General features: G+C 41.4%; 3 protein-coding genes across 5 annotated transcripts; 1 reads left to right on the top strand and 2 right to left on the bottom strand.

Annotated features, from left to right (window-relative positions):
* Positions 1-1,422: 1,422 nt before the first annotated feature.
* On the bottom strand, positions 1,423-13,612 carry STOML3 (stomatin like 3). Its single transcript, XM_074901341.1, has 7 exons — positions 13,561-13,612; positions 6,880-6,983; positions 5,990-6,062; positions 4,662-4,744; positions 2,933-3,136; positions 1,789-1,923; positions 1,423-1,641 (listed from the first exon to the last, which is right to left on the bottom strand). Exons 1-7 carry the CDS (start codon positions 13,610-13,612, stop codon positions 1,423-1,425), a joined length of 870 nt encoding a protein of 289 aa, XP_074757442.1.
* Positions 13,613-16,435: 2,823 nt separating this feature from the next.
* PROSER1 (proline and serine rich 1) lies at positions 16,436-37,923 on the bottom strand. 3 transcript variants are annotated; one of them, XM_074913791.1, is made up of 13 exons: positions 37,280-37,923; positions 34,137-34,202; positions 33,335-33,403; positions 32,782-32,876; positions 30,844-30,937; positions 30,228-30,338; positions 29,442-29,525; positions 28,506-28,584; positions 25,437-25,532; positions 25,271-25,315; positions 21,268-23,029; positions 20,467-20,614; positions 16,436-19,145 (listed from the first exon to the last, which is right to left on the bottom strand). In XM_074913791.1, exons 1-13 carry the CDS (start codon positions 37,322-37,324, stop codon positions 19,023-19,025), a joined length of 2,817 nt encoding a protein of 938 aa, XP_074769892.1. In that variant the 5' UTR covers positions 37,325-37,923; the 3' UTR covers positions 16,436-19,022. The 3 variants fall into 3 exon arrangements, with proteins under 3 accessions (XP_074769892.1, XP_074769912.1, XP_074769902.1); XM_074913811.1 differs by having other exon boundaries at positions 16,436-16,754; XM_074913801.1 differs by lacking the exon at positions 34,137-34,202.
* Positions 37,924-38,242: 319 nt separating this feature from the next.
* Positions 38,243-47,483, top strand: NHLRC3 (NHL repeat containing 3). Its single transcript, XM_074913761.1, has 7 exons — positions 38,243-38,383; positions 39,582-39,734; positions 40,571-40,718; positions 41,214-41,414; positions 42,564-42,655; positions 44,209-44,321; positions 44,825-47,483. The coding sequence occupies exons 1-7, from the start codon at positions 38,336-38,338 to the stop codon at positions 45,051-45,053; spliced, it is 984 nt and encodes a 327-aa protein (XP_074769862.1). The 5' UTR covers positions 38,243-38,335; the 3' UTR covers positions 45,054-47,483.
* Positions 47,484-102,409: the final 54,926 nt, after the last annotated feature.

The raw sequence follows: 102,409 nt of genomic DNA, 5'->3' as shown, positions 1-102,409 counted from the left end.
AGTTATAAAGGCTTCCACAAATGGAAAACTAAACTGACAATAAAAAATAACCCCAAACTCAAAACCTCTCTTTTCTTAGGACAAGAAAAAGTCTGGAGAAAATGTTTTGATAACACTGATAAGTAGGTGACTTGCAAATAAAGGTTTTACTTCTTTAGTTTGCCAGAGAATGACATTTGGCAGTTTGTCTGAAGCAGAAAAAAGGTGCATTAAAAAGCTGTGTTTGCTGAACAGGTCACCATCCTCAGATGCTCACACCACTGTCTTTGTGCCAGCAGCTACTGAGTGCAAAAATTTGCCACCTGGACTGCTTGTGTTACATTGCACTAAAAGCAACAATATGATAATTAGTAGGTGAATGTTGATCTGGTTAATCTGGAGCCAAATAACCCTACTGGATAAGAGGGGCAGCAATGAGCCTTGTGTGGAGAAGGCCCTACACAGCAGCAGCACCTACCAGAACACTTACTCCACAAGAGCCTTCAGAGTCATAGCAGACAGCCCATCACTGTGTGCCAGCAATGTGAACTGCCCAGCTCTATTTGAAGGCTGTAAACTCGAGTATAATGGCAGCTGAACTCAGGTATCAGCCATGCCCCCCACTCAGCTGCCAGGCATTGCATGGGTGGAGGGTGGGGAAGGCTATTTTATAAAAACCTGCACTACTGCTTCATGCCTCTGCATGGGAAGATAAGAAAACTCCTGAAAGTCTGAGAAAGAGAGACGCTTAAATTAACCAGGACAATTTCTTTTCCTTAAGGTTTGCCCCAGCTTTCAGATTTAAGAAATGAGACTGTAATGCATGGGCATATATTCTCTTCCTTTTATTACTGAGTTTATAGGAATGTCAGTGCTATGGCAAAATCCAGCTGAGGTCAGTAAAGCAAGTACTAATTTTTACTCATATAAGATAGAGAATAGGCTGTTCCACTGACATACCAATTATCCACTAATTCTGCTAATAGTTATGAAAGAATACCTCTAAGGTTAGAGGCCAAATCCTTCTTTCCACTCCACAGGACTTGAGTTAAATACCAGCATCTGACCCTTTTGCTGTGTGGAGTACATCAAGAGCTCAAAGGTTCTTGCTTAGCAGACAGTTCACCAAATAATTGCTACGCTCAAGACTCTGTAAAATGTGGTGAAAGCACCATTAAAATTTCATATTAGGTCTAACATGCATTTTACATATTTTATTGCATTTTACATATTTTCTTCCATTTCAATTGAAGATGAGTCTAAGCTGAAATTGCTTAGTGCCTGAACTCTGCAAATGCAGCCTTCTAATGTGGGAGCTGTGTGGTCCTTAAACTGTTTTTACTCTTATTCTTGGTACAGAAGACACAAGTATGCTTCTACTTTAATTCTGGTAACCTGGAACCCTTGCTTCCTGGGAAACCCTTTAAACCTCTGCCCAAGGAGCTAGTGTAGAACAGTCTCTATTCCCCCTCTCTTTTTCTGCCCCAAACTTACAAGTATATTTATAGGGAGAGGGAAGACAATGGTGGAATTATTCTCTGCTGCCAAAGTCGTTAACGTTTGAAGGTAGCGCAGCTGAAGACCTGCTGGAGACTCAGCCAGCACCACGGAGGCCCGCTTGAGGGCTTTAGAAGCATTCATTTCTCCATCTGCTGCCACAACCTGCAAAGTAAGATAAAAGGAAATGGCATGTGATGCTGCTCATAGTGGGGAAAATCCACCTTTTCAATTAGGAAGAAACAAACAGGCACTTGGATTCCTGGGACAAGGATATGGGAGCTTAGGGGTAGACATTGCTGCGGATCTCACCTTAGCTTTTGCCTCTCGAGCAGCCTCTGCTTCAGCTGCCATTGCCCTCTGCATGGCCACTGGAATCCTGACGTCTTTGATCTCCACTTGCACCACTTTGATTCCCCACTGTTCTGTGGCACTGTCAAGGACAGCCTTAGGGACAAACACACAACACACCACGAAGAGCACAGTGATCGCAAAGAGAAAACCACACAATGTAATCTGCCACTTGGACAGAAGGAAAGGCAGCGTGCAAACCTGCCTGACAGAAAGATGGAGCCCTCCAGGGGCACTAACATTCAACGCAGTGTGTGTACGGTGGGTACTGCAACCTTATGAAATTTGCTGATCAACACCAGTGTTTCCTGTGTGGTTTCTTTATGACCATCTAAATTACGATCCCCATCCTTTCTCTAGGTGGGTACTTACCAAACTTCTCCCTCTTACAAAGTAATACTACAGCAACTTCCTAAAACACCACAATGCTGTAAAAGGACCCTGTGGGTGAAACGGACAGCACAGCCCTGCAGCACTGGCACGCTCTTCTGTGTTCAGGCTCCTGGGCGCTGCTGCAATCCACGTCACCATTGTGACCCTGGCTCTGCCCTTGGCCACTCTCCTAGCTGGAGAGGGGCTCAGTCTCTCTTTGATTTGACTATGCCTCATTTCTGACTGAAAAGTGTAAATCAGGTGTTGGATTTCTTCTCCTTGGCTGCCAAAACAAAAAAACAAAACAGAGGGCATTTTAAAGCATAAAACAATTTGGTTCCGTACTCTTAGTTGTTATGACAGGAGATACAAGCCTTGCCTTGATTAAACCTCAATCAAGGGTCTGCTCAAGATAGAGCTTCCCACAAGCGCAGACTTCTTTCTCACCGCTTGCAGCAGTCTCTGTGCAAAGACTAAACTGATTTATTCAAGTCACTGGGTAATTTTGAACCTTCATTGGTTTTTGACAGGAAATAACTCTTCTAAAAGAACCTGGGGAAGTACCTTTGGAATAACTCTTTCTAACTCTTAAGCAATGAGATGTATAATTAAAGAAAACATAAAGGAAAATTTTGTTATCATTGTTGAAGAAAGAGAGAGAGATTATTGCTGATTTTCTACTCCCCAGAACACATCTCCATGCTTGTCAGTGAATTTTGAGAGCCAGATTTACCTGGATACTGCGTACAATGTCCTCACGACCTGCCAGGAGCTGAGCCAACGTCTGTGTACCCAGAATGTTTCTCAGGGTTGTCTGTGCCAAGAGGAAGGTAGCTGAGTGGACATCAGTGATGTTAGCAACGGCACTGACAGCACTGTGGATCCTGTAGTACACCAACCCGTCGACTTGGGTAGTAATGGCATCTTTCATGAGAATCTGTGTTTGAGAAATATACAGAATTAGAGAAGGATCCAATAACACATCATTTGTCAAGAAAAGGGAATAATTTTTTATCCCCTTAGTGAGGAAAAGGCCCTGATAATTCAAGGAAACTAAGAATTTATTTGGGGTTCTTTGTCATTCCCCTGAGAATTCAAGGAAGCTATCCAGCATGACCAAAGTTTTAAGTGGGTCAAAATGTTGTACTTACAGCCTTTAAACAACAGTTTCTATAATAAGTGAATCTCATAATTTGAATTAATTTCTTCTGCAATAATAAATGATGGTTATCCTCTTCCTTTCTTGTAGAAAGGGCCATTAATGATTTTATACATAGCATGTAGTTTGGAAGAACTGTGCTACTTCCCCTAAACAATGTATTTGTAAGAAACACCAGAAAATTAAAACAAAAATGCAAAGCAAAGTGCAAGACATTGGGAGAAGAACCCCTGAAAAATATTCAAGTATTCATAGAGGAGTTGTGTCATCCTTTGCCAGATAAGTCCCCTGTGCCTCAGCAGGTAGCTGGCCTCAGTGGAGCACTGATGATGCTCCACTACCTCTTCCCTCCTCAGCATATTTTGCCTGCAAGTAAATTCTAAGCCTTGTACAGCACAAGTACTGCAACCATCTTCCTTCTAGCCTCCCATTTCAGGGGAGACATTTTTCATTCCACCACATGCATCCATTCCTGCAACCTGTGCTCTGAGAAAAGGCTCTTTGTGATTACAGAAAGATAATGGTCCAAGAAACAACTCCTGGGGAAGATAATGGGCAATCCTGGGGCCAAAGGGGTCCTGGGCCCATCTCTTTCCCCTCTGCCCTTTGTGTAAGGAAGGAGACAGCAGTGCCAACCCCATGAGCAGAAGCATTATACTGCAGTGGGGCTGGGGCCACATGGAGCAAAAACTTTATCGGGATGACAGGAATTGCTCAGCAACTGATTCTTCAGATTAAATTATTCAATCAATGTTTGTCAGCAGAATGCCTAAAGATATGCCACTACATTTCTGCTTGAATGGGAGTTTTGTGGATGTCTGCTAATTCCTGTTAATTTAAGGAGATTTGTTACCCATACATAATTTGCCTTTTCAGAAAGAGTGTGCATAACTTCAAGCAGCAACTACATCAGTGAAAGCTTTTTTGAATGGCAAGCTGTAAGTCAGATCACTAGTCTATGGATTCATTTCCATGTGTATATACCATTGGGAATTTTTTAGCCTCTTCTATCTTTACCTCTCTGTCTTCCATTTGGAGTTTTACCCCCCTGTCCCTTATCATTTATCTCACAGTTCTGAACATCAGCGAGAGGAGTTTGTTTGGCCTGCAACAATGCATGTGAAGGTTTTCCTAAGTAAAAATTGCTTTGTAAGCAGTTTGAAAGTCAGAATAGACTGCAAATAAGCTAAATTTTATATGGTAGTTCACAGCTGCAAGATTATAAAACACCTGCATTATTTTTGATTGTGAATCAACTCTTATCTCTTATTTCTATCTTAGATGGCTGCTAGAGAATAGTTACCTCTTGTGGAGGAATGGTACAGGTAACTGTTCGAAGATCAACCTTGACAAACGTATCTGTACATGGAAGTATGAAGATCAAACCTAAAAAATAAAAATAATTAGATTAAATGCTTCTGAAAGCTAAGTCTAGAACCAGGTAACCTGTACAGAGCAAACAGATGGAAATATCCTCAGGGCAGGGAATGAGCCCACCTTATTACTATAACTGTCCTTTCTGGTACAGGAGGTGATGACAGTGATATTTTGCACTTTCAAATAAGAGAGAGAAATCCAGATATAGGAAAATAATGTGAATTTATTAGAGCTTAATGACCTAGAGCTCTGGACTAGGAATGAGCAGACTGCAGTTCTGGTCTCAAATCTGTCATGAGACTTGGCAAAAATTCCTTCCATGGCTTTGTTTAATTTCTCCTCCTTGGATCATAAGCCATTTATGGTACAGTATGTGTGTCCCCAGGAAAGACATCTCCCAGGTCGCAATTCCTGCACCACCTCTAGGTTCCCAAATGAGGAATGTGGTCCCAAGATCTGACCTGCCCTGTGAAGGAGTCCCCACTCTCCCTTCACTGGAGAGGGAGACTTGACATAACTATTCTTCTAATCTCAACACCTTGCTTAGGCGCCCATAGCCAAGCAAGAGAGGTCTGAACTTGCTTTAGCCACTCTTTGGACCACTATTCAAAAGGAAGGACAGAACATGAAAAGGATTTGTTTCCTCTTATTTTAACTTCCAGTTTACCCAGTTCCATTGCACAGAGGTGATAACTGCACCAATGTAAATACCTCATGTTGTTGGGTTTGGTTTGTATTTGTGATTTGTAACCTGATCCTAGGTGACTGTAACAAACTCTGTATAGCTGCACAGTGTCCCTGCCCTGTCCCATTTACCATTTTCAGAGCAGAATACAGCTAAAGAGCTGGCAGCAACAAGCAGTGTTGGAAGTGAGGTACAGGGAGGGTGGTCACAGTCACTCAAAACAGCCTGGCAGACCTGAAGGCTGCATTTAAACCTCTCTGGTCCTCTCCATCAGTGTCTAACGGCATGAGCTCAACCTTCTGTTGTCCAACCTACTCAAGAGCAAAGCCGTACCTGGTATCATGGTCATCAACCTTCTATGTCGTGCTGTGACAGGGGAGTGGCTTTTTCTTCTCTTCAGAAAAACAAACAGCCTGCAGGTAAAGGAACTGCAGCAGAAAGGACCTTCTCATACCCCCTATGCCAGGAAGAAGGATTTCATGGATCTCTGCAATTCTCTGTGTGGTTAGAGTGCATCGTATTAAAATAAAAACAGTGCATCTTAATGGAATAAAACTTCATGCACTCACCTGGTCCCCTTGCTTTCTTAGACAATATACGTCCCAGCCGAAATACAACAGCACGTTCATATTCTCTGATAACCTAGGAAAATATTTTAAATTTAGAATTTTACAACTAACTCTATTCCCATATTCTGGTCTGAATTTTAATCTTTGGCATCCATATTAAATGTGAAAAACAGTACAAATAATATAGGAACCACAAAAGCTGCAAATCACCAGGCATCTTATGCTTTCTCCTCACCTCATCCTTTGCTGGAAAAATTTTGCTGTCTCTGCAAACAGGTTACAAACCAGATCAAATATGAAAGAAGTGCCACTGATCTAATGAGGCTACCCATAACTCCCTCAAAATCAGTGCTAACTCAGAGCTGTGGCAAAGTATATCTCACCTCAGATGACCTAGCTAACTACTTTGGTTAGTCTATCATCAGAGTAACTCAAGGCCTGGTATCCAGGGCAATCACCCTGGTAACTCACCCCTAAAAATTGCTTTAATCACGTTATGCTCATGTATTGAAAGGGCATTTTGTGAGTTTGGGTTATATAGTCACTCAATGCAGGGATCCATGTTCCTATGTACTTATGTTAATCACTATTGCTGGCAGTATGAAATATGAGTTCTTCAGAAAAGTTTGTAGATTTATTCTCCCAGTGTTGTAATGCAGGGAAGTTTAACTGGTGATGGAAGTTGAGAATGGAAGAAACTAAATGAGTAAGTTGCGGAGATATAGAAAGTCAGTGAAGGAACATGGATCTTGGTCCCAGACCACATCTTCACCACAAGCCCTTATGACTTCCTAAAAGTGAATGTGAAGTGTCATAACAAAATCAATAAACATAAGTAACAGCAATGATAACAGAGTGTTCTTTATGAGCCTCATATCCCACTAGCTTACCTTGATACATGTCCAGATAGAAATAGGAAAGGTCATAAGCACCAGGAGGAATGAAAAGGAAACCAGGATCCAGCCACAGACACCAATTCCTTTCTGCCTGTCAGCTATTTAAAAAAAAAAAAAAAAAAAAAAAAAAAAAAAAAAAAAGATCAATGAATGCAAATTTTGAAAAGAGATATCCAAGGGATTTAGATCTAGCCCAGAGCAATCATGATGGACTGCAAAGTCCACAGAGACTCACTCTCTCTTCCTCACTCTCATCGCTCACTGAAAGCTGTAAAACACCCAGTCAAACATCCAACCTTATGACCCCTCTGCTCAAAAGGTTAAAAGGTTCAGAAAGTACATTTTGCAACAGGAAAGGAAGTGGAAAGATAAAAGGCATTGACAAAGGTGGAGGCTGTGAGTGAGAAATAAAACACTGGGTGGAGTACCAGTGGATATGAATCTCTGTTAGTGCGTCATGGATGGGGCAAAAAGATTTAGTTTGTATGAAACAGGTAATAAGGAAAATGATGGGAACTGCTGTCATTAGATAAGTGTTTTAAGGCATATTGATGGACCAGTTCATCCACTGGACCAGAAGTTTCAAAATCAGTGCCTGTCAAAATGCACACCCATGCATTTTGAGCAGTTCTCACTGTGTTCACCTCATCTCATCACAAAATTTCATTATAATGAAATCAAAATACATCAAAATAATTTAATTATTTTAGTGCCTGAAGGGAAGGCAGTGGTGAGTTGTTCAAGTACTAAAAGTTTGGGAGTCTCTTTGTAAGGTAAATGTGATCAAGGAGCTGTTGCTCTTTGAAGAGCAGTTGGAGCTGCTGAGATCCTCACAGAAGCAACTCGAAAGAGGGCAAGGAGTGAAACAGGCCAGTCCTGCCACCAGGACAGAGTGCTGCAAGGTGAGGTGATTCTGCTAAATACAGAAACGCCTTGGATCAGGAGAGTCACGAGAAAAGCAAGAGCATCAGGGATGCAGGCTGGGCTAGCCCCAGGGGCTGCCCGGCTGCCAGGTTTGGGGCAGAAGAGGGTTTTTGCAAGCATGAGTATTAGCAGATGGGAAGCTGAACACCACAGCCAGTTTCCCAGCACAAGGGTAAGAGGCAGGAAAGAGAGACACAGGCTCAGAGGTCTCCTCAGAGAACCTCCCCCATGCTGATGGAAAGATGCAGCATGTTTTGGATATGATACTTCAAAGGTATAGGGTAGTGCTGGGAATTTCTGACATCAAATAAAATTAATGTGCAGCTAGAAACTGATAAATAGAAAACAATTTATTTTATACTTCGTGAGAAAAAACTTGTCACCACAATGAAACAGCGTGAGGCTACCTGATCTGTAAGGCACAAGCTAACAGACCAGCAGAGCAGGACTGACAGGTTTGTCAGAAAAACCCCATCAACTCCGCAGGAAAAGACACAACACAGTCCTCCTGCAGCTCCTTCCTACCTCTTGGGTACCATAGCTGGACTGCACTTGCAAGCAATGTTAACTGCAAACCTGGGGGTTTCAGCCAAGCCCCTTACTGCTTGCAGTTTTGCCCATTCTACTTCTGAGGTCCCTGCTGCAGATTTAATCACTCACACATAAATACATTTGCGTCTAAAAGGGCCAAGTTTCAGGCTTCCCCGAGAGCTGGGCACAGAATTGCTGCACCAGGAGTCCACCTTTTCTCCTGATCCTTTCCAACAAACAGTAATTTGAAATCGCTGTTTCATGCGGTATATCAGTCATTCTGCAGTCAGTGGTAGGAATGATTCGAGGAGCTCCCCTGAGTAAATTACCATGCAAACATTTAGGGTATGTGTATGAAGGCAGGACTTTCAAGATTTAATGTGAAAATCTTTAATGCTTTCACTGCTGCTTGTTTGCCACACAGTGTACTTCATGTTAAACAAGTGGTGTGTCAGGCTACAACAGGTATGTCAAGTACCAGCAATCAAACATATTTAATCAGTAGAAAGGAATCAAGGAAACTCATGGAATAGGCATCATTCACAATTCTTAATTCTGAAACTAGGGGAAATTGATAATGAAAGGCTGTTTTGTTCATCAGAGTTCAACATTTTGCATGCTCTTTATTTCATCTAAATGATTAGCTTGCAGAAAAATGTCTGAAACCTGGCTATGCCAAACCTGGCTATGAAGAACCTCCTCAAAAGCAATTGTGGATTGTAATGTCATCTGCCATCATCCACCTGAGACCACTATGAAGATGGCTGGTAGGAATGACACAATTCACAGATGGGGGGAATGGCTGGGAACAAATGGCCACACTCTGAAGATTGATATTTGAGCAGTTGAGAGGAGGTAAGGGGTCAAGATATCACTTATCACCACTATGGTCAAAAAGCACACATCCCAACCTTGACAAAGTACAACTGAATTCTTCTGCATGAGAATTGTCCTAGAGATTCTGATGCCAGCTAAGAACATAGATTCCAATGAGAAAAGCAGGATATGAAAGTATGCCTTCTTAATAGTGAATCACAGCATTGTCTAGGTTGGAAAAGACCTTGAAGATCCAGTCCAACCATTAACCTATCACTGACTGTTCCCAACTACACCATATCCCTCAGCGCTATGTCGTCCTGACTCTTAAACACCTCCAGGGATGGGGACTCCACCACCTCCCTGGGCAACACATTCCAACGCCCAGCAACCCCTTCTGGAAAGAAATAGTTCCTAATATCCAGTCTAAACCTTCCCTGGTGCAACTTGAGGACATTCCCTCTTGTCCTATCACTTATTACTTGTTTAAAGAGACTCATCCCCAGCTCTCTGCAACCTCCTTTCAGGGAGCTGTAGAGGGCCATGAGGTCTCCCCTCAGCCTCCTCTTCTCCAGACTAAACACTCCCAGTTCCCTCAGCCGCTCCTCATACGACCTGTGCTCCAGACCCTGCACCAGCTCCGTTGCCCTTCTCTGGACACGCTCGAGTCATTCAATGTCCTTTTTGTAGTGAGGGGCCCAAAACTGAACACAGGAATCGAGGTGCGGCCTCACCGGTGCCAAGTACAGGGGTAAGATCCCTTCCCTGTCCCTGCTGGCCACGCTAGTGCTGACACAAGCCAGGATGCCTTTGGCCTTCTTGGCCCCCTGGGCACACTGCTGGCTCCTGTTCAGCCGGCTGTCAATCAACCCCCCCAGGTCCCTCTCTGACTGGCAGCTCTCCAGCCACTCCTCCCCAAGCCTGTAGCGCTGCTGGGGGTTGTTGTGGCCCAAGGGCAGCCCCCGGCATTTGGCCTTATTGAAACTCCTCCAGTTGGCCTCAGCCCATGGCTCCAGCCTGTCCAGGTCTCTCTGCAGAGCCTCCCTACCCTCGAGCAGATCAACACTCCCACCCAGCTTGGTGTCATCTGCAAACTGACTGAGGGTGCACTCAATTCCCTCGTCTAGATCATCAATAAAGATGTTAAACAGGAGTGGTCCAAAAAAACAAAGCCCAGGGGACACCACTCGTGACCGGCCGCCAACTGGATTTAACTCCGTTCACCACAACTCTTTGGGCCCGGCCATCCAGACAGTTTTTTACCCATCAAAGCGTGTGCCCATCCAAGCCATGAGCAGTCAGTTTTTCCAGGAGAATGCTGTGGGAAACGGTGTCAAAGGCCTTGCTAAAGTCAAGGTAAACAACATCCACAGCCTTTCCCTCATCCAATAAGCAGGTCGTCCTATTCGTAGAAGGAGATCAGGTTTGTCAGGCAGGACCTGCCTTTCATCAACCCATGCTGACTAGACCTGATCCCTTGGTTGTCCATTATATGACTTTTAATGGCACCCGAGATGACCTGCTCCATGACCTTCCCTGGCACTGAGGTCAAACTGACAGGTCTATAGTTTCCTGGATCCTCCTTTCTGCCTTTCTTGTAGATGGGTGTCACATTTGCCACCCTCCAGTCCAATGGCACCTCCCCAGTTAGCCATGATTTCAGGTAAATCATGGACAGCGACTTGGCGAGCACATCTGCCAACTCCCTCAGCACCCTTGGGTGTAACCCATCCGGTCCCACAGACTTGTGTGCATCCAAGTGGTGCAGCAGGTCTCTGACCACCTCCTCTTCAACTGTGCTGACCTCAATCTGCTTCCCCTCCCCATCTCCCAGCTCATGAGGCTGGGTGTCCAGGGAACAGCCAGTTCCACTGCTAAAGACTGAGGCAAAGTAGGTGTTGAGCACCTCAGCCTTTTCCTCATCCTTAGTTACCATGTTTCCCTCTGCATCCAGTAAAGGAGGGAGATTTTCCCTAATCCTCCTTTTGCTGTTAACGAATTTATAGAAACATTTTTTATTATCCTTAACAGCTGTAGCCAAGTTGAGCTCTAGCTGTGCCTTGGCTCTCCTAATGTTCTCCCTGCATAACTTCACTGCATCTTTATAGTCTTCATGAGAGACCTGGCCCCTCTTCCAAAGGCAACAGATTCCCCTTTTGTTCTTGAGATCCAGCCAAAGGTCCCTGTTTAGCCAGGCCGGTCTCCTTCCTTGCCTGCTTGTTTTTCAGCACACGGGCACAGCCTGCTCCTGTGCCTTTAGGACTTCTCTCTTGAAGTATGTCCAGCCTTCCTGGACTCCCATTTCCTTCAAGGCAGCCTCTCAAGGGATTTTGTTAATCAGTCTTTTGAATGGGTCAAAGTTAGCCCTGTGGAAGTCTAAGGTGGCAGTTTCACTAACCCCTCTCTTTGTTTCTCCAAGGATCGAAAACTCAACCATCTCATGGTCACTGCACCCTAGACGGCCTCCAGCCTTTACCTCCCCCACAAGCTCTTCCCTGTTCACAAGCAGCAGGTCCAGGAGGCACCTTCCCTGGTCGGCTCACTCACCAGCTGTGTGAGGAAGTTACCCTCCACACATTCCAGGAACCTCCTCGATTGTTCCCTCTCTGCTGTGTTGTGTTCCCAGCAGATACCCGGGAGGTTAAAGTCCCCCACAAGAACAATGGCACGTGACTGTGAGATTTCTCCCAGCTGTTTGTAGAAAGCTTCATCCACCTCACCGCTTTGATTGGGGGGTCTATAGCAGACTCCCACAGCAAGATCTGCTTTATTGGCCCTTAACCTAATCCACACACTCTCAACCCCGTTATCACTATACTTGATTTCTGAGCTGTCATAGCATTCTCTTACATACAGGGCCACTCCACCACCTCTCCTTCCCTGTCCATCCCTCCTGAAGAGCTTGTAGCCATCAACTGCAGCACTCCAGTCGTGTGAGGCATCCCACCACGTTTCTGTTATAGCTACTATGTCATAGTTCTTGTGCTGCATCATGGCCTTGAGCTCCCCCTGTTTGTTGCTCATACTGCCTGCATTGATATAGATGCGCTTGAGTGTGCCAGTAAATCCAACACCTTTTTGTGAGCGTGGGCCCCATTCCCTACCAGACCCTTCTCAGGTGCTTCCATGGTTCCTAAACATCTTTCCCTTCTCTCAAATGAAGTGGCAGAGGGAGAGCCCTCACCAGTCCACCATCCTTCAAGCTTTGGCACGCTTTTCTTGAGCTTGTTCCTAACATGCCCAGTTATGTCCCCGTCCCCCCTCATATCTAGTTTAAAGCCCTGTCAATAAGCCCTGCTAACTCCTGCCCCACAATCCTTTTCCCCCTCTGGGACAGCTGCATCCCACTTGTCTCACTTGTTGCCACAGATCAGGTGCCAGAATCCAGACCTATCTCCCCCAAAACCACCACAAATATTCTCTGATCACCCTAAAGTTTCAAACCATTTAACCACAAGACAAATGGAAGATTCTAGAAAAATGCAATAGTGAAGAATAAGGATCAGTCACAACACAGCATACCACTGACCTGGGTTTGCCATACCTGTACATGGATTACAATCATCATAATTACCAAAAAACCTCAATTGGGTCTACAGCCCAGAGCAAACCAAGAGTGGCAATGAACTGCAAAATGTGAGAGCTCACAAATCAGCAGTTGTGAAAAAAGCTCTAGGACACTCATAAGATTCATGGTACATCATGAACACACTTGATACAGAAAATCATGATGTAAGTGTCAAACTTGAAAAGTAAATTAAAAGCTCATGTCCAAGTTGTCTTGTGAAGAATATAAACAACTGCAGGCAAAAATCACCCATCTCCTACAGCAATAAAGAGGTGGAGTAGACTTAGTCTCTTATAACCACTAGGTACCCTCCTGCTTTCTACAAACACCCAAATCAATCTTGTCAAGATTCTTCCTTGTCCCACCGCACTATTCAGACACTCTGGCACTCATGGCCAGACACAACAGTGGAAACAGCACACATTGACAGTAACAACTTGATTTGGCATCAGCCCCCTTGCTTGAAGAGAGAACCAGGTGTCCATCACAAAAGTCCAAACAGATCAGCGTCTTTTTGGGGCTGAAGAATTCTTCTACCTTCCCTAACTCATACTTTTCCCTTTCCACCCCATCCCTACATAGAGAAGTGTATCAATAGCTGTATCAGTCATTTTAGTCCCTGGGGTCATTTTGCCAGAAGGTAGATACTGACATAGTGGCAGGACAGTATGAGGTGATTTGTTCTGTCACTCACAGTGGCAGATTCTGAATTTTCATCTCCAGCCTATGTGGGAGACGTGATGAATGCCTGGGATGAAACGTACTTGTTTGGTTAGTTTTGCTCCTTTTTATTGTTATTGAGAAAAAAACACACACACACACAAAACAAGGCTTACCGATTAGATGTTCTGTGTTGTTTTTCCTGGGTGACTCTCTCTGGGGATCCATCCCATTTGAGGGAAGCTCTGATCCCCTTACAGATGAGACAGCAGCATACCTTGAAACTGCACAGTTCTCATGCAAAGCACTGAAGAGAGGCAGGGTGAGAGAAGAAATCCCCACTTGTATGAGAGCCCTCTGGGAGTCAGTTACCCTGGTAAGGAGTGTATGATTACAAAAACAAAGTCTTGTGGATCACGGTTGTCTCTGATGCAACTCTGTGGTCTTCTGTGGCTGTCTTCTGTCTGGGAAGGCACTTGGCCCAGGTGGTTTTACACCCCACAAAATCCACACTAGAAATTATTTCTATGAATCAGTATTATCTGTCATCAGAGAGAAAACAAGAACAAGACAGAAAGAGAAGATAAAGAGAAAACAAGTCCTGTGAGAAGCAGCTGACAGAACTTGGGTTGTTTAGCCTGGAGAAAAAGCAGCTCCAGGGAGACCTTATCACTCTCTTACAACTACCTGAAAGGAGGTTGTAGTGAGGCGGGGGGTTGGTCTCTTCTCCCAGTTAATAAGCGTTAGGATGAGAGGATCTAAACCTCAGCCAGAAGAGGTTTAGATTGGGTGTCATGAAAAGTTTCTTCACCAAAATTATTATCAAGCACTGGAACAGGCTGCCAAGGCAGATAATTTAGTCACCATCCCTGGAAAGTACTTAAAAGATGTGTAGATGTGGCACTTAGGAACATGGTTTAGTGGTGGACTTGGCTGTGCTAGGTTAATGGTTGGACTCAATGATCTTAAGGTCTTTTCCAGCCTAAATGATTTTATGATTCTACAAAGCCAGAGGGTACAGACTGAGTACTGCTCCTCCGCTGTACACCTCTTAGTATTACGGGGGCCAGCCACTGTCCAGATCTCAAACACTGGCAACATAAATAATCCTCCAGGTGAGGTCCTTGTAATAGCTCATCACATGCTTCTTGATACTGTCCATCACTATAGGTAGAACTCTGTTGTGCTGACAACCAAAAAAACATTGTAGAAGCATTTCAGCTCCAAAGACTTAAAAATTTTCCCGAAATAAGCATATTTTTCACAAAATACTTTTTGACAGTCAAACCAAGGATAGCATTTCAGACTAAGCCATTTCTGAAGGCTGCAGCAGCAGAGAGCAGCCTTCTCAAACGACACAAATCTCTTGCTCGTTATTTGAGAAAAAATGAGGTGGCTTTTCATATGTAATTTATTATTTTGACATATAGCTGCATTGATTATATGGCTGTTTTCTGTGGGCAGCCATCAAGAGTATCTTTGAAGATCCGACTCCAGCTTCATTTCACTTGTCTTCATCCCTGCCAGCAACTGTATTGGCCCCAGATGGGTCATTCAAAGCTGACTGCTCTCCAGAGAATCCTTTTTCAGCTTCACAGAGAGGAAACTACACCATTGAAAGGGTGTTTTAAATCACAGTGAAAACCATAAGCACAAACAGCTTGTAACACTAGGATTGACATGCTTATTGCAAAACCCTCCCAAATATGTGACAATACCCATTTGAAGTAATTTGTAGCATTTTCCTCTGCTGAGCTGTAAGATCAAACCTGTTCAAGACAGATGCCTACTAGAAGGGCAGCAAAGGTGAGCAGTCAGAAGAAAAATGTGCCTAAATTATTTCAGAAGCAAAAGCATAATATGCAAAACTACTCCAACATATTTTTTTTTAATTTTAGATCAACTCAATTTTACTGAAAATAACTTCATTCCAAACCATCTGAATGCCACAATCTACACAGCTGCTTATACCATCACACAGATGAGCAAAACACATTAAAATCTAACAGAAATAACTGCTCCCCGCTGTTTATTGTTAATTCCCCGAGGAGCCTGTAAATATATCCCTGGAAAGGTGACTAAAGCAGATGGTGTTTTTCTTTTATGTTCAGGAACATCACTGTATTAGTTTCTCTGTGTTAACTTCAGCTGCACTTTTATTCCCCACATCAAATATGTGAAAGGCAGGGCAATCTTAATCCTTTCTCCCCGGGGCTATAGCAGTGCATGTGGATAACTCATGTCCCAGTGTGCTATAAAACACTCAGAGAAGAAGATACATGAGCACTCTAGGGCTAAACAGAGACTTAATCCTACAGACCAAGCACCCACTTCAAAGTCTGTTAAAACCAGAACCGGAGTTCTTACACACAGCCATTTCTAAACAGTGCCAATCCCAAAGGTATCAAAAAAAGCCATCAGGCAGTCTTCACATGACATTTTTACATAACAAAGATGTAGGTTTCAGGTTTTTTCTGACCTGTAATACTTTCCTTCCCATGCACTGGGCTTTGGCCACTCCTTAAAGTGGAGTCTAGTCCTTTCCTGAATCTGAATTCTGCCTAGACACTAGCCTATTTGCTTCAGGCTTGTCATTCCTTTCCCCCAGATTAAAATTTATAAGGGACAGGACACAGAGAAGATTAACAGTACCATCCTGCTGCTTGTAGGTACATCCCCATATTGCTCCTTCTCCTTGTGAAATTGTCATCAGCTTCCAATAGCTGAAGATGGGGAGATGACAGGAGGCACCCCTTCGGCTACACTTTGCTAGAGCATGAGTAAATATGACAGATGGTCAATCAAAAGGATTGCTCCCATCTCAATCCAAAAAGGAAGGCAATATGCAAGAAAGAACATTCACACTATGGCAAGTTTCCTTCCAGGCTCAGCCAAACTCAAAATATTCACTTGCAAATGAGAGGAAGAGTAGGACAGAAAATTGCTCTGTTTCTCTCATATTAACTACAGCGACAATCAAAGCACTTGAAAGAAATATTGAAACTTGTATCTGCAAACACAATCCCAATACATTCTTTGTTGTTCCAAATAAAGACTTTATTTCAAAGAACATTTCACTACACCTTATCTCCGCAGTCTGTCAATGCAGCAGAAGTATAGCAGTTAATAGGCAATTTGAAAAATGAAAAAAATCAGTTAGTCCAGAATTAAAGTCATACAGCAACAGCCCTTTCCCAGCCCAGGCTCAGTGTAAGATCCGGCATGGTTTGTCTCAGGAGCAGAATTTTCTTTGGCTTTTCAAAAATGGTGCTCAAGTAAGCATGAAAGAGCTCAGAACAAATCAGCCCCCTCAGAAATTCCAAGGCTGGGTCACAGGAGTTTGCTGCAATGCAGAACACAGACTTTATTCCTGAAGAGAAAAAAATTAATAAAAAAATATTTTACATCAGGAGAAATATTTAAGAAATTGAAACTTACCTTAATCCTAACTACTAGAAAGTTCAATTTACAAAATCCTGCTCAATATGATTCCGTAAAAACCAGAAAGCCCATTCTAGACAAAAAAACTTGACAGTTTAATGCTTCTTAGCCTACTTGTTCACTTGTCTAACACTGATTATGAGCTTCTGTCTAACACTACACCAGCTGCGCGTGAAATACTCTTCTGCATAAAGTGGCTAGACACCACTTAGCAAGTACACTGTTTCTCCTTCTCCAACTGATCTACAAATCTACAAAGAACAAGTCATGAAAAGAATGAGAAGGAAAGTATAATGGAAGATGGTAGAGTTTTCTTCCACAGATTTCTTAAGTCAAGATACAAGGCACTGATTTTAAAAGCAGTTCAGAGTGGAGAATCACTGGAATTCAACGCATTTCAAAAAATAAAAAAATGTGAAAGTGCAATATGTTTTTATCTTTAAAGTAATATGTAAATTTGGTTATTAAAATGCAAGACTACCTAATTGCTGACAAAGTATCAAGGACACTATTTAAATTATTTATCTAAACACTTCATAGAATATTTCTATTGTGACTCTTTAGGAAACCAATTTTATAATTCAGTATATGATTCTGCATCATAAAGAGACAGCATAAGCAAGATCAAACATTAGGAAGTGTCTTAGTAAAATCAGGTTTATTCATCTCTATTTTAGACAAATATGTAAATAGTCAGGAAAGACTTTCTGCTATGACTGTAAACTTTTTATTTAAAAAAATTGTGTTAAAAAGCAATACAGGAATTTCCATTAATGTTCTAAAAAAGTTTGTTCACATCTTGAAAGAAAATACATTAGCAACATCTCCCAGCAGAATTAATCTTTAAAAAAGTAAAACTCTAGCTGCAGAGCTTTTCTACAGTATAGTATTCTCTACGTTTTAATTTAATCACAGGATTGAATATCATTTATCTCTATTGTTTCTAGATCACGATCAAGAGTTTATCTTAAATAGATGATATTCAATGATGTGTTACACATTGCCACAGGTACTAACATTATTAGAAGAGTGCACAACTGAATTTCACTAACAAAGCAAGACCTTTTCATATGCTGCGTCATAACCCTTCCTAACCACTACAGTTAATTTAGCTATATGCCTTTAAAATCATGTACGTTTTCCAAGGAAAAATACTAAAAATTCCATGGTCCAAATTCTGCTCCCACTTATATTCACAGGATAACATAAGCACCATCAAGTTGTGGTTTACAGCTGAAAAGCACATAGAGAACCAGTGAATTTATGAGTATAAGGGAGAGAAGAACTTGACCCATGTCTGTAAACATTCACAAAAGTCTGCAGTTGAAAGTGCCGGATAGGCAGCCTATCCGCAGTACAATTATTTCATTCACAGAGAGGTGTGGGGGCAGGGAGAACGTTATGGAACATTATTTTAGAGGCAAATTAAAATGCTTTTATGTACTTTGGAAAGACATACCCTCAGCTAGCTAAACCATACTCCGATAAAACATAATTCACTTCTACTCAAATACAGTACAGCATCATTTCCTAGCTCTCCTGTTCAGATTCAGACAAAGGAGTACTCAATTCAGCAGCAAGCCCATGACAATATTTCAAAACATAAGAAACCCCCCACACCCCTCTGATCTAGCCTCCCCTTAACATACTGCTGATGCTAACAGGAGATCCTCACACATAGGAAGAAAAGATCCAAAGAACCATAAACTGACCTTTATCCATGCACACACAAGAAGTGTGCATCTAGACAAAAGATCGTCTACAGCTTTAAGTATCATTTCAGTCTAGATCTCATTCTATATTAACCACATATACCATACAAAACATAACAGGATAGGTGCTTATACACACTATTAAGTATACTTGTTCTCCCCATTCAGTTTGACAGCCAATTGCTCTATTTACATAAACGTCTGTTTGAATATTCCTGATCCTGTAAGACACTAAACATTCAACTCATTAGCTAAAAGCAGAGTCAAGGATGCTCAGCAATTCACAGGATCAGACCCTGAATCAATTGAATGCCATCACAGACTAGGTTTGACATCTGACACAGCCTCCTGAAATCATTTACCCTCATGTTTTCCCCCGCTTTCCCCAATTCAGACCATGCTCCCACTAACGCAGGGACAGCCTTCAAAGTGAATAGGATCAGGCTCTGTCAAGCAACCACTGCAGTCTTTAAAATGTCTGGTATTTATTGCCATCCACTCTGGGGCAGACTTGTCTGCAATGAAAATGGTGTTCCTGGTGTTGACGGATAGTTAGCAAAACCTTCAGGCTGAGCTGTATAGTTCTCCAGAGCAGAAGCAGAATGTGCCTTCAAGGAAGAGAAGAAGTTAGGAAACAGCACTTGATAAAAACCAAGAAACAAACAAAAAAATCTAAATCAAGCAAAATTTCAGGCACAATACCAGTCCTACTCAAGCCAAACCAAACAAAGTATAATGTAAAGTACACAGAGAGATGAGCAAGGCACATATATGCAGATGTTAAACCACAGTGCAACTATTGCTCTGAAATACCAGAGAATGAGGAAAGCAGTTGGATTAAGAGGAAAAATGAAGAAGTGTTAACGGTATTTATTTTCCAGTAGAGTAAGCACCATCTGATTTGAAGGCACAGCTTAATCATGAGCTGTAGTATTTCACTGACTTTCAACTTCATCTTCACTGCTTGAGTAGCTAAGTGTTAACTGTAGTGATTGGAACTTGTAAACAAGAAAACTGTCATTTCCCCAATGCAATCTGTGTACATTTCTACAGAATAAATTCCTGAACTGTAAAAGCAGCATGGCCTAGACTAAATAATTTGCTGCTTCTGATCTACTTCTCCTCATATTCAAAAGATATCTGACAATATTCTGCATATTGAACAGTACTTAGACACATGCTTCATTTCAAAAACCAATGTGTCACAGAAGAGAGAAAACATTAATTCAAGACACTCAACTGCCTCTCCTTTTTTTGTAAAGAAGGACAAATTTCCTACCAGAATCCTTGATCTGTACAGAGGTTTATTTTAATAAAAGGCAAACTAAACATCTAAAACCAAACTCTGATGATAGTTTCACTTAAGTAGGTTGATGACTGAAACAAGTTGTTTCATGGACAAGAGAGATGATGAAACTACAGTTTACCTAAAGCCACCTCAAGCTTATATTACAACAATTGCATTTGTGGGAACCATCAAGAGAAAGGCACAACTACAGCAGACACAAATTCAAAATAAGCTGATTGCATGTGTAGAGAGGCCTTCATAACAAAGCAGTTTTCCACAGAAAAGTTTAAGGATTAAAATGTCAGACTGGAACTGAGCACAAATTTTGCAACTACATGGTCAGCTCGTTAGATTTAACACAAACCGAGCCAAAATTTCACTTGCATGTCTTTTTTCTTTCACACCTCCTCATTTTACAAAGTGTTTTCAGAAAGGGATTGATCACATTCATAATGTCCAGAAGCACTGTACACTGGCCTTAAGTAAGAAGTTTTCTTTATCATCATCCTTGTAATCAGTTCTCAAACAGGTTAGCGATTTTAATCATTTACTGACTTAAACTAATACCAAGAAGTTAACATGCAAGTACATGCTCAGACAATTACTGGAAGCAAAACAGTATTAACAAATAGGCATGTTACCTGTAGTAGTGCTGACTGTGCAGCCGCACTATGCTGCAATTCCTGTAAGGAAGACTGTGCGGCACCTTGAGGAAAGCCAGGGATACCAGGGAGAGATAAAAGACCAGGAAAAACTGCATTTCCCGGTGTCTGTAGTCCAGAAGTCAAGCTGAAAGAATGTCAAGATGTGGCTATTATTAGGGAACATCTGCATCATATTTATCCTGTTTCTCTCTCGCTAAGCTTATGTCTATATAAATTATAAAAGCACCTCTTCTTTTAAACCTCATAAAGGCCAGTTTCCAAACAGAAGCCCAGTCTCTGCCCACTTATAAATTATTCATGCACAGACAAACCAACACTGTCCGGAGAACACCTAAGAAGGGAACTCAAATTTTTGTGGTCTGTCTGTGTGTACAATTTGCACACAAAAAAGCTTTACAGACAAAAGTTAATGCCAAGTACTTCCTTAAAACATAGGAACATCTAAGATACTGTCTGCTATTACCTGGATGTGTCAATGGATGCCCACGTGGAATCCATTCTTGTAAAAGCCTAGAATAGTAGGTGCCTAGTATCCTCATTTGGGAAATAAGATCACTCAGCACCTCACTGGATTAGACTGTCATAACAGGGACTACTGAGGACAACCTATTTAGTAACTATGCTATCAGTTTCTAACAACAGGTGGAAATCTACTGGTGAGCTAACTTTAAAAATTAACTATAATTACTGTGAGTGAAAATAACGTCTATGCCTAAGGTAAAATCAGCTCAAGATAAAAAGAAATGGTTCTGACCTCCTTCAGAAACAGAAACATACCCAGCCTGTGCAACAAGTGCAGAGTTGAAGTTTGAGCTAAAGGCCGAGGCAAACCCTGGCAGGACCGGAGCCGGAGATGGGGCTGTGGCAGCTGCCGGCAATGGTGCAACTGCTGCTACTGCAGAAGATGCCTGGAGGCCAGGGAAAGAAGGGAGAGCAGGAGTGACAGAGGGTGTGTTAGAGACAGGAAAACCAGGGAAGGATGGGTTTGATGATCCCAGAGGTCCCTGGGCAACAGAAAAAAGGGAAGGGACGGCACTGGACAAGTTAAGCGAGAAGGGTGGAGCAGAGACTGTTGCTGAGGCGGCGAGTCCTGAGAGTACGGCGGCAGTGGAACTCACATGAGGGGCAGACACGGCTGAAGCGGTTGTAGACGGAGTAGCTAACAAAGACCCTGGGAGAGTGACGGGTGGTGTAAGTGCTGGATTACCAGTAAAAGCAAAGTTACTGGTTAGAGACGTAAAAGGAGGAAGTCCATTGAACACAGGGGCAATGGGAGCAGAGGAGCCATGTGGGGCAAGGGAAATGGAAGCCAGAGAACTGGAATTATTTAGAGGAGCACTCAAAGAGGAGAGACCTGATAGTGCTGGATTCAGGGAACTGGGTAAACTGACTGGCACTGAAGCTGCTGAGGTGTATGCACGCCCAAGCGCTGACAGTCCTATAGTGCCATGAGAAGGGCCGGCCGAATGAGAAGGACCTTTGAAGGCTGAAAGTGTAGGACTCATGGGTTCTGTTTTGACCAGAACTGGGATACTTGTGGCAGCTGGGGCTGATGAGAGCTGCTGATCAGGATTAGTAGGGCTTGTGCCATGCAAGAGGGAGGCTGATGAGCCACAGTTGATGGGCATAATCGATGGCGAAGTGGTTAATGGTGACTGTGCAGGCAATGTTGGAGGAGTGGAACTAGAATTGGCTATGGATGGGGATGGAAGACCTGGAAAAATGGCCAGCCCAGGTGTGGAGGAACGCTGTGGGGTGGGGGTGGCTGATGGAGTGTAACATTTGTTGACAGAGGAAGTTGGAGGGTCAGAGCTTTGATTAGCAAGAGCAGATAAAGAAGCAAGCTCACTTGTCATAGCAGAAGGTAAAGCAGATGAATTGATTAATGAAGTGTCATTTGATGTCAGAAATCCCTTTAAGACAGACAAAATTGGGTTAGGCAAGCTAAGTGAACCAGGAATGGTAGTGGCAGGAGAATTAGCAATTGTAGATGGAACAGGACTAGAAATCCCTTGGGCGTTGGGTGGCAAGGACAAAGGGAGGCCAGCAAAAACTGATGACAATGGAGTGGGATTATTAGCAGAAGCAATTGAAGAGGTTGCAGAAAACGGGAGGCCAGCAAATGGTGCAGTAGCAGATGCGAAAGCTTCACTAGGCACAGGTGTGGCACATGGTGTGCAAGAACCCTGTGGAGCTGGCGCAGCAGTGGGTATAGAAGCCAGTCCAGAAAAAACTGCAGGGACAGGGGTAGAGGTTGCACTGTGAACAGATGTGACAGGAACACCAGGCAGTGAAAGGGATTTGATGACAGTAGGGGTTGGGGTGGATGGCTGAGATGTATGGATGGAAGAGGAGACCTGTCCTGGGAAAACAGGAAGGACAGGGGTAGACATGTTCATCCCAGAGATGAGTGGAGTTGCAGGTGCTAATGGATGGCTTATTGCCTTGACAGGTGATGGGGTAGGGACTGGAGTAGCAGCAGGTGTTGAAGGATTAGAACCATGAGGAGTAAAGAGCTGATTCGCTTGTGCAGAAAAAGCTGCAAAGAAACAAAACTGGTAAGAATACTTGAAACCGTCAGAAATGTTTGAAATCAACACACATTTTATACAGCATTTCAAAATACGATACACAGGCAACAGCTAACATACAATGTCTGTATATAAACAACGAACACTGGAGCCTACAAAAACAAAATGGAAAGGTACGTACAAACACATCACACAAGTTGTACATCATGTAGGTTACCACTCCTCTTTAAAACACTTTGTGGCATCTGCTACCTCTTCATGATCTCATGCAAGACAGTCAAATATATGCCGTAAGAATATCTAAGTGATACAGGCAAACACCCTCCCTCTGGTCCCTAACATCTGACAGTACCCAAATCAGCATCAGATCACCTGGGCTCCTCTGCATCCACTCTCACTGAAGGTCAGAATTTCCTTCAGAACCAGTTAATTCAATGTATCATGATTTCAGAGAAGTTTAGTCAACAACTGAAGAAAGCTGATTTCAGGTGCTGGTATTTTTCTTTCCTTCAAAATCAGGTCATTTTCTTCACTGTATTTCCTTCAGATTTTGATTCTAAGAAGGTACACTTTTAAATTCATGTATCACACTACAGTATTAAACTAACATTGGCACTTGAATTTATCAACAAATATTTCTGTAAGTCTTTAGTCAGGTGTCTATAATTGAGGCAAGCACCTGGCACTAGGAATATCAGCTTATATCAACCCTACAAAGTCAAAGAGACATCAGTCAAGCTGGAGGAAAACAGGCAGGCAAACTGCAAATGGGGATGTGGAGGTTAATGGAAAGAAGCTGCGTTTATGAACACTGGCATATCAAGAGCTTCGATATACCCCTATATAGTTTCCTGCAGAATATGAATGTGTTAATCATTCCTCTCAAACAACCCTCATGCTTTATTTTACTTTTAAAATATCTGTTCAACTGTAAGCAAATCACTGATCCAACCAGTCAAACTCATCAGCTTAGATTTCTCTCTTGCCCTAATTCTACATATCCACACATAAACCCAAGAACAGAACCTTTAAAATCTTCAACCTAAATTCATATGGCCAACTCCTGGATTATGTATCTTGAAACTCTGAAACTCCCAAGTTTGCACACAAACGATTTCTTTCTGCATATTCTTTTCCAAAAACCTAGACCCAGATTGCTTGGCTCTGGATTCTGCTCTTTCCTCATCCTGTTTCCAAGCTGAAGACTGTCCTAAGAATCACAGTTGTTAATCCTGACAGCCAAGATAATCACCAGAGAAATACCGCTGCAATAGAACCCAGAGCTGTTAATGAATTTCTCCTCCTAAGAGAAGATTTTATTCCTTACACTGTATTCATTTAGCTGTATAAACTATCTTTTAAATGCATACACACTTAAAGGGGTATATCTGAATAAAGTGATTCTTTGAAACAGCAACATTTCTATAGAATCATGGCCATAGAGGAGAAAAGACAATACATGACCTTCCCCCCCCCCCCAAGCATTTACAGGAGCTAAACTTCTGGTCCTTTTATCTATTTTGGGTAGCTGTTAATATGCCTAACTCAACCATCACTAGATTCTCCATTTCTGTTTGTCAAACCTAACAAAGTATTATCAAAGGGTTTGTGTAAGTAGTTCATAACAGGATTTATTATGATGATTTTTCTAAGTCTACAAAGCGTATGAAGTACCACACAGAGACAAAAATAATATGCACAACTCTCTCCTGCAAAAAGAATTGGATTTCAAAGGGTAAGACAAAAGTGCAGGTAGACATAGTTGGATGTAACAGTCTGGGATAAGACATTCTACACACAGATTTCAACGAACTATAAATAAAGAATCTGCCTTTCTTGTATCCCTAGCTTCCCATTGCAACTAATGTATGAAATTAAAATGTGAATGAGTTTTCAAATAAATGTCCAGAGTTTTAACAGGGGCAAAGTTATTATTGAAGTGTTTCAGTGCACTACATTGCAAAGCATATTTTTAGTAAAAAACATGATTTCTCACATACTTATATGCTGAACAATATAAAAATTTAATGAATTAACGTAAAAGGCTGAATTGTAATGTTTCAATGCTTCTAAGTGACAAATGCTTGAGATTATTTTTTTCTCAACTCTCAAAGGATTCTATTCCAACAGTAGTTAAATACTTAAGAGGCTTATGCAAACCCCACTAAAAAAATATGTTGTTTACATTTTCTGAACAAATAACAAAGATGCAATCAACACAAAAATCCCCCTGTGAATTTGCAATTTACCTTGATTTTGGGGAGGTTTTGCCTGGCTGGAAAGGTCCTCATTTTCTAAATGAAGAACAACAACTTGTTATTTAAAAGCAAATGAAACTCCAGCAGTGAATGATGCATTCACAACAATGAATCAGAAAAAATGCCATCAACATTTTTAAAGGTATGCATGCTTTACCTGATACCACTTGATTAGCAGTGTATGTCGGAGGAGCTGGTAAGCCTGGAGCTATGACATTAGCCATTGGAACTAAGCCAGCATTGTTGTAAGCACCTAAAATAACAAATGCAATACACATCTCAGTTGTCAGAAGAACCCATATCTCAATGAACCCATGTCTTTTCCTTTACAACCACCTTTTTGAAGACTGTAAGATATTCCTTAACCAAAAAGCCAGAACAGTTAATCATCCAGGCTGGATACTGACTTTTGCCAATGTCTGCCTGAATGACATAGATTGTGATCCCAATTTTAGTAAGGGCTGTTCTCTTGAAAGAGTCTGAAAAAGTCAGGTTTCAATTGCTTTCAATTCCATTTTGCCTGAAAAACTCAAAGGGGAGGAGTAATTCAGAGTATCTACATCATCATTTGTTCTTTTTCTATTCCTAACTTAAAGGCTGTTACAAGTCTTCCTTTAACATTAAAGCCTTGACAAACAGAAGAGCCAAGCATACATCAGCAACCATGACCAGCCATCTAACACTAGTCAGAAAATTCAGAGAAAAATGTCCCATCTCAAAGACTTAGTCTATCATTCGTCAGTATGTCTTTAAATGTTAAGAAATTCAAGTGGGTTAGCAAATTATTTTTATATAAATACTTATTGAACTTGACATTGAAAATATCTTTTTCCTTCCTTATTCTTTGGAGCAACTCAAACTGCTGCATTGCCGTGATATATAGTTCTGATGAAGAACATCAGAATTTAAATCACAGGAACATAAATACACTTCACAGTGGTCCTGATGGAATATTTTAAGAGTGTAAGAACGTACTCTTCATGGGAAAAGGTAGCACTTGAACAATGCTCAAAATACAGTAATTTTTCATACACAAATTCTCTCTGATTTCACACTTTCATAATAGTTCTACATAATGTTAAGATTTCTTGCATGACAATTAGCTAAAAACAGAAAAGTCACAATCTTTGGGTCACCCAGGAAGGAAATGCTAAATCAATACATATAAAAGGCAGAAAACAAAATATTCTGACCATTGCTTGAAAACAATCAAATTCAATAGTTTCACATTAGCATCTGCAATCTCATTAAAAACATTTTTTATATGTATAAATCTACCATCAGCTATGAGTTCTGTTGTCACAAGTGTTTTTTTTAAAAACCATGTTGCGGCCTAATAAGGCCCTGGAAACCTCAAAAGCTATTTCATATCCTAGAATGTACTAATACTTACATCCAGCCACAGGCCAAATTTTGTGCCCTAACTTACTTTGGGTAGCATTTATTTAATATAAATCTAAGCTAGTCTGAAAGTTTCCTATATAGCATTTATTTAATATAAATCTAAGCTACCCTGCAAGTTCTGGGGAGCAAGTAATTTCTAGGGCACAAATCATCAGACTTACTTTAGCCACTAGTAGTGCATATTTTTCCGAACAGACTATAGAGAGACTTGCAAACATCAAGTCAGTTAGATGACTTAACCTTCAACACGTATGCTAAGAGCTCTACCACACTTTCTCATCAGATACCTTAAAAACTCCCCAAAATCCTTAACATCATTGAAAAACAAGCTTCCTAACCAGAACACTCCTTGTTTTGCAGTACGGAATTGCAAGATTAGAAAAAGTGTTCAACTGCTGCTCAAAAAGACCAGTCTGACTACACAGGTACTCCAACCTCTTCTTCCAAAGAAACACAAATTGCCATGCTCCTTTCCAAAAATGTCTGGAATCAAACAACTGATGCAGTGGAGAAAAGAGAATCACAGAATCATCTAGGTGGGAAAAGACCTTGAAGATCATCCAGTCCAACCATTTACCTATCACTGACAGTTCCCCACTACACCATATCCCTCAGCGCTATGTCAACCCAACTCTTAAACACCTTCAGGGATAGGAACTCCACCACTGCCCTGGGCAGCACATTCCAACGCCCAACAACCCGTTCTGGAAAGAAATGCTTCCTAATATCCAGTCTAAACCTGCCCTGGTGCAACTTGAGGCCATTCCCTCCTGTCCTGTCGCTTATTACTTGGTTAAAGAGACTCATCCCCAGCTCTCTGCACCCTCCTTTCAGGGAGCTGTAGAGGGCGATGAGGTCTCCCCTCAGCCTCCTCTTCTCCAGACTAAACACCCCCAGTTCCCTCAGCCGCTCCTCCTACGACCTGTGCTCCAGACCCTGCACCAGCTCCGTTGCCCTTCTCTGGACACGCTCGAGTCATTCAATGTCCTTTTTGTAGTGAGGGGCCCAAAACTGAACACAGGAATCGAGGGGCGGCCTCACCAGTGCCGAGTACAGGGGTCAGATCCCTTCCCTGTCCCTGCTGGCCACGCTATTGCTGACACAAGCCAGGATGCCATTGGCCTTCTTGGCCACCTGGGCACACTGCTGGCTCCTGTTCAGCCAGCTGTCAATCAACATCCCCAGGTCCCTCTCTGACTGGCAGCTCTCCTTCTCATGAAGGAAGACTCAATCTTACCTAAGGCACAAGGTTAGGAATAGTCAAACAAAACAGAGGAAAAGGCAATCACTATGTCCCTTCTGAGGCTGAAATCTACATACCTGAACTTTTCTTTTAAGAAACTGTTTTCTCTCCACTGTGATGTAGAGAAAGTAAAGCTGAAGGCAGCTAAGAAACAGATTGCCATCCTTTAGCAAGTTCTTACATATTTCTACCCAATTCAGGGCTGTGCCTGACCATATCCTATGTTTGGTACAACATACTTGTCAAGCCAAAGCCTGAGTGTTGTTCAAATATTACGACACAGCTCTAGTCTTGTCTAACACACAATGCCTCCCATAAACGAAACATTCTGTCATCACAACAGGCTTGTGTATTTTTCTTATGATGTGGATGTTGGAAACAGAAGGCAATATACTCCTCTTTTTATCAATTTTGCAGTCACGACAGGAAGAGATAGAAACCAGTACCCAGAGCATGCTTAGGAAGCACAAACCAATTTCAGATATGATCATGGTCAGAGATACTGACACTTGACACTTATTATTTAAAAGGCAAATGGATGAAACAATAGCATCAAGCTAAAACACAGAGAAGCCTTACTTGGTGCAATAGTTGCATGTGGCCGACATGGTGGGATGGGGTATGGAACTGGTTTGTGTGGATTGTAGGTTGATGGAGCCTACATAAACAAAAAACAAACGGAAGAAGCAATAGTGAAAGCATTACCTAATGTTTCTCAGACAAAAAGCTAACATTCAGATACTACTACAGACAGCTGTTCTTCACTGGAAAAATATTTGATATCAAATTTCTTCATAATATCCATAGTGACTGCAAATATTTCACTTTCTGAAAAAATGAAACAAACATCACTAGTATACATTTAGATTTTAACACAGTCCTGAGCACAGGTGGGAAAGGGAACTCCTTCCTGCCTTGTAGTCTCCACAATCTGCAGTCTTGGACTGACTTCTCATTTTAAAAATTTAGCACATTTAAAACTAACAAATACTTATGCAGTTATCTGTCCCTTTAAAATAGTATTTAGTGGGAAAAATTTCATAATAGAAGTGAAAATAAAACATTTGGACAATAAAGTAGTATCAGGTTCATTGAAAGTTTGTCCCATGTGCTTAAAAATTTTGAAACACTGATCAGCTGTGTTGTTAAGAAACAAGAACCTCCTTATAAGGCACTGCTGTAATTCAATTTTCCAAGATGCAGGCTTTTTTTATGTTCATGTGGGAAACCCTCAGAGACTGTAATAAAAAACTGCACATATTTCTATCTAAAACTTACACTACTAAATGACTACCAAAAATGTTTTCTATTCTGCTACTGTAATTTAAATTCTGCCTTTAAATGCACACACATCGTATGCACTAGAGCATCCTATCCCCCACAGATATAAACTAGAGCTTCTTTTCAAGTTAAATGCAACATAACAGCATTTTATATCAAAGCCTCATTGGATTGGCTGGTGGTTGGATTTTTTTTCTTAAAAGTTTCACTTATTTATTCATTTATTAGACATACTGGTTTGGATGGTCCGAGTATACGGGCTGCTATTCCCTTTCCTTCATTAGTACATTCTTCTGTGTCTTTTTTGATAGGGGTTCCCTGAAACAAAAGAAAATTAAACTATTAAGTATTAATTTAGAAGTAAATTTTGCTACAGAATTTCTGCCATTTTTTTTTTCAAACTACATTCAAGTTTTTGAATAATCTGAAAGTGATACTTAACTATGTTAGGAAAAATAAACTGTGTTCTAGGTTTACAAAATGGTAAGAGCCTTCCAATAGCTTGGTTCATAACACTGAACTTTTGTGAAGAGACACATATTAAACACACCATGTTTCTGACACAATTAGAATTCTACATTTTGACTTGTGGACATGGTAACTTACATTTTGCAGTCCCTTAAGTGTTCACAGGAAATACTTAACATGGTTGCTCATGAACTACACTAAGATCAGCAGTAGCACTGTACTAACCATATTAGGTCATCTTCTCAAACTACCAATAAGGCTCTTTACACCTCTCCTGATTCTGCCAAATATTGCTAGAGATTACAATGCCTTCCTTAGATGAACAACGTCTTATTTACGCAGTAATCTTTACTTGAAGCAGCATAGAAAGGATGGGCAAATAAAAATAATCCAAGTTCCCTATAAATGTGGAATGGGGTAATGAAAAAAACCCAAATCATTGCTTTTGATTCCACTCCTCCTTGCACATATATGAATCCTGGTTTTGGTTATACTATAATGAACCCTAAATCAAGGATGCTATGAAAATCAAAAGCACAGTATCATGCTTACGGGGAAAATTCCATTTATGCGGCTTGGTTTGCCTTTGGGATAAGGGTTGCCAGGAATCATGCCACAGGATGATATCATAGCATGAGGAGCCTTACAACCCGTTTTTGAAGCCTGCAAAATAATCAAGAAAGGACATTATTTGCAATCAAATTCAATGCTTTAAAGAAATTAATTACTATTTCATGACATTTAGACTGAGTGAATCAACCTCCATGGAATAACTCAAAGCTTGGTCTCAAATCTTCTTCACAAATAGTCCACATAGTGTGAGCTTCTGCCAAACACCCCTTTGTTTTGAGTAACTCTACTCGGACCACCTGTACTTCTGCTGAAAACTTGGGGTTAAGCACTTGGTGTGCTCTAAGACAAATGCAGACTGTTTCCTTCAGCATTACTTGCAATTCTGTGCCCCTTTTTCCACAGGACCCTAATGCCTGAGAGAAACTTCCCTTTTTTTTTGCACCTGTATTACATGGCTCTTAATCTTTTTGCAGCTGCTTCTTTCAGCTTGTCTTTCACCAGTAATTCCCAGAAGTCCTCATAGTAAGTCCTGACCCCAAGTAACCATAAGGATGGAAACAATACAGAATCAAAGATACTAGAGTATCTTGGCTACCTGTTCAAGAATTCTTCTGCATCTTTTCTTCTCTGACATATTAATTCTGAACAGATCTTCAATAAGGCGATAGTTCTGAGCATCAACGATGTTGCTATAAATAAAGACATTGACAGACAATTACTGTCACTCCATATGATGATCAGAAATGATGCACTACTGAAAAGTGATCAACACTTATTCAGCCAGTACCCAACAGCACATTAAAAAACCATAATTATTTCTAATCATTTTACTGTTGTTATTATTAAAGTAAAAACCCCAGGCTTAAATATGGACTTCATACCTCTGAGAAAAACATGGTATTAGAATTAAGTATCAATATAGAACAATGAATGACAGTGGCTAAGCTTTATGGCAAAAATAACTAGGCTGACAAAATGAACAGTTCGTCAGAAAGCTTTAATTGCTACTAGCACACAAATCCCAGCACAGCAGAAAACGAGCAGCTACTCAGTTCACCACTGTTTCTTGCTAGACTAGTAGAGAAACAAATTTTCATCTTATTTACTCTAGAATGAAAAAGATTAAACTCCTAGCAATACTCACATGTTCTGCAGAGCTAGTGAAACCACTTGCATAGATTAAAAAAGTAACCTTCCTTTCTCCTTCCTCCTTTCCCCAAATAGCAGACACACCAAAGAGAACAACAAAATGTGCAAGTACAAGGAGAGTAATGCCTGATTCTGTCTTTTTCAAAAACCCTAATCAGAGCACCTTTACTGCTGTCAAACATTACCTGCTTCTTTCAAACTATTGAAAATATAATACAGCCCCAAAAAGGAGGACTTCTCAAAGCAGGATATAAGAAATGGAATAAGCAGAATGTTGAACAAAGATGTGAAAAACACCTCAAAGAATGGTATTAAAATGTCAGTGATCTTTCAGCTTTGTTCTCTAGTTCTGATTAGCAAGGTAAGTAACACACAGATTTGGGGTAGGATTTCTATAACATGAGTCCCTTATTATGATCTTGCACTGTAGAAATTCAACAGCTAAAGAAGCTACCATGCCTTCCTCCCACACCAGATGAAGTGCAACAACTAAAGAGTCTCTGAGCTCCAATCTCATTTCAAGAAGCCAAACAGGTTAGTTTAATGCACCACTGAATTTCCTTCAGGCTATCCTGTTTTGTTTCACTCTGAAAAGAGACTAGGAGCATTCACACAGCTTAAAGCTCAACTCTGAAAGCAAGATCATGTCTATATCCTCAGTCTTATTTGCTTTATGGATATTTATATAATGAATTTATGTACTTCAAAATGTTCAAGCTGGCTGTAATATATAGCACTCATATGCAAGGCAAACATAATGAAAAAACAACATCAACCCAAAACAGAACACTTCATATGATAGATCCCCTAAACCAGGCAGAAGAGTTCCAATATAAATGTATGGAAAATGTAGGTCCTTTGAAGAAGCTGTGTTATAAAAACCCCAAACTTTCTGTGCAAACATACATTTATCATATCTACACATCTTTTACAGACACTAGATCTGTAAATGAAATATGTCAATTTAAGAGATGTATCTATTTAAGTAATTTTTACATATGTAATGCTTAGAGAGCTTTTCAAATGCAAAAGGATCAATTCCCAAAATACCCTGGACTCAGGCCTTTTACATTTCAGTGAGCAGAAATAAGCTTAAGGCCATCTTCATTCTCTACAACATTTGAAGGCCACTGTAAAAAACACTGGCAGTGGCAGTTTTCCAGCAGGCAGAAGCCCACGTAGCAGCATGCTCAAGACTCAGATGAACTACAGAATTCTGCGCAATGTCTACTTCTAATTCTTCTTTTTACAGTCCTATCAATAATGGATTCGTGCTTTACCCTAACTGGCCACAGTGTTTCCTTCTGAAAGTATCTTATGTTTTATACATTGAAACATTAGTAAAAACAATACAACTTACAGAAATGCAATGAGAGATACTTACGAAGCTAAGATTTCAAGGGCAATAAGTTTATCTTTACTGAAGGTGAAGCAGTTGAGAATATTAACCATTTTTGATGCTGGAACTGCCACTATTTTCTGACAAGTAAGCAAGAAAGAGAAAAGTGTATATAAAATAAGACACTACAATTATTTTAAACCAGGAATGCTACTCAGTAACAGCTTCATATCATGTATTTAATATTTTCTCCCTCCCCCTGGGAAGACTATGCCTTAAATGCTGAACAAAAAAAAACGCAAAAAACATGTGCTAAAAGCAGAGAAATTAGGAGAGTTAACAACAGTTGAAAAGGGCTACATCAATTCTTGTGATACACAGGAAAGTAAAATGTCTTTTTTTGAAGACTTTAGTCAGAAAAGATACCATGGTTAAATGTATGACATTTCATATTTTGATACCACTGAAAGAGATGAAGAGGAAAAGTTTGAAAATTAAAGAATAGACCAACCCAACAGTCGCAAAAGTAGACATCATAAAACTAAAACAAGATTCAGAGGGTAAACTTACTCTAGAAGATTATGCCACAAGAACTTACATGTTGTAAAGCCTTTATTGCCTTGAGCTGTGGTTCAGCCCAGGAAAAGTATCTCAGTAACTCAACAACCTGCAACAGAAAGGCCTTCGAATTAATCTTTTATATATATTTTTAAATTACGCTAACAGTATCAATATCATCTTTCCATTTCTGGAGTATAGTGGTATACTGCTAAAAAACATGTGTCTCTGACGTTTGATTACATCAGTGCCTACCAGTATCTAATGTTCTTTTTATTTCTAATTAGGCATCTAAAAACTCTATGTTATGAGATGAAGTTCTTCTGTGAAAATATTTAAAATAGATGCTTGCTCCTCTCTATATATTTGCATATATGCACAATTGTCACAGCATTAGCATAAAAAATATTAAGTCTTTCTGAAAAAGCTTATAAACATACAGTATCTCATATTCACCAGACATACACCAAAAAAAAAGAAAAAAAAAGAAAAAAAAAGAAAATAAACAGGAAAAAACTCTACATAGTATCAGAATAAACTGGGATACTTAATACTATATGCCAGTTTAGAAAATACATGCAAACTAAGTCTAAATTCCATGACAATAAATTTCTCCAATTTTCCCCACATAAGAATGAAAACGTAATTATTTTGATAACAACTTGGAACTATTTTTAGCAGTTTAATGCTGATATAATAATGAGAAATTAAATCTCCTCAGTTAATAAATAAAAAAAGCTAATATGATCAGCCTCGGTATGACTGGAGACCCTGTCTTTCTGTATTACTGCATACACAGAAACAATAGGTCCCATTGAACCCATTACAATGTTGGCTTTTACCTGTTCACTAGAAAAGTATCCATGAACATACTCAATAGCTTTTAATTTGTATTCAGTCAATACAGCCTAGAAGATATAGGAAAAAGACACGCAGTTAGTCCCTCAAAAATTATAATTATAGCACAACCACCTGCTAGACTAATCTATTAATCTAAAGAAATCTGACCTTACAAAGTGACATTTGCATCAATTACACAGCAGTATTTCTAAGTATCCTTAGATAACTGAGAGAACAATGAAAAGCAGAGATGTAATTTAACTCTTGTATTAAAAAAATTATTAATTTTTTTATTTAATTTTGCTTTTTTGTTTAAAACTCTGAGAGAACATCATCACTCTTCTTTTGTCTCAAAGATTTAGATCAACTTTACATGAAATAACGCAATACAGTTGATTATTTATACAATCTCTTTGTATGTTTCCTGTAAAATAATTAGCAAAGCATCTTATTTCAGTGAATTTATGAAGAGACTGGATAACAAGTCTGTGCAGACAGAATTAAGTATACAATAAAGCTTGCTCCAGAGCCTGATGTTCTCTTATCATTACCTTCCTGTAGTTCAAACTTTAATACAGTCATACAAAACAAAGGAAGCAGAGTAGTTTAACGCAGTACTGGCCACCACTTTTGACTTAGTGGCAAGGCAGTTTTGTTGATAACCACATGGGCTACCTAACAGCCAGGGCTTCCTCACTCTCCTCATACCCGGCTCACTCATACAAGATGTAAGGAAGACAGGCAACCACTGAATTCCTGCCCCAAACTGGTGCAAACACCTTCCTTCCCCAGTTTCCAAGGCCTCCGCCTACTGCTAGCTTTCACGCTTATTCACAAATCACCTCCAGCTTCACCCACACACCCATTTCTATCTGCTTCCCAACACCTCTAAAACCTACCCCTACTCCTTTTTCTGTGCTTGGTCCTCCACACGCACAGACAGACATGAAATTCTCCATGACTGCAACCTGACTGTGAGGAGCACAGGGGCACAGAAACCTACCCGCGTATGTTGAGGCAACCGCCTTCCTTTCTGTACCTTACTAAGAGACCAACACTACCAGACATGTTGAAAATAACTTCTCTGTCCAGGCTCATTTTTCCTTCTCTCCCTTCCTTCTCTTCATGTATTCTGGAAAAAAGCCTGGTATGTCATATAGCAACCTCTTTACCAAAACGGCACTCTTCCTCCTTAAATCAACAACTGAATGATTTTATAGTAAAGAATACAAACAGAAAGCACTGCTATGTTTACTTATGAAAAAATGAAACAAAACAAACGAACTTTATTTTGTTAATAATCATAAGTATGTACAGGGAAAGATAGAACTAAGCTACACATTAGGACATTTAAATAACTGTTCCTGATAATTGTAGGACTGCAAATGGAACACACCAACACTTGTGAATCATGTAACAAAGAAGGTTCTACCACAGAGCTAGAAATTAAGATTAAACAAAGATCTAGCAACATGTTAAGACACAAAATAAGCATTTGGAACATGAACATTACACTGCAACAGCACAGCTATTATTAACACAGCACAGCAATGATCCTTAGATCAACAGTAAGTTAGGTTTACAGGAATACAGGCAGATAGCATACAGAAAACATAATTGACTAAAATCACATGTCAAAACCCTTTTGTTTGAAGTCTTTAGTAATCACGGAGCGTATTCTGAAGGACTGCACTGCAGTAGTAATATTTGAAACATTACTCCCTCCAACCATTAAATCTCAGAGAAAGTATTCGTGTGCAAGTTGTTCCTTGATCTCCTTCCATAAGAATTCTTAGGTTGAGGGAAATCCACACCCTGAAATATCTTAGGCTGTCACGTTTTCAGCTGGTTATGCAGCATGGAACCTACCTGTTTTATAAAAAATCTATGACCATGACCTTATGCAAAAACACTAGTAAGTGCAGTTGCAATAACAAAGATTCATCCCTGGGGCTTTTGTGCACAGTGGTTTATATCTCAGTATGTTCCATAATAATAATAATAGAACTGCAGCCATCATGCTGAAGAGAAGCTGAACTGAAACAGAACTCTGCAGCACCCAAGTCCAAATAAAGGAAATGACCTCTTCTAGACAACCCATCATAAGAAAATACATTTATTACAAAAATGTTACGGATTTCTTTTCTGCCATAAGGCAAATCTTACCCAAAACACACCCTTCATTTTCACAGTGACAGCTTTACTAGGATACTTACCTGTTCTACTGTGACATTTAAATCACCTCTGCATAACTACAGCAAAATACAATACATCATCCCAGGCTTGTAATTCCCACACAAGACAGGAACCATTAATCTCAGTAGTTCTGATTTTTTCTATCCTTTTCCACTTCCGGCATTTGAGAAGCCATCTGAACCACTAACCTCAAGCTTTCCTGTTAAAAGCAGGCCTCTGTGCAGAAAGAAACAAGACCTGTCAGACACCAGGAAGCCTAGATTTCTATCTTTGCTTCCCACAACTAGCAGGTATTTTCCTCCGTGAGTTAACATGAGATGCACACAGTTCACAACACACATCAAAACCCAGGTTTTCACAACCTAGAAGAAGGTGTGCACACGCTCATGAGCTGTGGGAGACGCGGCTTGGAACAAGGCATGCAGAGTGCAGCTTTGAAAACAGCCCTCTCATGTCATATTTGTGTAGTGGATCTCCTAAACCATTCCATAAAAGGTGGATGTCTCACACTGCAAGTCCCTGTCTCTGGTCAGGCCAAGCAAACATGGCCTCTACCACCAAATAAGAGATACTTGGCCATTTTGGATTTTCTTCCTCACCTTCTCTGACATTGAAAAAACCGTGATAAACTTGTTCAAGCACTTATTTCAAATGAGCACTCTTCAAGCACATGTTGCTAGCTCACTGGTAGCAGTCTGGGCATTCAATCTGACTTTTCTGAGAAAATAAAAACATCTCAGAGAAACCATGTCACAGCAGATTTACACTGTTATATTCGACACATAAAACCTAGAATACACCAGCAACACAGGATTACAGTACTTCACATTGAGGTAAAATTTACTCTTTATTGAACCCTGAAATGATTATTAAAGGCAAACGCATAACCTGGTGTGGAGGAATATTCTACCATCAAATGGTTAAACTAACATGCAAAATGAAAAGTTACCTTTCTAATTTCATCCAGCACGGTTTCAAATGATTTCTTATCCATCTTTATTAGTGCATTCAATGCAGACACTTAAACATGGAGAGGAAAAAAAATATCCAGGCCAAAGACTTAATAGTCTTTAAGCACACAGAAAAAAGAAAAAAAAATTTTTTTTGATAAAAAAGAGAAGCAAGGCAAGGAAGGCAGCATAGGATCTTCTCAGCCCCTGGGCATTTAGCGCCGACGCCTTCGCAATGCTGGACGCAATGCAAGAGACAAAGGCGAACCGCCGGCTGCTGCTCGCCGCCTCGGAGGGGACGCGCACACACTCCCTGCCCGTTCCGAGGCTGTCCTCGCCGGCGAAGGGAGAAGGAGAGCTCGAGGCTGGAAGGCGGCGGCAGCCCCGGCCCCTCGGAGCGGCCGCACAGCAACCCCGCAGCGCCGCTCCCTCAGCACGCGGCACAGAGGCCCGGCCGGCCCGCGCCCGCCTGCGGGGCGCCCCCACACCCCATGGCTCGCTGCGCCGCCACCCCTTGATCCCGGCGGTCAGAGCCCGAGGCGCATCGGAGCAGCCACGCGGGGAGCGGGCCGAGACGCCCCGGTAAGCAAAGGTGCAGCGCGATCCCCAGCCACCAACAGAGAACCCCGCTCCGCCGGCCCTGCCTCGCCGCCGACGCTCTCCTATGACATCAAGCGCGGAGGCGAAGCCCCCTTTCCGTGCTGGTCGACAACAATGCTGCCTGAGTAGAAGTGGCGGAAACTCGAGCTGCACTCGCGCCTCTTCCAGCACCCGGGCGTCTCGACGAAACGTGGAGCGCTGCCGCAGGGCGCTGCCGCCCTCCTTCTGGCCTACCGCTGCGCTGCCGTCGCGCGGCTCGGGGCCGGCACGATGACGGGCAGCCCGACGCTGGGCGAAGCAGCGAAGGGGACGAGGGAGCATGGCAACGCGGCCCGCCCCCGGGGCGGGCCCTCCCTTCCCTGTCCCTTCCCTGTCCCTTCCCTGTCCCGTCCCGTCCCGTCCGGTCCGGGCCCAGCCTCCGTGAGGCAGCGGCGCCGCCGGGGCCGTGGCTGGTGATGGCCGGCGCTCTGCTGGCCCTGCTGGCCCTGCTCTGGGGCTCCCAGGTGGGCGGCAGCCGGGGCGCGCGTGTCCTTCGCGGCTTGAGGGAGGGGGCGAAGCGCCGGAGCTTTGCACACCCCGCCCCGGTTACGGTTTCTCGCCCAAGGGCAGATGGGGGTGAGGGGGCCGGCGGGCTGCCGGGAGGAACGCGCTCGGGGGCGGCGGGGACGGGGCCGTGGTGCGCCGGTCTGCGGGGGGACCCCGGGGCGTGGGGGTGCGGGCAGGGCCCCGGGACCCGTTTCTTCGTGAGGCCTTCCCGCGCCCCTTCTGGCTTACGCCGGTCGAGGCGGGGGCTCGATTAGGGCGGTTTTACAGCCCCTCTGAGATAAACGCGTACGCTGCGTGATTCTTCTTCAGCGATTTCCAAGCGATATGCTCTGCTTAAATTAAGAAAAAATTAATAATCTCTGGGTGAATAACCAATTCTTACTGTCGGATTTTCTTCCTACTTAATTGCTCTGGGTTTTCCTTCATGCCGGTATAGTCTTTTTTAAGCTGTTTGTAGTTCTGTGTCGTCAATTTACTCCTACTTCTGGCAAGGCACTTAACAGAAATGTTAAATGGCCTTGGTCCTTCAGGGTCACCACTTGTTACTTCTCAGTTGTAGCATGATCTTTCTGTTCCAGTGCGTAGCTTGCAGCAGCACAGCTGTGCTTGACTTCCATTCCTCTGCTGGAAACAGAACAAAAAGGTGGAAGATTATTTTTTTCCATTATCCTTTACAATGCATACACTGACCTGAATTTTCCAGTTCCTGGTATCTTACACTTTCCTATTTCCAAGAGGTAATTTTCTTTCTCGACCTGTATTTTCCCTTTATTCTGATTTATCTTTTTTTTAATTTTCATATCTTCTTGAAGTGGTTACAGATTCTGTTGCGTTTGGAACCTTCTCTACTATTTTTGTCATTTCGACTGTGATTGACAGATAACAACTTCAATGTAAAAAAAATCAGGATGTGGTTTTTGCCTTCTAATTCCAGAGCTCCCCAATCTAAAAGACTTCATTAGCTAATTTCCAATTTATCAAAATTTATCCATTTGCATCTAGAACCCTAGCTACAAGCCTATTTATCTGTCTGCTTAGTTAATTCAATATATCAATTTATGATGCTTCAGTACACATTTACTTTTTATTACAGGTTCTTCTGATCCCACCATCATAGAATTTAACTAATAATGGATATTTATTTTGTATTTTCAGGATTTAAAAGCATTGGGTTATTTTTCTCCTTGGAAGGGAGAGCAACAGATGTACAAGCTGGACATAGGCTGGCCTAAAATTCCAGAATACTTCACTGGTCAAACATTTTGTGTTGCTGTTGACTCTCTTCATGGTTTGGTCTATGTGGGACAAGTGAGTGGGAATACTGTATTTCTCTCCTTGTTCTAGCATATTTTTGCCTTTAAAGTGTCTGGTTTAGATTGAGATTATATATGTTGTGTCTGTGTACACATGACTAATTATTATATCAAAATTAGTGAAAATATAAGTATAGATGTCTCTGCTATATCCTTTTTTTAAAGCAATTCTGACACCACACTTTGTGCTTTTAGAAGCGTTAGATTTCTGTGGTATGAATTCATGATGCAACTTAACTGGGTTACAGTGGCTTCTTAACTGTAAGGTAAAATGTGATTCTGGGGCAATCTTCCACTCTTTCAGCCTTTGTCCCATGAAATCAAAACCATGCAGCTTCTTCAGCCAGTTACAGTAACTGGAGTTCAATTATTTACTTTACCCAGTGCTGTGCATTGTTATCTCTAGGTCACGGGTAAGACATTCTCTCCGTGGAAAGTGGTGGGGTTTAATTGTCAAGCACAGTGTGAATACTTGAGTGCCATGCAGCTAATAACTACAGGTGCAGTTTTTCATGCCTGTGTTACACGTGGCATACTTTTCAGCACAAACATGAAAACACAATTTAAAGTAAAGACCAAGATAGCTGCAGGAGCTTGGCTGCTCTGAAAATTGGATTCTGTATGGTTTAAGTTGAAACTCTAAAGTGGAAAGCTTTATATGCTAAATTTAGACCCTTCTCTCTCTTTCTATCTGGAGAAAATGAAATCTAGCAGACAGTCTCAGGAGATTCTTATCATTCATGAAATGTTTCAAAAACCTTACAAAGAGGAATTTTCAAAACTGTGATTACTTAATGTGTTTTCTTAATAGACCTTTTTTTGCCTTTTCAGAGGGGAGACAATGTGCCAAAGGTACTTGTATTCTCAGAGGAAGGCTATTTTCTTTACTCCTGGAATAATACAGTTGAAATGCCTCATGGTATTTTTGTATTGAACACTGCAACAGATAGTTCAGTATGGATCACAGATGTTGGAACAGGTATGCATGGTGCCAGTACGAGAAGTATCAGGTGGGGAAGAAGATGCTAATATTGCAGATACTACTTCAAACAACTAATTTATTTCTCTCAAACAATTCTGAGACAGATTTGTGCTTTTCTTGCCATGAACAGACTTCTCAGGTGCTGCACAAAATACTCTTGACAGTTCATGACTTGTGCTGTGTGTCTGCTTATAGCTTCTGAACTTAATAAGCACTCTACACCCCATTCCTCCCTCAAGGAGAAGTACCAGGAAAAAAAATAATCTTCTGGCTAGACTTATTTTCTGTCCTAGGTTTGGTGACCCTAATACGATGGATAAATATTGTTGTAGCCTAGGGATTTACTAACCCGCAGTCATATTCTCTATAGAATTTTGTCTGTTCAATTTATTAATATTACTTGTGAGCATCAGGAGATTTTTAATCTTTGTAATCAGTTGTAATACTTACATTTTGTTTTAAGATTTTTTTTCTCTTTTTTTCTCAATGCAGGGAAATACGGGCACACAGTGAAACAGTATAGCCCTTCAGGTAAACTTATGCAGATCTTGGGCACGCCAGGTAATGCTGGTTCAAGTTTGATTCCTCTACAGTTTGATCAACCAGCAGAGATCTTTGTGGAGGAAAGTGGAGATATCTATGTTGTGGATGGAGACGGAGGAATGAATAACAGATTGCTCAAACTATCCAACGGTATGGAAAAGTGAACTTCTGCAGTAGCTGACCCTTGAAAATTGAATTATAAGTAACGCAACTTGAGAATACTTTTAAGTGAGGACTAGGTAGAGCTGTCATTTAACTTTCATTTGAAGACTTTGTTGAATCAGATCCTGATTTATTACTTGTCGCTTCAGGAGAATTTTCTTAATCTTTTATGATGCGGCTGAGAGAATGAGTTTATTCAGTCTTCAAGAGAGAGGTCTAGCGGGGAGTCTTATTGCTGTCTTCAAGTTAGTAATGGTACAGTATAGAAAAGACAGAGCTATGTATTTCTTGGAGATGCACAGTGTAGAATGAGGAACACCGAGCAAAAAATGCAAGAGGGGCAAATTCCAGTTCGATTTTTGGAAGGAAAGATTCGCATTGATCAGACAGTGAATAGTTTGACCAGAGGTGGTGTGCAGTCTCCACTCCTGGAGATGGTCAGAACCTTATGAGTTATGAGCAGCCTGATATAACTTCAGAGTTAGATTTGTTATCAAGGCTAGTCCTGCTTTGAGAAGCAGGTTGGACCAGATGGTGTCTGGAGATCTTTTATACTTAAATTATACCATGATTCTAATTAGCTGGCTCCTATTCCCCAGTTAGATGATCAGTGTTGGTTAGGGCAATGAGTGATGAGTCTGCACATGCCCACAGTTGGGGAAAAAGTGGAGCAGCTACCATTTCTCCTTTGTAGTATCATAAAACAGTCAATTTCCTAATACCTAGTTAGCAAAATGGTAAATTGTTAAGACTCAAAGCTGCCAGGTAACAAATGGAAAAAAATCAATTTAGTAAGCAAATGAATATCATAATCAATGAACTTTTTTTTTTTTTTTTAAATATAGTGCTTAACAGAGCCTTAGACTATGGCTCTCGTGTAGCAGTGTAGTACATTTCTGTAACCATAATCCTGAAACCACTAATAACGATCCAGTAGTCACTGTAGTAGTTCCAGCATTTCTTAGGTTTATGTATTGGGAATACTGTGTTTAAAAAGTCTGACTTTAGAAATTTCACCTTTTAAAAATTAGTCAAAGTAACTTTGCAAAGGAATGTCTTAAAGCTGTTTTATTTGTTGTTTTCTTACTGTGTTGGGGTTTTTTTCTAATTTTATTTTTCATGGTGCTCACTGTCTAGATTACAAAGAGATATGGCTGACTGGAACAAATGGGACCGGCATTGGTCAGTTCAAGATTCCTCACAGTGTAACAGTGGATCCTTTTGGACGGGTAAAGAATAAAGGGATTTTTTTTTTTCATCTTCCAACAGACTTGTTTACATGTATTTGAACAAAACAAATTGTATTTCTTTTTTAATTGAACTGTTGTGATCTGGGTCATTTTATGGGGGTTACAGTTTTCAGTCTGATAGTGCTCATGAGCTGAAGTTTCATACTGCAGATTCTACTTAAGTAACTGGCTCCAAGGTTAACACAGGGATTCTGACCGGTTACATTGTCAGTGTCCATGCAACAGCAGACTGTTCCTCCTGCAGTTTCTAACAGGTTGCCATTGTAAGAGTACAGGAGAATTATGTTCTGTAATAAATATCTACCCAAGCACTTACATTTCTTCAGGGGATTTGAATTTCATGTTTGTAAATTCCAAATAAGCTTAAGAAGATAGTAGGGCTCTAGGTGGATGTCACTCCCTTTCTACATGCAGCTCATGGCTTTCAGTAGTCTTACTTCTTCTGCCAGGTGGTAATCGTAGTCTGGCTTTTGCTGTGCTGCTCATGTAGAGGAATTATGCAGTCACTCCTTAATCTGCCTCAGGGAAAATAAGACTGCTTGAGTAAAACATCCTAAATCATTGGTTTGAGCTAATTCTGAACCAGAATAAGAAGTGTATATAAAAATCACTTCTCTGCCAAAACTGGCAGGGTGGGAGGGAGAAGGGGAGGGACATGGTTACTTTACGTTGAAGGGTCATTCACTCTGACTATATACATTCAAAGACACCAGCTCTGGTGGGTTACAATTCAATTGCCAATGTAGTGTTGATTATCAGCCTAGGTTAAAAATAACTGTTAATTCCTAAGAAAGCTAAGAGAATGCTATAGTAGTGTTTAATTTTAAAATAGTGATGGAAGATCTCAGGTCAGCTTTTTTATTGCTTTTGGGTGATATGCGAGAAAAGTCATGAAATTTACTTATCAGACTGACGGGTTGTCAACAGCTAAAACTTCAGTGATTGTAGTAGAAGAGATGCCTTCACTGGAACTGTCTAGTGGTATTGCTCACCTGCATTGTTTGTGAACCCAGTTAGCACAGGGTGGGACAGAGACAAGCTCCACAGTACTGCTTAGACAAAACATGCTGAAAATGCTCTCAGTGTTTAAGTTGTTCAATATTTGTAGTAGTATTAGGCATATCAAGAGTGTTTGCAGATGCAGTCATCATAGGCCCGGATCGTGAAATGAGACCGCTGTTGAAAAAGAAATTGTTAACGGGTGACAGACCGGTATCTTTAGAATTAAATAGGTGGGAATATGTCCTCACTGGGGGAGGAAAAATCCTACTAAATACGTCCATATCATAGCCACAGAAATGAAGAGAAGGCACTGATTTCTGTTAAAGTAGTATAAAATAGTTTATGTTTATTAACTATGTGGCAGATTTGGTTTATATCTGGAAGTCCTATCTACTTATGTAGTTGTGAATGGGGAAGTACATTCTTCCAAGGTGTACTTCTTTTTTGCTACAGGATACTTCGTTTGTGTAAGGAGCTAATGCATTTGATTTGTTCTATTTCTGAACAGCCATGATTTTTGTTCTTAACAGGTATGGGTTGCAGACAGAGACAACAAAAGAATCCAAGTTTTTGATAAAATCACAGGGGAATGGCTTGGGTCTTGGAGCAGCTGTTTTTCAGAAGATGGACCCTATTCTGTCAGGTATTGTTGAATAGTTGTAGAAGCATGCAATTACATGAATAAGGTGTACTCTTACTAGTGAATTAAAATGTTGATATTTAATGCCTGATGACAAGGACTTAACCAGTTAAACTCATAGGGTGCTGGACCCTAATCATATGCAAAGATCTGCAGAGCTGTATCTTGACAGGGAAATCCTGGCTTTATAACAAGCCCCATGGATTTGACTGCAGGACTAGGAACTTCATTTTAAAGTTGTTGTATGTTGATGACTTTACTGTTGCAGCTTTTACAGGAAGAGACATTGTCTTGAATGACTTTTCTGTAGCATACTCTGTCTCAAGAAAGAGCAACATGTAGAGAAGGCTTAAAAGTTAATTCTCAATGTTTCACTGCATTTAGTCCATCACAGCCTTCAAAAACGACCATGAAGGAGGTTTAGTTTGTTTAAAAGTGCATGGTTGTGTTAAAGTGAGATGTCATATGGAGTTCATAATTCAAAAATGTATTTCTGTCTTTCACAGATTTACTGCCAACTACAAATACCTGATTGTAGCTCAGCTGAATATCAACCGGTTAGCCATCTTGGCAGCACCACCGGTTGGCTCTATTGGGGACTGTTTTATGGTCAGCACAGTCCAGCTGGCAGATGAAACCAAGCCGCACCTTGTGGATGTAGACAAGAAGAGTGGAGCAGTCTATGTCGCAGAGATTGGAGCCCAGCAAGTACAAAAATACATACCCTTAAGCTGATGGATTCCCACAACTGCTGTGGCCCAAGCAGTGTGACGCGTAAGACCTGTGACCACATTTCCTTGAATTCTCTGTAGCTTGTGTTTCCTTAGACAAGCACAGAACATTGTGCTCCCAGAACCCTAGAGCTAAGAATCTATTCTAGCTATTCTGCAGTCCTGGAGAAGTACTTGAACTTGAGCTGTTACTCATTTTAGTAATGCTGTGGTGGCTTTTGCTTTTGTTGCTGGCAATTGTAAAATGACTTTGATAAGCATCTTGATTTTATTATATAAAACGTTACAGTCACAGCTGCTGTTCTTAAATCAATAGGGTCATCTTGGGGCTTGTCTGTTTAGCCTCTGTGTGTGGTGTTAAATAAAGGTGAACACTCTCTGAAAGAAGTGTATAAATGGTTTCCTAGGAGGCAAGCACCTCTTTTTAATGTTTCTTCACTTGGTTTTTTGATCATCATGCTGATACTGCCCAACACTAAATATAGGGATGCATTATGATGTTGAATAAGATGCTGCTGGATACTGGTGTCAGTGCTGATACTGGCATCTGCTTTAAGTAATTAATGACATAAGCATTGAAATCTAAGTTTTCAGCTCTAGCTAAAGTGGTAAAGTCTGTAATAAGCTTAAGTTAAATTGATATCAGGCACTTCAAACTAAATTAAAAGTATGTGCACAGCAGCCAAGTACTGATTCTTAACTAAATCAGTTCTTAACCTGATTTGATTTATATCGGCATGAGTTTTCTGTTCCGTAAGATTTCATAGTGGAACATATTGAAGTTCAACTCATTTAAGGTCCTCAAGATAAACAAATTGCAATTTACTAGGAAAGTCTTAATCAGCATTAAGGGCTGGGCGAAAAATGATTTTCTCCCAATTTCATTGAAGCTCTGTCAGTTAACAGCAGCGCATCTGATTTGGAGATTTTTAACTGTTTTATATCCAGAACTTAAACTTCAATTCTATTACTGTCTAGAGTTAAGTTTCTTATGCTGTATCTTAGCAGATGTCTCCAAGCTCGATCCTAAAAAATGCAGTCTCTTTCCATTCCCAGTGGTTCTGTTTTCTTTGCATGTTGCTACAGGATTTTAAGTTAGTTCACTTTATAGCATAGAGGGAACTGGGTAAAGGAAAATTGGATAGGGAAAATAGCATGGTAGAAATGAGACAGTGACTGATTACCTCTGTAAAGCTGTGAACCCACATTCCATATTTATCTACTGGTTCTTGAAAACGTTTGGGACCATCTTTACTGTTTCCACACACTGATTTTACTGTGTGGACTGTTTTAATGCTAATTACGAGCCAAGAGAGGCGGGTTTTTTACATATTTCCTTAGAAAGGGAATATGGGAAATAGAATTATTCTAATGGGAAATACCCACTTCAGTGAATATTGTCAAAAGCAAATGCTTCTTAATTTAACAAGTTTCAACCTCTGATCACAAATTTGTGGGTCAGTAGATGGAAAATCTGTTCAGAAAAGTCAGACTCATCTTTTCTGTGGAAAGTAACTCAGCTGTGGAGCCTGATGGCCTGATTTCAGTACTATTTAAGATTAATGCACTAAATGTGAATGCTTTGTTGTAGGCTACATCCACAGTAACAAAAGCAGCTCTTACTTGGCTGCCCTCATACAAGCCTTAGAACCAAAACTTCAGGGTTATACACTAATACAGTCCATCATTCACATAGCCTTGAAGGGGAGCTAGTAAGCAATATTTATTAGCTGAAAAAGCAGCAGCACTTCCTCTATGCCTGGATGGATATGTCCACATTGCTTTGCAGTGTGTGGATTTTTTAACTAGGTCTCCACAAGCTCAGGGATCTCTGCTCTGTGTACAGTTTAGCTATTTCTCACCTACACAAGGTGGATTTGTTTGTAAAAATATTACTGTAATACCAGTTACTATATTTGAGCATATCTTGGTGGTGTAAGGGGCCCAGGCACTCCATCCTTACTCACCATGTCCTCTCCTTATTTATTTTTCCTTCATCACATCCATTTGAAAGAGAACTTGAAGTTCTCTGGGAATGTGCTTCTGTGTTTAGTAAAGGAGTAGTGCACTTTTTTATGTTGACGAATAAAGTTATTTTTGCACATTTCTGTTTGCTGCATGGATCTGCTCTCAACTCTCCTTTTACGTGGGCTTTTGTAACCCCTAGAAGTGGGGAGCATTCATCCAGTTTTATCTGGCTTTATTGCAATAGGCCACGGTGCCAAAATGTGCCTTGCCTCTAGGCATTTGGGCATCTGTGATAAAAAGGGATGCTGATTATTAACTATTATGAGATGCTTAGCCTCCTTTTTACCTCTGCATCTGTGCCGACTGCGGAAATAATTGATTTGTGCGCTAACTTGCTAATTCTCTGAAGATTTTCTTATGCATCATGTTGAAATGGAATTCTGAAAAATTGCAAATAAATTGAGAATTTTCCATTATGAAAGGCTTGGGCGCTTTATTTCTGTACTAATATCAGTACATTCTGTTGCAATGGATTACTTTTCCAAATATGGGGTCCTCAGCACTTTAATAAAGTATTTATTAATTTCTGATACCAACGTTCAAATGTAATCTAAAATTCCATGTTATCTTTATACATTACTATTTTTGTGGCCCATCTCTTTTTGCATTCTAATTTATGTATCAAGAAAGGCACATAAATATCTCCCAGATGTTTTCCTCCAAGTAATTAGTAAAATGCAATGATGAGTTACATAAGTGCCAAGTATTAAAAAAATTTAAAAATTTAAAATTTAAACTGTATATCCTTTTGATGCTAATGGGGAAATTAAAAAGAAACTAACAAAACACTTCTTAATATATAATCAGGTTATTTTCGGGAAAGATTTGTCAAGGAATCTGTTTACGTTTTAGAAGACCAAGAAGGGACTTCTCTGTGGGTTAGAAATACTTGCACAAGAAGAAAAATAACATACTACAGTGTTAACTAGACAAGAAAGAAAACCTAAGACCATTGCTAGAACCCAAATAAATCTATTTTTAGTTAATAAGTGACACCTTTTAAATGTGAGAAATAATCACTGGAGTATCCAAGTCAAGGAAATAGGAGTATCCAAGTCAAGGAAATAGGAGTATTCCATGTTTTGGTATCTCTAACTTTGCAGACTTTTTGGGGGTTTTTTATTTGATCTTTGGGTAAGTACCTAGATCATTAACTGGGTGACATTCCCAGGAGGTAAAACCAGGTCTTGTAGTCCTCTCTCTTCTAAGATCTCTAATGCAGTTCATCTTGATTTTTATAACTAGCCTTTTGGGTGGGGGTGTGTGTTATCGTAGTCAGCAATTTATTAACAATATCTATCTGGCCAGAACAAAAGAAGCCTGAATCAAGTTTGTGCCATGCAAGATCGGTTTAATGAGGCTGAACTGTCTCAATAAAAGATGAAGGGGAAGGTCCACAGGTATGTCTGTGGGTCTGGACGTTGCTGTAAGTTTACTGCCTTGAAGTGGTCCATTAACCTTTTTGAAGCATTAAGTAGTTATCTTAGTTGACACTTTTTTAGCAATTTGTAACCTGAGAAGCCTTCACTAATGATCTGTCACCAAGAAGTGTTTGCACTCACTGAAGTTGCTTGTGTAAAACAAAAGAGGGCACCAAACCCTTGCTGATGCTTGGCATACTCAGTGTAACTGTATCCTACCAAATGTAAACAGCTGGTAATTTCCGAACGGTGGAGTAAGTGAACAAAGATAATGACTTGTTCCAGACTTTCTTTCTCTTTTCAGAATAGATGGCTTTAAACACAAGCTGATAATTGTATTATAGTAATTTGGGCTATGACTACTGGATTTATATCTGTCTTTTATTTATTTCCATTGTTTTTCTTAGGGAAAAAAATCAGTAATTCAATGTTCAGAGACAACTGAGTATGGTGAATTGATTCTTCTAGTCCTTCTATAATAGACCCTATGTCATTAATTTACTTCTGATTTGTTGCATTGGAAACATAATTTATAGTAGTATAACTGTAGCAGCATAATTACACCAAGAGAGGAATGCCAGTATTATTTCTCCACAGAGGTGACCCTGACTGAGATTAGAGCTATGCTTACTGGATCTCATTCCCAAATTTTATTCTACCCCTCCTTTCTCAGCCTTTGTCTAAAAACCTTGCTCCAATTTTGTATTTTTATTTTATTTTACTTGGGGGGGGGGGGAATAGCATCTTCAAAATTGTATTTAACAACAATTGCCATAAAAAAAATACGAACATGGACTTTTCTTCATGTAAGCGATTAAAAATATTTGAGTCAGTGTTCATAAAGCATCAAAGTCACATTGCTTGTATGAAATTTTAACGTAGGAGCATATTAATATATACACACAGAATGATTTGTTACTACATTAAAGCCAGAGTAACACTGATAGAAATGACATATTGAATAGACATACTTTATCATAAGATCACTTTTTGAGGCTGAGGAGACCAAATATAATTTTGTAACTGGATCTGCAAAACAGGTTAAAAACTTTGCCAGTTACATCAGGAATAAGCCTGTTCTGTCTGGGCTATGATGGGATCTCTTACAAGCAACTTAAGACTTAAGAAATTTCTTGAATAATTAAGTCTATATATTTTAATCCTTCCTAGGAGTCAGTAAACATCATTATAAAGGGAAGGCTTTGTGCTTAGTCTGGATTTCTTTGTCTTCAACTTCATGTTTTCTGTTTTCAGCTAGCTCAGAGACCTAATACGGAATTTTTTTTTATCCCCCATGGAGTCATTTACAGATGATGACTGAGTCATCTCTTGCTCCACTCCTTGTCTAAACTGTATAGACCGGAAAACTTGCCTTGCAGTGGAAAACTGGTAAGGCTTTAATTGCAAAATATTTTCATAGCACTTTTTAATAAAAACAAACAATCCAAAAGAATGTTTACCATGTGACAGGAAGTCTGGATGCTAGAACTTCCAGCACTAAACCTATCTGTATGCTGTATGGGAGTAATACTATCTCCTCATGACTTGATGTGGCTGGATTTGTTTCTGCTACTGGTTTTCTGCACAGTACTGTCTCTGACTGTTATAAAGGATTTGGATGACTATGTGGTCAAGGTGTAAAGGAACTCTTCTGCAAGAATAAACCAGAATAGATACTGAGGGGGTTTTATCTGTGCTTGCTGTTGAAGTCCTTAGCAAACTTTCCATGCTGTTAATGCTTTTTGACAGTTTCTTAATCAGAAGATCTGGCTGAAATTGAAGTGTCAGTAAATGGCTTATTAAAACAAACTGGTAAGTTGCTATCAGGTGTTCATTTCATTAAGGTCATTCAGTATTTTCAGAAGATTTCTGAAATATTAACTTCTGCTTAGAACTGCTTTAGTACCAGAGGAAAGAAGAAATGGCAAATAAAATTTAAAGAAAGAAAGGAAAAAAACCCAAAACACAGAAAACCTCACACCTGTGTGTGAAGATTCTGTAGAGATCCAACAGAATTGATGGCTGTACCTCGCCAGTTGACATAAACCATAATGAAGGAGTAGATGTATTAGATACACAACCATGAGATCTGTTACAGGTCTTTGGAAGAATCTCTGAGCATGTATGTCAGCATGTTCGGGCTAATAAAATTTGCTTAAATTTTCAAAAGGCTTTCAGTAGCATCTCTTGCCAAGTGTCCACAAAGAAATTGTGTGGAATAAAAAAGAAAGGATAATTATGGAAGACTAATTAAAGATTGTAAATTAAATATATTAAAAACTAGTTCTGTGCTGCTCATATAGGGATAAATGATCTGGAAATGGACTTGAGAAGCCAGGGACAGAATTTACTGACAATCCTAAACTACTCAGGCTTGAGAGTAAAGAAAAAAGCTGCAAAGAGTTTCAGAAGGATATCATGAGATTGACTAAGGAGATGAGATGAGGATGTCATGAGATGACATTATTGGGCAATAAAATGGCAAAAAGAGTATAACATGGATAAATATAAAATCAGGTACAATTAGTAAAAAGCAGTCTAATTTTATATATACACTATGATAGCTTTATAGGCTCATAAAAGATGGTTGTATGAAAACACCAGCTTCCAAACTCAGCAGCAGTCAGAAAACAAAGAGAGTAATGGGCCCTACTAGGAAAGTACCAGATAATCAAACAGAAAGCATTGCAATGTAATTATGTGAATTCCTGGTGCATGCTCATTTTGAATACTGCAGGCAATTCTGGCTCTTCTTCTCCTTCTTTCTACCATTTCCAGTTCCACTGTAGTCTTCCTGAGATTACAAGGGGGGGAAGAAGAGTCTGTTAAAAATCCTCTACTGTATCTAGCTACTATGTTCAGTGTCATCAGCATTTCATCATTTCAGGCATCTGCATGAACATGCCTTTTCTGTATGGCTGCTGCTCTGAACTAGTTTGGCTTCAGAACTCGGTGAGGACGTGCAGTCTGTTGGCATGCAAAGGTGGGGTGGAGAATAAAGATGGGCAGAGACATGTGGTGTCTATTATGCAGGAGAAGCTAGCTTGAAAGGAAGACAAAAGTTTGAAAATATCCTAAGGTTTTAGTGTTGAAGGTACTTTTTTTTGAATAGAACATACTGTGAAAAAGTCAGTTCATTGGTCTTAGTGATATTCAAAAGTTTCAACAAAGGAGGCTGGAGTTGCCCTTACTTTAGTCTGGTCAGCTTTGATGTTCTCCCCAGGGGCTATGCCCTGGCTGCCTGTGGCATCTGTCCACTGTCCCAAAGATGAAAAGCACTATGCTTGCTGCATCAGGTAACAAAATTGCAAAAAATAATAAATTTTTCTGTAACACCACATCACCCGTGGTCTGACACAAATGTGTGGTAGCATGAGCGTAGCTTAATTGTTGTTCAGAGACTGGAGAACTTTAAAAATCTTGGAATTAAAATGAAGGTGCTCATTCAAACGTTTTAATAATTTCCAACCAAGACACAACGCTGATGGTAGTGCTGGTCCATTCTCATGTGCATGGGTGTAGCTGGAGCCAGCAGGCAGGAGATGACTGTTATCTCCCAAATGGGGCCTCCTTATACGTCCCAGCTACAATGTTCATAGCAGTGGAGGACTGGTCTGCAAGCAAATACCCATATTTTTCTCTGCAGAGATGCCGTAAAAGAGAAGGGAAGGAAGGTATCATACTGGGACATGTGTTTTAACATATGTATAAATCTTACAGTAATGTATCTTCAATCAATTAAGGAGACCTAGAGATCAGAGGGAGGAGAGGAGAGTGATTCTACCTAGTATATTCCACACTAGCTCTCTAATAAGGCTTGCAGCATCTTACTTCATGCCCAGTCTAATTTCAGAGATTTTAGGAATGAAGACTCTAGAAAATTGTTATAGGAGTGGGAGATTAACTAAGGGTTGCCATGATGTGTCTCCAGGGTGTTGCCCTGACAGGGCTTTGTGATGGGTGATACTACCAGACAAAAACAGGAGGATGAAAGTTTGAATCATCTGTAAGATAGATAACAAGCTGGAGGAATTAAAAATATTTGGGCACATTTCAATTAATTTGAAAATGCTGGTCTGTATTCTTATGGGAAGCCATGGTGCAGCAGAGAGCTGATTTTCATTTTGCCCAGTCTCCTTGTTTTAGACTTCCTTCTTTCTCATAGACAACTGAGTCAGGAGGAAACAGGTCACAGCCAATATTTATCAAACACTTTTACTAATTAAGCTGTTGCTATTAATAGAGTCAAGCTGTTGTTATTAATAGCAGATAACTGTTTCATAGCACCTCCACCTCCACGCTCCAAGCACTTGGGCATGCAGCTGCCCCACCAGAGCGCAGTTTGGGAGGCCCACCCCAGCTCTCACAGGAATGGAGGGTCACAGAATCACAGAATCATCTTGGTTGGAAAAGACCTTGAAGATCATCCAGTCCAACCATTAACCTAACACTGACAGTTCCCAACTACACCATATCCCTCAGCGCTATGTCGACCCAACTCTTAAACACCTCCAGGGATGGGGACTCCACCACCTCCCTGGGCAGCCCATTCCAACGCCCAACAACCCCTTCTGGAAAGAAATGCTTCCTAATGTCTGAACCTTCCCTGGCACAATATGAGTCTTTTCCCTCTTGTCCTATCAGTTACTACTTGGTTAAAGAGACTCATCCCCAGTTCTCTGCAACCTACTTTCAACTGCGTCACCCCAGTGCACTGGTGATGGGGAAGCCCCTCGGGGGTCCACCACTTCGTGCCGTGTCCGCATAGCCTGCGATCTCTGCACACGCGGCAGCCACCACCTCCCTGGATGTGGCCAAGTGGTACAGCCGCTGCTCACAACAGGCATGGCTGGCCGGCCCTGTCCCCAGCCCACCCGTCTGCATCTAGCTCCAGAGCTCACCCAGCTGCAGAGGGCTGCCACACACTGCCCCCAGCATGTACGTGTCTTCTCTCTGGCTGGCTGCTTTCAGGTCACTGGTTCTCCATCCTCACATAGTTTTTAGCAATGCACAAGTCTTCATCCCTGCCCACAGGTCCCTGGCAGTGCACAGGAGAGGAAAATGGATTGCAAGTCAGGAAACTGACAGCACTGGTGTGGCTTATGGAAAAAAATGTCTCTTTTCTTAGCCAAGCATTGCAAAGAAAGACACAGCTTATCTGAAAAGGCAGACTCGCTGGCAGTCTTGGAGAGGCCGCCTCTAAAGTGGATCTGACCATCAGGCTGTTCTCCGAAGGCTGCCAGGTGCTTTGAAACTTGTGCAGCTCTGCAGAGCAGTCATGTAAGGTCTGGTGCATCATGTCTGCTTCTCCCTGTGCCCTTTCTGTTCTGCACTGAACCTCGGGGCCCTTCAGTCATGACAGTGGCTCTCTGAGCACCACCTTCCTTCTCCAACAGAGAAAGCAATCACACTGCTGTTGTAAAACCCATAATGATCTGCAGACACAAACACGGCAACGTTTGCAGGGAAAAAAATAGTATCTCTCGTTAGCGCAATTGTGGCAGTTTAAAATGGGAGACAAGCTTTTGGATATGCAAGGTCTTGTGTAATTTTTTTTTGAAATGACTATATCACTAGGTATAATAGAGTATATCACCTCCCCCAGGAAATCTTGACTTGCTCAAGAAACAGAAGTCATGGAACAAATTTCAGATTGTATGTATTGTATCTCCTAAACAGGAACACACACACACATGTATATAGATAAATATATGAGGAGAGGTGGCTGTAGCAGATGCAGTATATATAATCTAACATTCATATGTATGTATGTTATTTTAATTTAATTTTTATTGATATAGTCCAGGTCACAGGCATGCTGGGAGAGAGGAATGGTAACAAATGTTTCTATAATGAAACTGCCTAAGCAACCCAGTATCAGTGGTAGTCCTCTGGAGTGTTTGTACTGTACATACATGCAACAAAGACAGCCCTTGCCCTGGAGGCCATTGCCAAGGAAATGGGCTGGTGTAAAAGAAAAGCAATGTATAATTCAGTAAATGAGACAACCTGAAACCTCTGTGCTTTCGTAAGGAGGTTCACTTTGGTGTGAGGGATCCATGAGTTCATCTCAGATGTCCCAAGAAATGCTCCTGCACCCATCTAACATGCTGCGTTAGTTCCACTGTATGAGTTTTAATGGATTTTACATCTTCAGTTCTCACTGTTCTTCTTGGGAAAATTTCATCTGAGATAAGAAAGGAATAATAGCTGCTTGACCCAAAATCTTTTATCAGAAAATAAATATTTGCAGCTTGATCTGAAAATCTCAAACCTCAAATCTAATTATTTCAAAAGAAAAAAAGAAGTGTTTGGCACTATACAATATACTAGATGAAAGCCTGTGCCTTGCCAAGAGAGCTTGACATAAGCACATCACAGATAATGGAAACAGTGGAAAAATTAAGAGATCAGAAATTCTGAGCACCTTCTAAAAAGTTTTGAAATAAACATACCTGTTAGCCTGTGGAAGGATTTATTTTTCACTGTAATGTTATTAGAGGTGAATCCAAGTAAATAAAGCATTCAAAATTCAAGTAGACCACGGTGGCATTTAATGAAAGTATGAGTCCATAAGACAGGCTGGAAATGTGTCCTTTTTCTTAGACAAAGCTTTATGCAGGCCTAGTCAAATTAAATGTGATTACCAGTGCATACATTTAAAGAACTAGCACCAGGATAGAGCTATCCTTGGGATAGCCATTTCAAATTTGAAGTGTAGATTAGGCTCCAAATCAGGAATGGAAACTGATGATATATAAATAAATGCCAGCAGGCCAAATGGCCAGTAATCCCACTGTTCATCCCTCTCTAGCCTGTGCCTTCTCAGTGAGAGTAAGTAGCAAAACTGGGTACATCCTCTGAAGCGTAATAATTAAATGGGCTAAATCCTGAACTGCCGGGTGTTCAAAATGCAAATGCTGCTGCTTTTAGAAATTCAACAGAGAATTTATTAGCATTTTATATAGATAATCAGACACAGTGGGGAGGGATGAAGGGTAAAATTGAAGCAACACTGGCAAACCAGAAACTGTGGGACAAATGGGATTGGGTTGCTTCGTTCTTGTTATGGGATAAGACTATATTAACTAGTGCAGTTGTTTTAATTGCCTGGCCTTAGCTTAAGTGGATGAAAGCAAATCTGGAGCCTTGAGTTGGTGCCTTACTTTTTGTTTTCCCACTCACTCCACAAAGGAAATGAATGAAACAAAAAGGGAAGCTGGCCACAACTCCTGCACCCACCAGGAGCACGGGTGCCTCTCCATAGCCTGGAGAGGCCTCCAAGTGCCCAGCATGGGTGACTTCTGCTTTGCAGCAGCCCCACTCACCCATGGACCACCTCGAGGGCACAGATGAGGAGAAAGAACAACACCAGCCGTGGACAACTCTCCTCCCAGTTTTATGCAAGTGTCTTACTTGGGGACCAGTGTTAGACCCTAGCCTCTGCTGTCCTGTTCCTCTTCTTTAACAATGCTGCTGAAGGAACTCCCAGGGGCTACAATGGATTTATCAAAATACGAGATATGTGATAGGTAAAGCCAATTGTGTCACCAAGCTGAAACTTTCCAACACTTGCCTTTATTAGACTCTGGTTTTGTTTGCTTTTGACCTCTGAAGTTGAACTATCCAGGCTGAAATCATCCACACAATGAATTTAATGTCTGCTGTAATAAGTGACTTCTACGAAAGTATATTGTTTCCCACTTATTTAGAAGAATTATAAAACATGGAGAAGCTCTAATGCCTTCCTACTAAATATGGCTTTAAATTCAGCAGAAGGCATGTCCTCTGCATGAGACAATTTCCACTTGCTATTCCTGTGGAAAATATATGGATGTTTGGCTGTGCAGTGAGCCTGGAGATGTCTGAGGAATGGGGAGCTGGAGGAGGAGCGTTCAGCAGAGGACACTGAATAAGACAGGAGCCCCTGGGGAGAAAATAAATTGGCGATCATGTTATTAAAGATTGTAGCCATGATGCATGTGGGGAAACGACAGATTTAGGGTAACATAGATAGCATTAATTCTGACACTTCCTAGGCTTTTGCCTGCTTAAGTTAGTAGACTTAATAAGGTTTTTAATGTGTGTATGTGCTTGTAAAGTAATGTTTTTTGACAATGTCCCTTTAACCTGGTAATCCTGTTTGCAATTCACAATACCTCGGCACTCAATGAAAATAACTGTTGTGTGGAGGAGCACATAAAATTACAATGCAAACTGGGCTTTCAGTGTTACTGAGAAAAAAAATAATCCATGTCACCAGAGGTGGGCTGTTTCTTTGGATCTTATTCTCTCTTCACAGTTTTCCTTATAGCTATGTCTGACGGTGTTTCCCATGTATATGCTTAAGTGGAGGGGAGAAAACTGTTCGCTGGAAGTCTCAAAAACCTATGATAAAAACGTTCTTTCTGGTTTGTCAGTTACTCATTTTTGTTATCTCTGTAATCAGCTCTATCTTTTGCTCCTTCTTAGCTTAAATTTTCTTTTTCTTGCCTTGCCGGTACACAGGCAGTGTCCCCTCTCACAGTGTCAGATTAAAAAAAAAAAAAGCTTTTAATGAAAGATGCTTCCAGTCTTTTGAAAACAAAAATAGTAATTTGAGTCACAACAAGAAGTATTAAACAAATAATTTCCTCTACTGAGCTACAATAGGTATTTTCTCTCTACACCTCTTCTAATTACTCACAATTATTCTTATTGCTTATATAGCTTTGATGGATTTTAATGTGCTTAAGATGTTTCTCTAGAGTATTTTCCTAGATTCTGGTGAGCTGGATTATTTTATGGTTGGTCCTTTTGTCTTCTTAGCATCTTATTACTTTATCAGTTAAGAGTTTATGAGCAGTCCTACCTTACTAAAATTTACAAATCAAATTCCTTTTAATTTAAAGGAGAATGATTTGATGGAAGTGTCTGCTGGGTTCAGTTAAAATAAATCAAAACATACTCAGTGTAGCTGAAATTGTCTTCAAAGCAGAAAGGCAGTTGCACTGCAAATCTGTGGGGGTGGAGGTGATGAATTATACTGTGAAAGAAAATGAAAACCAGATGGCACTTGCCAAACACCAACACAGTGCAATTATGCACAGTGGAGGCATAACCACATAGCACGTATACAAACCTGTTACCTAGATCCTCACCAGCCTGCTGAGCAGAGTGAAGTCTGAGTTTTGCTGAGGTGTCTGGTGACATCGGGGTTTTGCGAGAAGAAGACAAAGCAGCAGCTTGGGCTGAATGAGCCCAGGGTAGATATGAGATGATGGATGGGCAGTGTGCCGGGAGCTCCCCAGCACTGATGGCTTTGCCCAGAACTGCTGCACAGTTTGGAGCCCCCACCAGCGTCTGCAGGGCAGGGAGCTGCTGGCTGCTCCCATAATGGGGGCTGGGGAGGTGTTGAAGTCTGAGTTTGAACAGCATGATCTTTCCCACTGCCTTTACTACAGCTCAGCCATCACTTCGGTGGCCACGGATAGCTTTAAAACCACGACTTGAGATGCATTATGAATCCAAACTCAGTACAGGAGGAAACTTCATATAGGAGTAAACTGCACTGCAGACAGGAATAAAATTGTCACTGACAGCTACAGCAGAAACAAGATTTCCCCCTCTACAAATACACCACATTTTCTTGTTGTTGCTAATATGACCCCACTCACTAGGACTGTAGCAAACACAAACAGACACAGCCTGGTGATGAGGGACTGACATCAGAGCTGGGTTGGTTCTGCTGCTCCAGAGCATCCACAGTTTACAAGCTGGGGAGCGGAGCTGTAAATGAACAGAAGCTTTTGTGCAGCAAGTTACTGCTTATTAAATGTTGTTGTTTGAATTTCCTTGCAACTTTAAAGCAGATTTTCCAATCAACAGATGAGTCATTCCCCTAATCCTCTTTATTTTGCCAACAGACAAGTAAAAAGACCCAGCTGATATACAGCTTGGCATATTGCCATTTTATGATTCAATTTACTATCATAATTGTTTGTTGTTCTGTATTGTTTCTGTGAAATTGATGGATTATAATAATTATTCTGCATATTGTATTTCTCTTTTAGTCCTTAGATCTTTAAAGGTATTTGGATCAGTTTTCCTGCAAGTGAACCACAGTAGGGGCATGCCATTTTTATTTAGAGATACCTAGGTTAATCTTTATTACCAACATCTGCTATTAGCAACATTAAAGAGGAAAATCAATTCCCAAGAAAACCTTTCTGGGCACTTTCCCATCAGCTAAAAGGTCATGGCACTGCAGAGTTAAAACTTCATCATCTCTACATGACTATTCTTGCTGGGTTTGTTCCAGTTAAAATATCTTGTGAGATGGTCATATGAGTGCGTTATGATTGAATAAAGCAATTTATAGAAGATGTGTCCCCTTTGGCTAGAATTTTCTATCCTGCAGCTGAGTTGCAGTAACTGACAGCATGCCTGGTGCAAAGGAAGGTACAAACCAAAACAGGAGAGGCGAACAGATCATGTAGGTATGTATTTGTAGGGGTTCTGCCATGTTGTGTCTCTCCAGGGTGCTCAAGGTGAGAAAGTTTGACGTATTTACATTGCAAAACCCTCCTTCAGCTCTGGTGAATGCTGCATGTCACAAAACAGAAAGTCTCTCCACAGCAAGCATTTCCAGATGTCATATTTCATGTTGTGCAGGCAAGGGTCTAATAGATCTGTCAGCTATTTTTCTTGCAAAACCCTCCTGCCAGACGTGGCTGGGGGCAGGCATGGCAGCACGCCTCTGCCTGTGAGATGGTGCTGCCCTGATTTATACCCACCTGATGCTCTCCATAGGAAAAAGTTTACTCTTTTCTTCAGGTGCCTGAAAGAGGGTCTGAATTCCGGTAGCTCAGGTTGAAAGGCTAGACAGCAAAGGGATTATTAAAAACAACAAAACAGAGGGTTTGGTCCCTATCCCTGAGTGACACGGACTGTCTCACACCCATGCCGCTCAGGGCATGTTCCTTCTATAGCACTCCCGCAATATTCTGTCCCTGGTTGTCCTTTGGGACCCTGCTGGTGCCCCTCTGGTGACAGAATAGTGATAGGGGGTGTGGAGGTGGGTGGGGAGGAATAGAGACCTTTACCTTCTTTTTCTGGAACAATCCAAGGTTTGCTCTGAAGCTCTGAATGGCATGAACATGCAAGTGGGTGTTTTATTCACACCAGTGTGTGGCATGAGGATGTATGTCACTGTTGGAGAGTCAGGTTCACCCATGGTACTTTCTGGGAGGAGTTGCTGGGAAAATCTCTCCCCAGAAACATGTGTGGGATCTGTCTTGGAGAAAGCTCATTGAAGGCCAGCCTGTGAGCAAAGAAAAAATTCAGTAGAGAAGAGTTGGGAACCAGTGCTCAACCCCACTCCCTGCCCCGCATTTATTTAGCTGTACTAGCACACCAGGAGTCAGCACCTTCTCATTGCCAGAACGGTGTTACCGAATAAGCAGAAAGGGAGTGACATGAGTCATGTCCAATATTGCACACACTCACTGCCTGCCAGGAAGCAGACACTCCCACTGGATGTGGTTAGTTTAATCCAGGAAAAAAAAAAAAAAAAAAAAAGTAAAAAGTAATTTTATATATATCTGGCAGGGGAGAAATCTTATGTCTCTGAAGTCAAAGTGCCTCATGGGACTTCTCCCGGAAGCTGAGCGCACTCCACCTGCTGCTCAGGGTCTCATCCAAAATTATGGTTCCATCTTATGCAAAACACCCTATTTTTTTGGCAGAATACTTGAAAATGAATACTGCAGCACATTCATGGAAATTTTTCTTTTTTTAATAGGATTTTCTGCCTGTCTAATAAATAAATTGTCTTTCAAATGAAAGCTGCCTCTGACTCTGTTCTCTCACTGGATTCCAGCCCAGCTAAGAGAGGAGGAAAATCCAGAGAAATTCTGCTCTCTCTGACGATGATCAATGCCATTGAGTGACATGTAATGGCAATATAATTATTTATTTATTTATTTATTTGCCATCGTTAATCTCTGTTGCACTGCTGTCTGCTGTGTCTCCCCATTGGTTTAAAAGGAATGTTATACTTTAGGTTGTTGGGTTTTTGTTCCCAGTGTTTTTGCCACCCACCTCTTTTGTTGTTGTTGTTGTCTCCTGTCTTCTAGGCCTGGGGCAGTTTTCTGTCATCATCATCCTTTACATGACTTAGGATTAACTCTTGCAGTCCTTTTTTCCTAGAAGTGGGTGAATGGATGGAAAAATGGGGCCAACAACGAATGAAAGCCGAAGGGCTGCACGCCTCAGCAGGGTAAAATGCTGACTTAACCAGCGCTGCTTTAGACAATCAAAGTTTCTTTCCAAGTTACCTTACTGGTCATAGTCTCTACAGGTCATTGTTGTGCTGCATAGACACAAGCTCCTCAGATCAACAATTATACATTTTTATTTATCTGTGAGGCAACCTGCACAGCAGCGGCACTTCTGAACGTAGGTGATAATTCACTTCTGGCACTGTCTTGTGTTTTGTTAATATGAAAATGCAGTGCTGATTTTGTTTGTTTGTTTTGTGTAAGGAGATTGATGCTAAATTTCCCCCTGCAAATCCAACAGGATTGTTGCGGTTTAAGATAATTGCATAGCTTAGTATAGTTGTAAAACTGCAGTTGATTCTGGCACTGAGAGTATGCCTTTGATGTGCCTCAGGTTCATCTCCTGAAATTGACTGCCAGTTTGTTCAACGCTCCATCATTATTTATTTATTTAAATTTAAAATAATCAGGATAGGTTCCCAAGGTTCTATGGACCTGCCATAACAAATTATGTAAAAATACCATTAAGTTAAACCTCAGCAGTTCAGTCAGCCAGCTATCTACCTCCATTGTCAGCTGGAAAACATGTCTCTATCTCCTCTGAAAACCCTCTCACATAAATGTGTTTTGCAGTGTGCCTGAAAAGTCAACAGATTTGATGTCTTCAAAAGGAAAAGAAGAACAATTTCCAGAGCCGTCAAATATAACACTTTGCAAGTGCTGTGCCTTTTCCAGTTTCTAGGTCCTAGAGCTTCTGAAGAGAGGTCATTTCTTGGTTATTCAGGCCCAGTCAATAAAGGACTTTACTGTGCAAACAAAACTAAGTGTGTGAGAGGACATGACACTTCTAATCCAAATTAATGAACACAGAGAATAAGTAAAACTGCAGGGGAAGACCACAGATATATTCTCTCTGCTTTCCCAGGCAGACACCATAAAGTAGACTCTGAAGCACTGAACAAACACAGTTCCCGAGACACCAGTATCTTGTTCTCTGTATTGGGTTTGTGTGTCAAGGTTTTGGTAGTGGAGGGGTATGTTACAGGCATGGCTTCTGTGAGAAGCCACTAGAAGCTTCCCCCATGTCCGATAGAGCCAATGCCAGCTGGCTATAAGACAGACCCACCACTGGCCAAGACCAAGCCTGTCAGCAATGGTGGTACTGCCTCTGGGATAATGTATTTAAGAAGAGGAAAGAGAAAACTGTGCAACTGCAGACAAAAAGAGGAGTGAGAATATGTGAAAGCAACAACTGTGCAGACACTAGGGTCAGTGAAGAAGGAGGGGCAGGAGGTGCTCCAGGCACCAGAGCAGATTCCCCTGCAGCCCATGGTGCAGCCCATGGTGAGGCAGCTGTGCCCCTGCAGCCCACGGAGGGTAACAAGAACCCCATGCCAGAGGAGGGGGATGTACCCAAAGGAGTCTGTGACCCTGTGGGAAGCCCACGCTGGAGCAGGATCCTGACAGGAGCTGTGGGCTCATGGAAGAAGGAGCCCACGCTGGATCAGGCTTGCTGGCAGGACTTGTGACCCTGTGGGGGACACACACTGGAGCATCCTGTTCCTGAAGGACTGAACCCCATGGGAGGGACCCACGCTGGAGCAGTTTGTGAAGTACTGTAGCCCATGAAGGACTCACATTAGAGAAGTTCATGGAGGACTGTCTCCCATGGGAGGCACCCCACACTGGAGCAGGGGAAGAGTGTGAGGAGTCCTCCAGCTGAGGAGGAAAGAGCAGCAGAGACAATGTGTGATAAATTGACCACAACCTCCATTCCCTCTGCCCCTGCACTGATGGCAGGAGGAGATAGAGAAATTGGGAGTAAAGCTGAGCCCAGGAAAAAGGGAGGGGTGGGGAGAAGGTGTTTTAAGATGTAGTTTTTATTTCTCATTTCCCTACTCTGATTCGGTTGGCAATAATTAAATTATTTTTCCACAACTCAAGTCTACTTTGCCCATGACAGTAACTGGTGAGTGATCTCTCCCTGTCCTTATGTCAACCCATGAGTTTTTTTGTTGTATTTTCTGTCCCCTGTCCAGCTAGGGAGGGGAGTGATAAAGCTGCTTGGTGGGCACCTGGCATCCAGCCTTGGCCAACCCACCACATACTCCCAAATATTCTGCCCAGATTTCATATGTTAAACTGCATGAAATATGTTACTGACATCTAGCCCTGAAGCAACCATCATACGGATCACATATTTTCAGTGTTTGTGTCTGAGAGGGAAGGCCATATGTGCCTAATGAGATACATGTGATTAAAACTGGCTAAAGAGGTTGCTAGCAAAGGAAGAAGATACAAATAAAGCAGGCTTAAAACACAGTGAAAGTATTGAAACTATGACTTCCTCTGTAGAAGCTCTAAACTCCTGCTTTGTCCTCTAAAGCCCGTGTCCCTGGTATTTCTTAAATAAGCTCCCAGTATCCTATTTTTTTCTACTCTTGACAGTGCTGTGGCAAAATGGGCAACTGGCACAAAATGACCTGTACTCATACTGTTAAATTCTTTTACCCTCCAAAATGCATGGCCATGTCCAGTCTGCCTAGTGACACTGCTCTTTGATGTCTAGTAACTCCTGTGCACATAAGTGTTCTGGAAAAGTGCTTGTGGGCCCAGGCCAAAACTATGCCAAGGACTCTGCAAAAATTCAGCACAATTTAGGTGAATGAAGCACCTTCTGCAACTATGCCAAGGACTCTGCAAAAATTCAGCACAATTTAGGTGAATGAAGCACCTTCTGCAATCAATGGAGAGCAACAGGTCATGTCCAGCCAAGGATGCTGCCCATCCAGAAAAGCTTTTGACTCATGGATCTCGAGCTCTGTGAGTGAACCTGGGCTTGTTGTGCACTTGCATCTCTGATCACCTCAATGGCTGTGCCCTGGTATGGACTCTTAAGAAGAGCTCAGGTGGACTATGGGCCCAGTACTACATGGAAATAAAGCACATTTCTGAAATGTGTTTCTTAAACACTAAAAAGGGAAGGTTAATGGAAACTTGGGTGAATGGAGGCTAGACTTTAGCTAGAACCCAAAATCCCATTCTTCCAGATCTGATCTCTAGATCTTACAATACCAAGTAGAGCCAAGTACAAACATTTTCAAATACTCTCTTTGAAAGTCATCCTCTGCAGGCTTCAGCTAAGGCCACATTCCAAATGGGGAGAACAGTGGGTTCTGTCTTTCAGCGTTTCAGTAAAGAAGCAACCTCACAAGAATGCTAAACACCCTGGAACCGATATTGCTTATTGTGTCATGTTGGAAGGTCACTTGCCCTCTTCAGTTTTCTGAATGAAAGACTCCTTAGAATGGGGAAAAGTAAAAGGCTGTAGACTGTTTCCATGTATTCATGGATTTCAAAATCAGAAGCAGTAGCAGGACCATGCTAGGCATCCTATTAGCCATGGCTGTGTATTGCCATTTCTAACATGGCTTTGATGAAGCCTGTAAAATAACTCAGCTTTCAAAGCTTGCAAGAGTACTAAAAGACTATTCAAGGATCAGGGAGCACAGTCCAAAGAACTGAGGTGGAAGAGCCTGTAACTGGTTTTGACAAAATTACCAGCATGTGTAATTAAATCACATGTATACATGCTGTATGTTTCAACAAAATTGCACTTAAGCTGCTTTTCTTCATGAAAGACAACAGTCCACCTCTCCCACAGGTGAATACAATTTAGGTATGTTCATAGGTAAATCAGACACAGCAGCTGCAGGTTTAATTAAATGTTTGCTTAACCACGTAAAAAGACAGTGATATATCTTCATAGCATCTGGCAGTTTAACTATTCACTAGTCATCCTATAATTAGCATGCTGGTGAATTTAATAGAAGACTGTTCTAATTTAGCACCAGATGGTCCTTCTGACTGACAAGGGGAATGGCAATTTCTATCATGTTTACTTCAAGGGTAGCAGAATAGTCAAAGAGATACTTCTCAGAGCACAACACTGGTGAAGTAAGAGGTTACATTTGCTGTCTTTGGAAAGCAATGGCTTTGAATGTTGCTATATGAAGTAAGCATGATTCATGAACTTCTCATGAAAAGTTTTGCTTGTCTTTCCTTTTTTATTTTGTCTATTTTGTAGAATGGCTTTGGATAATTCAATGCTAGCATCCCAAGGTCCTGTGGGACAGGAGGAGGTGGGGGACATAAAAGGACTGCTGAGAGAGGTCTCTGAGTTGATCCCTGACCATCTCAGTGGAGCTTTAAATTAGCCTAAACACAAGACAAGTGACTCTTTGTCACAGCTCCATTCATTAAAGAAATTAACTTTCACAAAGCAACTAGTGAAATGGCAAGGACACTAAAATGAGGAGTATCCACAGAGGAGAAAACTAAAAGACAGAGACAATTTTGCTGTTGATAAGTGAAGACAATTATTATGTAGCCAGCGGAGAATTTCAATAAACTTCAGTCTTGTTCTGTAGTTTATAACAGACTTTAGTGGAATTAGTAATCAGACTATAGCAATCTTGTTATCAAAGGATGTGTGTAACTAAGAACCTCTGAGAGAAGATACCATGCATGACAGTCAAATCTCAGTGGGGCTTTCATTTTGAAGCTGAATGCAGACTGGTAGGCCAAAGTCTCCTTCATGACAGGTATCGATCATGTTCCAGCTGAGCTCCAACTAACATTTGAACATTAAAACTTGCTGACTGGTTTTCATTCAGCCTGTCTCTGTACAATCCCTTTCTCTTAAATAATAAAACTTTGATTGATCCATCCATCTATACTGTCAAAATGTCAGCATAGGGACTCCTTACAGACTGTTACCTTATCAGCGTGAGCAACACACTCCATACTAATATCTTAAATCCCCCTCTACAGAGAACAACTGTTCTTAATGCGAGGCTCATGAATCCAGACTGACGGAGATCTCAAGCTAGTTTTATGGGCTCCTGCAGTGGTCCTGACCAGAAGAGCATTGTACATCAAGATCAGTGATCCATGTAACAGTGAACCTGCTGCACCTCTCCCTCGCTGTAGGGCAGACACAGCTGGTGATGGCAATGGAGGAGCCTGCAGGCAGGTCCTACCAGTGATTACACACCTGCGTGGCCTTGCCTTGATCTATCAGTGCAGCAAGTTCTCATCTGAACATCCTCTCAGTTTGACAGTAGAAATGATTAATAGAGTTGGTTTCTTGTCAGAAAATCCTATGCAAACTTGAATGACCAGAACGGACTAATCCTTCCTACTGATGGGGTCTGCATAACATGCTATGTGTGAATGGGAGGCCTGTCTGGTGCTGCACAGCCCAGAGTTCCCAGCATCTCTTTAGGATATAAGATTTACTATTCTCTTTCTTTATACTGTTAGCTCTAATAAGTAGTATTTTAAATTATACTTTACCCAGTTAGGGTGCCTTTCTTACTGGGATCATAACCTCCTGGTGCAAAACACTTGTTGCAGTCAGCAGGTCCCAGTTAGAAATGCCCTTCTGGAGAAAGGATACTGAGGAAGAGGGAGACCAGGTGCCTGGCTGACCCGCATGCAGTGACATTGGGAGCTGCAAGGCCTGTAGTCCCAGTGGCTTCTGCAGTGGCTTGGGAAAGGGAGAAAGGATTGTCTGGATGTCTCATGTCAGCTGAAGCATTGGCTGAAGTATTGCCATGCCTCAAAAAGCATGGGACAGGGAAAGGGAAGACCAGGGGTAACATGCACTATGTTTGCTTGTGCTCGAAAAGGGGCTGGAGGCCTTGGGGGCTCCAGGGATGAAAAGGGGACCAAGGGGTCAGAAGGTCCACCCACTGGTGACTGCTGAGGTGAGGGGAAGGGGTAAAAGGGGCCTGCACCCCTTTGCCACTGGGAAGATGCCCTTCCATCAGTAGGGGTGAGCAGAGGTTGGGGTGAGAGGCTGCGGTGAGCACCCAGCTTCTTGTCACTGACTTGGCATATGCCTTCTTTGTCATCCCTAGCACTGGTCCAGTCTGCCTTCTGGGAGGGCCACTGGTGGTGCCTCAGGGAGGTAGGTGCAGCCCCACACCTTGTCAGGAGACTGTGGCACAGCCCTTGGAGGAGGGCAGCCGGTCCCCAAAGTGTGAGATGTCCCATTATGCTGGCAACACCCTGGTGACTGCACATACTGAGTGGGATGCTGGAGAGATACAAGGGAGCATCATCAACACTGTGAGAGAGCAATTTAATGCAAAATTAATCCATGGACAGCACAACAATCCCACACTATGGAACAGGAATGTTGTATTTCCATGCAGGCAAAGCCAGGTCCCCATAAAATCAGTGTCTTGCAGGAAATAATAGCCCATATATTCTTGTCAAATGCAACTCATCCTCATCTGGAACCGTTAAATGCTGCCTAGGCTCTGGAAACCCCAACAGATTAATATCTCAACTCTGAGCAGAGACAGCATGCCTGGTTCACAGATGGATCCACCAAATACTCTAAGAGGGAGAGGTGGTAGAAGGTTGCCACTTACAATCCAGCTGAGAAAGGTAGGGGAAGGATAGTGGTCAGTATGCAGAACTAATGGTTGTATTAACGATATTACAGGAGACCTAAACTCCTGAGCTGAGGCTAAAAATAATGTCTTTGTTTTATCTCATGCAGAATCTCTATGTGAAGCCCCACACTACTGCTTCTGCTGTATATCAGCAGACAAGAAGTGCTGGATGCCCTTACCTTCCAGCTACGCCAGAGCTCCTTGTTGAATACATCACACAAGAAGCTGGACTATGTGATGAAATTTGCACCACCATTGTTTTATGGGAGACAGGACGAGTTGTGGAGTCCAATCACAGGACATCTTTGATGGTCTTAGCCCTAGTATTGTTGCTGTTCTGCACTTATTCTCTCAAATGCTATTTGCTTTATTTTTCATTATGCTTGTACTATCATTCATCACAGAATCTCTTTGTATATAAGAATCTATCTAGTAGCCAGACAGCTTACTAATATAATCAGTACCTTTTAATATCTTTAAGAAAATTCAACTGTATGTGGATCAAGGAGGGGAATGTAGTGATGCAGACCAGAAGACCATTGTATATCAAGGAGTCACTAGTCCACATAGCACTGAATCTGTGCAGACCCAGGTCTGTGCCATGCCCCACACCTCCCTCTGTGCAGGACAGACTCATTCAGGCGATGATATAGAAGAGCCCCCAGGTAGCTCCCATTTGCTACTGGTGATTACATCTTTATACGGTTAGCTCTAATAAACAGCATTTAAATAGTATTTTACAGAGTCTGAGTGCCTTTCTTACTGGGGTCATAACAGATCAGCAGCTTTTGGTGCAAAACAGTTCCACACTATTCCACTTTTTCAATAGGTGACTCGACGATTTAATAATCATCCCTGAAATCTGCGGTTAAGAGGTTAAGATCTGTTGTCCTGTATTTATGATCTCTGTGACTCTTTTAGGTACCAGATATTATGTGTTACTAAAGACAGGAACAACTCCATCTCCTGTCTGGGCAGACACTACAAAGCTAGTAGTCAGCATACTTACAGTTCTTCCTCAGCTGCTTTTGTGTCTATTTTTGAACAGCAGATTCTTTCAATGTGTAAGGACCAATATGAAAGAACCCCTTCACATCAGTATTGTGAGTATCCCAGTATGGCCGTCTGGCTGTATTGAGTTTACATGGCAAGGTTTTGGTAGCAGGGGTCTTCTGTGAAAAGATGCCAGAAGCTGCCCCCATGTTGGACAGAGCCAGATACAGTTGGTCCAAGATGGACCCACCGCTGGACAAAGCTGAGCCAATCAACAATGTTGGTAGAACCTCATATGTGATATTTAAGAAATGGTTAAAAATGCTGCAAGAGAGGAGTGAGAAAGGGTGAGAGAAGTAAGTATGCAGACACCAAGGTTAGTGAAGGAGAGGGAGGAGGTGCTCCAGGTGCCAAAGCAGAGATGCCCCTGCAGTCCATGGTGAAGATCACAGCGGTGCACTTTGTCCCCCTGCAGCCTGTGGAGGACACCACACTGTAGCAGGTGGATGCGCCATGAAGAAAGTTGCAGCCCGTGGAGAGCCTGCACTGGAGTGGATTTTCTACCAGCACCTGTGACCCTATAGGGGACCCACAGTCACAGTCCACTCATTGGACTCATGATGGTTCATTTGCTACAATCTTGAAAGTGCAAAATTAAGGTGACCAACACCAAAGGGTATAGCAGTAATCAAACAGTAAAACTTTATTGTGTTGCCCGTGTAGTGGCACGTGATAGTTAGAGATGGGTGAAAGAAAGGAGAAAAGTAAAGTTTAGAGAGAGGAGGGAGAGAGGTTATAGGTACCACCACTGATCTCACGACGTTCCAACGGTCCCGGGTCCTGCTGATGCTGCGTCATCGATCATCATGGTCCTTGGTGGGGAAGCTTCCAGTTTTCATCGTCCAGAAGTCATCTTTTTATGTTTAGTAACAAACCTTGCTCCACCTCTGCCTCAGGGGTCTCTGCCCTCTCAGAATTCAGTTTTCATATCTCCGCCCTTCTCGAGCGAGGCCATGGCGCATGCTCAGGATGGAGTGTCTGAGGCGTGGTCAGTCTTGGAGGCGGGCATAATGAAGTAAAGTTCGTCTAAGGTTCATGATTTCTTCATCGATGTTATGGCAACAGTTTCAAGCCATCTTTTTTGACAGTGGCTATGCGGTTACCTCTAACAGCTCCGGCTGGGCCCAGGTACCGAACAATAGACCAGCACTCTCTGTACTGCACGGCTCGGGCACCGCAGAACAGCCCAGCACTGCCTGCACCACACAGGTCAGTGCTCAGGACAACTGCACAGCACTCGCTGTGCCACACAGTTCTGCGTTCAGGAGCCCTTGCACTGCATTCCACGCCAGGGATCGGCAACTGTTCCAAGCAGGCCGTTGTCGGGTACTTCGCTGTCCATGTCCCCTAAGACAATGTTGAGACAATGCTGGTCTTCTGACCAACTCTTACACCCACACGGGAGCAGCCCGTTTCTTGAAGGACTGCACCCTGTGCAAAGGACCCACACTGGAGCAGTTTGTGAAGAACTGCAGCCCTTGGGAAAGATCCATGTTGAAAAAGTTAATAAAGGACTGTGGGTGGGAAAAGTGTGAGGAGGAAGAAACATCAGAGACAAAGAGTTATGAACTGAACAAAAGCCCCATTCCTCCATACCCTGAACCTCTCATGAGGAGGAGGTAGAAGAGTTGCAAGTGAAGTTGAGCCCAGGAAGAAGGGAGAGGTGGGGGGAAGGTGTTTTTAGATTTGTTCTTATTTCTCATTATCCTGCTCTATTTGATTGGCAATAAATTAAATTTCCCCAAGTTGTCTGTTTTGCTTGTGACAGTAATTGGTAAGTGATCTCCCTGTCCTTATCTCAACCCATAAGTTTTCATTGTATTTTCTCCCCTCTGTTCAGTTGAGGAGATGGAGTGATGCACCTGGTGGCCCACCACACCTGTCCTGGTTTTCAAGGCTGTGGCTCATCCTTTTCCACGGAGAAGCAGCCTCCTCCTGGGATGTTGCAGTTGGCACCCTGTACATCGTAGAATCCTCCACTGGCTGAACATGAAACTGATAACAACAGTCTCACAAAGGGGTCCTAAACAGGGAGAGAAGACTAATTTGTTTCCCCCCATTCCAACTGCAGTGGAGAAGAAACCTAAATTAACTCCCTTTTGGACATGCAGAGATAAGGAAGGGTGTACCTAACAAGAAGAAGTGTGTATGTGTGGTCTGAGTGTATTCAGCTGCATCCCCATACATTTTTACAATTAATCTTTCATTCTGAATAAAAACCAGATATTTTCAAATTTAATGGATGTGATAGCTTGCGGTTTTCTGTGCATGGCCTTTCATGTTCATTGCTGAAGGCAAATGAGTTATAACATTAGAAACTTGAAGCTGCACCTCAGCAGTCTATAATCCCTGGTCCTCTTACCAGAGACGCATGAAAACCTGTCACATTGCTTTCAAGCACAGAAAACTGTATGTATTGCTCTCCTGACAGAGAAGCTACACCTCAGAAAGGTCTTTATTGCTCAAGGGTGGAGGAGGACTGAGGTGCAGACTGAACAGCAGCAGTGTTTAGCATCTGAAGAGCTGAAGACTAGCAACATCCCAAGGAGAAACTGCAATGCTGATGATACTGAGAGAGGAGACAAGGATGAAAGAGGAGGTAAGGATTTTCTGGAGAGGTGTAACAAGGGCAGAGTAGTTTATGGCTTGAATGAAAGCAATCCTTCACCCAAATGGTGCTAGCAAAACTGGAGGCATGAGAGAGGTTTGAGAGAAAATGTGTAAGAGTGAAACAGTAAGAGCACATTAAAGGTCTGAAGTAAGGTGGAGTATAGCACTGTGTTAGATGGTGGCACAGTTGTTCAGAAGATTTTTTCTGGCTCTGAAAACTTTTCCAGAGGTATTCAGTTTGAAATGACTCCTTGATTCAGCCATGTCTTAAGGAAAAAACACCAAAAAGTACCTGAAAGGCAGTATCTGATCCTCTCCCATCCTTAGACTTCCCACAGAGGAAAGATACAGAGAGCAAGAAGAGACAAAAATTACATATGCCAAATAATTTTTCTCTTTGGCACTTCATGAAAAAAAGAAAAAAGGAAATATCTGGCTGGGTAAATATACTTTCACAGAATGAGCTATGTCACTTAAGAGTCAGAGGTCCAGGAGTCCACCAGCCCAGGTCCCAGCATACCAGCTATTCATCTGCTAAAAGCAGACCTGTCTTAAGTAAGCTCAGGGAAGGAGCTAGAACACAGGAGTAGAGCCAAGAAATGGCTGTAAAATTTTTATTTCTAGCTTTTCACCCTTCCAGGACTTTCTCACAACCCTGATTTCCTCAGGGAAGTATTTTGGCAGAGGGGCTGCTTACAGAGCCTGGGATGTGAACTGTGTGGGCTGCAGCCAAGATGCCCTCTGTGTGGATTCCCAAGTCTTGCCTTTTTTTATCTCTCCTTCTGTCCCTGCTCCAGCCTCTGGGATGGCTTCAGGGTCCTGTTGATAGATCCAGGGGTCTGACTAGTTTGCACACTCATGTCACTATTCATCTGAACAGTAACAATTATTAATAGCATCATCAATTATCTCCTGTATCATTGTGAAGAACACACTAAAAGTCAGGAGAAGAAAAATAATCTGGTTAGTATTTGGAATATCTCAAATTATTAAAAAGATTTTCCAAAACACTCTTAGAGAATCTGGGCTGATGTGGCTGCCATACCGCATTGCCTTACACTGATCATTCCCATGGTGGGTAATAAGGTTTCAAATCTGCTGTTTAATTTGCAAATGTCTAGTGCTGAGTAATGGGGAAGTTGCTATAGATATTTAAGTTATTAAACATTGGTAGAACATTATGCATTAAGTCTCTGAGTAGTAGAAAATGGCTTGTTTTTTCATTGATATTTTAGATTTCAACTGTTGCTTTTAAACATCTGTGTCTCAGTCCAGTCTAATTCATAATTCTGTTACATATTTTGTAAGAAGCATTCATATAATAGATTTGACTTACTACTACACTGTGTAGTTGGCAGAAAAAATATAACTCTGTTACGATGCTTCACAGAAACACTGCAAATATAATACATTCATAAATTATTTCTTATTGATGTAAAAATCCCTTCCCTTCCCAGTTAAGCACACCTGTGCTGTGAGAATACAGAATGGCACACATTTCCCTGCTAGCAAATAGCAAAACTGCATAGGCTACTGAAAGACATACTGGCAATTAGTCTGCTGAAGGGTTAACATATGCAAGGTCATACTCATTCTGTCAGAATTCTTAGAAAATTTCAGTGTTTAGAACCAAAAAAAAGGACATTCAGTTAAATTTATTTCCCAATCTGCAACTACGTGTTCTTTCATTTAATTTGAATTAGGGATAGAGAAAATAAATGCTGCATCACTGTGTCACTTGCATAAGCTATGCTATTTATTGATCCCTCCCTTAGGAAGACACAAGAGACCACTGTTCTCATCTCCTCTGCTGGCTGTAGAAGAACTCAGCTGTGTAAGCCAAAATTAGATATATCAAAGCACCTTTGATCACTTCATTGTCTGTCAAGTCCTCACCAAAGCCAGCACTGTCTGCTGTAATGGATTGTATTACTCTCAAATGTTGTATTTAATGTGTGTTCCTTCAGATTCCTGATACTGTCTGAGGTGCTGACTGTGTAGCACAGCTCTGAGAGCCTTGCAGGTGGGTCTATTAGTTTCAGTGTGTTCCTGTTTCTCAACAGCGTGTGTTTTAATTGCAGAATTGGTGAAGCAAGGGTATTGTAAGAATTCATCTGCATTTTTCTGTATGTGCACAACCACAAAGTCATCCTGCATGTAGGTTTGAATGAGTTATGGGACCATAAAAAAATATTTCAATTCACAAGGCTATCAACTCTTTGTCATGAAACAAAAACACCTGCCAGAAGAGTTTTATTCTTACTTGATAATCACAGCACAAATAAGCATGGGACAAAGCCATCATTTAAAGGGATATTTTTATGCAGCAGGCATGCTGCAGAGCGTCTGAGGAACCATAGTCTAAATTTAGTTACTAATTAGAAAAACACTTTTCACAGATGTCATTAAGCACCCAACAATCTGAAAACTGTTTCTCTTAAAAAGGGAATCTTATACCCATTAGTAAAGTACCCAGCACAGGATTTGAATTCTCTTGTCCAATAGCTCCAGCAATGGGTTATTACTCATGTAGGTAACTTCTTGGTTTCCACTGATGAAATTAATTTTTAGCTACCTTGGGTTAATACTGAAATTTTGTCCTTAGTCAGAAATCCCACTGAAGAAACTGAAGAAATACATAATGAACCAGCATTCTTCCATCATTTTTGAGAGTTTTATGAAGTTTCCTCTTTATCTTCTGTCTTTCAGGCTGTTAGGACACAATCAGATCTTGATTTCGTATTTTTCTCCAATAATATATGATTCAGAAACTTTCTTTTTCATACATAAGAGCTAAAATTCTGAGGTATTCACATGATTCCAGGAAGCAGGTCCCTGAGAAGTCATTTATAGTATAAGTAAAATAGCAAAGTTGACACCTAGAAATGATTAAGTACACTGGAATAAAACTGCAGTACGGGGAACCGGATAACAGTTACCAGTGGTAGGAAAATGGCTTTGTGTGTCACATGAAAAATCTTGAACTTTCAAAGAAAATAATGTCTCAAATATTTCAACCAAAAGAAAAAACTGTTGTTAAATGTTACAGTGATGATTTATGTGAGCTGTGGTTCAGTGGCCATATGCACCCTTTTTCTTTTCTTTGGGCTGGGTCATATTTCCCACAGTGTCTCATTTTGGAGAGGAAAATGGCTCAAGAAACATGTGAAGGATTGTATGGGCACAGGCACAATTCAGGAAATGCAAAGTGTACCTGGATACCCTGGAAATGGAAAATTATAAGGACATGGGGCATCTGTTCAGCAGCACCACTGAGACACACTAGTTACATATGACCTGAAATACTGGGTTCTTGGTCAAATCTTCATTCCAATCTTTCATTCATAGGCTCTCACTTATCAAAAAAAAAAAAAAAAAAAAAAAAAAAAAGCATGGAAAAGCCTGACCTTTCAGGAAAAAAAGAAAAAATATCTTAATTTTGAGTTTTGACAGAATTTTTTCAACTAGCCTTGGAAAACCTGGATGACACCCATCAACAAAATATATGTCTCCTTTGGTGTGGTTTGTTTTTTTTTTTTTTTGGGGGGGGGGTGGTGGTGTTCGAGTTCTAAGCAAATTTCTACCAATTTCCAGGTATATTGTCGAATATATTTTGGAAGGAACTTGATGAAACAAGGATATGGTAAATATTAAACAAAGATTTTAGGATCTGCCATCATAGTCATGGCAATGGGAAATAATCTGTAGACTGAGTCAATCATATTTCTTAGTGAGATGAAAAATGAAAGGATTTAATGGTTGTTGATTCTTAAAAATCCCAGAGACTGACTGGCGTTGGTTTACTGAGATACTTAGGCTAAACTGGTTGTTCAAGCTTCCCTTGTAGTTAGTGGAGACAGAAAGATACCTTAAGAAGGAGATTCATCCTACCTTCTCAGATATCTCTTCTAGATATCTGTGTCAAATACCCTGTGTTAAGAGCCATTCAGGACCATTGACTATGGAGGGAATTGGGAAACAGTGAACATATTTGCTCATTGTTTGCATAGGAAACACTCCTTCACTCAAAAATGCTTCAATGCCCATGTTTTGCTCACAGAAAATGATGCACTTCTCCATTGTCTGATAATCACAGCTCTCTCCAAGGACACATTCTGTACAAATAATTTCTGAACATGTGATCAGCTATTTTTGTTTATTCAGGTTTCCTTTCATGGGTATCCAACCTATACTTTTACCTCATCTATATACACACAGCTATAATTTAAGTAAACACGGTGACATGTACCTGCATTTTCTAGTTTGGGAGATATCTATAAAAAGAGTTTTCTCTGGCTTAATTTTAGAAGTTTAAAGTTAAAATTAATCTGGTGCAAATCTTCCTAATTGTTGGTCTGGGGATTCTTTGAGATGAGTTTGCTGAAAGGACTTAATCTTTGAAACCTGAGGCATGTTGCTTCACTACAGTTGTTCACATAAATTCGGCAGTAATCATTTCTGTTCCCTGGCTTAGAAGAACATCTCAGCAAGTATCAAGTGTTCAAGGCATAATTTCAGTATCGGAAAATTCACTTTCTTTCAGTATTTTCTTACACGGACAGTCACCTCAGTGAATATTCTGGCTTCTAAAGCCATTTACTGGTACACTCCCTGAAAGCAAATCCAAAGTCAATCAGAGAGGATTAGCCCTCCCTGTCCTGTGAGGTGACCATTTTTCTCCCAGCATTTTTCATCTCACTTGCAGCTTTCAATTTCCGAGATTCATGACTCAGTTCCCCTGGGAGCCAAATATATATATATGTTGTACGCAAGAAACTCAGTAAGAGAACAGAGAATGAGTTGTCTGCTAATATAAACACAGCTGTGTACGGTAAGTGGCACATAGTTGTTTATATCCAAATTCAGACTATCGTACAACAGACAAAATAAATAAAGATTTCAAATAAAAAGAAAATAAAATTGTCATTGTATTTCCCTTTTCCTTTTACCTAAAAGTACTTAATGCAGATGCATTTTCTAGGATCAGACAGGAAGATAAGAAGAAATAATTTACACACTTTTACAGGATTATCATTTAATGATGTTTCAAGTCCTCATATTACTTCAACAGGCATGGGAGGCTCTGAAGAATTTCTGGGAATGTGTGTGATACCATAAAAGACTAAGTAATCATCGTCTACCCTGTTTTTCTTTCATTTTTTTGTGCATGGCCTCTGAGTGTATTAGATGAGAAGTTTTTACATAGTTTTTTCTCAGACAGCTTTGCCAGCACTTAATACTAGTTTTCTACAGCCAGATTACTGGAAAAATGCAATGAAAATGCTTCCAGACCCAAGAGAGAAAAGTGTTTCTTGTCATTCTTATTTATCAGAATGAGCACTTATTTATCAAAACAAGATGGCAGTACTCATTACACAGGATAAGACATCAGCAACACTTGTATATGTAAATAAATTCACCAGAGAACTGGAAGCAGTGTATCTTTGTTACTACTGGATTATATTAGATTAATAGGAGTATTCGTTTAGCCTAAAATTAGCTTGACTAGCTAATATCACTGTGGCACACAAAACTAGCCCACATCTTACGCTCTGTGCATGTAGTCAATGGCCTATTGCTATCTAGTATGGTAGCAGGAAGGATAATTACCAAAAGAGGACACCAAGCATGTTCGTATTTCTTGGGGAAAGATGGTGAAAAATGTTTCTAGATTTAATTTGCAGATTAAAAGAAAAAACTTAGAACAATCTTCTACTTGGTCTGGATCTTTAGCTCTGCCTTCCTTGGCAGATCTGTGAGCTGCTTTGATACTGGGACTAGCAAGGCCTGGTGGGATCCAGAGTCTCCTTCTCAAAGAGATCTACTGGGTCTTCACAGGGATCTCCAGAGTTAGTAATTTCTTCCTAATAGAGCTACAAAGAAGTTTTGAGGATAGAGCTGCACAGCAGTAACAGAAGAAAAGGTGAGAGAGAATGTATATTTAAAACAGGTTCACTAACTCATGTTAACAAATTTTCTTTTAAAATATAATGAGGATTAAACAATTTGATAACTGTATTTAGTGACATTGTACAAAGCCTACTCGGCTTGTACTTCCCCTTGCATCACTTCCTATACATGTCCTTCCAGCTTTGCTACACTTCCTTTCTATTGGTGTGACCATCACTCTCTTCTGACACTGTACTGAGCAACCTGAAAACAGTCAGAAAACTAGGCTTGGGTTTTGTTTTGTTTTTCCTTTGAATTAGTTTTTTACTAGATCGGTGAGCTGAACTGCCACAGCATGCAGTCAGAAAAGTGCTAGGGCCAATATAAGGAAGAGACCAGTTTAAGCAGTCATGGTGAGGGCAAAAAGAAAGAAAGGAGAAGAGAGATGGGAGTGCTGGATTGCTCATTTCAGGGACAAGCAGCCGTCATGTCATATCAGCTCAGCTCAGCTGTATAGTCTAACCACATTCTTTGTTAATGGGATTAGTGTTACCTTATCAGCACCACTATTTCAACCCAAATTGCAAGCTTTGGTTAGTTAGTTAGTTAGTTAGTTAGTAAGTATGTTGATGGTGGGACTGAGCCTCTTGGTCAGGCATGCTGGATACTGCAACAATTTATGAGAAAAATAATTTCAAAAAAATTCACAAGCTGTCCAGTTGTGATATTACACCTGAAATCTTCCTCTATTTTGCATCCTGTTTCATCTAAGAGGATTTCTCTCATGTCTGTTTTGAAGCCATGTTAAAAGCTGGGCTTGGTTTGAGATGGTAAGAGGTACTAGTTGTTCTTGGGATCTCTCCAATGTAAAACTGAACAACTGGGTGTCATGGACTACACTGTAGCATAGCAAAATTCTCTGCTGTAAAGGGAGCTGGTTGTGATAGTCCTATCTGTAGGTGTACTTAGTCAGAAGGCTAGTGATTTGTAAAAACTTGATTTCATAGGAGAGGAGGTAAACAGAGAATATTGAGCAGCATCCATCTGCTCCAGGAGGAATCCTTGTTCCACTGCAAGAGGGGAAAATGGGTTGAACAATTAGGCAGAGATTCAGCTCTGTCTAAATTTAGTTTCAGAGATAATATAGGTGTGTCTTCTGCTGCTTGTATTCCAACTGATTTCCCTGAAGCAGAATCAGTCTGGGTAGTGGTTAATATGTTATTCATGTCTTTATGTTCTCCATAAACTATTTAAGAGGGTTCTGGAGAGGAATCTTTATACATAGCCTCTAAGGTTCTGGGCAAGTTACAACTGACTGTTTTTTCTTTGTTTAACCCTGTTCATTAAAGAAAGCAGAACAAGAGGAGAAACCTTTCTATTAAGTCATATAGGTCTGCCCAAAAAAGCCTTCACCAAAGATCGGTGAATATGCTCAGGGCACATGCTTACAGTGTCCTGTGGTCTGTAAGAGGGAAGGAAACACCACACTTTGTTTTTCAAGGAACAAAGATGAACATCAGTTCCTGACTGTAATAGGAAAAAAGCTGATAGCAGCAGAACCACATAAAAGGAAACTGCAAAAGGAACACAGAGGCAGCAGAAGCCTGGAGAATATAGAGTGGCAATGGTGGTGGCTGTATTAGAAAAGTTCAAGGCATGGAGGAGAAAAAAAGCTTTAACCTGAGCTTAATGCAGACTACAGGGAAACGGAGAAACAGACCAATAGTCACAGCTGTCTTGATCTAGTGTTAGCAACAGTCCTGCTGTAAACACGTCTTTGGATAAGATGACCTCCAGATGTCCCTTTTAACCAACACTTCTGAGGGTCTTTGAATTCTTGAGGTGTCAGATGAGGACATGCTGCCATTCTCTTATATTTCCATATTGAAAAATACAAATACATTGCATAAATTTTCAAAGATATCTCCTGATGACCTTTGTGCAGGGATCCTTCTCACCCAAAAGGGCAGCTCACAGAGGAGCAGGTGAGAGGCACTACATGAAGATGGGCAGGGATGTGACACAGGGGCTGGGCAGGCTGAAGGCAACGGATTGGTTTGGGGCTTTATAATGGGATACGGAATTGTTCATTTCTTGGAAAATGAGTAGAGAAAGCTGGTAATTATTATGAGGTGAGGACCATATGGTGCTCTGTGGGTGTGCCAGATCAGTCCTAAAAGGAAAGGTTTCCAGATCATGTAGTAATTCTGATAAGGGTTAGTGTATGCTTGCAATATGCTACATTATCTTAGAGAAGCTGAAGCCTGAGCAACTGGGGAAAGCTCAGCTCTAGACTTAATGCTTCATGTCATCTCTCCAGTTGAAGGATGGTGTGCATCCATGAGGTCACCTGAAGTCACTAGGTGTCCGTTAAGCCAGAAGGGCATAGTCTTCCTATGTTCCAGAGTAGCCATAGCTGTGGTTTTCTGTTTCTCTGCTGGCCCAGGACAGGAAACATGGACCTCATTCAAATCCTGTTCCATCTCCTGATCGAACTCTCTTGTGGTTGAGGAGCTACTCAGTAGAGCTCAGTGCCCTTCCCTCGGGTGCAAAGCTTTCACCTCTTACTCCTGAGACCAACTGAGAAGCACCCTGAACCCCTTTTCTTGTTCTCAAAAGCAGGAAGGGTTGCCAGAAGTGAAAAAAAAAAACTGGCAGAAAAGGGTGAGAGAGAAATGAAGCCTGCCCAAGGCTGGTCTTCGTTATGCATGCAGCTGTGAACAATTACAGTCACACCCACACACCATAACACACCTAATCTTGCCTTGTAGGCACAGCCCACAGCAGTCATAAGATGCTCTCAGCCTCTGTTGCAAAACCCATCCCAATTACTATCAAATCGACTAGACCTGCCACGACGGGTACTCAGCCTCCTTTCCAACACATTCCCTGATAACCCAAATCAACCATGAATCTGTGGGCAGCATTTCAGGCGGTGAAGAAGACAAAGGCAAATGAATGGAAAAATGTAAATACAGCATCTCGTGTAGATCTGTATTTTCTGTAAGGCCTGTATATTGCCCCTCAGCCTAGGGCCTTGGGGCTATATGAAGACTAACAGCTGCAGGGACCAAACTGCATACGTTTGTCTGTAATTAGTTCTGATGAGCTACTCAGACCAGCCTCCTTTGCTATATAAACCACGACTATAAATAGACATGATAGCTGAAGACTTCATTTCTAAAACAGGGGGAGAATTTCCTAGCTCCCAGGTTTTATTTATCTTAATCACATCCCAGTTCAATTTTGGAGCAAGAACTGGGAATATGCTACGTCCCCAAACCCTACACAACCTGCTTTCCATGCAAAGGAAACCAGGGTACAAGAGGTGCAAGGAGCAGCATGACCCGAGGGTATGCCATGACATGTTACAGTAGGTAGTCTCTACACAGCCTGCTAAGTGGGTCATTTGTTACAGATGCTTAATTTAGGCATTAGAACTTGTTTCCAAATCGAATGAAAGGGTCATCATGGTCTGACAACAAGCTCTCAGAGCTGCTTATTACTCTTTTCACTGTTCCTCTGAGAAGCCACTAAAATAAGCATTTAAAGAGGGTGCCTGAAAGTAGCCCTGGGCATATGTCCCAAATGCAGCTGTTATCTTCCAAAGTCTCGTATTTTTAGAAAGAAGTTTTTTTGGGGTATTATTACTTAACTTGTGGGTGGTTTAGGTAGGAGCTAGAGCACTCCTCAGGAAATGACAGATGTAGGTTCAATTTTCGTTTGAGCAGATTCAAATCCACAACTTCTATCCTACTACCAGTATGATTTATTTTACCAGGTTTCTAACTTAGCTTAGTGTCAGCACTCCCTAAATATCTCCTCGAATAAGAGTAACTTCCCAAGAAGTATTTGAGAATCATTAAGCCAAGTTAAGAGAGAAGGGGTGCAAGAATGACTTTGTAGTTTGGGCACTTGGCTGGAAAGGACGGTACCGGTTTCTGTTTTATGTTCTGACAGCTGTTCCTGGACTTTATTCTAGTAACTATCCAATATAAAACTAATGTGCATATCTAAGCAAGGGTTTCTTGGGACCATATTACAGAAGAGAAAGCTGCCGAAGGAAGAGACGGGGTAACTTAAGGTACCCCTAGACTTCTGACTCACAAATAGGTGAGAACAGACTAAATATGTGGAACATGCTCAAAGACTATGTTGTGCTGGAACACTGTATGCATATCTACTGCTGTCTTGAGAGCAGATATATGTACAGAATGATAATACAGATATGAACAGAAATTCTTTCACTAAGCTTGTGTCCCTGGCTTATTGCCATGATGTTCCTCAGAAGAGCTAATCAAGAAATTCGAAGTGCTGCAGGGAGGTGAAGTTCTGATAAAAAGCACAAGGTTGAAAAGGCTTGGTAGAGTTGAGGCACCATTTATGAGATGGTTGGGATAGGGAGAGTGAGATGTTCTGGAACTAGCCTTTGACAATGTTATTTAGACACCAGCCACGATGTGTAGGGTCTACAATAGCACTGCTTCATCTAGATCTTGCCTTGACACCATTGTGCTCATCTCCCAATAGGAGAACTGGGCCAGCTTGAGACAACCATCACCAGCAGTGTTAGCAGCCAAGACAGCTGGTAGATGTGGTAATCACCTATACTCCTGCCTACTAAATGGCATCAGCTGGTTTGAAAACCAGATAATCTCCATAGATGAGCCCCCTCAGCAGAACTGGGGAACAACGGCAAGCTGGTGTGGGGAAGCACCATGAACACCATATAGCATTTCAGCACTCTTGTGGCAGGCAGGAGATACCTGTGCTGTGTTTTCACATGAGTCTGAACAAGACCTCTGGATTGCCAGGATCTGAAAGCAGATTGTTGGAGTTCAAAAGGAAATGCTGTAAGTAAAGGACCACGGAGACATTAAATGATTGTTGGCACTGCTGGCCATGGCAACAGATTGGAATTCCAGTATTAATGCCAATGTTTAATGAGAATATTGCAGCCTTTAATCTGAAATAAACAGAGTTGAAGTATTTGAATGAAATCAGGGGAGAATAAAAAGGCAGTTCTTGACAGTTCCCATTCTAGACAGTGTTGGCACAAAATTCTGCTCTGTTCCATCCAGCGTTCCAGCTCTTTTTAAACAATCCATACTGTAGCCATAGTGCATTCAATATGTCATTGATGACTGAAAATGTAGTCACTGGAGGTGATATCAACAGGCTGCAAAAGAGCTGTTTTATGATTTTTAAAAAGTCCACATAATTTCTGATTTAGTGTTTCCTTTATAAAAAACTGACTTGTCCCTTCTCAGACTGAGAAGTTATTTGGACTTACTGAGTTCTTTGGGGAAAATATTTCCATCTAAATCTGTCTACAGTCATCAGATGAATTCTGAATATACACAGAGAAGATTTTGTTCTTTGATCAATTCAAAATTTGACCGTGTTGACAGCAAGTTATGTCTGATCTCATTTACATCAGTGCATAACTCAGGTTGCTTCAAGTAGAGCTGCTCTGGATTCACACCAGTGTATGTCTGAAGAGAGTTTGACCTTGCTTTCCAGGTTTTTACAGATAGTAGTTCTCAAATAATCTTTCTACAGGCTACTCAAGTTTACTTCTTCCATGCTGAATGATCACCCACTGCCAGCCAAGTCAACTCAACCCCTTCCAGGCAAGAAAGGTCAAGATTCTGTCCTCTTATTTGACTTCACCCATTGCCCAGAATTAAAGCTGAGATGTTTTCTTATTGTCAGGCCCTTCAGTCTCATACCTCAAGCTGAAACATGAGTGCTTACTTGGGGAGCTCTCACATCCTTGTTTTCCTCCAACTACTGAGTCAAAAAACCATCTGACTTCAGAGCTCCCCACCTACTCCCCACCTACTGCTCAGAAGTGGAATGTCTGGAAGACATTATGTATGTAGTCTAAGATATATAGGAAATTAAGTATTGCCATTGACATATGAATAAATTTGCATTTATGAAACACAACAAGAGAAGTTACTGAAATGCCATCTCAATTAATATCTCCTTTTGAACAGGAGGAAGAAAAAGAATCTCAGATCTTTCCTCCTAAACAAAAAGATATTTGAGTAAAGTAAACCCAAATTATAAATTTGAGATATTGCAGTAAAACAAGGCAACACCTGTTCTTGTAGTTGCTTGAGTACATATGGAATGAAAAAAAAAAAAAAAACCCAAAACAAAAAACCCAACAGAACTAAACGGTAGAAAAATGCCTGATATATTTGGCTTGGATACAGGAGATTTTGCATCTCTGGACAGAGTGCCCTTTGCTTTTTTCCTGTCCTTGCAAGGTTTTAATTTTCTGTCAACTATGCTTAGCCTAGGTTTGGCCCAATTAGGATATAACTATGCTTCAACCTGCCTTATCACCCTGAAATTGCTTAGGGACCAATCTGCTCCTGCTACATCTAGCAATTCCTCACACAGAGTATCCCACTGCCTGGTCTTTCCTAACCTCTGTGTGGATCTGTCTCGCAGGAATCAATCTGCAGTGGATGCAAGGAATAAGCCGTTGAATCGTTGGTTTCACTGTTCGTCTTCCAGAGAGAAGGAGTTTCTTTAATTATCCCTTCTTAGCAATAATTTTTGATTACATGTGTTCTTACACCCTCTCCCCAGTTTACATTGTTTCAGACCCAGCAGTTTAACCCTTCTGGTGACAGCCATCCGCCATCCTTGCCAGTCTGTTGCAATTGCAGGTGAGCTCCCTTGTACTCTGGGAGATTTTGGGCTGTTGGAGACCACAGCAGTGATTGTGTAGTGAACCCTGCTTCCATGTACCATTAGTTAACCACCTCCACAGCCTGCATCGCCTGGCTGCAGAGGTAAAAAACAGACAAGCAAAACCTGTGGTCTGCTTTTGAGCCACTGTGTTGCCTAATGCACTGTGGTGATGTATGTGTCCGGGATGTTCTGACTGCCTCTGTACCAAGTCCCCTGCTGAGTATAATATGAAGGCTGCTAAATGCCATTAATAGGCTTTCTAAATGCTTTCTCTAAAGCTGTGTCCAGAGCTTAAAAAGGCTTCTCAGAAGTGAGTGTTGCCACCCCACAGCTCAGAGGCTGGAGGCTGGTTGGGGCACACCTCCTTTAGTACTGAGGGAATTGTCAGTGCTACGTGAATGGTTGGACTAGATGATCTTCAAGGTCCTTTCCAACCTAGCTGATTCTGTGATACCTGAAGAGGAAGGCAAGAAGAAGGGCAGTGGGGCAGGAGGGTGTGCAGAGGAGCTGGGCTTTCTGCTCCTGCAGCCACAAAGCTGGGAGGGTGGGGTGGTGACCACCAGTCCACTGCATTGCCTGACAAAAGTAGCCATCAGCCACAGCCCTTCACAGTGACCCTGGAGGAAGAACAGCAGCTAGTCTGGCTCTCTCATACTCTGTCAGCCACAAAGCCAGAAGCAGTCTTGGTTTTTTTTCTTCCCCCATCAGGCTGCTGCTCTGGGCAGCTACCTGCTTTATCTGTTAGCAGAAGAGATCTGGCTTGGGTGATGAGGCTAAATTGGATCATGTTTTTCTGCTGGCATATTTTTGATGTACTGGAGACCTGTAAAAATTCCTGCCCAAAGCTACATGAGTAAATTCTTGTGACGGGTAAAAAAAAAAAAAAAAGGTTGGTCTTTCATGGCAACTTTATATATAGTGCTGGAAGTCATTGGAGCTTCATGGAGTAATGAACCCCCTTGTATAGCCCTTCCTCTATACCAAGGCACAGTACAGTGCAGGAGAAAATGTGACCTTATTTCATAATCTTTCTGTTGAAAAGCAGATGTTTGTGAAAGGAAATAGATAAAAAATAAATGGTTCCATCATGCTTCCCACTGAAATGTTCTTTATGGACAAGCTCAAGCAATTTAGTTTCAAAGCACCACACCCCAATCTGTGCTATAAATCAGGTGAGCTCCCTCAAGTCAGTCAGCCTGTGAAAGAAACACCCCCTCAAATCGTGAGTTGCTGTTGCAGGGAGTTTGCACCAGACAACTCTCCATTTTTACCACCCAGGAGCATCCAGGTCAAGTGTTTGAGGAGGGGAGGCAATCATGCTGCCTATTTTTAAGCATCCAGTTTAGGAGTTTAAATTGAAGGGTTGCTTTCCCTCAACAGCCAAGGGAGAAAGGGAGACATTCTTCCATCCAGCAATCCAGAGCAGATGTCTAATTAAGGTGCTAGAGATCATTCTCTGAAAGAGCTCCTTCTGTCCATTGTTATAAGGAAAACTTAGGGTGATGTCTAAAACAGGTCAGATAAGTCCTAAATTTTTCTGCTTCTCTTACTGACTATCCAGGGAGATGAATCCAGTCTAGGCTCCTAAGATAGTCTTCCGTGTTTGGTGACTGAGCTTTAGCAGTATATATAACACCTATTCTTCACTTAGATATGCCTGCTCTGAGGACTTGTTTATGTCATATTGACTGGGTACGATAATAGAGTGCCAGCCAAAAAGAAACCTTGAGGAAAACTCAGCAGTGATGGGGTTAATTGGTCACTGCTACACCTATTATTCACATTACCCAAAATATAGCTCCCTAGATATTATTTTAAGATGACCCATGGAAATAGTACCAAACAAGAAGCCCTTTTTTCCGTTCTCTACCACAAGTATTGTCACAGGCGTGTACAGTTACTGTGCTCATTTGTAGTGTTCCTGTAACACTAAAGGATCCACACATTGCCATTCTGCCCATTCACTGCAATCCCTGTCTCAAGGAAAAAGCAGAATACTAATGCTTAATGTAGATGATGAAAGGCTATAAACTGTTAATATGCTTACAAATAGGAGACATTAAACTCTGTAAATATTCTTATCTGTTGGTAACTGCAGTTTTTCTTCTCTGGCTCTTCAGTCTATATATGGGCACAAATAGAGATGAGCGAGTGGAGATGACCAGTGAATCAAATGATAAAACACAGAGAAGGTCAAAGCAGTAGCATTTATTGCCGTCATCTCTCAGAGAATATATGAGGCATTAAAATTCTGATACCGTACCATATTCTAGTCACAAAGATTGTAACAAGCACAAGTAATGGCATCAAATGAATCTCATCTAATGACACTAGCAATAACGAGAACAAGAATAGGTGCAAACACATCTACTTGAGTATGATCCTAAACAGGTGTTTTATAGTCCATATCAGAAAGTGGGGGCTGTGGCAACATATTAAGGAATGCACAACACAGCCAAGCCGATTAGTCATTAGTTATTGCACAACAGATACTGTTGATTGCTACTACTAGATATCTGATGTATTACTTTCCTAGGCTATGCCTTTTTTTTCTCCACCATGGTCATGAAATTTCTGTTGACAGATAGTTAAGGCTGCCATAGATATTACAAGGGAAGGGAAGTGTAAATCTCAACTGCAAGTCCGCAATGACTTCAGGAGAACAGAGTAAACAATGAAGTTGATGGGACTCATATCTATCAGCTCTTCTTTAATGATATCATAATTTCATGTAGTATGTGGTTGCAACTCAGAAACATGCTGGAGCCAGGGATCTCATCTGTCTACAGGCAACACATCAAGGATGGGATAAATGCTTTTAATTTTATAGAATCAGGAGGACCGTGGGGAAAGTACTCTATGCAGGATTGACTGGCAGAAGTCTGGAATTCCTCTTTGCAGGCTTCTTTCCCCAGAGCCTCTAGAAATTGCGACAGTGCTTAGCAAGGCAAAGACTGGGCTGCAGATTTAATTGCCTGGCCCCGGCAGGATATTGTAAGAACGTATTAAAGATTCCCTCTCCTCACTAAAGCCGAACCAAGTTACATTTTCATCAGCAGCTATAATCAAAGTGTAGTTTATTTTACTACAAAGCCTGCCCTGACTTGGTTGGGATGTTATTTGCCTTTCTGAACGTATAACTGCTTGTGAAAACTACCAGAATATAACCAAAGGTTTTCAGATCTTAATTTACCCCTCTTAAAAATCACACCAAAGTGCCATTTACAGACCTAGATTATTCAGTTTTAAATTGCAATGCACTAAAGTTTAGCCCTAGCTGGAAAGCTTTTAAGCAGTCTTGTTTGCTTTTCTGTCTGGTGTGCTGGCACTGGGGACAGCTGAAGACAAAAGTTCCTCAGGGCAATATGCTCTTGGGGCTAGCAAAAACCTGTGGCCACATTGGCAACTTTGCCTATACCAGCGTGGGCTGCTGCTGGCCTGAAGGATGGATCAGAGCACTTAGGGCAAGAGCTGCTGCCGTGGGTGAGGGTCCTTCCTGCTCCTCACCTTGCCGGGGGCAGGAGAAGAGCAAGCCCAGATAACCCCTTGCATCTGTGCTCACCTCTCATGCCATGGAGAGCAGAGGTGTGGTGCCCAGGGAGCATTGCTGCCTCTGTAAGTGACCAGCAGGTGCTTCCAGTCCCCTGCAGGGCCACACCAACTGGGTGAGCAGTGGGGACTGACACGTGGCTGCAATGGAAGGGACCTAAAACACTCTTCAGGCTGTCAGTCTGTTGTAGATGAGAAGGGCTATGGAAAGCTGCACTTGGTCTCATCACCACTGAGTTACTAACTCTCAGCCAAGTGCTGTGCCTGCCTGAAACCCTGGGGCTGAGTTTAGCCTGTGACATAGAGTAGCACCTAAGAAGGTACAGCACGAGTGACCTGGGCACTGCAGGAAACATACTGTGTGTTAACTCACGTCTTTTCTCCAGTCCCTTTTCTCTACTGAGCCTATGTCTACACTGCATTTTGTACTTACTTGAGGTGCTTTGTTGTGGCATTCATATTTCAGAGCAGTACAGCTGGCACCACGTGCTGCTCCATCTGGTGGAACGTGCCCTCTTCAGTCATACAGTATGATCTGCTTTGGCTACCTTGTCTGCTAAACAGGAAATCCCCTGCCCAAATCTGGCCTGCCAGAATTTTCTTTTGTCTACAGGGTTTTCCTAACCCACCACTGCATGATATTAGAGCTATTTTCTGATATTTAGCATTAATCATGCTATAGATTTTCCTTATTTATTATTCCGTCTCCAGCCCGAGTCATTTTCAGCATTGTATTTTCTACTCTAAGTGGGTTTGTTGTATTGAACTGTATATTTCTCTAAGGTGAATCTCCATTTCTGTTTTTAGTCATTACTGGCTGCTTTGTGCAATAATGTGAACAGGCACATCTCATTTATTTCACTTTTCTAGGTCAGTCTCTTTTGTTCTCAGTTATGTCATGAAGACATCCTGCCACCTAGAAACTTTTGAGTGATGACTTCAGTAGTGGCATCTACTCTAGCTTGGCAAGTTACTTAATATCCTTGCCTTGTACATTTAACACCATGTGTCAGGAGAGATTCAGCCAGTGGGGATTGAAGCTGTGACCTTTGGGGTTTAATGCATGAGCTCCTGTTATTTGAAAACCTCAAGTTGGTTACTCACAACTGAGGCAAATTTATCTTTCTTTAGCCAAAGAAATAGCAAGTAGATATGAATCAAGGGGAAAATTTGCCATCAAATCCTTTGAAAACCCTATGGGGAACTTACTGGGTTATTGTCTATAAATAATTTTGAAAGTGCTATATGTAATAGCAGCCATTGAAAGTCAGTATTTACCTACAGTTGTGAAGTCTGAGATACCACACTACATTTTCTGAAATGGGAATGCTGAACTACTGTAGGCGTGGTCACCAGTAAAAAGCTAGTACTGAAGTGCTAAATGTTACCTTCAGTATTGATCCTCTTTATGTCAGTCCATGGTGACAGTGGTGTAATTGCTATTCCTGCTCCCCTGGAGCTGGTGAAATGCTGTCCAGTGAAGGAACTGGGCCTGCCATAAGCACCCTTTACTACCACTTGCTGTCAACTTACTATTTCTGAGACGGACATGATGTTGCAGACGTTGAAGCAAATGAGCCTTGTCCACAAACATGGCTGCAGGCAGACAGCTGTTTGCATGCTTGCTTTTGACAAGAAAAGTGATCACAGCCACTATCGTTTACCACGGTATTCAGCATGAGAAATGGTTAGTTTGCTTGTCCTGTGGACTTTAGGGCTGCCTCTGGCACAGACAAATCCAAAAAAAAAAGCTGTGACTGGAAATACGTAGAAGTGCAGAAAACTGCACTGTCTGCTGATATTGCTTGTGTATTTTTTGCATGATGCATGGCAGGACCATGATTTCCATTTTAGTAGCAGGATAATGACTCCTGACAAAATAAAAGCTGAGGGAATTCACAGGACCTTTCTGCATGGCTGTACTTGTGCTTGGTTCCTAACTGCAGCCTGTTCTGATGTCAGTGGGAGTTTGGTGCCTAAAACACTGGTTCCCAAATGTCTCAGACAGTCTCAACCTTCTTTTGCACTGACCACCCATGAAACTAGAGGGAGTTCATAAGTTTAAAACATTTTAATGTGTCATATCATTTCACAGACCAGCTGATAAACCCTCAGCAGAGACCACAGGTTGGGAACCTCTTACCCAAACTTTACTGAGAATATGCTCCATAGTGACATGGCAGCATGGGAAGAAAGAAACCAGAAGATGGTGTAACAGCAGTGAGCCCACACCTCTGAAGTGTTGATGATGGACACACATACCCTTCTCTTACTTAGCCATCATAGACTCACAGACATCACTGGGACTGCACCTGTAAGTGGGTCTTCATTGGCCCTTTAGAGCAATTTTGATGGAGCTATCTGTTACACGCTAAGGATTGATCTGTGTTAAAAGAAATGCTAAAGCTATGTCATTATTCAGGCAATGTCAGGATACAGATAATAATGATAATAATAGTAACCTTTCAAAGGTGAGGAATTGCCAGAGGTAAGGTCAGGAGTTTAATGGGCACAGCCACTATGTAGGTAATCAAACGGCTTTAAGGTGTTGGGCATTAAATTCCTTGTTCCCTTGGGATGCTTTATACTACACTACAGGTGTAAAGGAAGCAGAAAGCCACTGAATCATCTTTTCTTTGGAGCAACAAATTCTCCGCATACAGGAGATATGGTTGTCACGAGACAAGGTTGTATAACCTCACGATACAAGACTGAAGAATTAGAAATGTGCCAGCTATGTCAGTTAACACAAGGCTCCCAGAGATCCTTCTTCCAATTTATGATAACCCTGAAGATGCTCCAGTTTAGGCCAAGGATCTCCTATAGCTAACCAGACAGGGAATTTGAAGGTCAAAAGCCCATTATAGTGCTTCCCCTTGTCTGCAAAAGGAACCTTATTTATTTATGTCTTTAATTTGACTGCAGCAGAAGGTTTTTCAGGTGTATTTTTTCTTTGCCTAGCCCAGGGAGTACAGGTAGATTAAGGCTGGACAACATCTGATCCAAACTTCTGAGGCAATAAGAGCTGCGTGTAAAATTTTAAGACTGCACACAGCTCTGCCTTGTGCTTTCCTGTGGCTGTATTACATACATTTATTGAAATTCAATTTGTAGTTAGGGAACAAGAGGATTTTTTTAAGCAGTTTATTGCTGCAGGTAATAGAAAAGGCATAAATCTTCTAATGCTGAAGTTTCTGGCCAGTCATACTCTAAGCAGTTGTTACTGGGGGTGTTTCACCAACCATGGAAAATCTCAGACAAATGTCATAAAACTTTTTGTTTCACACATACTCTGAGTCATTGTTAAAAAAGAAAAAAAAAAAAAAAGTTAAATCCCTATATATTTTTTCTAATTTTGTCTTTCTCAAGTCTTGGGAAAGTCACAAGAGCATGCTTTAGCATAGGTTAATACAAATACAAGAGGTTTGGGAGACATTTCTGAGACCTTTTACTCATAGTGGAAAGTTCCTCAGCAGATATTTTCCTGCAAATAGCCCAGAGCAGTAAGTATTAGAACTTCCCTACTGTAAAAGAGCTGTTTCTGAATAGAGGATAGCAGTGCAGTTGCTATATGCATCTGTAGTTCTCCACTGTTAGCAGACAAGAAAGACGGTATTGCTTCAAAATTAGCTGGCGGTGGTGGTCCTCCACCCATAGGGAGATAGCAAAGGTTCAGTCCTGATAAATGGTGATGAGACCCCTCACCATTATTCTTTCTCAGTGCATGAGATGATGGTCCTAATGTGCACTAGGCATGGCAGTGCCTGGTGGTGCAGGAGCACCACTGGTCTGAGGCTGCAGAAGGAAGAGTCCTCAGCCTTTCATGGTACTTGGGATGAAGAGCAGGCATGGATTTCTATAACTGAGTGAAACATGATCCCAACCTTGGGGACTAACAAGTAGCAGTTTCGTATTCAATAGGTGATACTTCACAGGTCAATGAAAGGAAAAAAGACACAAATGAAGGGTCTCGGTTTGTGAACATTTGGATAAAAAGGCCCTGGTGTAGACAGGGAAACTGAGTCTCTCTTCCTCCCACCATGCAAAGTTATGTAGAGGAATTGGAGTAAAAGTATGCCACTACCCAGTTGATGGGGCCACTGAACCACCTACCGCAGACTAACAGAGAGCTTGGCCCAACCATGATGACAGACTTTAGAGCCCTTCTGTCCATGATAGCTGGGCTTCTAACATACGCGGCAGGTACACATGAGCAGGGAAGCAGGAGGCTGTGGTAATGGAGGGCCATCCTGAACTTCCTGTGGCCTTAGAGGTATCACTCTTGTGCCTACAAGTTGCTAAATTCCCCGATTCATTGGATGCTTCAGAAATGTACTCATGTGCAAGGAGAAATTCTGCAGTACCTCTGTTTAATCCATGCTCCTGCCTTTCTTCAGCGTGTGATTGCTTTATTGTTGATCTGCTTTGTTGCAGTGGCTTCTGTGCTATTTGCTATGTCTCCACCACACTTCTTGCATCAACTGAGAGCCTACCACCCAGACCATCAGCTCCCTTTTCAGTCTCACTGTACTCACTGATCATGGAGAAGGTGACTTCACGGGGAGATACTGGAGCCCATGGCTTGTTTATATACAACTCAAAGGAGAAGGAACTTGTGGAGTACATAGTAAATCCCTCCAGTTGTGGTCCTCATGTTCTCATCATGGTCCTTTATCTTATTCCCCCTCTCCATTTTCTCTTCTTATGTTCTTTGCCCACTTGTTGCATCTTGTCCATAGTTAACTTGTCAGTTCTTTAAGATGAGGATAATCTTTCCTAAATATTGTACTTACTCAGCATGACAGAAGCTTGAGAACCTTTGGGCTCTCCTGTAATGAACGTAATATATAATAATAACAAGATGACATTGAAAAATGATCCTGGCACTGTGCAGAATAATTGAGAATAATGTTAATTTTTAATAGGAACTCTTTTTTTTCTCAATGATATATACATTTTGTCAGAAACACAATTATCATAATGTTCAGTTTTGCAATTTTCCCCCCTTCATTTATTTCACTGTTTCTTTTCTCCTTCATTTAATTCTCTCTCCACTAGATTTTTTCCTGCTTTTTACTCTAACATGTGAAAGGGGTAAAATTCAAATTCCAAGATATATTTGGGAGTGTAGGCTTTATTAAAAAGAAGGAAAATACTGAAATTCCATTTTTCTAAACGTTTATTTTAACAGCATTTTTCAACCAAAGTACTTTCAGTAAAATATTTGCAACAGTTGTAACAAATTTTATGAATATTCATGGTGTCTAAATGTATCTCATCTTTTTTTCCCCTTTTCTAGTCCCTCCCTAACCAGCCATGCATTTTCTCCCTCTCTCTTTTACTATTTCCCTGCATCTTCTTATCTCTCTTGCTATCACCTGTACATGCAAACACTCACTGACACAGATATTTTGACTGGTGGAGTGTCTCTGTGCATAGCAGAGAGGCTAAAGCTGAGTCTGGATTTTACATCTCTGTGTATTCTCCAAGCTCTTGTCTTTGAGACGATCACAGCTACACAAAAGCCTATGGGAATATAAACATTCTTTTTAATTTCTCTGGTATCTCCTCCAATAACAACAAAAAAAATATTTTCTTTTTCCCTGCTTTTCCAGCAGTAACAAAGAAGCCATTGTCTTCATCTCTAGCTTGGCAAGTTTCAGAGGGAGAGAAAGATGGGGAAAATCCCTACCTACAAAAATAACAGTATAAAATATTTTTATTATTACAATTTGTTTTACTGAGTCAGTACCTAAGAGGCCCTTCTTAGAGCTAGGGGCCCCTTTGTGCTCTGGGATGATACACAAAAGGACTCTGCTCCAAAGAGCTTCTTTCTTTCTTTTAAGGAATTTCTGTCACTGATTGGATGCTGATGAAAAGCACTGGCTTGTCAGCAATAGAGAGGAAAGTCTCCTGTTTATCTGCAGACAGTACAAGTTACCCCTTCCTTCTGTCCCACTGGCCCTCAGACAGGGCCATGAGAGCCCCTCACATATTTCCAGGTTGCTGGGTAAAGTCCAGTGTTCAGGTTCAAAATCCGTCTGATTGATCTGGGGATTGTGGCAAAAAGTTTTCTTCCCTTGGGGGAATTAAGGTCACTTAAGCTCATACCCCAGCCTGAGCTTGAAGCAGACTTTGCACTGTCAGTAACACAGGAAGCAGGTGCCTGTGGACACATGGGTACATCACTGTGCATATGCACAAGGTGTGTCCTTGATCTCACTGGTCTGTGGGATTTTTTTCCATTGATTCACCCAAGACTTCAGCCTCTTCACACATATGACACATACCTATTGGTTTACTATCTTCTCCAAATATTTTAATGGGATTTTAAAGGTTCTGAATCCCCTGCAGTTTGTGGGTTTAGTGTAACTCCAGTCAAGCCAATGCACCCAAGACAGTTTACACTGATGGAGAATTTCCTCTTGGTTTCCTTCTTAGGGGCACATGGCTTTGAACCTCGAGATGCCAGAAGCCACCTGCCTGTAGGAGAGAGGATGCAACAGAAAGGAGGCAGGAAAAGTCACTGAGAGATGGGAGAGGAGAAGACATCTTCCCTATCATCTTTGGACATGTGGGGGCTTTGCACAAAAGCTGGAATATTTATCTGTTCCTTTTCACACACCTATCTCAGGATTAATACCAGTAACTTGCTTAGTGAAGCTGTCTCTAACATGGTGTGGGGCAGTGACTGTAGCACTGTCATGCAGAGGGAGCATACTTTAACTTCAGCATCACGCACTTAAAACTAGGGCAAAACTTGCATTTACAAGAAACAAAGAATCTCTAGCAGAAGTAAAACATTACATTGTATGAGTAATTTTTTTCTTCAATAGCCTTCATTATTCTGAATCTTTCAGTGCCCAATATTTCTTCTGTTTGCATTCCTCTTCTTTGAGCATCACAAACTATTTATCTCTGGTTATACTAAGTGTTTTTCAAGTGGAAAGTAGCTCAAATCCAGCAGCCATTCATTAATTTCAAAGAAATGTAATGTGCTTTTTAATATATGCTGTATTTTTTATAACTGATGTACTTTTAGGAATTTAAAGTGTTAAATAAATTAGACAGTCCAGTGAATCTTTTCCAGCCCAGTATGTTGCTGGGAATTTGGACCTGGTTCATTGCATTTCTTTGAAGCTCTTACTGCTTTTATATTTTGTTTTCTCTAATAGCCTAGTTAACACAAAGCACATTTCCTTCAGAGCCTCCAGTCAGCTCTGCATTTCACTTGGCTTCTATTTGATTTCTGGACTGTTTCTAATTGATTTCCATTAATAAGGTGCAAACATAGGTTGTTGGTTTTGTTGGCTTTTTTTTTTTCCCCTGGTACAAAAAGAAACAAGTAATATGAAACATAAAGTTTATCTGGTTTCCATCCAAACAGTTAACTCCTTTTAGTTTATCCCCAGTAGAGGTTCCTTTGGGGATGCACCATCATTTCATCAGCAGTTTTTCTTCTGCTCCTGTATTTCTTCAATTAAATCTCTGACTACAGAGTGAACTTCATTGCCTTTTCATGTTAAAGAGTACCACACTTACTTTGATAACACTCCAGGGTTATAATATGAACAGAATTTATGCTGCATTTTGCATTCTGCACACATTTTCTCCTTCCTGTAAATCATAAAAGTATGTATTTATTTGTAACTTAGTCCATGCTAATATCCAGCTATTTGCATAACCACAGAATCTTAATTTTATTTTTGATACCATATCATCCTTTTTTCTTGACTGACTAGAGGGGGGAAATTAGGAAAAAGACATGATCAAAAGCATTGTTTCTCAGCAGAGCTCAATTAGAGAAAATGGTGAAACATGATGTTATAAAGAAATTATTGTAAACACAGTGTCCTATTGCTCACTATAGATTTTTAAGCTGCTATGCACTTTCATGCTTTAAAGATTATTTTAGTAAATATTTCTGACCCGGCACATTGAGTTAACACTTGCAACCAATAGATTTGCTCCAGTATTATTCCTGCTTTCCTCAATGCCCACTAGAGAAGAATCAGATTTATTTGGACAAATGCATTTAGATAAAATCAATTTTATTTTCCATGCATGAAATCCTATCTCTGGCTCTGGTAGTATTAGGCTATGCCAGTCCCCTGGATTATTCCCTTAACCTCTGAATTACATGAGATGGGCCTAGTGTACAGAAGAAAAATGTACTTCCATTGGCAGAAAAAATGTTTTCCTATCTGAGTGTGGATATTTGAATGAGTTCTCGCTGTAGTGGTGTACCCTATTGATTTTTTGCAGAGTGTCTGGTCCAGTTTCATCACAGTGCTAATGCAGGCAGCTTCCACACCAGAGCTGTGCCAAGGGCAGAGTGGCAGGAGCTCAGCAGGCAGGCTGGGGCAGCTGGTCTCCTCCTGCACCACTACCCCATCACCAGAAAGTGACTGCAGACAGACAAATCTTTCCCCCCGCTATGCAATGCACTGTCAATCCCCCAGTCTCAGCATCCTCCTTTAGGAGGCTCAGGTCAGTGTCTGTGAGGACCTCTGCTCCAGGCAACCACCACATTTTCTGACCCCTGTTTCTTGTCTGCATTTGTGGAGGGAGATAACCTGGCAGCAGCACAGCACCATCAAAAGCCCACTTGTGAAAGCCCTCTGTGCATTTCCTTGGAACAGCAGGAGCTGGGAGCGAAACAGATTTCCCCCATGCTGTCACAGCGTGTCCAGCCTGGCTGCTTGCTCTTCACTGACCTACTTCATCAACAACAGGCACTCGTACTCATGAATCCTGGGTGCTGTAATTCTTTGCTAGCCCATCAGAAATGTTTGCTAACTAGTGCATGGTGATTTTAATCTGAGAAATAATGTGAGCATTAGGCATAAGCTTCCCTGATTATGTCCTTGAGGACCATCCTGGCTGACACGTGAGATGTGCTCAGCAGTCACTTGCACTGCCACCTACCATTTGGTGGAGGACATCAGTAACCATGCCAGCCATGGTGAGGCTGCAACATGCCTGCTCTCAACATATGTCAAGACATAGCCTTTCCCTCTCTCCAGCAGCATCTGCTGCTTGCCTCCTGACCATCAAAAATCTTCCTGCATGGCCCTTGTGTTCCCTGCTGAAGTCCCTCATTCGGCAAATATTAATATTGTGTGTCAGTAGGGTTTCTCCCAATTTTAAAGCTGGGCAACGAGCTTCTGACTTCCTCTCTGGTTTATTTTCCAGAGTGGTTCCTTCCTTCCTTCCTTCCTTCCTTCCTTCCTTCCTTCCTTCCTTCCTTCCTTCCTTCCTTCCTTCCTTCCTTCCTTCCTTCCTTCCTTCCTTCCTCCCTTCCTCCCTTCCTCCCTTCCTCCCTTCCTCCCTTCCTCCCTTCCTCCCTTCCTCCCTTCCTCCCTTCCTCCCTTCCTCCCTTCCTCCCTTCCTCCCTTCCTCCCTTCCTTCCTTCCTTCCTTCCTTCCTTCCTTCCTTCCTTCCTTCCTTCCTTCCTTCCTTTTCTTTTAATGCTGCTGGTAATTTTGTGTTTATAATGTTTTTATAGCCTTTGTGATGTATCATTTCACTGTGACCTCACAGCAAGACTCTGTGTGCTTTCCCCCAGTGTGATTAATTATTTTAATAGAGGCAAGAGAAAGAAAATGGGGCATTTGAGGATAGCGGTCTGCCTTGCTTGGTGTAGGGAATCATTGCATTGTGGGCCATTAACATTCACTGTAGCATAACTCGGTAATAATGTGGAAAAAAAGTCATGTGTCTGTGGGTTGTGTGAAGTGAAACCACAAGGCATGTCCAAACCTCTGAGTCACCTATGCTGCTTCTGAGCGCAGCTGAGTGCCAGGCAGGAAGCACGAACTGAGCAAACACAGTGCTTAAAAATATTTATTCCAGACCTCTCACTGGGTGCTCCTTGAAAAACTGTCCATAAGCAATTTTAGAAGGGTAGATTTAATGAGTGGGCTGAAAAAGGCACATATTTCCCCACAACTAACACTTCTTCATCCTATATGCCTGCTTCATGCAGTACAACTAGGGAGCAATTTCCTGCTAACCCTGCAGGTTGTGCCTGCATCCAGCCCTGGCTTGTTACTGTCCACACTGATGGAATCAGTTCCAGATTCAAACTTCACCTCTGTCTTTGTCACCTCCTGTCTCAAAGGCTGCAATGATCAGTAGCTTCAGAATAGCTTTTGTCCATGCCTACACAACCTACTACTTCATTAAAGTTTGCTACCACGGTAGTGACTATTGTTAAGACTGAAGGATGCTCATCTGTATGACACTCTTGACATGCTGTGCTGTGGAGGCACTTACAAAGGCTTCCAAGTTCAACTCTGAATTACTTATACTTACACTGACAGAATATTCATAAAAGTATGTGGTAAGCATATATATGAATGCAGAAATGGTGTATGGATCAAGTAAATAATGACATCAGTCTAGAAACTGATCTGGTCATTAGTGCTTTGTTGTAAAATATAATGCCAGAAAATCCACACTCCAGGGTTCTCATCATTCATCTGTACAGTGCTACCTAAAAGAAACTGAACTCTTATAGAACAAAAACTTGGCATTGTTCTGGCAAGGAAATGAAGATTTAATTTAAAATACAAAAGCAAAACACCCACCAGATTTGACACACAATGTTTTTAGGGAATTTATTGCCATCACCTCTGTTCCTGATCTATAAAGTGTGCATGTTTGTTATATGGCCAAACTACAGGGCTTTTCAGCATTTTGGACCCCAGCAACCGCTTCTTTCACCACTTGTTATTGTTACTGGGTCTTGTTATTAGCCAGGCTGATGGCCTCCATTCATGGGCTCATGGGCACAAACCACCCCACTGTTACTCCCATATGTAGTAGATCTGATTATTTGGTGTTGTAAGCAAACCTACTCTTTCAGTTCTTTTTAGTGGACAAGTGTGAGCACCTGATAAATCAGGGGGAGGAAAAAAGATTTCTTTGCATGCTGCAGTGCACTGGAAGAGTTTACAAACTTCAATTTTATGGTTGCTAAAAGTTTGCAAGTGTTCAAAAAGCCGACTGAAGAACTACATGGAAGAAGAATATACTGGGGTAACACCTGCAATGTCGTTGCTTTTGGTGACTGTCACCAAAGAAAATTTCTCAGCCACAGTCTTGTGCAGGTATGCTGAAGAAGTGTATTGTTCTAGTTTTTCCTGGGATGTTGCTGTCAGGACGCCAAATGTTTAGTGAGATGAACCCGTGGCCTGACAAAGCAGGGTGGTTCTTACATTGATATGATGCATTCAGAGTCCTATGAAGCATCTGGCACAGCTCAGGGTTAGAAATAAAAATGTGAGAGAAGGATAGACATGGGCAACTTAGTCTGTGATAGGAAGGGAGCTCCACATGTTTTCAGAAAGCCTGGTTCAAGGGCAGTTGCTAGACACCAAAGAAATATTAGCTCCTTTTTTTCAGCCCAGGTTTTATACCCAGGTGGTACTAATCTAAGATCTAATTTTAGACCAGTGAAGGCAAGGCTGAATGCACAAATGTAAACATCCTCTCACCAGTCAAAATCTCTGCTGAATATTGTCATGCTGGGTATGAAATTTAGCTGCTGTATACATACCAGATCTGTTAAAAGCCTAGAAATTATTCATCCGTGACAACTAATGAAGAAAATAAGATAATTAATTTCAGCATTTTCTTGCAACAGGGAAACTGTCTGGCAAAATATGCCAGACAAAACATCCATACAAAACCATGTCAGTAACTTATGTGTTTAGTTCATTCACATTCTTAGCCATGAATAAAAGGGAGAAATTAAATGAGAATCTTTAATTGTCTGTATAATTCTCCTTAATGAGCACGTTCTGGAGTACCATGACGATGGTGTAGGCTTATGAAACAGAGATCTATCTTCCCTTAATAAGAAAGAAGGAAACGATACCATAATACCGGCTTATTACTGGATACTCTTTCACTGTGACTTAAAAGTCTATGAAAACTCAAACTTGGAGAAGCAAAGAGATGCAATACTTAAAAGTACATATGTTATCAGAAAACTGTGAAGGTTAGGGGAAAAGGCCAAGAAGTGAAGGGAAAATAAATGAGGTGAAAAGTAACAGTCATAACTGTGGTAGCAGTAGATCCATTAAAGAATGTATCATGCAAGAATTATGAAGGTAAAGGGACTGTTTGCCTGCTTAAAAATAAACACGCAGAAGTGATTTCCTGGGTCAGGGCAGAGTACTTGGGCCTGGCAGAATTAAACCCATGGTCAGTGGAGATGGGAGAAGCCAAGTCAGTGAGACTCCTCAGCTCTATATAAAAATAGAGATGAGAATAAGTATGCTTGGAAGCTGAAAGCTAAAATGTTGCGAGATCTCACCTTTTTCCTCCAGTTTGTACAGCTGTAGGCAATTGCCTTGCCAAAGTTCTTCAGCCATTGCCTAACTTTATGCATACAGAGAATTGCATTGACTTCAGGGTTAACTATCAGCATCTTTGTTTTCTTACCTATATATGCTTCCACAAAGTGCACAGCCATGTGTTTTCATGCTGCTTCTCAGCTGATAAGGATTTCCCCCTATGTGTCTGCAAATTTTCACTTACTGCCTCTTTCAGACTGGGCACTGTGGTGTCTCAGAGACAGGCTGGGAAGGTGCTGAAGCCATTGCTCGTGGGATTCATCTAGAGGGTTCATTGCTTACATGTCCTCACCCCTTTGTCTCTTGTTTTACACTTGGATGCAAGCTCTCCGGGAGAGGGCTGCTAGAGGACAACACCTAGCAGAGATTAGAGCTCCTTGAGGCTCAAATGCAAGAAAAGCATAGGATGGAGTGTCTTGTTAGGCTTGAGCCTAGGTGACTGTATGAAGTGAATAAGTGAAGAATCATAGTCAGTTTGTTCCCAGGCTTAAAACAATGCTTTAAACTTAGACAAATATTTAAGTCCTTTATTAAGAATAAATCAGGAGTCATCAGGATAGCAGAAATGCATGATTTCTTAGGAAAAGGAAGAAGAGTTTCTTCTATCCTTGTCTTAGATATATGCATACTTCTCATAGACATCTATCTTGGATACACACCCTGAGGCACTACCTCAGTGGTCTGCTCATACCAGCTTTCACTTAGCTCATAATGGCAAAAACAACAGATAAATTGTAAAGGGTCTTCAGTGTAGCCACAACCCTCACGGGATCTTGGGCACCTCTAGAGCTGGCTTATCTCCAGTGGAATCTGTGCTGCCGAGTTTGCATGCCAGTGTCGCCGGTGCTCACTGAATTACAGCCACACAGTGACACATCTACCCATGCAACACCTTGACTTGCTGGACTTTCCTTTCACTGAAACATCCTTTGCGGGTGCTGGAAAGCGGTAAGACTTTTTCATCTAAAACCAAGGAGAATGGAGCAAGGAAATTGGATTTTGCAACTGGAAAGAATTTTGCAAAACATTTTTTTTTTCACATACACACCCCAACTCTGCTTCTATGTTTCAAAGAAGGCTATAGGCAAAACTGGCCTCCCTGAAGTCAGTGGAAGCATTGCCATTGTCTTGACCAGGACCAGAACATCACACACTATATTTCCTTTGCTGCTAATGTTTTGAACAAGACTGGAGAGGTGATGTGAGGAATTGAAGATTCTAAAAAAGAAAATGTTCAAACACTGTTCCCATAGCTTGGAAGAAATCACCACTCTTCTGCTATGTGGCATTTTCTATGTATTTTTTGTGAATCCAGAATGTTAGTGGGAATTAAGTGAGAACAGAACATAAGAAAATAATCACAAGGCAGGAGGGCATTATTTAGGAGTACATTCTGGTGACATTTCAGCTCTGGTAATAAAAGAAAAAGTTCAGCCTCACTCTAAGTAATCTTTCAGGCATTCAACGAGTAGGGATACCACTGCACCCCCACAAGAGAAAAGAGTTAGGGCTGAGTGTTTGACCCATGCACAATACATAGTCTCTTGTCTCCTGTTTTTACTTCTTAACCATTGATTACTCCTTAGGGATGATGTGGATGCAGTAAGCAGGCTGGTGGGCCAGACTGGCCACCTGGACAGGTGGGAGGGGGAGGTGTCCTTGGGAAGGCCATCCTGAAGCTCAGTATGCTATTTAAAGATTTCACTGCAGCACTGTGATGACTCTGAAGCTCATAGCTGGTTTCAAGCTCTAGCACTGAGCCTGGCTGAAGAGAAAACTAACCCAGTCTCTCTTTCCAAACAATTCAACATCCTACTCTTGCATGGGGCTTTGATTTTCAAGCTACCCTTGAAGAGATCAAACCTACTGTTGACAGATATAATTTGTATAATTTAGAAATCTCCATCATTAGTCAGATAAAAGTTTTGAGACAGTACTTAAAAAAAATGTGTTTTCTATATTGTTGAATTTCTGTCTCAGAATTGCTTCCAGAAGGGCATGGTGTTCTTCTGCTTGCTTTGCTGAAGGGGTGATATATTTTGTTGAGATCTGAGCTGACTCCCTGCAGCTTTGGACCATTACTGGATTAGAGCCAATAAAGAGCATGTCCTCTTTTCTTTGCCTGCAAGTCAAACCCTAGTGTGGCTCAGCAGGACATCCAAGTAATCCCTGATTACATTAGATTTCTCTGAGCAGAATGTTCAGGATGTAGCAGATGACACAAGCCCACCCTCTGAACAGTCAAATACTACTTCCTATCAAAATCATAGGCAGTAAACATAGGACTGTCAGAGAGCCAAAAGGCACTTTTATCAATTTTCACTTACAAATGCTTCATGCACACTAGTAACTAGGAGGAATGGCTATCTGGAGGAAAGTAGTGCAATTTAATCAGCATATTATGAATGCACGCCTACAAGATTTGCTTTCTGGCCAGCCTCCTTGCGTGTCCTGTACCACAGCAGCACTCAGTCTGCTTGCTGAAGCTTGCTAGTGCTCAAAGGAAGCAGTTGCTAGTGTTTATGTTCCACATTCTTCCATTGCTCAGTATCCAAATATTTCACAATGTAGATCCAGTTTCCAAAGTTCATTTAAGAGAGAATTCTTGTTCCAAGCTGAGTTTCCTGTTGCAGCCTGAATCTGAGTGGGTCATGTGCAGCAGTTGGCTCATGACTCTCTGGAGATGCTGCACCACTGATTTTATAAACAATACATAGTAGGAAATGGATGAACATGTTTCTTATTTGAATAAATTAAATCTGGCAAATGTAATTCACTCCAACAAGAATACCCATTGCTCATGGTTTCCAGAGCATGCTGAGCAGATCTCCCCAGGGAAACCTGGGGACAAATCTGTCTCTACACAAGCAAAACTGCCTTGCACATCTGTTGGAGCAATGCTGAACAGAGACAAGCATTTGATTCCGGAGTCTGGAAGCCACAGATCAGAAAGCGAACTCTGACCTGAATAATAGAAAGCAGACTCCGCTTTCATCAGCTGCACTGC

The sequence above is a fragment of the Athene noctua genome, chromosome 1, assembly GCF_965140245.1.
Source record: "Athene noctua chromosome 1, bAthNoc1.hap1.1, whole genome shotgun sequence".
Classification (NCBI taxonomy): Eukaryota; Metazoa; Chordata; class Aves; order Strigiformes; family Strigidae; genus Athene; species Athene noctua.
Note: the sequence above shows the minus strand (reverse complement) of the source record. Positions and strands in the feature narration are given on the sequence as shown.

Bases quoted from the DNA above. Each gene is read 5' to 3' on its own strand.
- STOML3 (XM_074901341.1), bottom strand. From the start codon at position 13,612: ATGGATCCCCAGAGAGAGTCACCCAGGAAAAACAACACAGAACATCTA. The intron at 1,924-2,932 runs GTAAATCTGGCT...TTTGTCCCTAAG, and splicing joins ACATTGTACGCAGTATCCAG to GCTGTCCTTGACAGTGCCAC. The intron at 1,642-1,788 runs GTGAGATCCGCA...CTTACTTTGCAG, and splicing joins CTCGAGAGGCAAAAGCTAAG to GTTGTGGCAGCAGATGGAGA.
- PROSER1 (XM_074913791.1), bottom strand. From the start codon at position 37,324: ATGGATAAGAAATCATTTGAAACCGTGCTGGATGAAATTAGAAAG. The intron at 30,339-30,843 runs GTAGCCAAGATA...ATTATTTTGCAG, and splicing joins GCAGAAGAATTCTTGAACAG to GCTTCAAAAACGGGTTGTAA. The intron at 23,030-25,270 runs GTAAATTGCAAA...GTTTCTTTGCAG, and splicing joins AAAACCTCCCCAAAATCAAG to CTTTTTCTGCACAAGCGAAT.
- NHLRC3 (XM_074913761.1), top strand. From the start codon at position 38,336: ATGGCCGGCGCTCTGCTGGCCCTGCTGGCCCTGCTCTGGGGCTCCCAG. The intron at 39,735-40,570 runs GTGAGTGGGAAT...TTGCCTTTTCAG, and splicing joins GTTTGGTCTATGTGGGACAA to AGGGGAGACAATGTGCCAAA. The intron at 40,719-41,213 runs GTATGCATGGTG...TTCTCAATGCAG, and splicing joins GATCACAGATGTTGGAACAG to GGAAATACGGGCACACAGTG.